General features: G+C 44.1%; 2 protein-coding genes across 3 annotated transcripts; both read right to left on the bottom strand.

Moving 5' to 3' along the window:
- Positions 1-343: 343 nt before the first annotated feature.
- nudt7 (nudix (nucleoside diphosphate linked moiety X)-type motif 7) lies at positions 344-45150 on the bottom strand. Of its 2 annotated transcripts, XM_052028107.1 has the most exons (7): positions 45081-45150; positions 41912-42038; positions 40653-40741; positions 25626-25807; positions 12174-12327; positions 3599-3757; positions 344-1073 (listed from the first exon to the last, which is right to left on the bottom strand). In XM_052028107.1, exons 1-7 carry the CDS (start codon positions 45120-45122, stop codon positions 720-722), a joined length of 1107 nt encoding a protein of 368 aa, XP_051884067.1. In that variant the 5' UTR covers positions 45123-45150; the 3' UTR covers positions 344-719. The 2 variants fall into 2 exon arrangements, with proteins under 2 accessions (XP_051884067.1, XP_051884068.1); XM_052028108.1 differs by lacking the exon at positions 3599-3757.
- Positions 45151-52973: 7823 nt separating this feature from the next.
- On the bottom strand, positions 52974-86742 carry hprt1l (hypoxanthine phosphoribosyltransferase 1, like). Its single transcript, XM_052028465.1, is given in 8 exon segments — positions 52974-53135; positions 58279-58355; positions 60521-60567; positions 62171-62253; positions 64978-64995; positions 71975-72040; positions 74341-74524; positions 86612-86742. Coding segments are annotated over 8 exon segments (654 nt in total). The 3' UTR covers positions 52974-53087.
- Between the last annotated feature and the right edge of the window lie 35154 nt (positions 86743-121896).

Genomic DNA, 121896 nt, shown 5'->3' with positions numbered 1-121896 from the left:
ACATAAGCTACTAATAGTCATGAAATCTGTTAAGAGGTGACAGAGTTGACAATGCAACAAAACAAATGCAAGAATTCTTTCTGAGATGTTCTGAGATGAGGCTGATGTGCCACAGGATGTGCTGCATGCTGAGACTGTTTACTTGATTACCAACATTAAGAAGAGGCAGTCAGTGGAAGATCTCCGATTTTCTCCGCTAGTGTACAGCTGATATATTTTGCAAAGAATATCTGTGTTCTGGGAGGGAACTGAACCCCAAGGTGGAAGGTCAACAACAGAGAAGTTACTCTTAACACAGTTAACAAAAGAAAAAAACAGAGGCTGTGTGATAGCTTGTTCAATTATATTGATAACTAAAATAATTTATTATTTTTCTGCATGTGACACTTCATTGTGTAATATACATATTATATTAAACAAAATTTTCCTGAGGGGCCACATCAATCCTCAGCATGTCATCAGCAATCCTGAAACACTGAGTTAACATTGGAAAAGATTCAATCTAATTAGCTGACAGTTTATAGCAAAGAATCAGCATGGAAGACAAAAATGAAAACTAAAAGGTGCAGAAATTTAGATGATTGTACAAAAATTAAATATTGAAGTGAACAATTAGAGTGGCTAGTGATGGACCAACTTACACCTGGAACCAAAGGATCTCATAAAAATATTAACGACAGTCCACTTGAAGACTGAAAGAGGAAACGTGCCAAACATGCTCATAGCTTACTAGTCGCATATTTTGCCATTAGATATTTATCCATACTTGCCATTGGGTTATCAATGTCAAAATCAACCTTAAACAAAGGCTTCTGGCCTAGGGCTAAGTACCCCACAATAATACAGATTTGTGCAGTGAGGCCCCATATAGTGAATGACTTGTGCAACTGCCGATCTTTAAACGTGAAGAAGTGCAGCAACATTCCCCTGTCGTAAGGCGTGGAAGAGTGTTCTTCTGACTTTAAGAAGTGGTGCATTGGAAGGATAAACACGTCACTCACTTCACTGGCATTGGGCTGTGGCCGGAACGTATCTGAGATAAATGCCACCACCGGTGTCACTAAAATGTCTTCCTGTAGTGGGGTGAGAAAGTCAAATAATACAATTATGCAGAAGGTCAGTGCGGTACACAGGGGGTACCTATTCCCACACTCCCTGTCCATACTGATACTACTCCCGAAAAGCTGGCCAAACCTAATCATACACTATCTAATGAATTGTGAATTCACTTGCTATCTACGTCCCATTATGGCACTCCCTCTAGAGTCTCCTACCTAACCAGCCTTTTGATACACGGAACATAAATCAACAGACATGGCCAAATTCCTCACAACTAGTCCTACACATTGTGATCCAATAAATGTGAGATCCCAAGCTGAGAGTGGGTCCTGGTCAACAGATTTAGAGTGGAGATGTCTGTGAGGCCTTCCTGATTTAGAAATGACATTGGGTGAGTCAACAAAGGAGGCTCCTTCTGTTCAAATGTGCAAGTTACACTGGCTTGTGTATAAAATCTGAAATACTTTGAGCACTTTTGATGCCAGTCATAGAGTTATACAACATGGAAACAGGCCCTTCGGCCCAACTTGTCCTTGCTGACCAAGATGCCTATCTGATCTAGTCCCATTTGCCTGTGTTTGGCCCATAGCTCTCTAAACCTTTTCTATCCATGTACCTGTCAAAATGTCTTTTAACTGCTGTAATTGTACCCGCCTCTACCACTTCCCCTCGTTGCTTGTTCCATATACCCACCATCCTCAGTGTGAAAGAGTTCTCCTCATGTCCCTCTCACCTTAAATCTATGCCCCCTAGTTTCCAGTTTTGGGAAAAAAATGGTGACCGTTCACCTTTTCCATGCCCCTCATGGTTTAATAAACCTCTGAAAAGTCACCCCTCAGCCTCCTATGCTCCAAGGAAAAAAGCTCCAGCCTATCCAATCTCTCCTTATAACTCATGCCCTCCAATCCCAGTGACATTCTTGTGAAGTCCATAGCTGAGGACTTCATGCTAACCCTCTCTGTAGCTGTGGTGAGATACAACCATACATACCGTCAAGGATTACTGCTTCACTACACTCGGGGTGACCTTATCAGACTGAACAAATGAGGGAGCTCTTGCTTGTACCATGCATTATTTAAATAAGCATACAAGAAGTTACAGCCAAAACCAAGTTTTCACTGTGTGAGATGTACAGTCAGATTTGATAAACAACAAAATTGACCTGTGTTTTGAGGAGATACAGGAAAAAAAGAGCAATTTTGGGCAAAGAACATAGAACAGTACAGCACAGTACAGGCCCTTCGGCCCACAATGTTGTGCCCACATTTTATCCTGCTCTAAGATCTATCTAACCCTTCCCTCCCACATAACCCCCTATTTTTCTACCATTTTCTATCATGGATACAGAAGAGACTGTGGATGCTGCAATCTGGAACAACAGACAATCCCACTGAGTTTCACCAGCAGATTGTTTGCTGCTTTGGGCACTGGATGTCCATCTTACTCAGAGAGGCCAAAAACTGGTCAGGAAGGTTAGCTAGAGGTGCAGGTCACAGATGGGGCTGAGCACAGGGATTGGTCAACTGGTGCTCGATGGCTGTCCAAATTTGCGAAGTATTCCCTCTTCCAGCATAAATATTCTCACCTCAGAAAAATAACAATAAATACTGCTCAAAGTATATCAGATTTTACACAGAGCCAGTGCACAGCTGAATAGATGGAGCCTCCTTTGTTGACTATTTCGGTGCCACTACCATGTCTAGTTTCGAAAATGTTGATATTAATTAGCAGTGCTGGGCATGCCTCAGAGACTTCTTATGATGAAACATACTTGTCTCCCCAGTGAGAAATTTCCCTACACTATTTTGATCTATTAGGTTAAAAAGGTAACTCCTTACTTGAAGAAATCAATCTTTAATAATTATCACCACTTACTTCTAAATTAGCCATCCTATACGTAGCAAGAACTATTTACAAATTCTGGCAAATGTACCGCAGTAGTCTATTGAAGTAGTGAATCAAGCATTGACAGTGAATCACAATACAGCACGGCAGTGTAGCGGTTAGCGTAATGCTATTACACGCCAGTGACCCGGGTTCAATTCCGGCTGCTGTCTGTAAGGAGTTTGTACGTTCTCCCGTGTCTGCGTGGGTTTCCTCCGGGTGCTCCGGTTTCCTCCCACATTCCAAAGACGTACGGGATAGGAAGTTGTGGGCATGCTACGTTGGCGCCGGAAGCATGGCGACACTTGCGGGCTGCCCCCAGGACACTCTACGCAAAAGATGCATTTCACTGTGTGTTTCGATGTACATGTGACCAATAAAGAAATCTTATCTTATGTTGTTTAACATTGCCATCTCTGGCAAAACTGCTTTCTATAACCCCCACACCTTTTAGTGCTACCTGAACTTCCTAATACCATGCATTTGCATCCCTTGCTCTGTAACATGGAGTTTGGAATAACAGTGAGAATGATTAGTTTGACCAGTCAGTTTGTTCCTCCTCTCCTCCAGAGGGAGTACTCCTGTATTGTGACTCACTCAGAAGCGAGCCACAGTTTAGCTCTGGTCTGGACACCGGTAACCCCTGCACTGTTACCTTGTTGATTATAGGGACCAGCTTGCAGATAACTTCCACCTGATCTGGAGGAAGGCCGATTTCTTCCTGAGCTTCACGGAGGGCTGTGTCTATGTCACTTCTGTCTTTCGATTCCTGTTTCCCGCCAGGAAAGCAAACCTCCCCTTGGTTACTGTGCAACTTTAACACAGAAACTCAGTTAAAGAGAAATGTCACTGAGAATTATTTTAGCTCACAGTATAATGACTATTAGTCTATCTGTCCGCACAATAACATTTTGTGTAACAGACCAATCTGCATCCTTCTCATTCATTTCCAGTGGTATACATATTTAGCTGTATCATTTCTTTCTGTCACTCATTTTCTAAATTCATTTGATCATACAGGGAAATATAACTAAGGGTTCAGACTTTAATGTCTGAAACCAAGCATGTACAACAGGACCAAGGCCACATCATTCCTCTTCCAGTGTTTGTAGCTGTTTATTGCCCAGCTTCCGGATGTGGAAACCACAATTAATTGACCCCTGTTCCAGTTCCTCGTCCACTGATACAAAGTATACCAACTCTAACAGCATCCCATTCCAGACCGACAAATCAGAACAGGCCGGGAATCAAATGTGGAACCTTTTTGGAATCAGTGGGACTTGACAATGGAGAAATACATAGTCTGTGACTTGAGAGCTGCTGAAGTGGTTTATTAGCTGCTGCAGAGTTTAGAGACAAGGGTAAAACGCTGGGCCAAATCCTGCATGAATGATCTGAACCTCAATTTGCTTTATATACTTTTTCTCCCCATTCTTTTATATGTTAAATCAATAATATTCTGGCTACGGCTTGCTACACCAATTTACTTCACAGCCACAGCTTTATGGGGGAGGAGGGGGTGTAGCAAGTTCCAGATGTCTGCCTGACTTTTATTTTAAGATTATATTTTTTATTATTCTTAATGCCCCACCACAGGAGTAAGTTTGTATGCTTTTCACCTATTGGGAACTTTCAACATGTTAAACATAAAATGTTAGATGACTCCTCTGGCACTCTTGACGCTTCTTATTATAAACCTTTACGGAAAAAGTTTGTTATTGGCATCAGAATAATGTGTGCAAAGACTATATTGCAGAAAAGATTTACGTAGATGTTGCCAGGACCAGAGGGCCTGAGTTATAGGGAGGGGTTGGCCAGGCTAGGTCTTTATTCCTTGGAATGTAGGAGAATGAGGGGTGACATTATAGAAGTGTTTAAAATTATGAGAGGCATAGATAAGGTGGATGGTAACAGTCTTTTCCCCAGGGTAGGGGAGTCCAGAACTAGGGGGTATAGGTTTAGCGTGAGAGGGGAAAGATGTAAAAAGGATTTGAGGGGCAACTTTTTCACACAGAGGATGGAGAGTATGCCATATGAAGTGGCTGAGGCAGGTACAATAGTGTCATTTAAGAAGCACTTGGATAGGTACATGGAGGGGCAGTGTTTGGAGGAATATGGGCCCAATGCAGGAAATTGGGACTAGCTGGGTGGACACTGTGGTCAGCATAGACTGATTGGACCGAAGGGCCTGTATCCGTGCTGTATTGCTCTATAATACCAAACAGAATAAATTTTCCCTCCATTTGTTCGATCATTCTTTCACAAAATTAAGCACAACTGGTGTTTGAGAGACACAATTTGATCCACTGTCCCACAACTTCCCCAAAGCCAGCAGTTCCACTTCTCTTCGTAACTATGCGGACATTTGGGACTTCTGCACAAGAAATTGGAAATTCCAAACTTCTGCAAGGCTTTTCCCCCCTTCTGTCCCAAATACGCTCCAATACTGGATTTGTTATGGGAATCACTCTGTCGAACCAAGGCCACTTTAAACCTGGTGAAGGTTCAGGATCTTCGTTAAAATGGAGAGGACTGGCTATGAGGGAAATAAGTTATAGATGATGTATATGGTTTTTAATTTATCAATTTATAAACACTGAATTATTTTTGTGTTTTCTACTGTTTTAAGTGTTTTGCTTTTTTATTTCATTTTTTAAAAATATTAGATTTAATTCTTAGTAGTTTTTGAATGTTAATTTGAATAGGATTAATCACCAGAAGACCCTGAGGTACTCAGAGCCGCATCAATCAAATTAGACCTGGCTTCTCTGCATAAATTTGCACTGAGATATCTGCACAAGATCAGGTCAGTTTTGGGAAATCGGCAACCTCAGCTGAAAAGCAGCCTTGTGGAAATTTAAGGCCATGATATCCTGTAAAGAGAATGGTCAAAATTAGAAAAAAGATGCAACAAACAACCTGCTGAAGGAATTCAACAGGTCGAGCAGCATCTGTAAGGGGAAAGGAACTGTTGATGTTTCGGGTTGAAACCCTGCATCAGGACAGGTTTGTGGCTCTCTTTAGAAAAAAGGTGGACAGCCAGCTCACACTTAAGCAGTGGCTAATGGAGATACGAAGCAGGCAATACACTGAAGCAGAGGAGATGTAAAAATTCAAAACTGAAGTGGGTAGGTATTAGGAACAGAGGTACATTGCATGATGTTTCTTAGATTCTATCACCAACCATCTGGTATTCCCATTTATCAAGAAACAAACTGTTAATAGGACAAAACTTACATCTTTCACCACACTCATGGTACATTATAACATATTGGTTACGTATTTCACTAGTGTTCCGGAGGGCATGTGCTAATTAGCTAGTTACACATGTTCAAGTCTCACCATGGCAACTTGGAAATTCAAATTCGGTTACTTCAGTAATGCTGACAACGAAGCTATTAGCTTGTTGTAAAAAATATATATCAGGTACACTAATGTCCTTCAGGGATGGAAAAACTGCAATTCTTACCCAGTCAGCTGCAAGTGCGACTTAAGATCACAGCAATGTAGGTGATGTATAATCACAATTATTGAACCAAGTTCATGGACAACATCCATGAAGGAACAATAAAAAGTTTTTTTCTAACATTTTATTACCAGTTCCACAATAACAAAAATCCTACTGCTCCATCGTATTCATTTTCTGAATCTGTTGCTGCTGGAGCAACTTAACTGGCATGGGACTATGGTAGCTACAATGGATCGCTGTTGGTTACAGAAAATGGCACAGGGTCGCAAACTCAGCCAGCTCCATCACGGGCACAACCCTCCCAACCATCGAGGACATCTTCAAGAGGCGGTGCCTCAAGAGGGTGGCATCTGTCACGAAGGACCCTCACCATCCGGGACATGCCCTCTTTTCGTTACTATCATCAGGGAGGAGGTACGGGAGCCTGAAGACCCACACTCAACAACTCAGAAACAGCTTCTTCCCCTCTGCCATCAGATTTCTGAACGGTCCATGAACCAATGAACAATACCTTGTTATTCCTTTTATTTTGCACTATTTATTTATTTTTGTAATTTATAGTAATTTTATATCTTTGCACTGTACTGCTGCTGCAAACCAACACATTTCACGTCATATAAGGTAGTGATAATAAATCTGATTCTGGCTTCTGCACTACCCACTGCCAACACTGCAATGGAGCAACTATTGAGAGCAATACCATAAAAACTGTGTGTCTGAGATTGACTGATGCTATGTCTGACATTACTTTGCTGTAGAGCTTCTATGATATTGTTTTGCAGGCTCAATAGGGAATGTGGAGGGTACAGGAGAGAAGTTAGGTGCAGCAAAAGCAATAAACATTCTCTTCACTGTTTAACTGCTTGCTTTCTTCAGATGAGCAACTTGTACATTTTTTTTTGAAAACCCAAAATAGCTTAAGTTTGAAGGAATTTAGGATTAAAACATTCCTCTATATTTAGGCAGCTATAAAATACCATATCAGTGCAGGAAATAAATCAGGTGGTACACTATTACTTCAGGTCATATTCAATCACACAAGCTTTCTACTCTACCCTGAAACCACCATCATCAGCAGAAAGCAGATGTACATCTTCTGATGACCCGATGTAAAAAATATGCTTCAAGGACACACTGCACATCCCGATTCAGACGCCATCTGTAACTCTCAAGGTGCTGTTGCCTATAAATGTCTCCAACCTGCGAGGCATGCAGTTTACGGTAAGATGATTAATAGCCGGGTTTGCAGAGTAAATGCAACAGAACTGTCACCATATGTAGTCAACACCCAGCAAAACTGACAGCAATTTTTGGATTTCTGCTTGCGTGGTTGCAAACAAAGAGATCCCATCTTGTGGGCTGCACTTGACAGTGGATTCGGCCATGGAGATCAGCAAGGGCACGGGAACGGAGGCTAAATGCCCAACATTCATGGTCAAAACTTGCCAAAATTTTCTGCTCCAGATCCAAAAGTATTCTTCCAATGAGATTAATGGAAAGGAATGACTGTGAGAATCTCAACAATTTAAGAAGATTTTAATTTATTTGTGTCCCTGATAGCCTGTTAAGTGTTACAAGTCCAAGGATCTGTCAAGATGGCAGCACAGATAGATTAGGTGATGAAGAAGGCATATGAGATACCTGCCTTCATTACGCGGGACATGGAATATAACACCAGGGATTTTATAGTAAGCTTTATAAAACATTGCTTTGGCCACACCTGGAGCACAGCTGCAGTTCTGGCTGCTACATCTTTAAGGACATGATTGCACTGGAGAGGGTGCAGCAGAGATTCACCAGGATGTTGCGTGGGATAGACACATCAGTTATGAGCAAAGACTGGATAGTCGGGGTTTGGTTTCCTTGAAGCAGAGTAGGCTGAGTGGGTACCTGATGATGGCATATGAAATTGTGAGGGGTACAGGGAAGGTAAATGTAAGAAATGTTCCCTTTAGCAGAGGTTTCTAAAACCAGAGGGCAAAGGTATAAGGTAAGGGATAAAAGGTTTAGAGGAGATCTCAGGGCGGTGGTCAGAATCCGGAATGCACTGCTTGAAGGGGTGGTGCAGGCAGAGACTCTCACAATAACTACCACCTAAATGAGCAATTAAATCGCCAAGGCATTGAGGGCTGTGGGCTAAGTGCTAGAAAATGGGATTAGTAATAGATGGGTATTTGATGATCATTGACATGGTGCACTGAAGAGCCTATTTCTGTGCTGCAAAAGTCTGATAGATTAACTTTTTAAAGTGCTTATAGATTTTTTGAAGAGTTTTAAAGTGTTAGGTTTTGGGTTTTATATTTTTTTCTAAATTTAAAACTTTGAATGACTCGTTAACATATAGAAAGTTCTTAAAAGTTTTTCAGCTGACAGTTCTAGCCAAGCCTCGAGCATGACTCAGACACCTGTCAAACTGCTCAAGACTGCAAGAAATTGCAGAAAGTTGTGAACACAGCCCAGTCCATCACACAAACCAGCCTCCCTTCCAATGTCTCAGTCTATACTTCCCACTGCCTTGGGAAAGCTGTCAACATAACTAAGGACCCTCCCACCCTAATCATTCTCTATTCTCCCCCCCTTTCCGTCAAGCAGAAGATACAAAAGCTTGAGAGCATGTATTACCAGGCTCAAGGACAGATTCTATCCTGCTGTTATCAGACTCTTGAATGGACCTCTCATATGTTAAAATATGAACTCTTGATCTCCCAATTTATCTTGTTGTGGCCTTTGCACTTTATTTGTCTACCTGCACTGCATTCCCTCTGTAACTGTAACACTATATTCTGCATAGTATTTTCCTTTCTACTACCTCGATGTACCTATGTATGGAATGATCTGTCTGGATGGCATGCAAATGAAAGGTTTTCACTGTATCTCGGCACACGTGACAATAATAAACCAATGACCAATTCCAAACTTTCTCATTTTTTGACCAGGGCTAGGTCCAGCCACCCCACGTGTCACCTTCTTATTGCACATGTCCCTTATGACAAAGAAGGCCAGGACACAGAGCACCTCTGCTGCGTTTTCCACATGTTCTTGCTGGACAAAGCCAAGTTGTTCTTTTAACCAAAATCCATAGCAACCACAGCTGATTCACTAATTACTCCAATTTTTCCCCAGTAATCAGGAAAGAATGGTTTTTATATCATAATTGGGAAATATGTGCACTTATCACACTTCTTAACCCACAATTCAAATCCACCATTGTACAACATCAAAAACTATAATCCAATGGGAAAAGATCTCCAGTACGTGACATGACTCATCTTTTTGATATCAAGCACATACTGTATATAATAAATACATCTAAACCATGGTACTGACTTCTGTAATCCAAATCCTCTTAATGGGATTACTTGCTGACTTGTATCAACTCCCGAGAAGTCTTAGTATGTTATGCCTCACATCTATAATATTCTATTAACAGTCCTCAGCTGACTCATCTTGGAGTTGAATATCTAAATGTAATATTGCCATGAAATTTTTTAACAATACACACTATTCAAATGTCTAGAAACACTACAGACTGGATGGGATGTGTGTCATTATAAATTAGAACACATCTTGCACGTAAAGACCTTATTTTTCTTTTATATTAATTAAAGATCAGAAATCAATGAACACTAGCTCATCTTCCTCCTTTAGATCAGTTACAAACCCTCTACAAATTAGAGAAGACTCAGCTAGACGGTTAATCACCATGATAACACAGCAGCAAAATGGGTATTACAGAAATTCAGCAGGTGATTATTACAATGTTGATGGGTTAATATTCAGTGGAGGAGGCAATGCATTCAATGCAAAAGGCTTCTGAACTAGTACGTAAGCTCTCGAGAACACGAGTTACTTGAAACTGGAAAACTCAACGTTCATCCCATTGGGTTGCAGACCACCCAGGCAGAATATGAGGTGTTTTTCTTCTTGTCTGCTTGGGGCCTCACCCAGGCTGAGGATGGACAGGTCAGTGTGGGAATTCAAGCCCCCCCATCACCCATTTTCATCCCCTCCTGGTTCGATCCACCCACCACCCACATACTTCGCATCCCCCACCTGGCTCCGTCTGCCCTTTCTCTCTTGCCTTCATCCACCTGTCACTGACCTGCCTCTGTCTCCCAACTCCTCCCCTCCCTCTCCCCCATCTGGCTCCTTCAGCCCATCATTCCTTACCCCTCCACAGTCCACCAATCATTTACCGACCCCGGTCTCACCCCTATCCCTCTCCTCATTATACCGGCTATCTTCCCTCTCTAATCTCTGTCCTGATGCAATGTCTTGACCCAAAATGTTGACAGTTCCATTCCCCCCCCAGACGCTGCCCGACCCAGTGAGTTCCTCCAGGAGCCTGTTGTTGCTCTGGATTCCAGCATCTGCAGTCTCCTGTGTCTCCAATTTAACCCAATACTTCACTGCTGTACTGTCGAGGGTATCATTGCAATCATTGATAAATCAAGGCTTTGACCACCCTCTCTGGAGAACAACATATCCTGTGTCCCAGTTAAAGAATAGGGAAACGCTCATGTCCAGACTGGCAATTGTGCTTTAAGTGACAACATTTAAACAGATCCATCAGTACTGCTTGCTGAACCTTGCTGCATGCAACTTGGCTGCAATTTCCCCTGGTTTTAAAGTGCTTTATTGCTGAGAAATGCTTCTGCAATCCCGCTATCCTGAAGTGGAGAAAGGTGCTATTAAAATGGAAGTTCCTTCCTTTCACTTAATGATAAGGAATTGGCAGAAGTGTATAACCTTTTACTAAAGCAACTGATTGTGCACTGTTTTCTTTTTACAAGAGAAGGTAACTCCAAAGTTGAGTACCGTAGATAATAAGCATTTTCTCTAAATCCTTCCCAGATAAATACTGGGCTTTCTATCCATTAGGTTTTACAATGTTCTGGTCTATAAACTCTAGGCCATACTTGCAATTAAGCTGTCAATCTTCCCCCAGTCCCCAGCTCACCCAGACACCCTACTCCCCACTCAATGATACTTTTACTTCTTAGGAGCTTATGCAAGGGACTGACTCACCGTCTGTAGTGGAGCTTCCAATGTCACTGAACTACTGTGAAAGGCTAACAGCAGCACTGTGTTGGCAGAATGCCACTGAGTGGGAAGAACATTATGGATTTTTGTCTCTGAACTCAGGCAATAGATCCCAGCTTGAGTATCTGGGTCTTCCAATGAGACATGAATAGCAAGCATCTTTCAAAAATTCAATATAAATGAAGTAAATTACCCGTTATAATCAAGTTGTTAATCAGACAAACCTATAGGTGTATATGCTTGACTCACAACACTCAGCCTTGATATAATGTATTTTCTTTGAGCCATAAACTTAAAGCATATGATACATTTTCAAACTTTGGATATTCTCGTGGTAAGTCAATAACTCAAAGCATTAAGTAGCTTCTCCCTTCATTGCCTGATCCACTGCGTACTTCCAGCATTTTCTGTTTTTATTTCAGCTTTCCAGCAGCTGCAGTATTTTAGTTTCACCTTAATGGTGGTCTAATCTGGTACATGATTATACATTTTCAATTAATTTTTAAACAATCAATACACAATGAGAAATAAAATTCTACAACCAAGGAGCCCCTCAGCGATTAGGAGGCTCACTGCTCATTAACTGTTCATCCATTAAAACTGATGGAAAATGCAGAGAGTACCACAGCTGTGAATCCCTGATCTCTGTGACTGATTGGCAAAGCGTACCATCACATAAACTCAGATCATGCTTACACTTTATTTACTCATACATTACCTGCATGGATCTGACTGTGAGCAGTACATGTAGCTCCTCATTTTTTATCAATAGAGGTACAAGCACCGAAGCTCTGGGAAGGGTCAAGTCGGAGTATTTATTTCCTATATCATACAACTTCAACGCATGTTTGGCTTTCTCTTTAATGGATGTTCTAATGAAAAATAAAAGAAAAAAAATGTCATGCTGAATCCTGAACTGACTTTTCAGTATCACAAGGGTTTCCCATTGTAACTGACTAGAACTATCACAATTCTCTACAGATTAAGGCCAAGGCACTGTGAAGAGGACAATCTGCAGATGACAAATGCAAAGGTTGTCTGCTTTTTGGTTCCAACGACAGATACGGTTTAATCCAAGAATATAAATTTTAAAAAGTGGATAAATCTGCTATTGGAGGACGGAAAGAAATGGGACCGATGGGAATGCTTTGGGAGCTAGCATAGACTCAAAGGGCCAAATGGCCTCCTTCCCTGTAACAGAAAAGCATGAGAAATGTGGTTGTTGACAAAATCCATTCAGAGTTTTAGATATAGCATTCAGGCAGAAAGTCACAGATAGAACCCACAAGTAAGAATCTTAAGGATGTTAAATGTGCATTCAGTTTGTCAGAACACTATATAAAGGGAGTATTTTCATGGCTCTCATGTCATTGTGGAGCGGGGGTGTTCAGCTAATCGGTCCAGAAAGCAAACATTTTGCTTTAAACAGTTATTATCAAATAAACTCATCAGTTAATTATATGGTGACTATTACCCTGCTGTTTTCTTGCATTTCAGATATACAATTAGAGACAGCACTCCTGGAACGTTAGTACCCTTTGTAATCTTATTTTGCAGCTTTTCCCATAAAAGTGTTAACACTGTGTTTAAAGGTTAAAGCTGTACAAATTAAATATTGAGTGTGCACTTTAGAAAGAGAATCTCCTGGTATCCAAATTTGAGTATAATTTCTTCATACTCTTGGAGCATGGAGTCATTAATCTTCTTGACTGAACATTGCTATATCATCAGGGACGATGTGTAATAGAAGTATGCAGCAGCTGTTGTTTGCACTGAAACACAATTCAGAGAAGCTGAAACAAGTGATAGAGGGCCTGCTCTCAAAATTAAGGCCTTTATCACTTTGCACTTGTTAGGTTGAAGCCCCGACTCCACAAATAAGCTGGTGCTGGAACCTTTGCCTGATTTCAAGAACCATTTGCCACCCTGCACTTTGGGGCACAGCTCCACAGACAGTAAAGATAAATAACTACTTCTGCCAGCAGCCATTGTCCCCGAATGGTTCTTGCACTGGTGCCCTGTATTTAGCTTACTTTGAAATTAGGAAAAGTAACTGATTAAAGAGGTCAGTTGGTCTCTGGATCACAAAGTTCTGGGTTTAAACCCCATTCCAAACACTTTACTTTGATTCTGCGGTGTTGTAATGAGAAAGGACCTCAGTTTGCTATTTTTCCCATGAGACTTGAAATCACCCTTGCAATTGTAAGTGACAAGGCCAATGGCGAAAGTAAAAATGCTCTCAGTGACGTTCTGATCAATATTTATCGCTCACCCAACATTAAAACAGGTCATTCTTTGAGATAATAACTCAGTTACTTCTTGGTGCTTGCTGCCTCACTTCCTACAATATACTGCTGACCACTCTGAAATTGGCTGTAAAGTGCTTTGGGCTGTTCAGGGTGTATAGGCACAGCATAGATGCAAAACTTTATTTAACTGGAAGTTTAATAGAATAGCAACATTTCAATTGTTCAAATGCAATTATTTCCTGCTATGTGACAATTCTCTCCTGCTATAAATGGGGCCTTCAAGAGCCACTTCAATTTAAGCAGCACTAGGTTATCGTTATAACCTTAAGCACCTTATCATTCTCCAGATCTTGATGACTGCCAGAATTTGTAATCATTCTGTCATCCATGGTTATACTCCAGTGATGACTTCAAGCTTATGGAGAGTGGAAGGGTACACAGGGAAGCTCTGGAAGTCAGGTATGAAGAACAGCAGATGTGAAAATGAGGGGTTCAGCAGCACTGGGTTGAGACAGAGACAGGCAAAATCAGGGAGGTGGATGCAGCTGGCCTCAATGAAGAAGAGGATATTGGGATGGAAGCTTCATTCATGGTGAAACAGAAGACTATATAGAGAACTAATTGGTGTTTCTAAAATGAAAGGATTTAATGGGGTAGGCATAATCTTGGTATTGGTATATTATTGTCATTTGTACCGAGGTACAGTGAAAAACTTGTCTTGCATACCGTTCGTACAGATTAATTCATTACACAGTGCATTGAGATAGTACAGGATAAAATCTACCCAATAAAAGAAAAGCAAAAAGAAACTACAGAACTAAATTATGGGTGAATATAAAGATATAACTGCACAAATACTAAATAATACAAGAAAATTCAGAATAGAGAAAGGAGGACCAATGTATTCAAAGGCAATTGCAAAATTGAATAAATACCAAATAGTGACTCATTTTTCAGGGAGATTAACATGGTGGGCTAGATATTAAAAGAAATAAAGATATTTAAGACAGAAAGCAGAGAGGTGTGTTTAAGGAAAAGATAGATAAACATGTGATAGAGAAAGGAATGTACTAATATGTTAACATGAGTTAGATAAAGGCGACTAGGAGGAATCTCACATACAGTAACACTGGCACGGATCTACTGGGCTGAATGTCCAACTCTTGTGCTGGATAGAATTATGTAATCAAACTCAGAGAGGAATAAACCCTTAAACCATATTGTACCCATAAAAAAAGAGGGGATAGCAGAGGTACTATTACGTACAGATTTCTGAGAATAGTGCCAAATAATAGTCAGAGAGCTAATACAATTCCTCTATTCAAGAGATAAACTAAATCCTCACAATTATAAATTATCTGAATATCAGTGGTGGAAAAGATAATGAAAGAGAACAAGTATGTCCAAGATATGATAGAAAAACATCTAGAAAATGAAAAATAAGAAAGAGTAGTCAGTGTGGATTTTAAAAAAATATTTATTTCTAATAATGAATTATTTTAAAGAACAAACAGTAGAATGGAAATATAGCGGATGTAATATATTTGGATTCTCAGAAGACCATTGATAATGTACCACATATATATGGTAGTGTGGCAGTTATTGGACTATCATCCAGAGATCTGACCTTTCATCCAGAGGCAGGAATTCAAGTCTCACCATGGCAGCTGGAGTTAGACCTAAATTTCAGACATGGTGATGGAATGATGGTATTCAAGATTTACATTAGCAACTTGGCCTTGGGAATTGGAAGTACAAATTTTAAATTTGTAGATTAACAACTTGTTGGGTGGAATTGTAGAAAGAGATTAGTTAATATGAAGGAAGAATTCATCAAAGTACAAAGTATTAATTTACTATTGAACAGAAAGGTCTTAATGAAGTTATTTCGAACCTTAGACCACACTTGTGCATAGTTTTAGTCTCCATTTAGTAAAGAATTAGAGAAGGTGCAAAAAGAAATTGCAGGGACTATCAAGACAAAGAGGTTGTGACTCTCAGGGAATACTGAATGGATTCAAGCTCTTTTCTTTTATAAAGAGATGATCTGATGGATGTCTTTAAGATGATGAAGGAGCTCCCATACAACGGAGGACACAAATGTGCACTGGGTGGCGGAGCTTCCAATTGTCATCTTAATTCTCTATCTCACTCCCAATGTGACCTTCCTCCAATACTGTTCTAATGAAGCCCAACATAAATGAGGAAAAGCATCTCGTCTTCCATCTAAGCAGGTTACAGTTCTCAGGACTCCACAAGGAATTCAACAATGAATTCAAAGGTGAGAGGGCATAGGTTCAGAACAGACATGAGGGGTACGTTTTTTACTGAGAGAATGGTGGATGCCTGGAATGCGTTGCCTGATTGGGTGGTAGAGGCAAACTCATTGGGGACTTTCAAGAAGGGCTTGGATGGGCACATGAATGAGAGGAAAATAGAGGGATATGGGCGTTCTGTAGGCAGGAGGGATTAGTTATGTCAGCACAACATTGTGGGCCGTAGGGCCTGTTCTGTGCTGTACTGTTTTATGTTCCATGTATTTCAATGTACCAGAACCGGCCAGTTCTGACGCAAAATCATCAACTTGTAACGTTAACTCAGTTTTCCTCTTTCCACAGATGTTGGTTGACTGCTTTCAGAGTTCCTACACTGCTCTGTATCACACAGTTCGAACATTACTTTTTTTCCCTTACATCTCCCTCTATTTACACCTGCTCTAGACAGATCAGTTGCAATTAACCAGTCTTCACCTATCTTCTCGCAGCCTGAATCAACACCATCTGTATCATGCAGTGTCCCAGGTCTACACACTAGCACGGATATTCCCTTTGTTCTTTCCAATGTTCTCCCTTCTCTACCACTGAGAACATGGTCATTTTCCAACTTTTTCTAGATTCGATGAAAAGTTATCAACCTAAAACATTAATCTTTACCCAGAGTGCACCTACAATAGTAAACTCACTATCACTGGGGATATTTTTAGCAGATAGCATAGATGTATTTAAGCAGAAGCTAGAAACATATCTGTGAACAGAATGAACAAAAATGCTGATGCATGAAGATGATGGGAGAAGGAAATGTGGTCTGATTTAAGTTATTTCCTCTGGTGGAGAATTAAAATTAGAGCTAGGTCATTCAGAACCAAAATCAGGAAGCACATTTTTACACAAAACATTGTGGACCTGTGGGATTTGATCTCAAAAAGTAGCAGCTACTCCATTATGCCAAATGTTTAAGATTGAGATCAACACATTTTTCTTGTGTTAAAGGATCAATGGGATAAGAAACAAAGGCAAGTAGAGTTGAAGTATGCCAAAGGGGTGAATGGCCTCCTCCTAATACTATAGCTTTGAAATTCACATTTCATTTTTCCTTTTTGCATGCCTTTACAGTCCACATCCTCTTGACTTTCCAACCAACATTCCTTCTACCTCCAATTCCAATGTTTATAATTTTTGAGCATTAGTCTTGCTCAAAATGCCAATTAGCTAAAATTCCCTTTCTCTCAATTGCCTTGAAGTGCATCATTGCCAAGGAATACAATCTCTTCTTATTTATTTCTTCTTCCATCAATTGCTCCCCCCAACCCCCCCCCCCAAGGTTTTTTACGCAGAACTGCACTATTAGATCAGCAGATCGTACTAAACAAGCTAAGTACAGATGTCAGGGAACGTCACCATCACCCACTTTACACTGAATCATCGAGCAGGGAAAGGCCAAATGGCCTTTCTCTGCTCGATGGCATGGCTTTAAAGTAATGGGTGGGAAGTTCAAGGGAGATATCAGAGGGAGGTTTTTTTACCCAGAGAGTGGTAGGTGCATGGAATGCGCTGTCTGGGGTAGTGGTAGAGGCAGGTGCGTTGGTCAAGTTCAAGAGATTGTTAGATAAGCATATGGAGGAATTTAAAATAGGGGGATATGTGGGAGGAAGGGGTTAGATAGTATTAGACGTGGTTTAAAGGTCGGCACAACATGGTGCGCTGAAGGTCCTGTATTGTGCTGTATTGTTCTATGGTTCAATCACTCCTGTGTTGACACTTTGATAAGAGTTATTCTATCCAATTCTTACTCCTTCTCTGGAACCCTCAGAAACGATCCTTTTCAAACATAGGCAAATCCACTTTAAGTGTTGCAATATAACCTACCCTTTCAAACAGTGCATTTATTTTATATTAAGAAACCTTTCCTTCTCTCTTTACTGCCTCTTGTTCATTTCTCCAGGCTATAACAACATGCACTTCATCCAAAGCTAAAGAATGTGCAGTTTCATAATATATGACCCATGATATTTATGTTATATTTCAGACATTAGTGATTCCTCCATTTAAGAAATCAGTGTTAGTACAATGGATTATGGATTTTTTTTTGTTTTAAAAAAACACAGGTACTTATATTTACTTTGCCAGGATTAGCATTGTTTCCACTTCGAAAAGCATCAATACTAATTGGAACTGTTCCTGAAATTCAAAATACAGCTAGTCCAGATGAGACAGTCATCACACTCGCACTAACTGCATCCTTGGACAAAGTTCATTCATAAATTGCAACCCTAAGATTGGCCATTGATCCAAAAAGTATGGCGCACAGGCTCAGGAGTAACAATAGAGCTCAATTTTAATCTTGGTCTCTCTGTTGTAATAAAGCTGAATTAAAGTGTTTTGCTGATTCTTTTCTTACTAATTTAGTTTGACATTAGCTTATGTATAATTCAGTTCTGGCAGCATTAAATCAATTAAAAATGAAATGATTTCTTTTTAAGAACACAGCTTAAAAATGGCTTCATCTCAACAGCTCCAGCAATGTTCCAAACCTCCAGATCAAAAACACGCACTGCTTGAACATTTAGGTAAAATATAATTTATGTATTTTGTGACTATGTAAATAGGGGCATTTATCAAAAGATACATCACATTAGTAAATAAATATATAATTTATCCAGGCATTATTCCCACTCTATTTTGGCATATATGTTAGTATATATATCATTATAAATGTACAGTAATAGGATCCAATACCCCCTACTACTTTTCAATGGTTCTCTCAAATTACATCATGTTTAAACTTGGAAAAAATTAGGAGTGGTACTGTTGATCCTTCGCTTAAATTTGAAGATATTTGGAGTCCATTTATTCAATATTTTCACATGATATAGATACCTTTTCAATAACTTTCCAACTTAGAGGAATGGAGTTGACGACATAATACTGCTCTGTTTCTACTGAGAAATTTTAGTCCAGTCTTTTTTTTTCTTTTCTTTCGTTTTTTTTTGAAATTTTTCTGTTTAGTTTAGTTTGGTTTGATATATTGTTTATAATTTTTCTTATTGATTTGGGGATTTTTTTCCTCTTTCTTTTTTTTATTTATATAATAAATCTTTTTCTTTCTTTTATATTATATTCATCTACTAAGAGATCGTTGGATCTACAGACTTTTTTATATTTTACTATTCTTTATGATTATCTATGCCATGATTGCTCTCCTGATCTCTTTGTATTACATGTACAAACACTGATGTTATATATTAATCTGTATTAATTAGAAAACTAATAAAAAGATTGAAAAAGAAAGAAAGAATGTACAGTAAGGAACTTGCTTCATACGTATTGCTGGTTTGTCGAAGGAGAGAAGAAAAATAAGAATTCTAAAGTAGACTTTTTCTTCTGACATTATCATGTCTCATTCTTTCTGTAGACGTTTTGGATCTGTCCTATCATTCACCCCTTCTTTGTTTCAACTAAGATCTGCATAATAAGCAATTTCTCTCCTTTAATTAGCACTCTTTCTCGTTATTTATTTCACAAACTAACAAAAGACTATATTGAAATAACTAAATTTAGATGAATATATACTGAAATGTAAAATGTTCTGTTAAATATACAATGCAAACTGAACAGTGTATGTTTATACTGGAACAAAATGTTCATTGTGTTTAATATGGTAAAATATCCTGAGGCCTTTCAAAGGAACACTATCAACTAAAAAATGACGACACACACAAGATGCTGGAGGAACTCAGAAGTCAGGCAGCATCTGTGGAGGGAAATAAACAGTTGACTTTTCAAGTTGAGACCCTTCATCAGGACTGGAAAGGAAGAGGGCAGAAGCCAGAATTAAAAGGTAGGGGGAGTGGAAGGAGCATAAGCTGGCAGGTGATAGGTGAGTCCAGGTGAGAGGGGGAAGGTAGGTGGGTGGGGGAATTAAAGGGAATGATGTGAGAAGCTGGGAGGTGATAAGTGGAGAAGGCAAAGAGCTAAAGAAGAAGGAATCCGACAGGAGAGGACAGTAGACCATGGAATAAAGGGAAGAAGGTGGTGAACCAGAGGGAGGTAATGGGCAGGTCGTGAGGGTGGGGAGGAGAAAGAGGTGAGGGGGCCACATGAATGAGGGAAAACAAAGGAGCAGGGGAGAGAGGGAAAAAAGAGGGGAGTGGTTTCCGGAAGTTAGAACAAAAACTGACACTAAGCCACACCAGGAAGAACTGGGGCAGGTGATCAAAACCTTGGTCAGTTTTAAGGAACAAGGTGGCAAATTATTTGCCAAAATTGAATTGTTTCTGTCCTTACAGCCAGCCATCTGGCTAGTCTAGTTATGCTGACCCCAGAATTTTGATGGTGGGAGATCTGTGATGCAAGTATCTTTGAATCTCATTGCCGAGCACTTGTCTGCCATGAATATTAATTGTCATTTTATCAGTCCAAATTTGCATGTCGTTCCAGGTCTAAGCAAAATGCAGGCATGGGCTGCTTCATTATCTGAGGATCTGAGAGTGGAACTGAGCACTCTACAATCTTCAGTAAACATTGCCACATTTGATTTTGTGATGTAGCAAGCTTATTGATGAAGCAATTTAAGATGGTTGCTTAAAAAATCTGTTCAATATAACTGAGAAGGTTTCCAGGCTATTTCAGAAAACAGGTCAGCTCAGAAGTGGCAGATGGAGTTCAATCCGGAGAAGTGTGAGGTGGTACACTTTGGAAGGACAAACTCCAAGGCAGAGTACAAAGTTAATGGCAGGATTCTGGGTAGTGTGGAGGAGCAGAGGGATCTGGGCGACCATATCCACAGATCCCTGAAAGTTGCCTCACAGGTGGATAGGGTAGTTAAAAAAGCTTATGGGATGTTAGCTTTCATAAGTCGAGGGATCGAGTTTAAGAGCCGCGAGGTAATGATGCAGCTCTATAAAACTCTGGTTAGACCACACTTCTCTGTGTCCAGTTCTGGTCACCTCATTATAGGAAGGATATGGAAGCATTGGAAAGGGTGCAGAGGAGATTTACCAGGATGCTGCCTGGTTTAGCGAGTATGTATTGTGAGGAGACACTAAGGGAGCTAGGGCTTTACTCTTTGGAGAGGAGGAGGATGAGGGGAGACATGATAGAGGTGTACAAGATATTGAGAGGAATAGATAGAGTAGACAGCCAGCGCCTCTTTCCCAGAGCACCAATGCTCAATACAAGAGGGCATGGCTTTAAAGTAATGGGTGGGAAGTTTAAGGGAGATATCAGAGGAAGGTTTTTTACTCAGACAGTGGTTGGGGCATGGAATGCGCTGCCTGGGGCACTGGTGGAGGCAGGTACACTGGTCAAATTCAAGAGATTACTAATAAGCATATGGAGGAATTTAAAATAGAGGGATATGTGAGTGGAAGGGGTTAGATAGTCTTAGGTGAGGTTTAAAGGTCGACACAACATTGTGGGCTGAAGGGCCTGTATTGTGCTGTACTGTTCTATAATTTGGGTCTGAAGTCATAAACAGATCAGAATGGATAAACATAATACATTCTCTCCTGAAGGAATTTTTTCAAGAAATTGGTAGTTTTATAGACACCATTATGGATACTAGTTTTATGTTCCAAGCTTTTATTGGTTAACCAAATTTAATTTCCATAGCTACCATGGTGGGATTAGAAATCATGTTTTGAAGCCATTGGCTCAGGCCTCTGAATTTCCAGTACCAGAACACAACTGCTAAGAAAACCAAGCTACAAGGATAGAAGCAGAGAGACGTTGGCAGGGAATTCCAGGGCTTGTGGTTTTGGCAGATGAAGGTGTAACTATCGATGACGTAGTGATAAACCTGGGGATGATTTGGGCCAAAATTGGAGAAGCTTAGACATTGCAAAGCTGAAAGCGATAATAAGAGAGGGAGGAGTGACACCACGGAGGGATTTGAATCTGCTTTGTATTTTTGACATTTTCTGTTTTTATTCAGATTTCCAGCATCTGAAGTTTGTTTCATGTTCTAGTGTGGGGCAGGCTTGATGGACCAGGTGCTTTTTACTTCTAATCACTTCACTTGAATGATCTCAAGTTCCTGAAGTTTAAATCAGGAAGGGCTGCTTGAAGTGAGGTGGAACATTGAAGTCCACAAGTGACCAAAGCAGGGATGATGGTATCAGCAGCTAACATGGAGCTGGAGTAAGTAATGACAAAGGTGAAATATGATATCCTTATTGATGGTGCAGATGTGTTCCAAAACTTGCCTCAGGTTCAGACCTAATATTATGTTTGCAAACAATCTGGTTCAGCTTCAGGAGGACACCAGCAAGAGGAATAAAGTCAGTAGCTCAGAACCATATTTTGTACAGGGGATGAAGAGTAGCTTCAGTTTTCTCAAGGTGGAGAAAATTTCTACAAGGAACCTGAGTAACAGGACAGTGGAAATGCCATGAGAAAAGGTGGAGGCAGAGAGAGAGAGAGAGAACATATGGAAACTGATGCTATATTTTTATGTGATTTCAGCATAAGCTTCTGATTGGTGACATGTGCCAATTTACATTATATGATTGATATTGAAATGTATAAATTTACATTTAAACTCTAACTCAAAGCATAACATTAAAATATACTGAGATGAACATGAAATTGAATAATTTTTTGAAAACTGTAAATTTATGTTAAACATGTCAAATATATTTACATAAATGATTTGTTGATCATAGGTTACAATTAAAAAAAAAGTCTTAGTGAAATCATAATGGGGCTTTAGTGAGAAGAGAACCAGTCTCTACACCAGAGAAAAGATGTACAGAAATAAACACAGAAAATGTTGGAAATACTCAGAAGATCAGCCACATCTGTGAGAAGAGAAACAGCTAAAGCTTCAGGACAAGACACTTCATCAGAACTGGGAAGGAGCCAAAAGAAATCAAGTAAAAAGAGATCCTAGGAATGAATGGCTTAATGTATGAGGAGCGTTTAATGTCTCTGGGCCTGTACTACGATGGAGTTCAGAAGGATGAGGGAGGGGTCTCATTGAAACCTACCAGATACTGAAAGAGTGAATACTGATAGACTGGATGTGGAGAGGATGTTTCCATTAGTGGGAGAGTCTAGGATCCAATGGCATAGCTTCAGAATAAAGGGACATCCCTTTAAGACTGAAATGAGGAGGAATTTCTTCAGCCAGAGGGTGGTGAATCCATGGAATTCATTGCCACAGACGGCTATGGAGGCCAAGTCATTGGATGTATTTAAAGCAAGAGCTTGATAGGTTCTTGATCGGTTAAGGGTTATGGGGAGAAGGCAGGAGAATGGGGTTGAAAATCAGCCATGATTGGTGGAGCAGACTCAATGGGCTGAATGCCCTAATTCTGCTCCTATATCTGAAGGTCTTATGGAAAGTTGTTAAGCTTCATGGAGGATGGGGGATGCTTCTGATTGGGTACAACCAAGGTGACCTTCGGAATAAGCAATAAACAAGGACATACTGGTTTATAGTCAGTGCAGTTTTATCAGATTTATTCCTGGGAAAAGGGAGAGCACCAAGGAAAAAGTAATGGGTAAGACTGACCTGTACTCATTGGATTTAGAAGATCTCATTAAAGCATTCAAGATTCTGAGAAACACTGACCAGGTAGATGTTGAGAGGCTGTTTCCTCTGATTGGAGAGTCCTGCACTGAAGGATGCAGGATCTGGATAAGGGATTGTCAATTAGGACGTAGAGGAAACATTTTGTTATACAGAGGGTTGTGAACCTTTGGAACACTGACCACTAACCTGGAGGGCTGTGGGTATTCATCTATTAAGCATATTCATGGCTGAGAAGAATAGATTTTTGGAAACCTGGGATAAAGGATATTGAGATCCAGCAGAAAAGTAAATGAGGCTTGATCTTGATCTCATGACGTAAACTTGATCTCATGAAAGGATGCAGTTGGACTAAGGAGCTGAATGGCCTTCTCTGACTCCTTGTGTTCTTAAACAAGGTGGAATGTGAAGAAGAGATGCAGGGAGCTCCCTGTTCTTCCCATCACTCTTTACTCCTGTCCCCTCTTCTTCTCACTCTCTCATCCTCCTCCCCCGTTTCCCATCCCAGCCAAACCCCATCCCAACACTGTCCCCTACCTCCCACTCATCCCTCCTCCCCAACCCCCATTCTCCTTGCCTCTCCCCCACTCACCTCCTCCCAGCCAACCTCCCTCACCCCAACCACCTTCACCCTCACTTCCCCCTTCTCGCACCCCTTCCTCTCCCTTCCCACCCCACCCACTCTCCCCAAACCCCTCCCACCCAAACACACCCCCTTCCCTTCCCCCATCCTCCACCCTCCCCAAGCCCCTTCATTTCCTTCCCCATCTCCCACCCTCCCCAAACCCCTCCCCATTCCAACAAACCCTATTCCCCAATCCCGCCCCCTCCCCTATCTCCCTCCCTATCCCCAACCCCTTTCACCCCAACCCCCTCCCCGCTCTCACCTCAAACCCTCCCCACCCCAAACCCACCCCTCCTCAAACCCCTCCCCCTACCACCCCAAACCCACCCCGTCCTCAAACCCCTCCCCTACCACCCCAAACCCACCCCCTCCCCTCCTCAAACCCCTCCCCCCCAAACCCACCCCTCCCCAAACCCCTCCCCACCCCACCTGAAACCCCTCCCCCTACCACCCCAAACCCACCCCCTCCTCAAACCCCTCCCCCTACCACCCCACCCCCTCCTCAAACCCCTCCCCCACCACCCCAAACCCACCCCCTCCTCAAACCCCTCCCCCTACCACCCCACCCCCTCCTCAAACCCCTCCCCACCACCCCACCCCCTCCTCAAACCCCTCCCCCTACCACCCCACCCCCTCCTCAAACCCCTCCCCCACCACCCCAAACCCACCCCCTCCTCAAACCCCTCCCCCTACCACCCCACCCCCTCCTCAAACCCCTCCCCCTACCACCCCACCCCCTCCTCAAACCCCTCCCCCACCACCCCAAACCCACCCCCTCCTCAAACCCCTCCCCACCACCCCACACCCACCCCCTCCTCAAACCCCTCCCCCACCACCCCAAACCCACCCCCTCCTCAAACCCCTCCCCACCACCCCACACCCACCCCTCCTCAAACCCCTCCCCACCACCCCACACCCACCCCTCCTCAAACCCCTCCCCACCACCCCACACCCACCCCCTCCTCAAACCCCTCCCCCTACCACCCCACCCCCTCCTCAAACCCCTCCCCCACCACCCCAAACCCACCCCCTCCCCACCACCCCACACCCACCCCTCCTCAAACCCCTCCCCACCACCCCAAACCCACCCCTCCCCAAACCCCTCCCCACCACCCCACACCCACCCCCTCCTCAAACCCCTCCCCCTACCACCCCAACCCCTCCCCCTACCACCCCACACCCACCCCTCCTCAAACCCCTCCCCCACCACCCCACCCCCTCCCCCTACCACCCCACACCCACCCCTCCTCAAACCCCTCCCCCACCACCCCAAACCCGCCCCCTCCACCACCCCCCCCGGCCATTCCTCCCCCCCACCCACCCCCCCCCCCGTGACCATGGTTACCGGGCCCGGTGACCAGGCCTGTCCCAGTCCGGGCGCCCCCCTCCGCGCGGCTGTACACAACACGGCCGCCACACACACACACACACACACACAGACAGACAGAGAGAGCTAGAGATATAGAGAGAGGGAGAGAGGCGCCACCTTGCCGGCTGGTACTCCGCCATCGCGCCGCCGCTCCTCCTCCTCCTCCTCACCGGCGCCAACAAGCGCCGAGCAAGAGGGGACTCCCCGTGAGGGAGCGCCGACTCCTCCCGCAGCGCCCCCTCCCGCTCCGGCAGAACATCCCCGCAGCCCGGAATCCCACACTGAGCCTCTCTGACAACCTGTGTTCACAAATAAACATTTCACATCACGGCCAGAGGCCCCAAACACTTATTTTCATCTGCCACTTTGAAGTGTAAAGCAGTTGTTTACAAAACACTGACCCATTCCTCACATAGCTGAATACATAACATATTCATGGTCTCCTACCACTGCAATGTGTCTTTGAAGTGTAGGCACCATTGCATTGGATTAGATTTTTGTCCTGTACACTAGGGTGCAATGATATTCCTTGTTCATGTGAAGCTCACAGAGAAAACATTCAGAAATGGTTAGATACACTGCAATACATCTGTGCGATAAACTCCCCAAAATAGCAATGGATTAATAATCAAATGACGTGCTTTAGAGATGTAGATTGGTGCATAAATGTTGGTTGCCATCCATCCTATTGCCAATAGCCATCCAGAGTGGAGATGGGTAATTCCTTGTCAATCAAGATTAGTGACTACATTGCTATAAATTACTAAGATTAATTTCATACACATGATTTAGTTGTGATTACATTCCACTCACTGCATTTTTCTGAATAAATTACTTGGTCTTTATTTAAATTGCTGTAGTTTTTCTTTCCTCTGCTCTTTATATAAACTGTATTTTGAGTGTATTGTCTTATTGCAAATTATATGCTAATTCCACCTTCAATTCTTTGGTTAATGCTGTGTTATAATTAAATACACTGGTCTTTAAAACAGTGCATTGGAATCCTTCACATCCATTTGAAAGGTTAGGTAGTTTAACAGCTGATAGGAGAGACAGCATTAGACTTGAGCACAACAGCAGGGTGTACTGCAGTGTCTGAGGTGCCATTTGTCAGGATCTGAGATGGCATTAAGAACCTCAGATCTGTGCATCGGGAGCACACAGAAGCTCTGCGTAAATGGCAAGAGTGTATCATGTAAATGACCCATCCACCCCATGGGAAGGACAGAAGGAGAAGGCATTACCTGTTGATAGAATCTTGTTGGCAGAAATTACAGATGATCCATTGGATATGGAGGCTGGTGAGGAGGTAGGTGACGACTAGGGGAACCCTATCTGCCAGGGAGGAAGAAACGGATGTGTGGGAAATAGAGGAGACTCAGGTGAGTGCCTCATCAATTCTGATAAAGTGGAAACCACAGTAAAGGAAACAGACATCTCATAGGCATTGTTGTGGAGAGTCTCTCCATCAGAGTGCTTACGGCAGAAACAGAGAAACTGGAAGGATGGAATGGAGCCCTTGCAGGAGGCTGAGAAGGAAAAGTGCAGCCAAGATAACTGTAGGACTCTGTCAAAGTCGAATTTATTGTCAAATGCACAAGTACAGGTACACACAGGTGCAATGAAAAACTTACTTGCAGCAGCATCACAGGCACATACTGTAGCATTAGAAACACAACCTTCACAAGAAAAAACAAATTATACAAAATATACAAAAAAGAAAAGTCTCTTGCAATATAAACTAAATCTCTTACAGTGCAAAGTGGTCATAGTGATGCTATACTGACGTAGTGGTTAGGGTTGTGCAGGTTGGTTCAAGAACCGAATGGTTGAAAGGAAGTAGCTGTTCTTGAACCTGGTGGTGTAGGACTTCAGGCTTCTGTGGGGTTATAATGGATACTGGTTGCTAGGCTATTCTCTGAGATAGTGAAGTTGAGAAAGGGAAGAGTAAGAGATGGACCATGTGAACGTGAAAGCAGGGTGGACACTGGGAGCAAACATAATGATTTTTCTTTTCTAAATTCCCCAGTTCTCATGTACTAGAAAAAGATTTGAGGAAGGCAGCCTGTGTAGGAATAAAAAAAAGACTGTTCCACAGACCCCACAAAGAGACAGGTGTAGCCTGCGTTCATGCAAGTTCTCATTGTTACAGCTTTGAATTGGAGAAAGGAAATGGAGCAGAAGGAAAAGTTGTTCAATGTAAGATAAGATTTCTTTATTAGTCACATGTACATCAAAACACACAGTGAAATACATCTTTTGTGTAGTGTTCTGGGGGCAGCCCGCAAGTGTCGCCACGCTTCCGGCGCCAACGTAGCATGCCCACAACTTCCTAAACTGTACATCTTTGTAAGAAGGAGATAAGCCACTGGCAAAGGGGTTGCGGCAGGGGAGGGAAACTGCTTGGGCTTCTGTTCAATGAAGAAATGAGGGGCTCCTAGATTAGGAGAGATAAGTATGAGAGGACATGGCTTTAGGGTGAAAGGGGAAAGGTTTGGGGGAATATCAGGGGGAACTTCTTCACTCAGAGAGTGGTGGGAGTGTGGAATGGGCTGCCATCTGACATGGTAAATGCAGGCTCACTCTCAAGTTTTAAGAATAAATTGGATAGATACATGGATGGGAGAGGTCTGGAGGGTCATGGACTGGGTGCAGGTCAAAGGGACTAGCGGAGTAAAGTTTCAGCACAGACTAGAAGGGCCGAATGGCCTGTTTTCTGTGCTGTAGTGTTCTATGGTTCTCTCAGACCACCCTGGTGTGGGATGGATACAGAAAGGGATTGGATGTCCATGATGCAAATGGGCCGGTCGGGACAGGAAACTGGAAACCGTCAATGTGGCTTTAGATGTGACACTGATGTAAGCGGGAAGGTTGAACTGGACAAGCTGACTTCATCTGTTATATCTGCCTGTCACACGCCCTTCTCCTACAGCTTCTACTGATTTCCCTTCTACCGAAACAAGTCCTATTCTAAACACAACATTGACGGCACAGTGCTGACAGATCCAACCTTATCCTTGCCTTCTGACTTTTCAAATTACTGTTTTTACTGCAGTGTCAGAGATAAGTATTACCTCTCTCAATAGGCCTTACACCTTATTGTCTGCCTGCACTACACTCTCTCTGTAACTGAAACACTCTATTCTGCATTCTGTTATTGCTTTTCCCTTGTACTACCTCGATGTACTGATGTGTTGAAATGACCTGTATGGATGGCCTGCAAAACAAAGTTTTTCACTGTACCTTGGTACATATGACAATAATAAACCAAAAAAAAAAGTTTGGAAGATTACCTCTATTCCCTCAATTCTGAAGCAGGGCACGGGACTTCAGGCCAACATTTGTCTGTTGTACAACATTCTTATAAGAAATTATCCAGCCAAATATCACATTGATATGTGCAGGAACTTGCTGTGCACAATTGGCTTCCAAATGTCCAGATATGGTCTCACCAATGCCCTATATAACTGAATTAAAACCTCACATCATTCCCCTCACAATGAACTATTACGCTCTGTTCAATTTTGTAATTACTCACTGTACCTGCATACTAGCCTACTAGCCTTTTGTGGATCATGCAGTAAAACACAATCTCCATTTAGATAAAATGATTCTTTTATTTTAATTGCCAAAATGGACATTTTTACCCAATATAATCCATTTGCCAGAGAGTTATACAGCATGGAAACGGGCACTTCAGCCCCACTCAGCTATGCCAACCAAGGTGCTTTCTTGAGCTAGTCCCATTTGCCTGCATTTGGCCCAAACCCCTCCGAACCTTTCCTATCCGTAGACCTGTCCAAATGTCTTTTAAACGTAATTGTACTTGCCTCTACACTTCTGGTGGCTTGTTCCACACCCCTGCGTGGAAGACTTGTCTCTCAGGTCCCCATTAAACCTTTCTTCTCTCACCTGATAGCTGTGCCCTCTGGTTTTAGATTCCCTTACCTTGGAAAAAAGACTGTGACCATCCACCTTATCTATTCCCCCTCATGATTTTATATACCTCTACAAGGTCAAACATCAGCTTCCTATGCTCCAGAGCAAACAGTCCCAGCCTATCCAGTCTCTCCTCAGAACTCAAGCCCTCCGGTTCTGGCAACACCCTTGTGTGGTCTCACAACATCCTATACGGCACAACACCCTATACATCCTATACAGCACAACATCCTAGACATCCCAAGTCTTGTACTCAACATTTAACCTGCCTATATCCTTTTGTAGATTCTTTGTGTCTCCTTCACAACTTAAGTTCAAGTTTATTGTCAAAGGCAATATGTACCTATCTGTGTGACTTCATCAAATTTAGCAACCACACCTCGGATCCCTTCATCCAAGTCACTGAAAATTGTGAAAAGTCAAGGTGCCCCCACACTGATCCCTGTAGCACACCACTTGTTAGAGTGATAGAGTTACAGAATCATACAGCACACTACATCTCCACAATCAGAACAAAGTACCCATTTACACTAGCTCTCCATTTGCTGCTGGTGAGCCAGCTAATCTTTTAGCCACACAATTATCTCCAAGAGCTTTTTATTCTCCACATTCACCTTCTGAGGTGGCATTGAATCAAATTTAAATGCTGTGGGACATCCTGAGGTTGTAAGAGGTGCTATATCAATCCAATTTTTTCTTTCGAGCACTTAATGTCCTGCTGATTTGATTAAGTAGGATGCTTTATGAAATGTCATGCATTTATTTTCCAAGCCAAAATAATAATCAAACTTAGATTGTTTTCTCTGGAGCGTTGGAGACTGAGGGGAGACGTGATGGAAGTTTATAAAATTATGAGAGGCAATAGACAGGGTTGACAGCTAGGATCTTTTTCCCAGGGTAGAAATGTCGAATACTAGAGGGCATAGCTTCAAGTTGAGAGGGGGATAGTTTAAAGGGGATGTGCGGGGCAAGTAGTATACTATAAGGCAATTAATTTTAACAAAGAAATAAGGAAAGAAAGTAGCTTTAGAAATTAGAACAAAGACTTGAATTTATTTAATATTTATCCCAACACTAATGCAATCCAAAGTGCTTTACAGCCAATTACTTTAAGTGCAGTCACTTTTGTATTGTAGAAAGTATGGCTGCTGGTATTTGCAAGCTCCCACAACAAAAATGAACAAATGAAAAGCTATTCGATGATATTCCAAAGCAATATTCACCATGACACTGGTGGAGGATTCTTTTTCAAATTTTAACCCACTTAAGAGGGTAAGAGAGTCCTCCGTTAAACCTCTTGCTCAAAGGACAGCACCTCCACCAATGCAGCACTCCCTCTGTCCTGCATTGGGTGCTTTAACCTAGGTGTGTTCAAGTCTCTTATGTGCTCAAGTCCCAACTGCTTTCTAACTTGGAAGCAATCCAAGACTAGCACTTAAATTACATAGTGCAGATTATCTGATAATTAGATGTTAAAAATCCCAAATTCTCACATTACTGAATTGCTAAACTTGCTCAATTCCAATTCTAACGGAATTAGAAATCTCAGTAACTTGAGCTCCCAAGGAAGAACTTGGAAAATGAACAAGACCATGCAGGCTGAAGAAAGATGATGGAGCAGGGAGTTAGTTGCTTTTTGTCGAACAGTGGTGCGAGTTCCCTCTGCTGGGCACCTCTAGACATTGCTGTCTGCTGGATGAAGAGGTCAAGGAACTGCTGAACGAAATCTTGCCGGCTTTGACCAACAGTTCTGAACCCCGATATTCAATCATTTCAAAAGAATCAAGTCCCAAACTTCCAATGTGTCTGGGACTTGTTGAGTGACAGATGCCACAGTGGTTGTTACCAGATTAATATCATTATATTTATTCAACTTGCAGTAATGTCGTTAAGTTTATTTTGTCATGTAAGTTATGTATAATTTACATAAGGTTGTTATGTTAATTTATGTTTGTCATACTTAATACAGAATCCAGATGCATCACGGCTTGGTACGGCAACTGTTCTGCCCGTGACCAAAAGAAATTGCAGACAGTTGTGGACACAGCTCAGTACATCACAGAAACCAGCCTCCTCTCCATGGATTCTTGTCCACACTTCTTGCTGCCTCGGTAAAGCAGACAGCATAATGAAAGATCCCACCCCAGACATTCTCTCTTCTCCCCCCTCCTATCAGGCAGAAGATACAAAAGCCTGAAAGCACGTAACACCAGGCTCAAGGGCAGCTTCTATCCCGCTGTTACAAGACTATTGAATTGTTCCCTTGTATAAGATGGACTTTTGACCTCACAATCTACCTCGTTGTGACCTTGCATTTTACTGTCTACCTGCACTGCACTTTTTCTGTACTGTAATACCTTTATTCTGCATTCTGTTATTGTTTTACCTTGTACTATCTCAATGCACTGTTGTAATGAATTGATCTACATGGACGGTATACAACTTTTTGACTGTACCTCGGTACATGTGACAGTAATAAACCGATGTACCAATTATTTGAAATGTACTGTGCTGCTGCTGCAAAAAGCTAATTTTCAGGGTATTTATACCCTGGGTATGTTAACCCGATTTTGAAGTCCCAATTCAAACGCGTTTATTTAGCAATATATCACTAGGCAGAAACCTCCTTTCTCTCAGGCAGAGTCTGCGGCGGGGTTCTCCGAGGTACAGAGGGGGCAGACAGTAATTTATACAAACACTGTCAAACATAATGGGAATCCAATTAAGTTTCAGACACAGCAATTACCACACAGCACCCAGCTCAGGAAAGCAGTGGTGTGGCTGTTCTGGCCTGAAGGACACTTTTTAAAATCAGTATTTCGAGCAGCCATAATTCTCATCCGTCTTAAGATATGAATACAGCTATAGTTTTTTAATCCTACACCTCCTCAGGTATGTCTGCCCATGACAATAAACTTAAACAATCATAGTCATAGAATCATAGTCCTTTGGCCCACTGAGTCTGCATCGGCCATCAAGTATCCATTTACACTAATCCCATACTATCCCCCACACATTTCCCTTCAGCTCCTCTCCGATTCTACCATTTACCTCCCCACCCAGAGGAAACACGTGGTCACAGGAAGAATGAACAAACTCCACAAAGGCAGCAGCAGAAGTCAGGATTAAGTCAGGTAACCGGGGCTGCGAGGCAGCAGCTCTATCAGCTGTGTCACTCGGAATCACAATATCAAATCCCACCCTGACAGCTGGGGAAATAAATATAGTTAATAATATGAAAAGAAATGACCAAGGATGACCACAAACCACCAGACTGAAATAAAAACGTGTGGTTCACCAATGTCCCTTGAAAGGAAAAATCCACTACCCTTACCTGATTTGGTCTTTATGGGATTCAAAACCATCAATGAGGTTGATTCTTAAATGCCCTGAACTGAAATGGCCACTCAGTTGTACCCTAATGATTAGATCGAAACAGAATAAAGTAAAATTGCTTCAGCTTTGACATGAGACGAAGCACTGGCTTTTGTCACATGCTGGAACCTTCACATTGTCCCACCCAAGGCTCACATCCCCTCTGAACTTCTATCACCCAACTTGAGGATATGGAGTTGTACGGTATAGAAATAGGTCCTTTGGCCCACCATGTCTATGCTGACCATCATGCCCATCTATACTAATCCCACACCTGCATTAGTCCCATATCCCTCTGTGCCTTGCTCATTCAAGTACCTGTCAAGATACCTCTTAAACGTTGTTACTGTTCCTGCCTCCACCTCCTCTGGCAGCTCATTCCAGTTACCAACTATTTTGAGAATTTTACTCCTCAGATCCCCTGTAAAACCTTCTCCCTCTCACCTTAAACCTATGTCCTCTATCTTTCAACACACCTACTGTTGGGAACAGACACTATTTGCTCTAGTGTGCCTCTCTTAATTTTATCTACCTCTATCATGTCACCTCTCAGCCTCCTTTGCTCCAGGGAAAACAGACGTAGCCTATCTAATCTCTCCTTGTAACTCAAATCCTCCAATCCAGGCAACATCTTTGCAAATCTTTTCTGTACTCTCTAGTTTAATCACATCCTTCCTATAACGTTGCAACCAGAACGACACACAATACACTGCACTGCCTAACCAACGTTTTGTAAGTGAAACGTGACGATACTCAATGCCTCGACTGACGAAGGCAAGCATGCTATATGCCTTCCTCACCACCCTGTCTACCTGTGTTCCCATTTACAGGGAACGATGTACTTGTACGCCAAGATCTCTCTGTTCAGCCACATTCCCCAGGGCCCTGCGCATGTTCTGCCCTGGTTTAGCATCCCAAAATGCATCACCTTGCACTCGTCAGAATTAAGTTCCATCTGCCATTCCACTGGGTGCTGTGTGGTAATTGCTGTGTCTGGAACTTAATTGGATTCCCATTATGTTTGACTATGGAGATGATGGTCAATCTTTCTCAAACTATATCATGTTTAAACTTGGAAAAAATTAGGAGTGGTACTGTTGATCCTTCGCTTAAATTTTAAGATATTTGGAGTCCATTTATTCAATATTTTCACATGATGTAGATCCCCTTTCAATAACTTTCCAACTTGGAGGAACAGAGTTGACGACATAATACTGCTCTGTTTCTACTGAGAAATTTTAGCCCAGTTTTTTTTTATTGTTTTTTTTTGAAATTTTTTTGTTTAGTTTATATTGTTTACAATTTTTCTTATTGATTTGGTTTTTAAATTTATATAATAAACCTTTTTCTTTCCTTTCTTTTATATTATATTCATTTACTAAGAGATCGTTGGATCTACAGATTTTTTTAATATATTTTATTGTTCATGATTATCTATGCTGTGATTGTTCTCCTGATCTCTTTGTATTACATGTAGAAATATTGATGCTATATATCAATCTTTATTAATTTGAAAACTAATAAAAAGATTGAAAAAGAAAAGATGGTCAATCTTAACGGGAAATGGGAAGGCTGTCTCAAACAATGAAGGTGATACCTGCCTTTTGTCTCACCCGATTGCAAAACAATTAGCTGAACCTGGGGTGTGAGGCTGTTCTTTGTCGATCTGCAGTAGCCCTTTGTCCGTTTCCTGCTCAACCAAGAACTCCGGCGCCTGACTCATTAAAGTGTGTGTGACAATGTTTGTATAAATTACTGTCTGCCCCCTCTTTACCTTGGAGAACCCCGCCGCTGACTCTGCCTGAGAGTAAGGAGGTTTCTCCCTAGCGATATATTGCTAAATAAACACATTTGAGTTAACTTGTGGCACTGTGTGATTTACAGCAGATGGAAGTGGGATTTCAAAATCGGGTTAACGTTGTAACCTCAGACAACCTTCTTCACTGTCCGCTATACCACCAATTTTGGTGTCATCCGCAAACTTACTAACCGTGCCACCTACATTCTCATCCAAATCATTAAATTAGATGATGAGCAACAGAGGACCCAGCAGCGATCCCTGCAGCACACCACTGGTCACAGGTCTCCGATCTGAAAAAAAACCCTCCACCCTCTGACTCCTACCACAAAGCCAATTTTGTCTGCAGTTAGCCAACTCACCCTGGATGCCATATGTTCCAACCTTCTGAACCGGCCTACAACGTGAGATCTTGTCAAAGGCCTTGCTAAAAGCCATGTGGACAATGTCTACTGCCCTGCCCTGATCAATCCTCTTGGTCACCTCTTCCAAGTACTCATTCAAATTCAGGAGACACGGAGAGCCAATGTAATCAGCCCTTCACACCTGACCCAGGCAGGTGCAGGGACCACTGGTAACTGGCTGGATCCAGAAATGCACTGTGCTCAAGCTTTTATCCAACTAGTTATATACAGGCTGCATTCATTCCGTGGCATCTGAACCAATTTATTTGTCCTGATGCCTTCAGGGATCCATGGACATGCCCGCCAAGATCCCACTCTCTTCACAATTGTCACTCTCCTCCCACTTATTGTGTACTGCCTTATCTTGATCACTTTTCCCAAATACAGTGGCATGCAAAAGTTTGGACACCTCTGGTCAAAATTTCTGTTACTGTGAATAGCTAAGCGAGTAAAAGATGACCTGATTTCCAGAAGGCATAAAGTTAAAGATGACACATTTCTTTAATATTTTAAGCAAGAAATAACGGGCCTTCTTTTCTGAATGAGATCCACACAGCTGCTGAATCCAATTCGGTCTAAAACATGAGGGAAGGCAAAAATCCTTCAAGAAATCATGATTATAAATTGAGTGAATGCTTTAATATTTTGTCACATTTTCCTTAGCCATAATTTTATTTATTCACCTGATGCATTGTCTTACAGATGAGATACACGCACAATATACATTCCCATGACTCCATTATTGCCGTTACAAGTCAGAAATAAAGACCTGCCATTTTTAGTGCTTCATTACCTTCTTACTCACAGGCAATAAACTACAAGGTGAAGTCGCTTCTGTTATGAAAAGTCACTTAGCACAGCAATACCCCACCTGTGAGATGAACAATCAGTTATTCTGTTACTGGTGACATTGGCCAAGAGAGGAATACTGGGGGTCTGCCACAGGATTCTTTTGCCTTTAAATTGGTCCACATTAAAAAGCTTAAAAAATAAAGCACACGAGTTCAAGTTCAAAAAGTAGAAGCTATTGCCAGGCTGAGGAGGCTTTTAAGGACAGTTTTAGGAAACATGGGATGAACTTTCAGAGGCGTCAGTTTTGAGGGAATGACCACTGGTATCGCACTCCAAGAATATGACATCGAGATTACTTGCAAAGCTAAAAGACTAGAACTTCCATTTTATCAAATCACGCAATTTTGATTTAGATTCATGTTAACATGTTAGTGTACACTTATGGGGAAGGTTAAAAGAATGCAAAAATCAGTCACTTACAGACCAATCTACTAGCATGAGCTGTGTGCATGTGAACCCAAGTGCATTAGCCTGCCATATCTATGACCTGGCAAATAATTAATGTAGGCTCTTAGGTCAACCAGGTGTGAAAGGGAAAGTCACTTTAATGTTCAGAGGAGGCCTTCCAGTCCACTGACGGAATAGGGCAGGAGGGGAGAACTTCAGGCAAACACAGTGGCCATTCTGAAATTGCCAAATTCAGTCACATTTCGTAACAATTTACAGCTGTGATGCACTCACACTCATTAGAAACTGAACCTCAACTGCCACAAATTTAAGACAGCAGGAGATTTTTATTCTGCTAATAAAGTGATAATCATACACCCCCCTGCAGCCTCCAGTTCTCTCACATACACATTTGCAATTACTGAAACGTCGTTGTAGAAAGGATAAAAATAAATGGTCGAGAAACACAAGGACTCTGGCTCTTATCTGAGACATCTGCTAACCAGCCTTCCACTGACACTTCTGATTGGCTTCTGTGGCAACAGTGTCCTCCAGAGGCTGCATTCTGGTACTGCATTAAATTCCATTAAGTGTTTAGTTCAGCAGCACAGTGGGAAACTGCTTTGAATATTGATCCATGCCCACATTGGCTGACTTTGCTGAGGGTGAACTTGGCCTATCACACCAGGAAGTGAAGGATAAGGGACTCACACATCAATTCTAGTTCTGACCATTGCTGTTGCACTGGGATCAGAGGTGGAGACAGTGAAAAAGATGTTGCTTCAGGGACTAAAATATATTTTCTTGTGGGGTATCTGTTGCACTGGTGGGAGGTCTTGTTCCACGATGTCAAACCTATGCTCCATTCAATGTACATCAATGATCTCAGGACACTATTCACGGGGTACTTTGGGCCTCATTAATCCTCAATCCAGAAACAGTTTAACATTGTTAAACTCACTGCTGTGGGAGGAATCAGTTACTCAGTCACTGACTGCTACATTAAAAACATTTTCAGATATTTCAATATACTAAACGCTAAATTAACACTATGATCAATACACTTTAGTATGAGGACACACACACATTTTAAAGTTAAAGAATGTCAAATATTTAAATAAAATACTGATGCAATCATCTGTAGTATTGAACACCTAAAACAATTCGAACACACACTTTATGTCTGCATGATCCAGAACTCAGTGACTCTCCCTCCCTGTTCTGCAACTTTAGCAATCTGCACCCACTGGTCAGGCACAGATAACACATGATATTCAATTCTCAGAATGCACATTCACTCCAGTGTTTCAGTGATAGCATTTACTCCAATGACTCAATGAGGCCCAGAGATCGACCCAGGACTGCCTGTACCTTACGTGTACTAAGATAGAAGATGTGTACTTATGTGTACTTCGATGGAAGTGAAAATCAACTTTAGTTGCTGAACTGGGCTGGAGTAGCGTCAGACACACACAATGCATGTGCTTTTGGGCCTGGGTTTATGCATTACTCTTCAAAGGAAACTGACTTTTAAATGATCTTAGCAGCATCTCTTCACAACGTACGCAGAGTTCACATGATAGACCGAAGGGAGGTGGTTATCTCATGATGTCCTAAGATGAGTGATGTGACAGCCTTTCCTCTGTCCTCAAGTGGACAAACTTGGGCTCTTTTCTCTGGAGCAAGGGAGGCTGAGAGGTGATCTGTTGGAAGTGTATAAGATTATGAGGGGCATAGATAGGGTGGACAAGCAATATCTCTTTCCCGTTACTGAGTGACCCAATACCAGAGGGCATGCATTTAAGGTGAGAAGGGGTAGGTTCAGAACAGACGTGAGGGGTAAGTTTTTTACTCAGAGAGTGGTTCTATGTTCAAAGTGTCCTGATAAAAGACCCCCAGGCCTACAAATAATGACAGAACAAGGAAAACAGCTAAACCCAATTCAATCCTCTCTGCAGCACCTTTCTCCTATGAGTAAACAACAGGCAGAGCCAGTGCCTGTGTCACAACCTGATCACAGCAAGAAGTTAACCAGAACAACACCTTTCCAAGATTTAAATTAAAGCAGCATTTACCATTAATCAGCAGTGAAACAGACGACAAAGTCACCGGATTGTCTGCTGCTGGACAGAGGCAAAACAGGGTAGGGTCTGAGGTCAGTACTGACAAGGACTCCCTGTCATTGAGGGTAAAAAGCACAAGTCAGGAATGCTGGCTGGCTCCTGTCAATCCGTCTGATCCATGCAATTTTAAACTGTTAACACTTGTCTCTGAGATACAGTCAGTGGTCCTCATTTGTGCCTTTTCAGAGACATGCCCCACCCATCCACCCAGTTAATTAGATACGACTGACCTACCATGCTTGCTGTTTGTGAAAATGCCAAAGCTGAAACATAAACCTGTGTTTTCCCTGTTCAGCTGCTGACTTGCCTGCTGCATGTTCCCAGTGTGTCCAAGCATCACCGTTTGACTCCTTTGGTAAGCAGTGCAAAGAATATGGCTCATTGTCTGCTAATCAGAAAAAATGACATTGTGTTTCTAATAGTCTCTTTTTAAGGATATTCCTTTTGTTCATAGATCTGGAATTGTTCATTATCAAATCCTGAGGTGCTTGTAGACAATCAGTCTCAAGTATAACAGAGCAATGGATGTATCTGGTCCTGGGATACATTTTCCTGGCTCACCACAAGACCTCATCCCCGTTCAGACAAGTACAGTTCATGCATTTGTTGCACAATCTCAATTCATTTTGGTCCACTTTCCGTTCCGTTCTGCTGACTATCCTCCCCTCGGTCAAGCTCCTTTGGCTACTTTGGAACAGCAGTAAATATCCTCAGTCCATGCATGCCTTGGATTTCATTTTTTAATGCCTAGAATAGAGAAAGAAACTGCAAGCTATGGCACTTTCTTCAGCTTCAAGTTGACCCACATACATTAAGTCTACAAATGCAGGAAACGTGGCAGCCAATCTACACCTTGTAAAGTGATCATGACCAGATAATCTGTGAGAGTGATGACGATTGAAGGAGAATCAAAGGACTGAGCACTGGCACAGCTCACCTCAATAAAGTATGGTGGGATTTGCAGGACCAGACAGAGCTGACAGGTTCTCTGTTTCATTTGAACGACAGTACCACTCCCTATGGTACCACACTGAATGCACAACCTTTGGAACCCAGAGTCTTGGCCAGTGAACTATCAAGGTCCAGTGCACCAGACTTTGTGTGCACCACAGCTGGACAGAAGAGATTAATTAAAGAGATATTCAAATAATCTATAGCGATTATTAGCCCCATTGATTCATTGTTCTCATCCAAGACAATAAACCAAGAGCAGGTTCCCGTGCAAGGGAACTGTTAAATTAAACATGACAGAAACAAAGAAATGCACAAGGAACTAATTCTTCAGTGCAAAGCACTAGAGCTCTGTTAGTCTCTGATGTGAAGACAGAGCAGAACAAGGGTGCTTCCTGTCAAATGGAGTGGGGAGAAGAGGGAGAGGAAAGGGTTACAGTGAGAAGGCAGGAGAATGGGGTTAAAAACAATTAGCCATGATTGAATAGCGAGGCAGACTCGATGGGCCGAATGGCCTAATTCTGCTCCAATATTTTGGAAAAAGGCATCGTTACTATGTTTGTCTTCCAACTGGCAGATCTGTACGTCCAATCGAGAACGTGATTAAGCCACCCTCCTAACATACATGTTGCTGTCCGCTCCATCTTACGTCAGCCTCATGATGGCATGCAAACTGTGATTTTAAGCAACACGTCCACAACAGAACCACAAATGTCAAGCAAGGCTGCATCACTGTCCCATCACATTCTTCAGTATTTCTTGTTGCAATGCTGCATCTCAGCCCCAGAAAGTTTCCTGTTGGACCTAAGCTACAGAACAAATGGGGAAACTGTTCAACCCATATCATCTCCAGAACCGAGGTCACACCAACTTCAGTCAGTAAGCTGCAGTATACAAATGATGCTTCCAGATTCACACATCTGGAAGCTGAGCTCCAAGTCATCAACGGCACAGTTGCTGAAGCTTTGGAGAGAATGGGCCTGCAGAATTAGGATACTCTACCAACCTGTCCCCATTGTACAACAGAATGCTTCAGCAATAAAGGTTCACTTTGGGGCCTTGGAAAATATAAACTGCTTCCCAGATGTCAGAAGCCACCTTTCCAGAAAGGGAGACGTCAGTGATGAAATTTGCCATTATAAAGATTGTTCACGTATTCACAAATCATCTGGACATTTCACAGCATACAAGACATGGGATTTACACTCCACAAAGAAATGATCCTGCTTTGAGCATTAACTAAGCTATTTAGGAAGCCATCCCTCAGCCCACATCACATGGATATCCAAAACCAATGACCTCGAGGCACCGATACCTGGTTAATCATCTGGTGCTGTTGCACGAGTCGCTTTCCTTTAAATTCGACTGATTCAACGTGGACTTCATACATGGCTCCACAACCTCCTATGAGAGGGGAAGTGGGGGTGGGTGTGGGAGGGGAGGGGAGGGGAGGGGTAGTAAGAGATCATCAGTAATTGGCTCCAACCTCTGTGCAACACATATCAATATCATGAAGAAGAAATATTAGTCAATCTAATAGAATTAAAAACTGACTGGTCCCCTGGGCCTGATGCCTGACAAACTAGGGTTCCAAAAGAGATGGCTCCAGAGATAATGGATACATTGAGATCTTCCAAAATTTCCTGAGGTGTGGAAAAGTTCCAGTGGATTGGAAAACAGCAAATGTAACACCAACTTTCAAAAAAAAAGGTGGGAGGGAAAGCAAAACTACAGGCTAAGTGCAGAACATTGATCAGGGGAAACCTGCTGAAACTGTTAAGGAAGTAGGAACAAGATGCAGCTTTTTAATTTAAATATCAGCAACATTCTCCATTCCAATATCTTCCTTCTCTCTCCAAGTCTGACTGCTGCTCAGTTACACGCGATGTAGAGTCCCACAAGTATCTCATTCGAGGAAGCTATCGTCCAAGTGTAGACCTGAAGAGTGATGGAAGGTACAACATTGAAGCTAGACCCAGCCTGTGGGCTATTTTATTGGATTGTGGGAAAGCATCCAAAAAGACCTTCAACCCAGGAGAACAGAGGTCAATTTAGTATCACAGCCAATATGGGCAAACAATAAGGGCCAGTTCAATCTTAATTTTCTTGATTATTCATGACTCTTCATTCCTAGGGTCACTTCCAGAGCATGGGCTGGAATGAGAAAATCATCAGCTGCAGAAGGTAACAGATTAATTCATTCACAGTACGGTGACTTCAGTTAAGGTTCAACCACATTGCTTTGGGTCTGGACTCACGCACAGGTTGGACTCACGGGAGCTAGTAAACCATGAGACTTTAAATGATAATTCAGCAGTTTCCCAGTTACTTATTAACACTAGCTTTTCACTGAAGATTAACCAAGTTTAAATTCCCCAGCTCCTAATCCATCCCTATGGATCACCCATCCAGTAACACAACAACTTTGTTTAGATAACTTGTCTTCTATTTGTTACGAGTTTGGCGAGCTTCTACCCTGTACTCTTGTAAAAATGTCAGCAAGTTCTCTCTAGTACTTGCTCACTTTCTGAAGGCTGCTGTAGGAGATAGAAACCAACTGTTTTCAATACTTGCCTGAAATATCCACAACCTTGACCAATGAAGCTTGTGGAAATTTGCTCTTTAATACATTTGCAATATGGACCTCACCGCTGGTTTGTGCTGAAAAGTTCCTTCGTATCGTACCAGTGAGAACAAGGGACTGGGAGTGAAAAAACAGCCTGTTAATCATCAGTTCATTTCCAAGTTTCTGTACACAGAATAGAGCACCCATCAGTACAATGATGATCTGCTGACTTGAGCCTAAGAGTAGTTCATTCAGTTTCAAGCCTTTTCCACCGCCTACGGGTCATTGCCATTCTGCACCTCAACTCTATATTCTTGACTTAGCCCCCATCCACCTCTGGAGTATTGCCTAAGTGGCTTGTACCGACTTACAGAAGGATGCAGAAGCACAGGACAGGATGCAGAGGAGACTTCCGTGGATATCGCCAGTGCTGGGAACATTAAGTTATGAGAAAAGTCTGGCTTGGGTGGAGCTGTTTAGGATGATGGAGCCAGCTGCCCTCACTGTATTGGAAAGATGTGCCTGAATCCACAAAGATGCAGACAGTGCTGGAAAGTGGGACCAGACTGGATAACTGTCTTTTCAACTGGCATGGACACGGTGGACTCACTGGCCACCACCCGAGCCATAGATCTTGACAATTCCTTGACAAGTTTCCCAACAAAATGGTAGCGAACTACACTAAGATGTTAAATTGACTTCACCCCAGCCTTTTTCTAGCAGGGAGATTTGGAAAGAAAATGACACAGGTTTCTGTTAGTTTTTTTTGTAAGATGGTGGTGCACAGTTTTTTTTGTAAGGTGGTGGTGCACAGTATGAGTTTCAACAATCTGACTGTGATGGGGCTAAAATTCACAGAGATAAGAGAGGGCCAGAATGATTAAAATTGAGGCATTGCTTCACTGGAGGCCAAGTTGTCCAACAATAATAAGAATGAACAAGACTCAGTACATAGAAGGATTAGGCCCTGCTAATGACCTTACATCTATGGAAGATGGGAAGTCAGCCAGGACGGATTTGGAATAGACAAGGATTTTAGCAACACACGAGCTAAGGAGGAAAATGGAGAGTGATTACAAGTCTGCAATCTATTCATCAGATTCCAATAATACGTCCTTCAGCCTCCAACACTCCAGAGAAAATAATCCAAGTCTGTCCAACGTCTCCTGAGACCACATGCCCTCTAATCCAGGCAGCATCCCAGTAAATCTCTTCTGCACCCTCTCCAAAACCTCCACATCTTTCCTGTAATGTGGCGACCAGAGTTGCACGTAATACTCCAAAGGTGGCCTAATCAAAATTGCAATGCGACTTGCCAGCTTTTATACTCAATGCCCCAAATGGTGAAGGTTGGAAAGCCGTAGCCTTCTTTACCACCCTATCTACTTGTGTCGTCACCTTCAGGGAGCTGTGGACTTGCATCCCAAGATCCTCAAGGGTACACTCTCATCCAGCATTTCACCTCCCAAAGTGCCACCTGAAAGATTATTCATCTGCCATCAGATGAATTCATCTGCCATCAGATGAATTCATCTGCCATCAGATGAATTCATCTGCCATCTCTCTCCCAACATTTCCACCTGATCTATGCACCCTCTGACAATCTTCCTCACGATCCATAACTCAATTTTTGTGTTGTCTGCAAACTTACTAATCAGACCACTGCTTCCTTTATATTTAAAGGCCCTGTCCGATTTCAGCTTCTGAAACCTAACATATGCTTCCTTTTTCTTTATGACGAAATTTACAATGTTGCTCGCCATCCAACATTCCTCAACCTTGCCATCTTTGTCTTTCTTCTTCACAGGAGCACGTTGATCCTGAATTCTGATCAGCTGGCTTTTAAGCAACTCCCACATGTCAGATATGGACTTACCCAATAACAGCCATTCTCAATCTACTCTCTCCAACAAATGCCTAATACTGTTATTATTGGCCCTCCCCTAGTTTAGCAATTCCATCCTCTAGGTCCAGCTTTCTCCTTATCCATACCTATCTTATTGAGTTATGATCACTGTTCCCCAAATGCTCTCCCACTGAAACTCTGATCAGTGTCCAGAATCATTTCACAATACAAGGTCCACAGTTGTATATGGTACTCCAAGCATGGCCTACAAGGAGTCTGATACAGGTTGGCTTAACTTTTCAATTCTTTTTCTCTAGAAATAAACACCGTGCTTGGTATGAAGGAACAGCAGGGGCTGCTGGCTGTCTCCTCGCCTTCTGATAGGAGTAGTCCCTTAACCAGGAGAGGTTTCCACAGTATTTACTTACAGGGCAGTCACGTCTCGAGTGACCCTCAATGGCTGAGCCCCCTCAGAGGGCAGAGACTCCAGTAGGAGGTCATTAGACAGGGGAACAAGCGCTGGGACTCACCTGCTCTCCCTCACATCTGCCTGCCCACCAAGCAACATTCCCTCCCTTCGTGCTAACTCCCTCATATTAAGCCCCCTCCACCCCTAACCCACCTGTATTCACCCCCTCACATCCCCATCCCCCTGCCACCCACTCCCTGTCCCAGCCCCTCCCTCAGGATCCCCTCCCCCTTCACCCCACCCCTCTCCCACCTCTCCCCTCCTTCCCCCCTCTCCACCCCTCCTCCCCCCCTCCCCCCACCCCTCCCCCCCTCCCCCCACCCCTCCCCCCCTCCCCCACCCCTCCCTCCCCCCTCCCCTCCCTCCCCCACCCCTCCCTCCCTCCCCCACCCCTCTCCCCTCCCCCCTCTCCCCTCCCCCCCTCTCCCCTCCCCCCCTCCCCTCCCCCTCTCACCCCCTCCCCCCCCTCACCCCCTCCCCCCCTCACCCTCCCCCTCCCCCCCTCACCCCCCCCTCCCCCTCTCACCCCCCCTCCCCCTCCCCCTCTCACCCTCCCCCTCCCCCTCCCCCTCTCACCCTCCCCCTCCCCCTCTCACCCTCCCCCTCCCCCTCCCCCTCTCACCCTCCCCCTCTCACCCTCCCCCTCCCCCTCCCTCTCTCACCCTCTCCCTCCCCCTCTCACCCTCCCCCTCTCACCCTCCCCCCTCCCCCTCTCACCCTCCCCCCTCCCCCCTCCCCCTCTCACCCTCCCCCCTCCCCCTCTCACCCTCCCCCTCCCCCCTCCCCCTCTCACCCTCCCCCTCCCCCCTCCCCCTCTCACCCTCCCCCTCTCACCCTCCCCCTCTCACCCTCCCCCTCTCACCACACTCCGCCCCAGCCCCCACACCCGGGCCGCCGTGTCCATGCTGCTGCTGCTGCTGCTGCCGCCGCTGCTGGTGTTGCTGCTGCTCCTCACGGGGCCGCGGCGGCGCACAATGATGGCGTCACCGCGGACCGTCGCAGAACGATGGCGTCAGAGAGCGCAACGGGCGCCACCAGGCGGTGGAGACGGAACAATGTCGGGGGGGGATCAGGGGGTCAGTGGAGAGGTCAGCAATGGATCAGGAGTCAGTGGGGGGGGGGGGTCAGGGGGTTAGTGGGGGGACAGGGGGGATCAGGGGGTCAGGGTGAGGGGATCAGGGGGTCAGTGGGGGGACAGGGGGGATCAGGGGGTCAGGGTGAGGGGATCAGGGGGTCAGTGGGGGGACAGGGGGGATCAGGGGGTCAGGGTGAGGGGATCAGGGGGTCAGTGGGGGGACAGGGGGGATCAGGGGGTCAGGGTGAGGGGATCTGGGGGTCAGTGGGGGGACAGGGGGGATCAGGGGGTCAGGGTGAGGGGATCTGGGGGTCAGTGGGGGGACAGGGGGGATCAGGGGGTCAGGGTGAGGGGATCTGGGGGTTAGTGGGGGGACAGGGGGTTAGTGGGGGGTTCAGCAATGAATCAGGGGTCAGTGGGGGGAGGGTCAGAGACAAAGCATGGGGAGAAGGGGCAGGGGGTTGGAGAGAGGGAGGACCAATGGGCCAGTGAGGGGAGAGAGAGGATGGGAGATGTGGAGAGAACAGGGAGAGAGATGGCAAAGGATCAGAGTGGGCAAGGGAGAGAGATCAAAGGGTCAGAAGATATATCTATTCCCACTCTCTCCTGACCGGCCGACCATCTTTCACTCTCTATACTCAAGTAGCCTGTACTGCCAGTACCCTACCTTACACCAACTGCAGTCCATTAACACTAGAGTTCTCTGCCCTTCACTGCTCTCAGTCTTCAAACAACCCATTTTCAAAATACTCTCATCATGGTTTTCAAATCTTTCCATTTTGTTGCCTCTGCCTTCTATAACCTCTGGGCTCTTCCAATTTTGGCTTCTGGCATGTCCTGATTTTAACGTGTCATTGTCTGCTGCACCTTCAATTACACTGTGTTCCGAGCTCTGAAGTTTTCTCCTTAAGCCTCTCGCTCTCTTTCAATTGCTTCAAGACACTCGTTAAAACTTTTGGTCATGCTATAGGTTTAAAATTGATTGACGTGACTCCAATGAAGCAGCATTAAAAGGTGCTATATGTATACATATAGGCACATGATCTTCGATAGGCACATGAATATGCAGAGAATGGAGAGATATGGACCATGTGCAGGCAGAAGGGAATAGGTGTCATGAGCTTAATTATTCTGTTCCTGTTAAGTTCTATTCTATGTTCTAATACAAGTTGTTTCATTGAATCCATCCAGCACAGGAATAGGCCATTTGGCCCACCAAACTCATACTGGCTCTTCATAGGGCAATCCACTCCCCCACAATAAACAATCGGCCAGAGGAACTTAATGGGTCAAGCAGCATCTATGGAAGGAATTGATGACGTTTTGGGTCAAAACCCTGCATCAGTACCATTCTCCCACTCTTTTCCTGCAGTTCCACGCCAACTCCCTTCTGAAAGCCTTGACGAAGGCAGAAGGCTTACTGGTCTTTCTTTAGATAACTATGGGTACAAATATGAAACAGCAAACCCTTCAACTACTAAGTGAAGTAATGTAGAAAGTCTGGTGTAGACAAATAAAAACTGAGAATATCAACACTACTCTAGAAAGAGAAATACTGTCTCTTTCATGCCAGTCTCTGCTGTCCTGTTGTTGGGAATTAAGAAAGCATCTGTTAAATTAATTCGCATCCCTTAATATTACAACAGTTAGCCTCAGGATGTTGGATGTGTTCGAAAGCAAAAAGGGGGAGGGGGCAAGGAGGAAAGCCATCTTCAACACTGATCCACCTCAGGATAATGCATGGCCCTTGCTAAAGTTACAACACCTTGTACCATCAGAGTGACTAGGAGCAGCACACAAAAGGTAAGACAGTGGTTTCACTCATAAACACATTATGATCAGTGTGGACACCCCAGAATTCATGGCTTGCAGCAGACAGTTAAACACACAAGCAACCAGTGTCAAGGCAAATTTGTCCTGTTGCATTATTTTATTGCAGTTGTGTTCATTTCTGTCCATTCAAATACTTTAAAAAAAGAATACATTATTAATCCACAATTCTAGACTGACATCAAAATAGCATATACACCATCAAAAATATACACGCGAGGTACACCATAATGGCATTTGTGTGTTGTATTCTTAATCTGACTGCTTAAGAGTGCAAAGTTCAATGCAAACAGTACCTCTGCTTGTAGTGTCTCGGGTAAAGCTTGGGTCTGGGTGTGGAGACAGTCGAGCAGCGCAAGTACATGCAGTGACAGTAGACAGAGAACATGCATTTTACACCCTCAGCAAACAGTTATGAATAGTAGCCAAAGTAACCAAACAAAATAAACTGAGGGGACACAATGGTGTAGAATTTCTGTCTTGGTTGGAGATGGGGGAAGCTACTGTGTAATGATTTATTCCATTAGTTTGCCAGGATTAAGACTTGCATTTATATAGTTCCTTTCATCATCCTCTCAGGGACACTCTGAAGTACTTCATTACACCTATGGCTTCAATACTTACCAATAATCAAAGATCCCCTTTGTTTAGGCTTTTTCGAGGAACGAGACAAGGTTGCCCTTTAAGTCCTTCATTATTTGATATTGCTTTGGAACCCTTGGCTATTGCACTCCGGGATCCTTCAAACATATGTGGTATTACTCGTGGACAGAAGATTCATAAGATATCTGTTTACACAGATGACCTGTTACCTTATATTTCTAACCTGGAGGAATCTAACCCTGCAGTACTATCACTACTAGATCAGTTTAGTGTTTTCTCTGGTTATAGATTAAATCTTAATAAGAGTGAACTTTTTCCATTAAATATGCAAACCCCAATTTACAGGCAATTACCTTTTAGATTAGTAACTGACTATTTTATGTATTTAGGTGTTAAAATTACCAAGAAACATAAGGACCTATTTAAAGTTAATTTACTGCCTTTAATTGACCATGTTAAACAACTATTTACTACATGATCCCCACTGTCTTTATCATTGGTAGGCCGAATTAATGCGGTTAAGATGAATATTTTACCGACATTTTTATACTTATTTCAAGCGATTCCAACTTTCGTCCCAAAATCTTTTTTTGACACGATTGATTCTAAAATTCTTTCATATATTTGGCAGAATAAAAACCCAAGATTAAGTAAGAAATATTTACAAAAACTGAAGAAGGATGGTGGTATGGCCCTGCCTAACTTTAGGTTATACTATTGGGCAATTAATATCAGATATTTAATTTTTTGGATACAAGATTTAGACGTAATTCAATGTCCCAAATGGGTACACCTTGAGCATCAATCAGTACACAGATTTTCATTAGTTTCTATTTTAGGAGCTTCACGCCCTTTTGCACTTACCAAATTAAGTAAACATATGACTAACCCAATTGTTAAACGTACAATACGAATATGGTTTCAATTTCGTCAATTTTTTGGATTGAATAAATTTAACTTGTCATGTCCCATTCAATCTAATTTTTTTCTTTCATCCATCCAGAGTTGACTCAGCTTTTTCCATATGGAAAAGGAAGGGAATAGTATGTTTCCGTGATTTATTCATTGATAACTGTTTTTCATCTTTTGAACAATTGTCTAACAAATATAATTTGCCTAGATCACACTTTTTTCGATATTTGCAGATTAGAAATTTTTTAAAAGCTACTATACCCTCTTTTCCTACACCATATAAAACTGAAATTACGGAAAAAAATTTAGGTCTTAATCCTTATCAGAAGGGCTTAATAGCAATAATCTATGATTTAGTTATGAAAATATGTCCAGAATCACTGGACAAAATTAAGAATGATTGGGAAAGCGAACTCCAGACATCTTTACCAACAGAGACATGGAAGAAAATTCTTCATTTAGTTAATACATCTTCAATGTGTACCAGACACTCTTTGATACAGTTTAAGGTAGTTCACAGGACCCATATGTCAAAAGATAAGCTAGCCTGTTCTTATCACCATATAAATCCTATATGTGACAGATGTAAATCGAATGTGGCTTCTCTGACACATATGTTTTGGTCCTGTCCTCTTTTGGAAAAATATTGGAAAGACATCTTTAACATTATTTCAAACGTAGTGAAGATTGATTTACAACCTCACCCTATCACTGCAATTTTTGGATTACCAAGGACAGAGTCTGGCCATTTATCTACTTCTGCTTACCGTATGATTGCCTTTGTCACATTAATGGCCAAACGATCCATTTTACTTAAATGGAAGGATCCAATACCCCCTACTACTTTTCAATGGTTCTCTCAAACTATATCATGTTTAAACTTGGAAAAAATTAGGAGTGGTACTGTTGATCCTTTGCTTAAATTTGAAGACATTTGGAGTCCATTTATTCAATACTTTCACAAGATATAGATCCCTTTTCAATAACTTTTCAATTTAGAGGAATGGAGTTGACGACATAATATTGCTCTGTTTCTTCTGAGAAATTACAATAAATCTTTTTCTTTCCTTTCTTTTAAACTATATTCATCTACTAAGAGATCATGAGATCTAAAGATGTTTTTTATATTTTATTATTCTTTATGATTATCTACGCCATGATTGTTCTCTTGATCTCTTTGTATTACATGTACAATCATCGATGTTATATATTAATCTGTATTAATTTGGAAACTAATAAAAAAATTGAAAAAGAATGAAGTACTTCATGTCAATGAGGTGTAGTCACTGCTGTGGGAATCCTGGCAGCCAATCTGCAAGATCCCACAAACAGTTATGTGGTAAATGACTGAGTGAACCATCGTTCATGAAGAAGGATAAATATTGGATAAATCCCTGACATCTCGTCCCTATGATGGCAACTCCAACACTGTAGCTACTCCTCAGTACGTACAGGGATTTTGTGTTTGTGTCTCTGGATGAGACGTGAACCCCAGGAATAAGTAAATGGGGCTTAGGTTTCTGCTGAATGTGACAGCATAAAATCCAAGACTCCCTGTGAAAATTCGACCCCCACCTTTTATAGAAGGTTCTGGTCCCTCATAGCTCCACCTTGCTGCCAAGCTAATCTGCACATCTCCACCCACCCCCCGCTGGTGGGACTCCTTAGCAGAGGGAGAGTCAGCAGCAGTTTGATTCACCCTTGAGTTGAGTTGGGCTGGGAACATCCGTGAGGAATGGTGCTCTGGGTGGATAGATGGCTCAACCACCATGCTGCATGGAGACGGTGCCGGGGAAGACCATAGGATTGGCAACTCCATGGCTGAGGATGCAGCATTCTTACATTCGTTTACAATACAGATCGACGTGGTCTGGTGATTGCTTCATGTCAGCGGAGTTCACAACAGGCCAACAAAGTTCCCTGGGCTGTGACTGGTTCATGCCAAGTGTAGACAAAGAGTCCATGGAGGGGAGGCTGGATTTCACAGCTCAGCACATCACAGAAACCAGCCTCCCCTCCATGGACTCTGTCTACACTTTTCACTGCCTTGGTAAAGCAGCCAACATAATCAGAGACCCCGCCCACCCCAGACGTTCTCTCTTCTCCTCCCATCGAGCAGAAGATACAAAAGCCTGAAAACACATACCACCAGGCTCAAGGACAGCTTCTATCCCGCTGTTATAAGATTATTGAACGGTTCCCTGGTACGATAAGATGGACTCTTGACCTCACAATCTACCTCGTCATGGCCTTGTACCTTATTGTCTGTCTGCACTGCACTTTCTCTGTAACACTGTTCTGCATTCTGTTATTGCTTTTCCCTTGTACTACCTCGATATTCTATTGTAGTGAAATAATCTGTCTGGATGGCATACAAAATAAAGTTTTTCAATGTATCTTGGTACATGTGACAATAATAAACCAATTTCCAGCAGATATGACATGGTCAACTGGAGCCCCTGGACTATGACTGGTTCATACCAGCAGATCTGACATGATCAGTCGGGGGGGCGGGATCTAGTTGAGCTGTTGTGACCCAATTGGCTGGAATCCCTGGCCTGCAATTAGTTCATACCAGCAGATTTGACATGGTCTGCTAGACCCCGCCTCCCCCAGAATGTGATTGGACCGTGCCAGCAGGATTGACATGGCCAGCTGGATCCCCTGGACTGTGATTGGCTTGTGGCAGCGGAGTGAAACTACCCCTCAGCAAAAGCAGCAGATCACTCCACAACCTGCCTTATCTTCTGTTGTAGTTGAGTGGATCTTTAATGCACAGCAAGCCTTTTGCCCGTCGCCACTGTTCAATTTTATGCCCATTAGGAGCAGTGCCCACAAGGCAAGGCTGCTCCTGTCCCCATTGCCATGGAGACGTCAAGTTGTACAGCACAGAAACGAACCCTTCGGCCCACCACATCCATGCTGACCTTTCTGACCACCTACACTAATCCCATTTGCCTGTATTAGGACCATATCCCCCTATTCCTTGCCTATTTAAATGCTTGTCTAAATATCTCCGAAAACGCAATAATCATATCCAATTCTGCTACCCCCTCTGACAGCACGTTCCAGATATCAACCACTTTCTGTGTAGCAAACTTACCCCTCAGATCCCCTTTAAAACTTGTTCCTTTCACCTTAAACCTATGACCTCTTGACATTGGTTACCATGGGGAAAAAGATTGAACTATCTACACAATGTATACCTCTCATATTATTAAATACGTCCATCAAGTGACCCCAGTCTCCTTCACTCCAGGGTAAACAAGCTGAACTGATTCAAACTCTTCCAGTAATGAAAGTCCTTCAATCCAGGAAACATCCTGGTGAACCTCCTCTGCACTCTCTCCAGCACAACCACATCCCTCCTGTAGTGTGGTGACCAGAACTGCACACCGAGTGCAGCCTAACCAGTGTTTTGTAAAGATGCAACATAACTGTCCCGACTTTTATACCCTACGCCAACCTATAAAGACAAGCATGTCAGACACCTTCTTCACCACCCTAATCACCTTTTTAGGGAACAATGACCTAGGACCAGAGATCCTTCTGTTCATCAGCATTCCTTTGTGCTGATGTTGCTTCCAAGGAGAACACTCAAATCATTTTGGATTTTGTACATTGGCCGTGGCACCAAAGCAGAAGCAAGTCGTTATTTGGCACATATCGAGTTTAGAAACAGACCCTTCAGCCCACCAAGTCTGTGTGATCAGTAACCACCCTTTTATACTAATCCCATATTGATCCCATCTCACCACATACTCATCAACTGCCCCGACTCACTTCTGTACTAGGGGCAATTTACAGTGGCTAATTCTTTGGGATGTGGGAGGAAACTGGAGCACTCGGGGGAAACCCACCCAGTCACAGGGAGGACGTGCAAACTCCGCACAGATAGCAGCCAAGGTCAGGATCGAACCCGGTCCTCTGGGCCCTTTGAGGCAGCTGTTCTACCAGCTGAGCCGCCCCACTCAGGCATCAAACAGGAGGGACTTGTCCAGCAGGAAAACCCAGCCCACCTCTTTCGGGTGTCAGTGCCTGACTTGTGGCGCTGCTGTATGCTGAAAGCCACCGTCGAAACCACAGCCCTCCGACAGTTTGGGCTGTGTCCTGTGAAGGACGTTTGCCTTCAGAAACCTCAGCACACTGCTGCCCACGCACAAGCAAAACATTTAATACAAAAATATTTCTCACCAATTCCAGAAGGGCCAAAGTAAATTCTTACCAGATGCTTCAAATATAAAAATTCAAGCCATTTCCATCAGACAAGATACAAAAATAGTGGAATAATCTGAATTATTTGCAGCTATGTACATTTTCAGATGGAGCCTTTTGCCCACATTCTGTTGCTTACAAATGAATTGATTGAGAGGGTAAGTATATTTAGGAATCTACTGTGATCAGTTCTCCACCAGAATCTTCCAGTTATTGAGGGAGTCCTTCTTGCCTTCAGACCTTGTACTTCTGTCTGCCTTTATCACTGATCACACAAATGTGCTACGTAAGAAGATAAAAAGGAAATAAGCTCAATGACTGTGGCAAAGTTTTGTTTGTTAAGCAAGTTAAATTTAAACTTTAAAATGTTCAGTGGAAGTCCAATAATGAAATCATCAGAACAAAAACCGGTCCACTGGTGCCAAATGGGGACACGGATGGCCACCTCACCTCTGCACATTTGGCTCCACTGACACCAGCGAGGTTGCAAATGGAAGGAAGTGTCGATGGGATTAGTTACCGAGAGAGACGAGGTATGCGTGGAGTTGGAACACCAGTTTGGACCAGTTGGGCGGAATGGCCTACGCTGTAAACTACCAGTGGCCTGTTTCTGTGCTGTAAACTACCAGTTAATCATAGAATTGTCACAGCGCACAAGACTATTCGGCCCAATGAGTCCATGCCAGCTCCGAGGAGGGCAATCCCATCTGTCCCTTTTCTTCCAAAGCTCTCCGAATCATTTTCCCTCAAGTGCCTGTCCAATTCGCTTTAGAAGACCTGGTTGCTTAGTCCCAGCACCACAGCAGTGAATTTCAAATCACAACTGTTCTCCGCATAAATTGTTTTTCACCTCACGACCCCCACCCCCTGTATCTTTTACCTAAAATCTTGAATCTGTGCTCCCTAGTCCTTGAATCATCCACTAATGGAAAGGTTCCCTCTTTTCACCAATCTGAGTTAGGATTTTATACCTCTGTCAAATTGTATTCCATAGAGAACAAACTCAGGTTCTCTAGTCTAGACCCAGGGTCTGCAAACTCCGTAGGACCAATAAATCCTTCCTAAAGTGGGGTGACCAGATTTGGGCTTCGTGTAGCATATCTGACACAGCTGGTTCAGCGTAACTTTGTTGCTTTTGTACTCTGTGCCCCTATTTGAGAACCCAATTCGTTGTGATAATTCATGTAAGTAATTACCATGATTCCAAATCTTTATACTCGAGGAGAAAAAAAAGTGTTAAGTGATGATAGACACACCAGAGACTGCAGATGTTGGAAATCTGGAGCAACACTCAAAGCGCTGGAGGAACTCAGCGGGTCAGGCAGCATCTATGGAGGGAAATGGACAGTCGACATATCAGGTTGAGACCCTTCATCTGGACCCTTCTTCAGTCCAGACAAGGGGTCTCAACCTGATACGTCGACTGTCCATTTCTCCTCCACAGATGCTGCCTGACTTGCTGAGTTCCTCTAATAAAGTGATGGTGGCATTCGTTTCCTTGAATATAAACCTGGTCTGTATTGAGCCCAGACCCAGATCATTTAAACCTTATTTACACAGCACGGTAACAGGCCCTTCCAGCCCAACAAGCCCGCGCCACCCAATTACACCCATGTTAACCTACTAACCTGTACATCTTTGGAAATGTGGGGGAAAACCAGAGCACCCGGAGGAAACCCACGCAGTCGCGGGGAGAATGTACAAACTCCTTACAGACAGTGGCTGGAATTGAACCTCGATCTTTGGCGCTATAATAGTGTTATGCTAACCACTACATACCGTGCTGCCCTTTGCCATAGTTGTTGGAAAAAAAACTTTGCACTCTACCCTCTATCCCCCTCACCCCCAACACCCCCTCCTCCATCCACCCTGCTTGCTGATTCAAGGATTTATATTTAGCAGGGCATCATGGATAACTCTCCAGCTCTTCACCTCCCTTGCTTGTGGATTCAAGTGGCATTTCAGTAAGCAAAGCAGATAATCTCAGAGTCTTTTCGGTGCTGGGGAACAAGTGGGAGAATGGGCTTGCTCTTCCACGAGCTGGCATACACTTGATGGGCTGAACGGCCTTGCTTTAACAATTCTATGATTCCCCCACTGCAATGAGGGCGTGAAGCACTGTGGGAAGTTTTGTTTTAGATATTTAACCTGGAGGCCCATCTGCCCACTTAGTTGGTTTAAAGATTCCAATGTGCTCAGTTCTGGTCACCTCACTACAGGAATGATGTGGAAGCCATAGAAAGAATGCAGAAGAGATTTACAAGAGATTTCCTGGATTGTGGAGCATGCCTTATGAAAACAGGTTGCGTGAACTCGGCCTTTTCTCCTTGGAGCGACGGAGGATGAGAGGTGACCTGATGGAGGTGTATAAGATGATAAGAGGTATTGATCGTGTGGATAGTCAGAGGCTTTTCCCCAGGGCTGAAATGTTTGCCACAAGAGGACACAGGTTTAAGGTGCTGAGGAGAAGGTACGGAGGAGATGTCAGGGGTAAGTTTTTTTACTCAGAGAGTGGTGAGTGCGCGGAATGGGCTGCCGGCAACGGTGGTGGAGGTGGATACGGTAGGGTCTTTTAAGAGACTGTTGGATAGGTACATGGAGCTGAGAAAAATAGAGGGCTATGGGTAAGCCTAGTAATTTCTAAGGTAGGGACATGTTCGGCACAGCCTTGTGGGCCGAAGGGCCTGTATTGTGCTGTAGGTTTTCTATGTTTCTAATAATTGCAGGGGGGGGTTATCCTTTTCCCTTATGGATAATTATCGGCTGGAAATGATTACTAAACAACAGCAATGTTTAAGAGGCATTTAGACAGGCACATGAACAGGCAGGGAATTGAGGATATAGATAACGTGCAGGCAGATGTGCAGTTTAAGTTGGCATCATGGTTGGCACAGACATGGTGGGCTGAAGGGCCTGTTCTGGTGCTGTTCTGTGTTCCTTCACCCAATCATTGCTTAGCTGGAGTTTGGCACATGTAAACTGGTTGCTGATTTTCCTACATCACGTCAGTGACCGCTTTTCAAACGTACAGGTTATTCCCCAGGTTCCAGCAGGGTTCCATTCCTGTGAACCGTTCATTACCCGAACAGTGGGAAATGCGACTGCAGATCAAGTTACCACACGACAGGAGACGCCTGCAGCCCAACAGCAGCCGGCAAATCCACCCCGCTCATTTGTATGTATGGGATGTACGCAAGTCGTGTCTTCGTAAACTAGGGAGGACCTGTACATCACCGGTTGCAAAAGATCTTTAGGCTATTCGGAAACAGCAATAGAAATGTAATTCTTCTCAAACTATATCATGTTTAAACTTGGAAAAAATTAGGAGTGGTACTGTTGATCCTTTGCTTAAATTTGAAGATATTTGGAGTCCATTTATTCAATATTTTCACATGATGTAGATCCCCTTTCAATAACTTTCCAACTCAGAGGAATGGAGTTGACAACATAATATTGCTCTGTTTCTACTGAGAAATTTTAGTCCAGTCTTGTTTTTTTGTTTTTTTTTGAAATTTTTCTGTTTAGTTTAGTTGGGTTTGACATATTGTTTATAATTTTTCTTATTGATTTGGGGATTTTTTATCTTTTTCTTTTATATAAAAGAAAATGATGTGAAAAGATGTGGAAGCCATAGAGAGGGTGCAGAGGAGATTTACAAGGATGCTGCCTGGAATGCGGAGCATGCCTTATGAAAGCAGGTTGAGGGAATTCGGCCTTTTCTCCTTGGAGAGACGGAGGATGAGGGGGGACCTGGTAGAGGTGTATAAGATGATGAGAGGTATTGATAGGGTAGATAGTCAGAGGCTTTTCCCCAGGGCTGAATTGGTGGCCACAAGAGGACATAGGTTTAAGGTGCTGGGGAGTAAATACAGAGGAGATGTCAGGGGTAAGTTTTTTTACTCAGAGAGTGGTGAGAGTGTGGAATGGGCTGCCAGAAATGGTGGTGGAGACTGATACGATGGGGTCTTTCAAGAGACTATTAGATAGGTACATGGAGCTGAGTAAAATAGAGGGCTATGGGTAAGCCTAGTAATTTCTAGGCTAGGGACATGTTCGGCACAGCTTTGTGGGCTGAAGGGCCTGAATTGTGCTGTAGTTTTTCTATGTTCTATATAATAAATGCTTTTCTTTCCTTTCTCTTACATTATATTCATTTACGAAGAGATCATTGGATCTACAGATTTTTTGAAATTTTATTGTTCTTTATGATTATCTATGCCATGATTGTTCTCCTGATCTCTTTGTATTACATGTACAAACATTGATGTTATATATTAATCTGTATTAATTTGAAAACTAATAAAAAGATTGAAAAAGAAAAAGAAATGTAATTCTTTTATTAATGCAATCAGATTGTGCTGTTTTGAGGTGGGCTTGCATTGAATAGGTCAACAAAGCAATGTACAGGAGGAATGCTGTTGAGCTGAGTGAATGCTGTTGTCTCACACTGGAGAATCTAGACTGATTGAGAGAAGGGATCAGTGACCAGGATGGGAAGAAATTGGACTCTGAATCTTGAACTCTCCACAATCAGAGGGCGGTGAATGTTTGGAATTCTCTATTGCAGATCAGCAAGGACTTCATTGAATGGTGGAGCAAGCCCGAAGTAGCCCACTCCTGGTTCTATTTCTAATACTTCTGTGCATTCCCAAAGCCCCGTGGAAGGACTAAAGTATATTCAAAGGTTAGATCGGAAGATTTTTGAATACTAATAATTGAGAGACTCGGGGACTAGGCAGAAAACAGAGTCCAGATGAAGGGTCTCGACCCATAATGTTGACTGTCCATTTCCTTTTACAGATGCTGCTCGACCTGCTGAGTTCCTCCAACGGTTTGTTTGCTCCAGATTCCAGCATCTGCAGTCTCTTGTGTCTCAAATATAGACTCAAGACATGGGATCTTATTGAGTGGCAGAGGAACTTGATGGCCACTTGACCTTCTCCTGTTCCTTAAACAAGTGTTTAATATTTCATTTGTATTTGTTGAACCATGGGGAAAGAGCAAAGTGTGATGCTTAATTGATATTCAATCAGACTAGGTAGATGGAAAAACTGGCATTTATTGTGTCTCCCCCGTTTCAGTGGCTAGCATTTATTGCTTGTCCTCAAGAGGCCCCTGAACTACCAGGCCATTTCAGGAGGCAGTGAAAGGTAAACCACACTGGTGGACCTGGAGTTACATATAGGCCAGACTGCACAAGGACGCAGATTCCCTTCACTAAAGATCATAGTGAAGCAGATGGATTTTTACAATAATCTGGTAGTTTTGTGGTCCCAACTACTGATGCAAACCAGTTTTTCCTTTAGAAATACTGATCTTTAATGAAGATCAGTTGATGAAGTGGCTTTTCCATTTGAGATTGTTCGAGAACGTAACCAATTTGTAAAAGACAGCTGAAATGAAACTGGTAGCACTGGATACTTACGTTCAAATCCCGGAAATGTTCATTGTAATCCAGGGCATATCCCACCACAAACTTATCTGGAATTTCAAATCCTACAACTGCAATAGAAGAAAAATTAGCACATTGTTCACTGTACACTTCTCATCACAAAGTAGGCCTCTCCTCAAATCTATCCACAGTCCAGTTGGCCATACCCTCTTAAAATACTTAGTCTACCATCTTCCCACTATAGTATCTAACTACTGGAGGGGTGGAACAGGATGAATAATGGAAATCTCTTTCCATTGGCAGGAAGGTCCAGAAACAGAGGATGTAGACTTACTGAAAAATAGGATAAAGGTGACAAGGAAAAAATACTTTTCCCACACAGCTAGCAGTCGTGATCTCGAAAACACTGTCTGAAAGGCCAATGAAAATAGTTTCATTCATTGCTTTAATATGGAATTGGCAAGATATTTGATGGAGGTAAAATCGCAGGATTGTGGGAAAAGAAATGTAGAATGGGACTAACTGGAGAGCTCTTACAAAAATCGCAGCAGACTGAATGGTCTTCTGTAATTCCCCAAAGCAGAGACGTCTGAAACTAGAGGCAGAGGTTTAAGGTAAGGGATAAGAGGTTTAGAGGGGATCTAAGAACCTTTTCATCCACAGTGTGGTTACAATCTGGAATGCACTGCCTGGCCGAGGAAGGTTGTTTCACAACATTTAAGCAGCATCAGGTCAAGCACTTGAATCGCCAAGGAATTGCACCTAATTTTAACTCTAAAATTATACTCCCCCAGGTGCTCAGGATTCCCCCACATTCCAAAGACTTTCTGGGTGGTAGGCTGATGATTGACAGTGGCAAATTACCCCGAGTATAGGTGGATAGCTAGAGAATTAGGGCGGAGGGTGGAGTTCATGGGCAGGTGGGAAAGACTAGATTACAAGGAGAAAGGCAATGGGATTGCTATGATAGCCATCACAGACTCAATGGGCCAAATGGCCTCCTTCTATGTTGCAAGAAAATAGGAGAATGAAGGACTGATAACTGAGCCCATTGGCAACAGTTGCAAAACTGTCAACCGAGCCAACTTTGCATCAACTCTCCTTGCACTTTAGAACAATAGAACCATACAGCACAAAACAGGCCCTTCGGCCCACCATGTTGTGCCATCCATCAAACCACACTCACACTATCTAACCCCTTCCTCCCGTATATCCCCCCATCCCACACTCCTCCATATGCCTATCCAACAAGCTCTTGAACCTGTCCAATGTATCTGCCTCCACCACCACCCCAGGCAGTGCATTCCATGCGCCAACCACTCTCTGGGTGAAAAACCTCCCCCTGACATCTCCCCTGAACCTCCCACCCATAACCTTAAAGCCATGCCCTCTTGTCTTGAGCATTGGTGCCCTGGGAAGGAGGCGCTGACTGTCTACTCTATCTATTCCTCTCAGCATTTTATATACCTCTATCATGTCTCCTCTCATCCTCCTCCTTTCCAGTGAATAAAGCCCTAGCACCTTAAGCCTCTCCTCATATTCAATACTCTCTAATCCAGGCAGCATCCTGGTAAATCTCCTCTGCACCCTCTCCAACGCCTCCACATCCTTCCCTTAATGAGGCGACCAGAACTGAACGCAGTACTCTAAGTGTGGCCTAAGTTTTGTAAAGCTGCATCATCACCTCGCGGCTCTTAAACTCAATCCCGCGACTTATGAAAGCCAACATCCCACTGGCCTTCTTAACTGCTCTTTCCACCTGTGAGGCAACTTTCAATGAACTGTGAATATGGGTTTTTACTTTACCTAGACTGCCATGTGGGACCTTGTCAAAAGCCTTGTTTCTCCAGGTCCATTCCATTCCTTCAGCAGCCAAAGCCCCACGCTCTGGAGCACCCTCTCCCAAGCATCATTCCCTCTTTAATGCTTGCTCCTCTTGCAAGATGCTCCCTAAACCCAACTGTTTATTATAACATCTCCCTTCACCAGCCAGTATTACTTTGATACAAGTGCCAGCTCTTGTTAGAATATTTCATGCCCACCTCGAGTAGAAATGAAAAAGCAAGAGGTCAAAGAGGTATCCAGAGTCATAGTTGGTCCCAAATCTCATTTATCCAAAAAGGAGAAGGTAGTCATCTCAAGACCGGGCTGAGTTAGACATATGACTCTGTCCCTGACCCACACCCAGTGGTGGCACTCAGCTAGTTCAACGAAAAAGGAAACAAGTGCCACACCGTATCTCACATTATCTCAATGAAGGAACTGCAGCACTTACAGTCAGGTCTGTATCCAGAGCTCTGAGGAGTTCTTTTCAACAATAAACTGTGAACAGATTAAACAGAAAACCATTTAACTCCAGAAACGTTGTGCAAGTAAAATAACATTTAATAATTAAAGTTACAAATTGATGAACTACTGTTGTGAGGAGCATATGTGAGAAAACACTGGGGAGATGTAGGAGAAATCATTTTCACTGCTCAGGGAGCCCTGAGAACTAGTTAGCCAGGTCTAAAAATTACAGCCAGGCCTTTCAGGAGTGAAATACGGACAGAAAACTGCTGGAAACACTCAGCAGGTCAGGCAGCATCTGTGGAGGGAGAAGCAGAGGTAACATTTTGGGTCAAAGGCCCTTTGCCAGAACTGGGAAAGAGAAATAAAAGACAGATTTAAATTGCAGAGATGGCATGAGGGATCGATAGGACAAAGGGAATGTCTGCGAAAGGGGGAGACCAGCGTTGACATGGGGATGAAATGCAGGGGTTGTCCGATTAAATGTGTGCAATTAGAGGGTGACAAAGAAATGTGACGTGTTGTTTACAGCAGATACCCAGCAGGTCAGGTTGTGCCAAAGGAGTGAGGGGAAAAAAAACATTACGTCAGAAATAGACAGTTCTGATACAGACGGAGAAAGCAAGCCACCTGAAGTTGGAGAATCTGATATAGAGTCGGGAAGGCTGCAACACGCCCAGATGGAAGATGAGCTGTTGTTTGTCAGGCTTACGTTGGTTGTTGTTATAACAGTAGAATGGAGAATTAAAGGCGTATAGTTGGGAAACACTTCCACACATGTTGGAACTTTGGAATTCTCATCAGCAATTGGCCTGGCAGCATTTCCAATGTTAAATCAGTGGTCAACAGATTTTGGTAACCAAAGGCAGGTGTGTGAGGTCTGGTGACAGATTAGCCCTGAAGTCAATGGACAGTGGAACAGTCCCATGAAGGTAGGATCAAGGGTGGATTACTCATGTTTCCAGCTGAGAGTTTCACACAAAGGCACTGTTAATCACGTGCCATCTTCCCCCTGTATCCCCAAACACCTGATAGACCACATCGAGTCCATATTGACTCAAGGGATTCTACAAGTCTTTTCCATTACCCGAAAGCCACCCACAATCTTGGCCTCCTTACTTAAGCAGAGATAAACTTTGGAGGCAGTTGAGGGAGGTTCATCCAGTTGATTCCTGGGATGAAGGAGTTGTCTTGTGAGGAAAGTTTGGGCAGATTGAGTCTGTACTTATTAGAGTTTAGAAGTACGAGAGATGAGCTTATTGAAGCATGCAACAACATGAGAAGTGACAGTGTAGATCCTGAGAGGATATTTTCCTGGGGGGTGGGGGGGGGAGATTGAGAAGAGATGGGGCATAGTCACAGTACGAGGGGTCATCTATTTAGTACTTAGAAAAGATTTTTTTCCCTCTCTCAGGGAGTTGTGTATCTTTGGAAATTTCTACCTCAGACAGCATACAACCCGAGTCACTGAATGTATACAAAGCCAAGAGAGTTTTGATGTTAGAGAACAAGGCATTTTGGGGAACAAATTGGAAAGTGCGGCTGAGGCCAAGATCAAATCAGCCATGTACTCATTGAATAGCGATGCAGGCACTTGGCCTTCTCAAGTCGTACAAGTGTCGGATCGTTCCCCTACCTTGCCACTTTGACCATTTGGGGCTTGTGGCTCTCCAAAAGTTTAAGCAGCTTCTTCATCGTTCTCCCAGTTTCTACAATGTCCTGGAGGAGAAACGACAGGAGACGATGTTTTATTCTCACATTACCGAGGTTGGTTAGCAAGCTGGAGATTATGAAATGGGGGTGGGGCAGGGGAGGCCGGCAGGGTATTATTTCAGAAGTCCAATGTTATTGGTAATATACTCCCATCCCAATTATCCTGACTCCACTGTAAATTACTTCCTTGTACTTACTCCATTAAATCAGAGCCATGGTCACAACCTCCCCTCTGGGTCAGGACATCTTAGCCTCCCGCTTTACCCCTCTGGTCAAGGTAGGCTTCTTCACAAACTGACAACCCACTAAAGAGCTGGATCACCAACTTACCCAGGCACTGACCCATGCCACATTTGAATTCCTTCATGTCCCAGGAACAAGTCATAGCATCATAGATAGATTGATGGAATGGAGGGGAGGCTGGTTTACGTGATGTGCTGAGCTGCAACCACAACTCTCTGCGTTTCCTTGTGGTCTCAGGACCAGGTGTGAAGCACAGAGAGATGTATAGAAAGGGGCAGGCACGGTAGTGTAGCGGTTAGCATAACGCTATTACAGCACCAGCGTCCTGGGTTCAATTCCGGCTGCTGTCTGTAAGGAGTTTGTACGTTCTCCCCGTGTCTGCATGGGTTTCCTCCAGGTGTTCTGGTTTCCTCCCACATTCCAAAGACATATGGGTTAGGAGCTGTGGGCATGCTATGTTGGCGACGGAAGTGTGGCGACACGTGCAGGCTGCCCCCAGAACATTCTCAGTATGCAAAAAGATGTATTTCACTGTGTGTTTCAATGTACATGTGACTAATAAAGAAATCTTATTTTAAATCACCGAACGTGGCTAAAAAAAAATTTAAATCAGCAGCAGTTTGGACAGAAGACAATTTTTTGCCACCAGTTTTGCCTTCTCCCAGGAACGTTTTGAGGACTAGACCTTCACATCACACTACTCAAGGCCCCATCCATCTGTTAAACCAGGACCTTCTACATCTGAATCTGGTTCCTGCAAGGCTGCACTTATCTATGCTTCGGCTGGCTGTCAAATTTAGATTAAGCCCCAGTGGAGCAAACTGGGATATTTTATTTAGTAAAATATATGAAAGATGTTATTAAATTGGAAAGAGTGCAGAAAAGGTGCTGCCAGGACTCAAGGGACCGAGTTATAAGGAGAGGTTGGATATGCTAGGACTTTTATTTTCCTTGGAGTGTAGGAGACTGAGAGGAGATCTTATAGAGGTGTATAACATCGTAAGAGGCATAGCTCAGAATCGAATTTATTATCACAGATGGTGCGAAATTTTTTGTTTTGCAGCAAAGACATAAAATTAATATAAATTGCAAAACTAAACAGTGCAATAAAAAAGGATTAATGAGGTAGCATTCACAGGCCATTCAGAAATCTGATGGCGGATGGGAAGAAGCTATTTCTGAATTGTTGAGTGTGGGTTGTTGAGGGTGAATCCCAGGGTTGGGGAATCAAGAACTAGAGGGCATAGGCTTAAGGTGAAAGGGGAGAGATTTAATAGGAACTTGAGGGGTAACTCTTCTCATTTACACAGAGGGTGGTATGTATGTAGCATCAGCTGACAAAGAAAGAGGCTGAGGCTCTTTTAAAAGACACTTGGACAGGTACATGGATAGGAAAGCTTTAGAGGGATATGGGCCAAACATTGGCAAATGGGACTAGCTTGGATGGGCATCTTGATCGGCATGGACCAGTTGGGCCAGAGGGCCCGCTTCCATGCTGTAAGACTATAAATGTTTGATGTAAATGCAGTTGGCCACTGTAGCAACAGAACTGCAAACCCTCATATCATCAAATCTTCCTGTGTACCCAGATACAAAACTGTTGGAAAATCCTCTGATTCACTGTAAATCAGATGCAGCAATGGATCAAATGCTATCTGCTAGGGGGTGTTCAACCAGAGATGGTGATGGAGAATCTCCCTGAAGGAAGGCCTGGGATGAACCTGCAATCAAAACTTAAACTTTGTAAACTAGGATTTAGGGACAAGCAATTAAAAATGAGAGTCTGCTTGCACCTTATAAAACTCTCAGCAGAGGCTGAAAGGAACTGATTCAGAATGATAGCAGAATTTTATACAGAGACACCTATCGTGATTTTATTTTTTACTGAAGATCGTGGATTGGTTCATTCCCTGAACAGTCTTTACTGAAAGATGTAGCACTGAATTGTAAACCAAAATGGAAAAAAAACCTTTGAGGATAATTATCATGCTGGTAAAAAAAGACAGTCTTTGATTTTTTTCCCCGAATTCTTGGAAGCTAGCATTTTGGATGTCAGTGTGCACCCTATTCATGCACAACATTTAATTCACACTGGGCATGTATTTAAAGCACATAAGAACCACCCACGTTCACTTAACACCTGTAATGTAGCAAAATTTCCCCAAGGGTCATTGCAAGTGTTATCAGCAATACACACCGGGCCACGTGAGGTGCTTTTAGAATCAGTGATTTGCTCAAGAGTCACAGCTCCGAGCGGCGGGGAGATGAAAAATGGGAAAGGCAGAGGGCCAAATTTTCTTGAATTTGAAAGAACTTACAGAGATAGGGAGGGGCAAAGCAAGTTTTTCTTCCCCCCCCCCCCGAAATCCCTAAAGAATTATAAATCGTACAAGTCTTGAAAATAACATTTCCATTAAAACCAGGAAGCCGATAAAATATTAAACAATGCCGCAATAGATAAGGAAAATCAGAATACAAGCGACTTACTTCAACAATCAAGATGTTCTGCATCATGTGTCAGTAGATGGGAGAGAGAGAGAAAAAATAAAGATTTTTATTTTCAATCACTTTGCATTAAATATTAAGTTATCAGTTTACACAATCTTGAGAGATAACAATAAGTGATCTGAACAAAGGCTTTAGGTTTCAGTTTTGACTTGGCCTTGGTTACCTCATTCCATTAGCATTCATTGATCAACATTTTTAGCCACATCTTCCCTTCTGGTCTCAAACAAACTTCCTCCACTTGCTCTCTTGCTAAGACTCCCTCCTAGGAAGTTGATTCGGTTAGACAGAACATCTCATCCATCTTCTGAACAACTCCAAGATCCCACATTGCCAAGTCCTGAAACTACGTCAATATTTAGGATACCAACTCCTCATTAATAGATTTTTTTTAATATTCATTCTTTTGTCTACGGACATCATCAAGTTATAGAGTTGTACAGCACAGAAACAGGACCTTTGGCACTTTTCACCCATGCTGACATTTTTGCCCATTTACACTAAACCCATTTGCCAACATTCGGACTGAATGCTTCTATGCCTTGCCTATTTAAGTCTATATAACTGCCTCTCAAATGTGGTAATTGTATCAGATTCCACCATCTTCTCTGACACCTGTTTGACTTCCCAAAGAGCATCACCTTGGACTTGTTGAGATTAAATTCCATCTGCCAAATCTCCATCCAATTTTCCAAATGATCTTATAGCCTTGGAAGCCTTCCTTGCTATCCACACTACCACCAATTTTCGTGTCATCCCTGGATTCAGGTTTCCAGATTGTTACACAGACCTCAAAGTTAGCAGCTGACTTAAACATCACCAACTGCCTGTCCTGGTCAAATCACGTTGATGCCACAGCCAAGAAGGCTCACCAGGGCCTCTACTGCCTCAGGAGGCGAAAGAAATTTGGTTTGTCCCCTTTGACACTCACCAACTTTTACCGATGCACCATAGAAAGCATCCTATCTGGATGCATCAAGTCTTGGTACAGCAACTGCTCTGCCCAGGACTGCAAGAAACTGCAGAGAGTTGTGGACACAACCCAGCGCATCACAGACACCAGCCTCCCCTCCTTGGACTCTGTCTTTACCTCTCGCTATCTTGATGAAGCGGCCAACATAATCAAAGACCCCACCCACCCAGGTCATTCTCTCTTCTCTCCTCTTCCATCAGGTGGAAGATACAGGTGCCTGAGGGCACGTACCACCAGACTTGAGGACAGCTTCTACCCCACTGTGATAAGACTATTGAATGGTTCCCTTATACAATGAGACGGACTCTGACTTCACGATCTACCTTGTTGTGACTTTGCACCTTACTGCACTGCACTTTCTCTGTAACTGTGACACTTAACTCTGTACTGTTATTGTTTTTACCTGTACTACCTCAATGCACTCTGTACTAACTCAATGTAACTGCACTGTGTAATGAATTGACCTGTACAATCGGTATGCAAGACAAGTTTTTCACTGTACCTTAGTACAATTGACAATAATAAACGAATACATCACTCAATGACAGACCATGAAGAGTGAGGGAGCTTTTTTTCAAAAAAAGAAGAGTGGTTGATATCTGGAACACGCTGCCAGAGGAGGTGTGGAATCAGATACAACCACGACGTTTAAGAGGCGTTCACACAGACACATAAATCGGCAAGGCTAATGCAGTCACATGGAATTAGCGGAGATGAGCGAAAGGGGTAGCATGGGCACAGTGGGTCAAAGGGCCTGTTTCTGTGCTGTACAACTCTCTCTCATGACTAGGCCGGGATCTCTCACACTCTTCTTTTACTGCAACTTTTCTCGATTTATTTAAAAAAAAACATTAATAATACCAGTTCAAAACAAGATGAATAATTATACTTTGAATGCAGAAAAAAATGGATGATGCAGAACAGAAGATACATTTAACATAGAACAGTACAGCACAGGAACAGACCCTTCGGCCCACGATGTCTGTGCCAACCATGATGCAGAATTAAACTTATCTCTTCTGCCTGCACACGATCCATATCCCTCCTTTCCCTGCATGTTCATCTGCCTGTCTAAAAGCCTCTTGAACACCACTATCATATCTGCGAGGGCCGGGATTGCAAGGTAAGAAATAGAAGAAGATTATGAAAAAAAAACTGATGAAATGCTCCCTTTTAAGGCACAAGGCATCAAATATAAAACGCTAGTAGCAACACACACAAAATGCTGGAGGAATTCAACAGGTCAGACAGCATCTGTGGAAGGAGATGAACAGTTAACGTTTCGGGCCAAGACCCTTCATCAGGACTGGGAGAAAAAAAAGAGGGCAGAAGCCGGAATAAGAGGGTGGCGGGAGGGGAGGAGCACGAGCTGGCAAGTGATAGGTGGATCCAGGTGAGGAGGGGTTGGGGGGGGTGGGAAGAGAAGGCGGGTAGGTGGGGGAGGGAGGGGTGCGAGAAGTTGGGAAGAGGCAAAGGGCTGAAGAAGATGGAATGTGATAGGACAGTAGACCATGGAAAAAAGGGGAGGGGGTACCAGAGGGAGGAAGGTGTGGGTTATGGGTAGGTCGTGGGGGGGGGTGGGGAAGAGAAGGGGTAAAGGGGGCAGAGGAGAGGGGTTACCGGAAGTCAGAGAAATCTATGTTGATGCCATCAGGTCGGACTCTACCAAGACAGAATACGAGGTGTTGTTCCTCTAATCTGTGTCTAGCCTCAACTTGGCAGTAGAGGTGGCCGTGGACAGACATGTCGGTGTGGGAATGAGAAGTGGAAGTAAAATGGCTGGCTACCGGGAAATCCCAGCCGTTGTGGCGGACGGAGCAAAGGTGATCAACGAAGCAGTCACCCTATCTGCGTCGGGTCTCACTGATGTATGGGAGGCTGCACCAGGAGCACCGGATGCAATAAATGATGCCAGTGGATTCACGTGTAAAGGACTGCCTCACCTGGAAGGACTGTTTAGGGTGAGGGCTACATTGATGGTGGTGGAAGAGAAACCCCCTTTTCTGGGGAAAAAAAAAGGACATCTCAGATGTCCTGGAATGGAAAGCCTCATCATGAGAACAGATACAGTGGAGGCAAAGGAACTGGGAGAAGGGGATGGCGTCCTTGCAAGTGACAGGGTGGGAAGAGGTGTAGTCAAGGTAACTGTGGGAGTCAGTAGGTTTGTAAAAGATGTCACAAGATTACAAGACAAGGGGGCAGAAGTAGGCCATTCGGCCCATCGAGTCTGCTCCAAAGAAAAGGGGGAAAAAAAAGAAAAAGAATGAGAAATGGGGGGGGGGGGGCAATGAAAAAAAACTATTCTAACCCCAATTTCCGGCCTTATCCCATATCCCTTGATACCTTGACTAATTAGATATCTATCCATGTCTTCCTTAAACGCCTCCAATGTCAAGTGGTTAATCTGCCTCCGGAGATGGAGACAGAGAGATCAAGGAAGGGGAGAGAGGTGTCGGAAATGGACCAAGTGAATCTGACGGCAGGGCAGAAGTTGGAGGCAAAGTTGATGAAACTGATGAGTTCAGCATGTGCGCAGGAAGCAGCACCAATGTAGTCGTCAATGTAGCGGAGAAAGAGTTGGGGAGCATTACAGGTGTAGGCTTGGAACATGGACTGTTCCGTGTAGCCAACGAAAAGGCAGGCATACCTGGGGCCCATGCGAGTGCCCACAGCTACACCTTTGGTCCGGAGAAAGTGGGAGGAGCCGAAAGAGAAGTTGTTGAGGGTGAGTACCAGTTCTGTCAGACGGAGGAGGGTGGCAGTGGAGGGGAACTCGTTGGGTCTGTTGTCCAGAAAGAAGCAGAGAGCCTTGAGGGCCTTCCTGATAGGGGATGGAAGTGTACAGAGACTCGACGTCCATGGTGAAAATGAGGCGGTCAGAGCCAGGGAACTGAAAGTTCAAGTGGTGAAGAGTGTGCAACATGTCACGGATGTAGGTGGGAAGGGACTGAACCAAGGGGGACAAAATGGAGTCGAGATACAAGGACACAAGTTCAGTGGGGCAGGGACAGGCGGAAACAATGGGCCTACCAGGGCAGCTCCGTTTGTGGATCTTGTAGGTAGAAGCGGGCAGTGCGGGGTTGGGGACCAATCAGTTTGGAGGCTGTAGACGGGAGATCTCCGGATACGATGAGGTTGGCGATGGTGCGGGAGACAATGGCCTGATGCTTTTCAGTGGGGTCCTGGTTCAGGGGTAAGTAAGAGGAGGTACCTGAGAGCTGCCGTCTGGCCTCGGCAAGGTAGACGTCAGTCCGCCAGACTATGACAGCACCGCCCTTGTCTGCGGGTTTGATAGCGAGGTTGGGATTAGTACGGAGAGAGTGGAGGGCAGTGAGTTCAGAGAGGGGGAGGTTGGAATAGGTGAGGGGAGTGGTGAAGGCGAGATGGTCAATGTCCTGTTGGCAGTTAGAGGTGAAAAGATCCAGAGCAGGCAGAAGTCCAAGAAGCAGAGGAGGAGGAGGGCTTAAGGTGGGAGAAGGTGTCATCAGTGGGTGGTGGGGAATCCTTGCCAAAAAAATAGGCCTGGAGATGGAGGTGATAGAAGAGGAGCTCGGTGTTATGGCAGGCGCAGAACTCGTTGAGGTGCAGGCTCTCTTTTTCTTTCAGTCTCGATGAAGGGTCTCGGCCCGAAACATAGACTGGTTATTTCTCTCCACAGATGCTGCCTGACCTGCTGTGTTCCTCCAGCATTTTGTGTGTGTTGCTCCAGATTTCCAGCATTTGCAGTCTTCCTCGTGTCTCCAAATATAAAACGTTGACTGATAATGACTAATCTACGTAAAAGGTTAAATAAACCACATTTGGAATACAATATGCAATTTTGGGTTCCAAAAAGTAATGTTGAACCAACAGGGGAAGCAGAGGAAAAGTTACTAGAATAACACCTGGCATAACGAAGTGTAAATACCACAACAGACTATAAACTTCGGTCTATTTTCATGAGGAGACACTTGATGGGAGGTGTTTAAAGTTATGAAGAGGTGTCCCAGACTAATCAGAAACAGACCATTTCTAACAACTGAGGTGCTCAAAATTAAAGAGCAGATTTAAATTATACAGCAAGATATTTCAAACACATGTTATTTTTACAAAGAGGGCCGTAACACTGTGGGAGTGTTGGAAATCCTGGGAAGTTTTATTATGGAGACCTTGGGAAGTTAAGAATTAATCATTGGAACTGCTTGTATCTTTATATTTTCCAAATTAAACACGGTGGTTCTGAAATATGAAGGGGAATGCAAGGTTTATTGCCTGGTACTTTATTACATATGAGAAAGGCTTCGGCAAGAGAATAACAACAGCCACAGAGTGATTCAATTTGGTGGTTTGTGTAATGAAGAGAGATAGAGGGACCCATTAACCAAAGAAAATGGAAAGATAATGGTTCATAAAGCCTGATCTTCAAAGGGATTTAGTGAACCCAAATCAGGGAGCCTTGTCTGAAAGAGGTAGGTCTGAAGACCACATGAATTAATATCTACAGATGGTTCAGTGACAGCTGTAGATTTGGAGTAAACAATTACAATTCAAGTGAATGGCATGTTTTCAAAAATGTCAGGAGAAAGAAATTTTGTACAGTCTTAGCTGAGGCAGTAGGCAACTAACCTACCAACCCGCACATCTTTGGGATGTGGGAAGAAATTGGAGCTCCCAGAGGAAACCCATGCAGTCGCAGGAAGAATTTGCAAACTCCACACAGGCAGCATCTGAGGTCAGGATTGAACCTGGGTCTCTGATGCCGCGAGGCAGTGGCTCTGCTAGCCGCACCACTGTGCTGCCCCAAGGTGCAGGGAAAATTCAAGCGCAACCTCGGACTCAAATCTCGGGTATAACTGCAGTAGAGGCAGCACTGAGAACATGTGCATCTGTCCTACAGAGGTTCCAGTGGACAAGTCCAACTGGATTAGACACATTTAACTAACAATTTATACAACTAGATGCAAGAATTAGGCTTTCTCCAGGAAAAAGCAAAACATTTGGATTTGGGTACCATACCGGAGGCTGCCATCTAAGGTTACCAGCTCTAAAGTGACGAATTCATCACATTCTGCTAGGAAGTGAGTTGACATGGTTAAAAGGTATCAGCAAAATGGCAAGACCCTGTCAGGCATTTTCTTGCTCTGAATGTGCTTCAATGCATGAGAGGGATTGAGAGGACAGATGCAGTGGCGCTGTTTCTCCTGGTGGGAGAGAGTCGAGAGCTAGGAGATAAAGTCTTAGGATGAAGGGTTAGCCATTGAGCATAGAGACGAAGAGGAATTTCATGGTGAATCTTTGGACTTTTCTGCTCCAGAGATCTGTGGATGCTCAGCCATTGAGAACATCCATGGATGAGAGCAACAGACTTCTGAAGAGAAACCATGGGAATGGAGAAGAATGCCAATAAGTTACTGAATGATGGAGCAGGCTTGCGTAGACTGTATGGTCCACTCCTGCTTTTATTTCTTATGAACAGAGTGCACCTCAGGGCCTACTGTAAGTAGGAAAAGCAAAATTATGGGAAGATCAGCAGCGGATGGAGAGAGGGAAGGAGTTCCAGGCAGAAGGCTCCACAGTGCACAGACGTTGGGAGACAATACACACAAGGACAGAGTCAGGGGAATAGAGCAAACACTCAGGGAGAGCAGGCTGAAGAAATTCACAGAAAATAGTGCATGGCCACCTTGTGGGGATCTGCCATCTAGGACAAGGGTTCTAATTTTATGTGGTGAGCGTACAGGAGGTCAGCAAAAATGGTAAGATTTACTGCACTGGAAGTTATCACTCAGTTCATCTTGTTACTGGTGAGATTTAGACTGGAAGGAGAGAGTTCAGGGATACATTCAAAAAAAGCCATCATGGAATTATTAAGCTGCATGTTATCTTGCTGGAGTAAAAGAGGTTAACAAAACTGATTTTACTGTCATTGTTGGATTAGGTCTATCCAAACCCTCCTAGTCTGAAGTGGTACCCACAGTCAAATCTTTGATTAAACCATTCCAGCACTAATGAGAGCATTGTACAAACCTTCCCAGCCAGCGTAGACAGGTCATCTCCTCCAATAACTTTCACTTCCTCTGCAGTCTGATCGTTCTGTATAATGCACAATGAAACTGTGATAATCATCCAGATTTACTGTGTCAACAGCAATCAGCAGAACTTCACCAGCAATTAATTCAGTTCTCACTCAATATCATTCCAAATCAAGGTCACTAATTTAATGTGGGCGATGATGCATTTTTATTTTACTACTCACCGAGCTGTTTCCACCGAGCTTTAATTCACTTATGGGATGTGTTGCTCCTAATATGGCCAACATTTATCACCCACCCTTAATTGCCCTCAAGAAGGTTAAGATGAACCCCCCACTTGAACTGTTGCAGTTCTTCTGCCGAAGGTGCTCCCATTGTGCCTTTGTGTGAAGAATTCCAGGATTTAGATACAGCAACAAAGTAGGAACAATGACAGGAACCTGCAGGTTGTCCCCCTGTGCCTGAAGCCTCGTCCTTGGTGGCAGATGTCCTAGGTCTGTGAAGGGTCTTTGACAAGCTCCTGCAATGCATTCTGTACAAGGCACACACTGCAACTGGTGGTGGAGCAAGTAAATGTTTAAGGGGGTAGATGGGGTGCCAAGTTTCCCCTGAGTGACGTTGAGTGCTATAGGGACCATACTCATCTAGACAAGGGAGAATATTTCATCCCACTCCTGACTGGTGCCTTACACATGGTGAAAAGGCTTCATGAAATCAGGAGGCAAGTGAGCAGCAGATGGTGGTTCACATTTCTGCTTTTCCTAAAGATATTTTTGGCTACAGTCCATGTGTTCCTTTGTCTATATTTAACAATCACTATTGCAAAACAAATGTGATATTTAAACTAATGAATTAAAAGTTGGGCAGTTATGAAACCTCAAACGTGAGTCTCAGCCAGATGGCTCATTTGATGGAATCCGTGTGTAAATGTGCTGTACAGACGTGGAAGGCACCGGTTCAATCCCCAGTCTGAATGTAATAAAAAAGCCAAAGCAACTGCAGAAATGATACATTTGGCCTCAAGTCCTTTTGGGCCAGGGAAGAGGGAGATAAAAGATCCTACTGTGAACACCATTTCAGTGACTCCTCTTGGAAAATGAACCCATGCTGTTATGGTTCTGATATCTAGACACAGTGGTCAGATCATTTGATGCAACCACCCCTCACAGTTCAGCAGCTTACCAACATTTCTCAACGCACAGGTAAAGAATGGCCAGTTGGCTGAAGTATGCTTCCAGTATAACAACACAGCAAGAGGCCATTCAGCCCAAAGGGTCCATGCCAGCTCCCAAGGAAGGGATCCCTTTAGTTCCATTTCCCTGCAACTTATTCTCTCACACAGATGCCCATCTCTTCTTCGACTCTTTTTGCCATTAACCTACGGTTACAGTGGCCAAGTAACCGAGCAGCACGTCCTCAGACGTGGCAGGAGACCGGAAGAGAAATCCACAGTCGCAGTGCAAACTCTGCCTCGACAGCACCGGAGGTCAGGATTGAACCAGGATCCCTGGAGCTGTGAGGCAGCAGCATTAACTGCAGTAGACGGACTAATTAACTCAGAATGGGTGCAAATGAGAAATCCATTGTGTTTACTGTACACGGGGGGAATTTTAACCCAGTAATCTTTCTCTCCTCAGCCAAACCTCTGCTCACTGACCAGTTCCCAAAGCCCCCACATCTGCTTCTGACAGATGCCACATGTGCCACCGACACCCCTCAGGCAACACGCTTAACCTCACTCCTGCACTACAACCTCTGCTGCAGCTTTTTCCAGGGGACAAGAAGCCAAGGCTACCTATCTGGCTGGCTTTGGGTGGGGAACCATTGGGGAAATGAAAGCATGAGGCACTCAGGAAAATCAGACACGACCAGAGCTCATCTCCAGTGCCACTGACCCTGGGCATGCTGTTCCATTAACTATCAGGGCCCACAATGACTACAATCCAGGTCCTTGTGGCTTGTGAGGTCCACTCCAATATCCATGGCCGACACGTGCTGTTCTACCTTCTATCACAGCACTGAACGAGTCATCTGCACTAATACAAAATAGTCGAGAGCAAAAGACAGGCAGTCCCTGGGTCATGCAAGAGCTCCATTCCCGAGAACTGTCAGTAAGCTGATTTCTCCGCAAGTCAGAAGCATCTGTTTTCTATAGTAACCCATCTCTCTACATACACTTGCCACAATTCATTCCTTTGAAGTATTCACCCTAACACTACCCATGATGGAATATATATCCAGTCATTAATAAATACCACAAAATATTTTATTATTATCTTGAAAAATACTTTAAAAATGTATGGGAGAATTTCCATTTCTGCAAGTCAGGCTATCCCTAACACAGGGAGCCCTTATACTTACACAGTAACTCTTCAGCCTGATGAAATCAATGGTCATTGGGAGGGACTCTTCCTGGTTTCTGTTCAGAGCCTTGATGTAGTCTAAAAGATCAGCGAAGAACTTGTAACCCCCCTTCAGTACACAAAGGACCACAATGTGATCGCCTCCCATGTCCTTCATTATATCTCGGGCCAGCCGTTCAGTCCTTTGTGGAAAGAGAAAGAACAAGTGGATTATTATTGCAAATGGCGCTGGGCACTCCTGCAACCTCAGGTCCTGTGCAAAACCTATCTGCAGTTGGTATGGCAACGTGATGGTTAAGTTACTGGACTAGTAAACCAGAGGTCTGTAGGTCAGAGACAGAAGACAAGCCCTCTGGTCGCTCGAGTTTTGAAGAACGAGAGGGGATCTCATGGATCACTACTGGGCTCTCAAGGTGGGAGAGAACTAGTGATCACAGCCTCAGAGTAAGGGATTCGTCATTTGGACTGAGGAGAAATTTCTTCACTCACAGTGTGATGAAACTTTGGACTTCTCTACCCCAGAGTCTCAGTCACTGTTCATTTAGAACAATGACTGATAGATTTCTTGCTGTCAAGGGAACTGGGGGATATGGGGATAGTGCAGAAAAATGGAGCTGAGCAAGGAAATCAGCCATGATCTTGATGAATGGTGGATCAGACTCAAAGGGCTGGGTGCACCACTCCCCTAATTTTTATGTCTTAACAAGATACTGAGACCAAATAACATTAAAAGCCACAGGGGGATGCAGTTAATTAAATAAATCTGGAGTAAAAATGCAAATCATAGTGAAATTTACAAACTTGAGAAATATCATTCAACATGTGGTGAAAATACTGAAGACTATTTCCCTCCAAGACTATAAATAAGCCATTTAGCCCAACAATAGCTACATCATTTTTGACATGTCAATGCACTTATTCACCCCATCTCCAGAAAGGTAATTTTCTGCTCCCAGTTTGTCAAACATTATAGGCCGTGAAGCACAGAAAGAGATCATATACCACCTCTCCTCTCCACCACTGCCACTGTTAGGACAACTGATAATTGGTTTATTATTGTCATGTGTACCAAGATATAATGAAATACTTTTGTTTGCATGCCATCCACACAGATCATTCTATACATTAGTACATCAAGGTAGTCCAAAAGGTAAATAATAACAGAATGCAGAATATAGTGTTATTTACAGAGAAGGTGTCGTGCAGGTAGATAAATAAGGTACAGGGACCATGACAAGGTAGAATGAGAGATCTAGAGTTCATCTTCATTGTACCAGAGATCTGTTCAGTTGTCTGATAACACCAGGATAGAAGCTGTCCTTGAGCTTGGTGGTACGCGCTCTCTACGTTTTACATCTTCTGCCCGATGGAAGGGGGGAGAAGAGAGAATGTCCGGGGTGGGAGGGGTCCTTGATTATGTTGGCTGCTTTCCCGAGACAGTGGGAAGTGTAGAGCAAGTCATTGGAGGGGAGGCTGGTTAGCGTGACAGACTGACTGAGTTCACAACTCTCTGCAATTACTTGCAGTCTTGGGCAGAGCAGTTGCCAAATCAAGCTGTGATATAGTCATCTCCTTCAGTTTTATTTACTGTGTATTCTTGCGTGCACAGTTCTCCTTACAGCATTGCTTTAATTGTCATTCAACAAAAAGGCATTTGCTTTGCCTCAATAAATTTCCATGCAATAAACACCTCCTCTAACTTCTGCCTTCAAACTACTAATGACAGCTCTTGAGTTTATGGTCTTGTTACTGATTCACCACATCAATGCTTCACTACTTACCCTTTCAGTGCCGAAATACTACTCAACACCATTCTGTTCTCGATTAGAAGAAAGTCAACCCCTCCAGCCCGTTCCACCATTCAGAGATTTCATGCTTGATCTGTATCTTAGCTCGTTCATATCTTGGCTCTATTTCCTTTCAAATCCTTCACCAGCAAAATTCTAATTATTAAATAACTTACTAATATTCAAGACGTTGATGAGGCCACATTTGGAATATTGTGTTCAGTTTTGGTCATCCTGGTATAGGAAAGATGCCATTAAGCTGGAAAGAGTGCAGAGGATATTTGAGGATGTTGCCAGGATTTGAGGGACTGAGATATGGAGAGAGGTTGAGCATGTTGTGATTTTTTTTTCATTGGAGCATAGGAGAATGAGAGGTGATCTAATGGATCTAAATCACGGGATTCTAAATCTGGACTACCCTTAACTTTATTGGAATGCTATTCAGATCTATCACATCTGAGTCCAAATGAATGATTTCATACTTGCCTGGACTGATATGCACCCGGGTATGTTTGTCTTTTGCCATGTTTCAAAACCTCTCTGTAATTTTCTGGTCCCACCTACACAACGTGCTCTACCACCAATCTTTGTGACATTGAATATCCAACCACTGACAAAAAGAGCGAATGGTTAAGACTCCAGTGCAGATTCTCAAGGGATATTTTCTCCCTATTACACATCCATCAACATTACTCACTGACTTCTAGCTCCTAACCTGGCTGATCATTTGTCTTCAATTCCAACAGCTTTAAATGATAAAAAAAAACACGATGATGCTGGAGGAACTCAGCAGGCTAGGCAGCATCCGTTCCTACACCTCCGCTCTCACCCCCACCCCTCCCAGACCCAACAGGGATTGGGTCCCCCTTGTCCTCATATTTCATCCCACCAGCCTACGTATCCAACACATTATTCTCCGCCACTTCCGCCATCTCCAACGGGACCCCACTAGCAAGCACATCTTCCCCTCCCCACCCCTTTCTGCCTTTCGCAGGGACTGCTCTCTCCGCAATTCCCTAGTTCACTCCTCTCACCTCCCCCCCCCACCCATCCCGCTCCCATCCAGGAACTTTCCACTGCCCCCGCCATAGGTGCCACACCTGCCCCTACACCACCTCCATCCAGGGACCCAAACAGTACTTTCAGGGGAGACAGAGATTTGCCTGCACCTCCCTTAATATCATCCACTGCATTCGGTGCTCCAAGTGTGGCCTCCTCTACATTGGTGAGATCAAACACAGACTAGGTGACCGTTTCGCAGAACACCTGTGCTGTCCATAACTGCGATCTGCATCTCCCTGTTGCCAGTCACTTCAACTCCCCCTTCCACACTATCACTGATATGTCAGTCCTCGGCCTCCTCCACTGCCAGGAGAATTCCAAGCGCAAACTGGAGGAACAGCACCTCATTTTCCGTCTTGGAACCTTGCAGCCTAATGGAGAACATTGAATTCTCCCACGTTAGGTAATCCCCACCCCCTCTACACCTCTTCTTTTCTTCCTTTTCCAAACCTTTCTCTCTTTTTTCTACCCCCCCTCTACCTGTGACCCACCCCCCAGTGGATCTGCTCTCCCCTCATCCCCCACACCTGGCTATCACTATCTCTTACCTATCATCACCTTGTGCCCACCCCGCCTCCTCTCTTTTGTCCACCTATCACAGCTCTGCTTTTCCCTCCTATATACTGGGCTTCCCCTTTTCCTATCTTCAGTCCTGAAGAAGGGTCCTGACCCAAAACGTTGACCGCCTGCTTTTCTCCACGGATGCTGCCCATCCTGCTGAGTTCCTCCAGAGTTATAGTGTTCTTCATCTAGATTCCAAAACCTGCAGTCCATGGTTTCTCTAGCTTTTAATGATAGCCAGTAAGAGATTATGTGGAACCTTATCAAATTCAATAGGTTTGTGTAGATGGGACCGATCCTTTACAAATCATTATCGGCTCTTTCTATGCACAGAGAGAAATTTGAGTTGATAAATACTCTTAATTGCTGTCTCACCTTCACAAAGGATGCCAAGCTATCAGTTGTACAACTTCCTAGCTCGTTGTTCACTATTCTTAGGTTAACAATACAAACCGGTTGTTGGACCAACTAGTCCACAAGGTTCCTCTTTCACGCCAATTGTTTCGCTAATTCCAAATGCCCAGATTTGTCGCTGAGGCTCTCTTTGTTCCTGGCAAAGTTCACGTGAACCTTCTGCAGACAATGCTAGGCTCAAAACTGTGTGCAATATCGCAACTGTGGCCTAATCCATACCTTGTGGAACAAATCATTGATAATCAAAACTGCACATACTGAAAATCTGAAATGAAAATAGAAATACTCCAGGGTGGTCTGTGGAAAGTGAAACAAAGGTTAACAGTTCAGATTGAAGACAATACATCAGAAATGGAAAGTGTGAAAAAAAAACAATGCAAAGTGCCATGGTTTGTGATGCAACAAACAAATCTGCCAGACGAATTCAGCGGGTTGAGCTGCATCTGTGGAAGGAAAGGATTTGTCAATGTTTCGGGTGGAAACCCTGCATCAGGACTGAGAGATTGCAATCTTGCAATCACGAAGAACGCATGTCAGTGCCTCTACTTCTGTTAGGAGTTTGAGGAGATTCGGTATGTCACCAAAGACTGGCAAATTTCTACAGGTGTACAGTGGAGAGCGTTCTGACTGGTTGGATCACCGCCTGGTATGGAGGCTCCAATGCGCAGGATCGAAAGAGGCTGCAAAGGGTTGTAGACTCAGCCAGCTCCACCACAGGCACAACCCTCCCCACCATCGAGGACGTCTTCAGGAAGTGGTGCCTCAAGGCGGCGGCATCCATCACCAAGGACCCTCACCATCCAAGACATGCCCTCTTATATTCTGCGATGTTGATTGCCTCAGCAGAATGGCCTATGTCTCATGGTCTTGTTGGGGAGAAGGTACAGAATCCTGATGACCCACACTTAACGATTCAGAACATTTCTTCTCTTCTGCTATCAAATTTCTGAATGGTCCATGAACCCAACCTCATTATTTGTTTTTTGCATCATTTATTTCTGTAATTTATAGTCATTTTAAATCTTTGCACTGTACTGCTGCCAGAAAACAACAAATTTCATGTCATCTAAGTCAGTGATAATAAATCTGATTCTGAGAGTGGAGATGGGCAGTATGAAGGTGGGGGGGGAGGAGGGGGAAGAGAGAAAGGTGAGACAGGAGTCCGAGGTGATTGTGGACCCAGGAGGGGTGAAAGATGACAGGCAGGTTGGGCTAGATAGGGGAGGGAATGGAGGGGGGGGGGGTGGAGAAAGAGTGTTGTTGGGAGACAGTGGCAGGTGAATGATAGACGGAGGCAGACAAATGGTTTGTGGGATTCAATGTTCCTAATGTGGCCTCTTTTACATTGGAGAAATCAAAAGCAGATTGAGGGACCCACCCTGCCCCCCAACCTGCTAGGTGCCTGTCCCTTTAATTCTCCATCCTACTGTGACCCATTTGCTGGTGGCCTTCTGCACTGTTCCAATAAGGCCCTTTGTAAGCTTCAGGAGCAGCACCACATCTTCCTTCTGACCACATTGCAACCTTCTGGACTCAATATTGAATTCAACTATTTCAGGGAATGCACTCTCTCTGTTTGTATCAGAACCAGCCAATTCTGCTATAATGTTATCCATCTGTCGTGACAACTCAGTTGTTAAATTTTCGCAGACTGTGCCCGATCTGTTGGGCACTTCCAGCATCTCGCCTTTAGGTTTCAGTTGTCTGCAACAGCCCTAACGTGCATTTCACAGCTTTTACGTATCCCCTTGTTTTCCCTCCCACTAACTTCCCTCATTAACCTTTGTAAACAACATATCACCAGGGCAATCCTCCCAATCAGAGATATTCTATTTGTCTAATCTCTCCCTTCCCAACTCTCTCCGTAATTTAAATCTTGTTTTCTCACATTTCCAGTTATGATGAAATATGAACTCTGTATAAATACACAACAAGTGCTGGAGGAACTCAGCAGGTCAGGCAGCATCCATGGAGGGAAATGAACAGTCGACATTTCAGGCCAAGACCCTTCATCAGGACTGGAAGGGAAGAGGGCAGAAGCCAGAATAAGAAGGTGGGGGGAGGGGGAGGAGCACACTGAGGCAGGGGATAGGTGAGTTCAGGTGATAGGTGAGTCCAGGTGAGAGGGGAAAGGTAGGTGGGTGGGTGGGGGAGGGGGGAGAAGATGTAATAAACTGAGAGGTGAGAGGTAAAAGAGGCCAAGGGCTGAAGGAGGAGGAATCCGGTAGGAGAGGGCAGTGGACCATGGAATAAAGGATGGGGGAGGGGAGGAGAGGAGATGGGCAGGTCATCAAGGTGGGGGAAGGGAACCACAGGAATAAGGGAAGACCAAGGAGTTTGGTGGGGGGAGAAAAAGGGGTGGGGTTACCAGAAGTTAGAGACATCGATGTTGAGGCCATCAGGTTGGAGACTCCCAAGGCGGAATATGAGGTGTTGTTCCTCCAACCTGCGTCTGGCCTCAATGTGGGTTTCTCTTTCCACAGATCTGCTGAGTTTTTCTAATATATTATTTGTCTGAAAGTGATTGAAGGCTGCTATCAGACACTTGAACAGGCCTCTCATACGCCAAAAAATGAATTCTTGACTACCTCCTCATGGCCTTGCACCTCATTGTCTACCTGTACTGCACCCTCTCTGTAACTGTAACACTATATTCTGCATTCTGTTTTCCTTTTTACTACCTTGATCTGCTTTATCTGTTTGCATGGTGGGCAAACAAAAGCTTTTCACTGCATCTCAGTACAGGTGTTTAGCTTAGATGGGCATCCTGGTGGGCATGGGCGAATTGGGCCAAAGGGCCAGCTTCTATGCTGTTATGACTCTGTGTGACAATAATAAACCAATTCCGACCACCTTAGTAAATGCTCCTTCTGCGCCAAAGCCTCTTGTACCTAGACTTGCATTTGCATAGTGTCCCCTTTTCTACTCCTGCACCTCGGCTTGCATTTACATAATCATGTAACCTCAGGACTATTCTAACTACTGATAGTCCATGAAGTAATTATGCTTTCTTGTGCAGTTGGTCACTTTTATAATGAAGGAAACACAAGAGCTAATTTACACATAACAAGCTCCTACAAACAATAAGACAATAATAATAAAAGAAATATTGCTGATTTGTACTCAGCAGGTCAGCTGTGGAGAGAAAGAGTTGACATTTCTATATTAACTCCCCTACGCACTGAGTATTTCCAGCAGTTTAAGCTTCTTTTCTACTTCTGAATTCGAGCATCTGTAATATTTTGGATTCTGTCTCATGCAAAAGATCACATCTGTTTCAGTGATCAAAATGCACACAACTGCAGATACTGGAAATCTGAAATATAAACAGAAGATGGCTGGAAGCACACAGCAAGTCAGGCAGTATCCATGGAGAGAGAGAGAGAGAGAGAGATAATTAACATGTTCGGAATCAGAGAGGATTAGTGAAAGCATGGCAAGGGCCGGGAAATGGGACAGAAGCAAGGCCAGTGGAAAGGAGGGGGATGAGGATCCAGAATATTAGAATGCAAGGGTTGTTGAAGCTTCTGATCTTTGATGTCTAAAAGGAAAAGAGTATTTTAATCGAAACACCAAAGGCAGCGAGCGAGGAAGAGGAACGGGACAGCACCAAGATAGAGTGAGTTGACGGTTTCTCTCTCCACAGATGCTGCCTGACCTGCTGAGTATCTCCAGCATTTTCTGTTTTTATATCCAGTTTAGCGAGTTAGTTGTGGAATGAATATTGGCCTGTTACAGAAATGACACGTCAGAGATATTTGCGAATTGGTCGTTTTATGCCCCTCTGAGAGAGAAAACGGCACTCGAGTTTTATCCCATCTGCAATTGGGTTCCAACAACATTGTGGCACTCCCTCAGTACTGTAGTGGGATATCAATGCTGGAGTCTAGATAGGTTCTTGAACTCACAAACTTTCTGACTTAACTGTTACCAATTAACCATGCAGATCATTTTCAGATAAATGGAAAACAAATTAAGTCACAATCTCTGATGCATAAAACTATCCACCTCCATTCCAACCCATAGCTTCAGCTTTCATCCCTCAACAATCTATGTCCATGCAACATTTGATGGAAATACTTATTTTCAGAACTTTGTGGAACAATGCACCTTCCTTCTGAAAACCTGCATAAACATTCCCCACAATTGCCTTATCTATTGGAGGTTGGGGGGGGGGGAGATAGACTATTGGGATTACTCCCCTGGAAGCCAATACGAACCCAATGACCTCCTTCTATGTCATAAAACCATAAGATGACCACAAGATGTACAATAATGCCCTCAAAAAATTCCCTTAAAAATTAACTGAGCATCTCTGCTCTTTACAGACTGACTCTGTTTAACCAACGTCCTAAGTATTCATTAACCGTACAGGCTTGCACAGGATCCAAAACCGTCCATAAAACTCTGCTTAATTGCTTCCTTCTTTCTTAGAACATAGAACAGTACAGCACAGGAACAGGCCCTTCGGCCCACGATATCTGTGCCAAACACGATGCCGAATTAAACTAAATCTCTTCCGCCTGTTCCATATCCCTCCATATTCATGTGTCTAACAGCCTCTTAAACACAACTGTCGCATCTGCTTCCCCCACCACCCTTGGCAGCCCATTCCAGGCACCCACTACTATGTAAAAAAAAATAGACTTGCCCTGCACATCTGCTTTAAACTTCCCTGCTCTCTCCTTCTCAAAGGAAATGTTGTAATTAATGTCAATTATTTGGCATAATTTTATTTTCCCCAAAGTCACAGTGCATGAGGGATTCACAACGTTTAACTTCTTATAATGACACAGGAGGTTATTCAGCCCATCTGGTCTATGCTGGTGCAGAGCAATAGCATCCCATTTGACCCATTCCCACTCTTCTGTTCCTGCCCTGTATACTCCCTCATACGGAGAGCTATTTAACAATGCAGTGGTTTGTATGGCATTCTCTCCCTCACATTTCTTGTAAAAAGTCAAAATGTTAACCTTTTCAGCTCTTTTATTGCAGACAACTGCTCATGGGTGTGAGGCACGTCAAGCCCAATGGTAGGGGCAATCAGGTCCTAGTCCTTTGCACATTTTAAAGTCAACCTCGTCTGGCATTCATGCAGGGGAACTGATGCGTCAACATAAAGAAACAAACAGAGCCACAAGTCTCAGGAAGGGTAAAATAAGAAACAGACAGACACATACGGCTATCACACACAAAATGCTGGAGGAACTCAGCAGGTCAGGCAGTATCTATGGAGGGAAATAAACAGTCGACATTTCGGGCCGAGACCCGTCATCAGGACTGGAAAGGAAGAGGGCAGAAGCCAGAATAAGAAGGTTGGAGGAGGGGGAGGAGCACAGGCTGGCAGGTGACAGGTGAGTCCGGGTAAGAGGGGGAAGGTAGGTGGGTGGGGGAGGGGGGGAGACGTAAGAAGCTGAGAGGTGATGGGTAGAAGAGGCAAAGGGCTGAAGGAGGAGGAATCGGGTGGGAGAGGACAGTAGACCATGGAATAAAGGGAAGGAGGTGGGAAGTAGATGGGCAGGTCATGAGGGTGGGGAAGGGGAAAGAGAAGGGGTGAGGGGCCACAGGACTGAGGGAAAACAAGGGGGGGGCAAGGGGGGGTGAGGAAAGAAATCAGTTTTTCCAGTTAGAATATGTTATGAACAGTATACTGGTAGAACATCAGCAGATATCAGTTAGAGTGCTGGTGATTGGAGAAGCTTTGGAGCCTGGAAGGGCAGCTCCAGAACGAGGGAGCACAGAGTCAGGGAGTATGGAAACAGGCCCTTCAGCCCAATTCATCCATGGCAACCAAGACATCCATGGGGAAGAATACCTTAGACTGATTGAATACACATACAGGCCCTTTGGCTCACTAAATCCGAGCTGACCATCAAGTCCCCTTTGGCTCTAACATTCTAACCCCCATTTTATTCTTCCTACATTTCCTTTCCATTCTTCTCTCAGAGTGTCGTAAGCCTTTGGCACTCCCCAAGCCAGACAGCTGTGGACGCAAAGCCTTTGGGTGTATTCAGACCAAGAGTTAGATGAATCCCTTGCAGTCCAAAGATCTATGGTTATGGAGATCAAACAAGAAAATTGAACTGAAGCAACGTTCAGATCAGTCACTATCTTATGAAATACTGGAACAAACCTGAAGGATAGACTAACTCATCCCTTCTCTATTTTATGTTCTCAAGCGATGTATTATTAGGTACTCCTTCTAAATGTAATCCGAATACAAACCATAACATTGTAGAATGTTACAGCATAGGAACAGTTCAGTCAGACCATTGCACTTACACCAAGCCTTCAAAGAGCTTTTTAATTAGCCCCATTCCCCTCCTCTTCAGGTACTCTTCCAATTCCTTGAGCTTTTGCAGATCACAACAGCTCTTATGTTCAAAAAAAAGAAATGGGGGGAGGCCTTCCTCTGTCCCGAGGTGTTTTGTCCCCCGTGCCCAGGAATACAATAAGGATACAAGAAAGAGAAGGCAAACACCCCTTGTGTAATTCAATCATTCAATAAGATGATGGCCGATGTTTTACCTCAACGATGTTTCTCTGTACGAAGCCCATATCTTTCAATTCCCTTCACATTCATTGTGTTCCTTCCAGTGTGGTTCTGGGCATAGTTTTTCCACTGCAAGGAGGAACAGGCATATTTTGCCTGCCCCATATAAAATAAGTGGGGGTTCAGAGCACTGATTTTGCGACCACAGAGCTGGGAGAACTGCAGAAGTTGCCTCTGCCCATTTGAACTCTGAGGAGCTCACCAGCACAGCACAGGTATCCATGACCAGTGCTTTACTGAGCAAAAAGAAGGGGGTTTCAGTCTAATCTTAGTACAGCCCAGCAGTCAGGCTTGTGTGGAGATTACCTCTATTTCTGGGTCCTTTGCTAATTACCTTGTGACCTCTGGTGCCAACCCTCCTGCCACTGAAAGCAGTTCACTCTGTCAAAGCCCTTCATGATTCTGAACATCTTTATTCAATCTCCTCTGAACCCTCTCTGTCCAGCTCTTAAGGAGATTAAAAGTTAAAACACTGCAGAAGCTTGAAATCTGAAAAAAACAGAAAATATTCAGCAGGTCAGGCAGCATCTGTGGAAAGAGAAACAGAGCTAAGTTGGCAAATTTTTGGTTTATTACTGTCACATTGACAGTTTTTTATGTGATCCGTACAGATCATTTCATTATGAGATGAGAGATGAGAGATCTTTATTAGTCATATGTACATCGAAACACACAGTGAAATGCATCTTTTGCGTAGAGTGTTCTGGGGGCAGCCCACAAGTGTCGCCACACTTCCAGCACCAACATAGCATGCCCACAACTTCCTAACCCGTACGTCTTCGGAACGTGTGAGGAAACCGAAGCACCTGGAGGAAACCCACGCAGACACGGGGAGAACGTACAAACTCCTTACAGACAGTGGCCGGAATTGAACCCGGGTTGCTGGCACCGTAATAGCATTACACTAACCGCTACACTACCATGCCTGCAACGGTGGATTGAGATTGTATAAGGGAAAACAATAACAGAATGCAGAATAAAGTGTTAACGTCTCACATTGATAATTTGTTGGAAATGGGAAAATTTCAGAAAGGCTGGGATGTTTTTGTTTTGAATTTCCATTTGCAGTTTTTCGATTTTCTTTTACTGTTGAATTCACTGCTACTTCTCTTCCAGGAATGTCCACTTTGAAGAAACTCTGCTCCCTTGGATAGGATTTCAATGTATTATGCCTTCTTCACCCTCAGTGATTTCCGTTTTCCTTCTAGTCTTCAATATGGTGTTGCCCAAAACTCACTTCCACAGCCAACAACAGCTTATCCCCTTGACAACCCTAGACTCACCCAATCAGAGATATTCCCTTTGTCCTATCCATCCCTCTCCCATAGACAGGGACGGCTTATCCTCAGAACAACCTTGGACTCACCCGATCAGAGATGTCCCATCCATCCCTCCCCTGCTTTCTCTGCAACTTAAAACTAACGTTTTCTGATGAAGGGTCTTTGACCCAAAGTATTAACAGTTTTCTGTTTCCACTGATGCTGCCTGATGTTTCCAGTGTTTTCTTGTTTAAGGGGAATAATCCCCAGCTGCTCCCCATCTCTAGACATAACTGTGGTCCCCTAGACTGATTATATTCCCCTAACGTTTCCCTGCACCTTTTCCAAGACCTTGGTTTTATTTCCACATTGTGTGCCCAGCCCCAAGCCTGCGAGTTGTAACACGTAGCTTCCTTTCTTCGGTACTCTACGCCTTGGTTTAAGGAACCAAGAATCCTGTATACACTTTGAGTAATCTTATCAATGTCTTGCTACTTTCAAAGAAGTTAGATTGCATTAAAATAGATGAATGATATTAACAGAACAATACATCTCCAACAACACCGAACTCAAATTGATACTAATCAGATAACAGACAACGCCCAGTGCAAAATTTTAAGGAATCTCTCTTACCGATCCATAATAAGCCCATGAGGAATGAAAACTCTTTCAAGGTCTTCTTCATAGTGCTTCGGAATACAAAACAACTCTGGGTCATAACCCTTTTCGTCGTCACTGATCTGCAGAGATCAAAATGTCACCATTAATTTCTAAATTATTCCAATGGAAGTTTAATTGCATCTCCTTGGAAACCTAAAACTGGATCTGATTCACTCTGCCACCTTTGCTGTTCATCGAGACAGTGTTGTGCTTCAGAAAGATCTCTGGACGTGGTGGCTGCAGAAGGAGAGATTAGAACCATAGGGAAGAAAAGGCAGGCACAGATATCTAAGTGTTGGAAGAGGACAGAAGAGTGAGGGAAGAAAGGAATGAGAAAAAAGAAAGCTTGTTCAGAACATATCCACTTTGCAAACAATTAAGTGCTATTGAAATTATGTTATTTATACGCAGCCAATTGACACACAGCAACATACTACATAGACCAATAAGGTAATGACAAAATAATCAAGCTAGTTAATGTCCAATGGAGTATTTGTTCTTCCCAAAATGTAATCAGTTATTTTATTTATTCTGTTTGTTATTGCTTCCGAGTCACATTTATAATGAGCAAAATAATTCTTTCTATTTTAGACACGCGTTGCTAGGAGCCAGCTGTGTCACTCTTGGTGGAAAGCTCTTTATCAACGCTGAGTTAGTAGGTTGGAAAGTCTGTGTTTCAGCCCTGGGACCTGACTCCAAAAGACAGTATTATCTACATTGGTTCATGGATAAACTTTGCCAGGGAACTCGGGAGAACCCCTGCACGACAGGAAACTCCCTTGCTCTTTTACAAGATAGTGCCGTGGGAACTCCCAACAGGGAAGCAGTCTAATTAATGTTTCCCCTGAAAGATGACACCTGAAACAATTTGCAAGTCCCTCAGTACTGCATTGGTTATTTGCAAATACCCATGTCTATACTCCCAAACCTGCACAATAAACGTTAATCAGAGACAAGCGATTCTGCAGATGCTGGAATCTGGAGCAACACACACAAAATGCTGGAGGAACTCAGCAGGTCAGGCAGCATCTACGGAGGGAAATAAACAGTCAATGTTTCAGGTCGAGACCCTTCATCAGGACTGGAGAGGAAGGGGGCGGAAGCTGGAATAAGCTCAGGGGAGGAGCACAGGCTGGCAGGTGATAGGTGAGTCCAGGTGAGAGGGGAAGGTAGGTGGCTGGGATGAAAGGGAGTGATGTTAGAAGCTGAGAGGTGATAAGTGGAAGAGGGAAAGGGCTTAAGGAGAAGGAATCAGGTACGAGAGGGCAGTAGACCATGGAATAGTGGGAAGGACGTGGGGAATAGATGGGTAGGTCATGAGGACAGGGGAGGGGAAAGGCAAGCGGTGAGGGGGCCACAGAAATGAGGGAAAACAAAGGGAAGGGGGAGAAAGAAAGGAGTGGGGGAAAAGAGGGGAGGAGTTACCGGAAGTTAGAGAATTCGATGTTGAGGCCGTCGGGTTGGAGACTCCCAGGACGGAACACGGGGTGTTCCTCCTCCAACCTGCGCCAATCTACTGTGGCAGTAGAGGAGGCCATGGGTAGACATGTCAGTGTGGGAGTGGGATGTGGAATTGAAGTGGCTGGCCACCGGGAGATCGTTGCTTTTGTGTCGGACGGAGCGAAGGCGCTCGATGAAGCGGTCACTCCATCCGTGCCGGGGATTGTAGAGGAGGCCGCACTGGGAGCACCAGATGCAATAAATGACACCAACACATTATACAACATACATTGAAGATTGGATCCAATTTTCTGCTGAGATTTCTCATGAATCTGGGGCTAAAGTTCCAGACACCAGTGTGGAGGAAAAAAAACCACACACAAACTTTGTTGCTTCCCTATCTTCCCCATGGCCTTAAAACTACTGGTACAAGAAATCTTGTACAAAGTTCTGAAGCATTCCAGTTCTGTGATGGGACACCTTGTAAGAACAAAATGATCACAGGAAGAATACCATAATCAATCGGAATTCAATTATGTCTCTAGAAAGGCAGAGCATGCCTCAGCTATTGCTGTATATTCTTCTCTATTCAATAACTAAATGTTCTGATAAAATGTATAAACATTTGGCTCATTACAGAATTCTTGCATTAGAGTCATAGAGCAATACAGCACAGATACAGGCCCCTCGGCCCAACCACGTTGTCAACCATTACCAGTTTCTCATTTGACTGTGAACTTTGAGCGGGGGATAAATGCCTGCTTCAGTTCACAAGGGATTGAGTGAAAGGAGTTCTGGTCAGTATTAACTGTATGAACTACAGGTCACAAAATAACTAGTCTTCCACACAGAGGCCGTAAAAAATGCGAAGACATAGAGATGCCAACCTAGAGTTGAAGTGCTGATGCATTGTTTGGACCCTTTGAGGCAGAGAGTTCCTAAAAGGCATGACCCTCTGACAGAGAGAAAAAGAAACCTCAATTCTGTCTCAAATGGGCAACCTCTTATTTTTAAACCGTGATCCCTAATTCTAGATTCTCCCACAAGAGGGAAGATCCTCTCTACAATCACCCTTCAGGATCTAATATAGTCATGAAAAACACTATGATGCTGGAGGAACTCAGCAGGCCAGGCAGCATCTGTGGAGAAAAACAGGTGGACAACGTTTTGGGTCAGGACCCTTCCTTAGGGCTGAAGATAGGCCTCCTCCACTGCCAGGAGAATTCCAAGCACCAACTGGAGGAACAGCACCTCATTTTCCATCTTAGAACCTTGCAGCCTAACTGCATGAATATTGAATTCTCCCACGTTAGGTGATCCCCACCCCCCTGCCCCACACCCCTCCCCACCTTGCTTCTTCTCTTCTTCCCTTTTCGAGCCTCTTTATTCTCTACCTTTTTTCTTTTTCATTTTTTCCTCTCTCCTTACCTTTGACCCATCCCCCAGTCGACCTGCTCTCCCCTCCTCGCCCGCACCTATCACTGTCTCTTACTTGCATCTACCTATCACCTGCATCTGTCTATCACAACCCTGTGCCCACCCCACCTCCCCTCTTTTGTCCACCTATCACTGCTCTGCTTTTCCCTCCTATTTATCGGGCTTCCCCTTTTCCTATCTTCAGTCCTGAAGAAGGGTCCTGACCCGAAACGTCGACCGCCTGCTTTTCTCCATGGATGCCGCCTGGCCTGCTGAGTTCCTCCAGCATCTCGTTGTTTTTTCATCTGGATTCCAGCATCTGCAGTCCTTTGTTTCTCTAACATAGTCACTCCTGCCGTTTACCTGCTTCATTAAGTTTCATCACTTTGACATTCAGAGCACTGGGCAGAAATCACATCGTGTCACCACCCACCCGTGATCTTTGTGATGCTTTGTTTTAATTAAACAGTCAGATTCACCTGGTCCGCACCAGTTATCAGTCAGCTGCCAGGCACTGGATGAAGACGCCCGCCCGGAGGCGGGAAGACACCGCAGCTGGGCCAATCCACAGGAAGGGCCTCGCACGTGTCCAGAGTCACCACCGCACTGCACTTCTTGGAGGGGAGATGGCGCCTTGTCCAGCGTAGCACGCGCCCAACCCCGCTTCACACCCCAGCCCTTGGAGCCAATCCTTATCCCAAAGTTACGGATCTGACTTGCTGACTTCCTTTACCTACAGTGTTCCAATGTGCCAGAGGCTGTTCACCTTGGAGACCTGCTGTGGATATGGGTACAGCCCAGCATGAGACTTAAACCTTCTCCCCTGGGTTTTCACTGAGAGCTCACCGGACAATCAAATTCCCTTTCACTCTTCTAAAGTCCAGTGGATACAAGCCTAGCCTGTCCAATGTTTTCTCTTAAGACACACATGCCCCAGGTATTAATCCAGTAAACCTTTGCTGGACTGCTTCAAATGCATTTAAAATCCTTCATTAAAAAAGGCAACCAATTCTACACACACAGTATCACTGATATGTTTAACAATGTTAGTTTATTAAATTAGTTATGCTCCTTTTTAATATTATTTGCTGCTAAATAACTAACTCCGTCAGCCAATCAGATTAATGTGGCCACTGAGGTCATAAGAAATGGGAAGTCACAAGGATACCATGAAATTAGATGGGAGAGAACAGGCACAACCCTACTCATGACGGTCTAGCAACACTATGACCACTTTGCACTAAAATGGACTTTTTATTGTTCTAATTGTGTTCTTTCTTGAAAAAATTGTGCCTATTTTATGTTGAATTTATGTTTTGCTTGCGAACTTTGCATTTCTGATGCAATGCTGCTGCAGGTAAGTTCTTCATTGCACCTGTGCACACACGTACTTGTGCATGTGACAATAAACAACTTTTTTTTGACTTTTGACAAGGTTTCAAGAGAGGCTTTGAGGCGTCATGGACGAGCTGAGAGAGTGGGCGAGAACACGGTCAATGGATTTCAGTTTAGACAAATGTGGCGTTGCTCACTTTATAGCAAAGCAGAAATGCTGAATGTATTTTTTAAAGAATGGAGAGAGATTGGGAAATGTTGCTATTCAAAGGGATCTGTGTGTCTTTGTACATAGGTCACTGAAAGCCAATTTGTAGGTTCAATAAGCAATTTGCAAGGCAAATAGTATATTGGCCTTTTTTTTATACAATAGGCTGAGTTCAAAGATAAAATTGGATTACTACCGCGGGTTTCAGTGAGACCACAGAGGAATCCTGCCAGCCTCTGTATTTTAAAAAAGGTACTTCCTATGGAGGTAATGCAGAGAAGATTCACCAGACTACTCCCTGGGACGGCAGGTTTGCACATAAGGAGAAATTGAGTAGGCTAGCCCTCTATTCTTTCAGTACAGAAGGTCACTTCATCAAAACTTGTATTTTTAGAGGGCTCAACAGGGTAGATGCAGGGAGGATGTTTCCTCTGGCTGAGGAGTCCAGAACTTCAGGTCACCGTCTCAAATAAGCGGTAGGCCTTCTTGGACTGAGAATAAGAGGAAATTTCATCACTTCGAGAGTGGTGAGTCTTTGGAATTCTCTACCTCAGAGGACTGCGGAGGTTCAGACATTAAGTTCATTCAAATCAATAGATTTCTGGATCTCAGAGGAATCAAGAGAATAGGAGGATAAGCAAGAGAGAATGGTGTTGAGATTGATTCTCACTATGATCTTGCTGTGGAGTTGCAGACTCAAGGAGCCAAATGGCCAATTCCTTATCTTTTTTTTTGGTTTTACTGATGTCAATGTAGCTTTGAGGTGTTGGCACATTGTTGCAACCTGAGCAGAATAAGCCAACGAACAGAAACTGGTCACATCCACACCAGCCCTGGAGATATCAGGTTATGCACAAAATGAGACCATGCACTTGCAGGGAGCATATAAAATAGACACAAATCCTAATGTAACAACTGTTATTTTGAGATCCACTATCACCAAGATCTCTTGCTACAACCAGGACAACATATTTCATCTAAAAACAATGAAATAGTTAAATGTTCAACATAACATAGTATGCACCAGCCTCCCCTCCTTGGCGTCTGTCTTTAGCTCTCACTGTCTTGGTGTAGCAGCCAGCATAATCAAAGAGCCCACCCACCCAGGACATTCTCTCTTCTCTCCTCTTCCATCGGGTAGAAGATACAGGTGCATGAGGGCACGTACCACCAGACTTAAGGACAGCTTCTATCCCACTGTGATAAGACTATTGAACGATTCCCTTATACAATAAGATGGACTATGACCTCACGATCTACCTTGTTGTGACCTTGCACCTTATTGCACTGCACTTTCTCTGTAGCTGTGACACTTTTACTGTTACTGTTTTTACCTGTACTACATCAATGTACTCTGTACTGACTCAATGTAACTGCACTGTGTAATGAATTGACTTGTACGATCGGTTTGTAAGAAGCTTTTCACTGTACCTCGGTACAAGTGACAATAATAAACCAATACCAAGGTGGAATACAAATGATTTTTAATTCAAACTACCATTCTGGAATCACATTTTGTTCCAATGGCTAAATATTTCCAGAAGTCCCAAGCATCTGACTTAACAAGTTAAATCTTTCTCCTCCCACAGATGTGGCCGGACCTGCTGATTATTTCTGGCATTTTCTGTTTTTATTTTAGATTTCCAGCATCTGCAGTTTTATTTTGATTTTCGTTGGCTAAGTATTTAGTTTTATTGGAACACAGTTCTATTCTTGATCCCTCTTGCACGTTTAAGCAAGTTACAAAGGCAACAGAAAATTTACTCACCCAAATTCATATTGTCAAACACCTCCTTAGCTGATTTATCACTGCAAATGCTGCCTGATCTGCTGAGTATTTCCAACATTATTTTATTTCAGATTTCAGTATATAGAGATTTTTTCCCCCCAAATTTGAAGGGTCGTTTGATAAATGAAAACCAGAAGAAACTGCAGTCAAGCAAGCTTGAATATCCTCCAAATGAAAAAAAATACACAATGCTGTGCCTGGGAATATGAAAATCAACTACATCCCGCAGAGATAAGCTTGACTCGCGTAGCAAGCTGCCGGTGTTGCATGACGTCTGTTTAATGCATCAAGGAGTGCAACAATCAGGATAAATGCGCCTGCAATTAAATCTATAAAATGAAACCCGCGATTATGAGAATGCAGATACTCACCAGCAGCCCCGAAGCCATTGCAATGGATGCGGATTTGTTGCGCCGTCTGACCGCCGGTGAATTGCAACAGCAGCGAGTACCGGTTGGCCGGGCTCCTCTGACCTGTCACTGCGGCTGCAACAGCCCCGACCGCCGGGCGACCTTCACCTCCCAGCTGATCAGAGGACGCCCCAGGTGCTCCCTCCCTCCCCCGTCAATCACTGCCGTCGCCCGGCAACCGCGTACCTGCGCGGACCCCTCTGCCGCCTGTCAATCACCCGCCGCGGCCCCAGTGACGCGCACCCGGGCGGGTCCTGCTCGCCGCCTGTCAATCACTGTCTGGGCTGCAGGGTGTGACAGAGGCGAAGTGTGGCGGGATGAGCAAGTCGCAGAATGAACTCAGCCCAGCTGATGGGGCCAGTGTTTATGTTCCACACAAGCCTCCTCCCATTTTCCAAACCGAGCAGCAGACCTTCTCCCTCATTTACATACCAAACATCCACAGTTCTGACCAGGAGTCATTGACCTGAAACGCCAACTGTTCCTCTTTCCACAGATGCTGTCTGACTTGCTGAGTGTTTCCAGCAGTTTTTGTTTTTAAATCCACTATTTGCTTCCTCTTCCCTGCAGTAAGGAAGACTTGAACATAGAACATTACAGACCCTTTGGCCCATGATACTGTGCCAACATTTTACCCTGCTCTAAGATCTATCTAACCCTTCCCTCCCACATAGCCCTCCATTTCTCTATCATTCATGTGGCTACCTAAGAGTCTCTTAAATGTATCTGCCCCCACAACCTCTACTGGCAGTGCATTCCACGCATCCACCACTCTCTGTAAAAAAACTTACCCCTGATATCCCCCTTATACCTTCCTCCAATCACCTTAAAATTATGCCCCCTTGTGTTAGCCATTGTCGCCCTGGGAAAAAGTCTCTGACTTTCTCTCTGAAGGAGCACCTTTTCTGGCCTCAGTTATCCAAAATCATTTTTCAGCCAACTAAGAACTTTTTTTTAAAAAGTCTAGGAACCGTCTGCATACAGAGGTAAACTGCATTTGAGGTGCAAAGAGCGCTGTGACATGGAGGACGCACTCCCCTGTTCTTGGACATCCCGGGGATCTAATATGTCTGCCGAAAAGAGGTCTCAGAATCTCATTGCTAACAAGAAGTCATACTCCATAGTGCCTTGCCAGCTAATTTTTCTATCCTCAGGTCTATGGAGTAGGATTTGAAAGCTGACTTTCTAACTAAGAAACAACATTGATACTACAGCAGCACACTGGAGGAACTCAGCAGGTCAGGCAGCATCTAGAAAGGGAAATGGACAGTCGACGTTTCAGGTTGAGACCCAATTGACACTAACTGCCCTTTTCCTGGTCACTCCGGTTAATGAAATTTCCTCAGAAATTCCCTGTTGAATTCACAGGGTCTCTCCAATATTTACAGTTCCTGTGAAATGAAAATCATAAAAACTGCAGATGCTGGAGATCTGAAGCAAAAACAGAAAATGGAGTGACATTCAGCAGGTCAGAAGCAGATTGCTCTGATAAAAAGTCTTCGGTCTGAAACGTTAGCCAGATTTCTCTCTCCACAGATGCTGCCTGACCTGCTGAGTGTTTCCAGCATCTGCTGATTTGGTTTCAGATTTACAGTTCTAGTTCTGATCACAACTCGCGGAAAATATCTATGGAACGAGCTGCCAGAGGAAGGCAGGTACAATAGGACCATTTAAGAAGCACTTAGATAGGTACATGGAGGGGCAAGGCTTAGTGGGATATGGGCCAGCATGGCCTGGTTGGGCTCAAGGGCCTGTATCTGTGCTGCATTATGACTCTATGATCCAAAGTGGAAACAAGTTTGTTGTACTTCTCTTTCAGAATCAGATTTATTATCACTGAAATAGGATATAAATTTGTTCTTTTGCAGCAGCAATACAGTGTAAGACATATAATCTACAAATTACAAAAACTGCAAAAAAAAAGGAATAACAAGGAGGTGTTCATGGGTTCATGGACCATCCAGAAATCTGACGGCGGAGGGGAAGAAGCTGTTCCTGAATCGTTGAGTGTGGGTCTTCAGGCTCCTGTACCTCCTCCCCAATGGTAGTAACGAGAAAAGTCATGTCCCGGATGATGAGGGTCCTCAGTGATGGATGCTGCCTTCTCGAGGCACCGCCTCTTGAAGATGTCCTCTATGGTGGGAAGGGTTGTGCCCATGATGACCGGTCAATTCATGTCTAAATCTTGATTGAGGAACCTTTACCTATCACTCCTCACAATAATGCCCCTGGAATTCTAGGACCATCCTTGCTGTGAATCAAATCCCAACAGAGACAGGCCAGTTGATGCAAGAACGTTACGATGTTTTAAAAATTTTTTTAGTAGCAATTATGTCAATCCCATTCCCCTTTAATGCATTTTTCAACCAACTCTAACCTTCGCTTCTGTTTTAAGTATCTACTTAACTATGTAAACACATGAAGAACTCTGCTTCAATAGTTCCACACGCTGAATACCTTCTGTGCACAATATGCTTTAAGTTGCTGCTTAACTCTTTTCCTGGTTGTTGAATGCCAGCTTTTCCCCCTTCATTCAAATACAACCACCTGCTTTGGAAAGTAGACAGTGCCTCAACTGAAGGTCTCATCCAACAACTGCAGTGCTCTCAGAACAACACTGGAGAGCTGCCCTTGGTTTATGAGCCCAAGTCTCTGGGGTGAAACTTCAGCCCACAATGTTCTACCTCAACTAAGACAATCAACTATCACAGCTCAGTTGAATAATCGTAGAAGATTCAGACCTTTAAACTTGCTAAAATATTTATCAAATTCTGATAAAGATTTATCTGAATCTACTTATTTAGTTCTGTTTCTGTTGAACATTATTTGGTGATAAACAAATGCACCTCAACAGGTCATAGCAGCTTATTGTTTACTGCAGATTGCCTATCCCAGAGGTACCTTGCTGCACAGTGGCTCAGCTGGTACAGCCACTGCCTCACAGCTCCAGTGACCTGGGTTCGATCCTGAACTCTCGTTCTATCTGTGTGGAGCTTGCATGTTCTCCCTGCAATCACATTGGTTTCCTTGGCTGAGTGGATGGTCGGCTGAGATTTTGCTTTTTGAGGGGAGTTTTCACCTCACTGTGGCAGTTAGTACAGCTGATGCCTCACAGCTCCAGCATCCTGGGTTCGATCCTGACCTCCGGTGGTGTCTGCATGGAGTTTGCACATTGGAATTGGTTTATTTTTGCAAACCGTTCATACAGATCAATTCATTACATAGTGCATCAAGGTAGTACAAATTAAAATACAGAATGCAGAGTAGTGTCACAGCTACAGAGAAAGTGCAGTGCAGGTAGACAATAAGTTGCAAGGTCATAACGAGATAGATTGTGAGGTCAAGAGTCCATCTTATCTTATGAGAGAACCTTTCAATAATCTTATAACAGCGAGATAGAAGCTGTCCTTGAGCCTGGTGGTACGTGCTTTCAGGCTTTTGTATCTTCTGCCTGATGGGAGAGGGGAGAAGAGAGAATGTCCGGGGTGAGTGGGTGGGGTCTTTGATTATGCTGGCTGCTTTACCAAGGCAGCGAGAAGTGTAGACAGAGTCCATGGAAGGGAGGCTGGTTTCCATGACACGCTGTGCTGAGCTGTGTCCACAACTCTCTGCAGTTTCTTGGGGTCAAGGGCAGAGCAGTTGGCGTACCAAGCCGTGATGCATCCAGACAGCATGCTTTCTATGGTGCATTGATAAAAGTTAATGAGGGTAAACGGGGATATGCCAAATTTCTTTAGCCTCCTGATGAAGTAGAGGTGCTGGTGAGTATTCTCAGCCGTGGCGTCCCCGTGGTTGGACCAGGAGACTGGGTTTCTTCCAGATGCTCCAGTTTCCTCCCACTTCCCCAAGGTGTGTGGATTGGTAGGTTAATTGGCCACTGTAAGTTGCTCCTAATGTTTAAGTGAGTGGTGGGATCTGGGAAGAGTTAATGGGAATGGGAATAGGGAAAGAATAGTTCAAAGCTAAAATTAGTGGAGCAATGGGATAGCTCTGTGAGCCAGCATAGGTTTCATAGGCCAAAAATACCTCCTTCTATGTTGTAAGGAAATATGAAAATCTTTGTATCCGCAAGGCAAGATTTGGCTCTTAGAGTGAGGAAACACTGCAACTGAATGAATCTAAACCACTGGAGTTAACCCGTCATTTCAAAACTGACCATCACTGTAACCTCTCACTGTAATCAGAACTAATAATGGCCTGGAGTTTGCTGGCAAATGCTGGTGTTCCTCTTTAAATTGCAGCAAGTCCAGAACATTTTAGCGGATGTAGGCAAGGGCGGGTATCCCAAATATATTGAATGATATCAGGCGCACACTTCAACACGACCTGCCAATGAATTCCCTGAGGATATCCAGCAGTGGACCTCAACTTGCTGAGATTCCCCAGCATTTACAACGGGGGAACTGAAAGAACAGACGGCAGGTCAGACCAGGTGCTGGGAAAACAAACCTACTTACGTCAATGGGCATTGTAACCCTGCAGGGAGGACATCAAAGGGAAGGCAAAGTGTTGAATTTTGTTTGTGCTGATTTATGTACAAGTGCTTTCAATAGATTTTATTTTAACAAGAAATATTTCATCTTTAGTAAATTGTTGATGGGCTGAGTCTCCCAGAATCGCTGGTCATCTATCCCTGTGCCAAGATGTTTGTCCCAGTCTGACTCCCAGCACAGCTACACAGAGAATCCACTCTCACTTCCTTCAGAGTGGTCCCATGCAATACAGGAAGCCAGCTGCTCTCCCACAATGGCTTTAACAGCCGGCAAGGCCCCTCACCCCAGGGTCTCCACCTGTCAATTATTGACTGGAGTTCTCAACAACCTTCTGGAGGAAGCTGGCAGGTCGAGCAGCATCTGTGGTGGGGGGGGGGGGGGGGGGGAAAGAGGGGAGAAATTGTGGATGTTTCAGGTCGAAACCCTGCATCAGGACTGAGAGTGCAGAGGGGAGATGGCCGGTATAGAGAGGGGGGGGGGGGGGGGGGGGGGGGGGGGGAAGAGTGGTGAGGCAGGAGCCCAAGGTGATTAACGGATTGAGGAGGGGGTGAAAGGTGACGGGCAGATTGCACCACGTAGGGAAAGGGGGGGGGGGAAGGGGGGGGGGGTGGAGTTGGGAGACAGTGGCAGATGGATGAAAGATGGAGGCAGGCAAAGAGAAAAAAACTGAGATGCAACTGGAGTGATGTGGGAAGAGGGGAGGGTGAAGGTTGGAGACAGCTGCTGGAGGGGGTTAAGCAGGGACACATAGTGCTGGAACCTGAGAAGTAAAGGAGGTGATAATGGGAACCATTTGGGGAGAGGTTAAGGTGTTACTGACTGTGAATGTCTTTAATATTAAACATGCAGTTAGGAGCTTTTAAAAAATATTACATTTAAGACACTTAAAATCAATTAAATCCAACTTAAGAAATGAAAATATGAACAGCTTATTTTCTTCCAGTCTGTCCATGAACAAAACAGGTACACCAGTGCTGGTGGTGTGTTTATCCAGCATCAAATGCCATTGGCTGAAGCTGATGGTGGCATGTCCCCGTTGACTCTCACCAATTTTTAATCGATGCACCATAGAAAGCATCCTATCTGGATACATCACGGCTTGGTAAGGTGACTGCTCTGCCCATGACCTCAAGAAACTGCAAAGAGTTGTGGACACAGCTCAGCACATCATGGAAACCAGCCTCCTCTCCATGGACTGTCTACACTTCTCACTGCCTCGGTAAAGCAGCCAGCATAATCAAAGACCCCACCTACCCCGGACATTCTCTCTTCTCCTCCCTCCCATCAGGCAGAAGATACAAAAGCCTGAAAGCACGTACCACCAGGCTCAAGGACAGCTTCTATCCCACTGTTATAAGACTATTGAACGGTCTCCTCGTACAACAAGATGGACTCTTGACTTCACAATCTACCTCGTTATGTCCCTGCACCTTATTGTCTACTTGCACTGCTCTTTCTCTGTAGGTGTTACACTTTATTCTGAATTCTGTGATTGTTTTACCTTGTACTACTTCAATGCATTGCGTAATGAATTGATCTATATGGACCGTATGCAAGATAAGTTTTTCACTGTACCATAGTATGTGTGACAATAATAAACCAATTCTGAGTCCTATTCTGATTTTGACAAAGCTGGGGATGGGTCTTTGATGTCTGTCAAAGCTTTCAGGGGATTTTCAAGGTCAGGGCTTCTCCAAGGGTTAATGGAGTCCGGTCCACCACTCAACTTCACCCTGAAGTTCAGTGTGCCTCATGATTGGCCCTCTGAATCTGCAGCAGGTGAGATGGGTGACAATTGTGGGCAGTAAAGGTTGGACAAATCTGGGTTGTTCTCCCTAGAGAGTTGGAGGCTAGGGGAAGACCTGATAGAGGTTTTTAAAATTACGAGAGGCAGAGATAGGGTAGTTGGTCAGAATCTTTCCCGAGGGTACCAGAGGACATGCTTTTAAGGTTGGGGGGGGGGAAGCTTAAAGGTGACGTGAGGAGCAAGTTTTTTTTAAACACAGAGAATGGTAAGTGCCTGGAGTGGGTTACCAGGGGTAGTAGTGGAAGCAGGCAGTTTGGTGGCGTTTAAGAGGCTTTTAGATAGACACATGAATATGAGGGGAATGGAGGGATATGGATGATACACAGGAGGAGGACATTTAGTATAAATTGACATCAAGATCAGCACAACATTGTGGGCCGAATGGCCTGTCCAGTGCTGTACTGTTCTCTGTTCTACGTTCTTAAAAGCACGCCAATAAAGATAATTGAAACAAAACAAGGAAGAGAAGAGGCATTTGTATTTCTGTAGCAATATTACATGGCACATGTACTGCTCAAACTGATTTATCATTCAAGAATTTCATTTTGTTCTCAATGGATAAATATTTATCCAGTGGAACAATTCTGGCTATGTAGTCCTATTTTTGGTGTTATTTAGACAAACAACAAAGGCTATACAAATTTGCCCAATAAAATTAAAGCATTCAGCATGTTTCATGTGAAACATGTACCTCCTTATCTGCTTGTGGGAACACTGTATTCTTTCCATCACTCCAGCATGTTCCAACATTCACCCTGCTCAAGGTTGATCCCAACCTCAGTTCTGTTGGGTGGCCTTTACTCCACATCCCATGAGCTACTTCTCCAACAAAGGTCCAGACTTGAAGGCCCCAGCATACACTAGCTCTTGGCAAAGAGCACTTCAGGTTATGCCTACCCTTCTGTGAAGACGGGTTCCCTGATTTCTCTCAGTAGCGACCAGTACTAATGCTAAAATTATGTCCCCCCAGCTCCTGTTGGTGAACAAGTTACTTCCACCAGCAGAAATAGATTCTCTTCAGGTAAGATATCTTTATTAGTCACATGTACATCGAAACACACAGTGAAATGCATCTTTTGCGTAGAGTGTTCTGGGGGCAGCCCATAAGTGTCGCCTTGCTTCCAGTGCCAACATAGCATGCCCATAACTTCCTAACCCGTACGTCTTTGGAACGTGGGAGGAAACCGGAGCACCTGGAGGAAACACACACAGACACGGGGAGAACGTACAGACTCCTTACAGACAGCGGCCAGAACTGAACCCGGGTCACTGGCGCTGTAATAGTGTTATGCTAACCGCTACACTACTGTGCCGACTCATTCAAATCCTTTTAATATTTCAAACACTTAATCAACGATTGTTACAATGAAACATGGCTTTGGGGGGTAAAAAAACAGCTCTTATGGTCATTTAAAAACAGGTCTGACAAATTTCATGGAGTCAGAGAAATTTATGGCACAGAATGAGACCACTCTGCCCAAAATGTCCACTCTGGCCCAAAATGGAGTCAAACAGTCATACGACATGGAAACAGATCCTTCAGACCACCAAGTCCACGCTGACCAGGTACCCATCTGTACTAATCCCATTTATCAACACTTGGTCCACAGCCTTCGAAGCCTTGACAATTCAGATGGTGGTCCAGGTACTTCTTAAAAGTCATGATAGTCTCTGCCTCCACCACCCCTTCAGGCAATGTGCTCCACATTAACAATCTGCTGGAGGAACTCAGAGGGAGGAAAGAAATTGTCGATGTTTCCAGCCGAAACCCCGCTGAGTCTCTCCAGCAGATTGCTTTTACTCCAGATTCCAGCGTTCGCAGTCTCCTGTCTCTCCAATGTGCTCCACATTCCAACCACCCTCTGACTGAAAGGAGTCCTTCCTGAGATCCTCTCGAAACCACTCACCTCTTACCCTTTAGTTTTAGATACCTCTGGTTTGGGGAAAGTCTCCTACCGTCTACTCTACACATCATAATTTTGTACACCTCTGTCAGCTTCCCCCTCAGCCTCCTCCGCTAAACAAACCCAGCCTCTCTAACCTCTCCTCATACCCAAAGTGCTCGATCCCAGGCAACATGCTCCTTTGCATCCTCTTCAGTGCAATCACTTCCTTATTTTTGGTTACTTCCACTTCCCAGCTCTTGCCCCACACCCTTACGGTTTCCTACCCTTCAAGTGCTCGTCTAATTACCTTTGAAATGGGTTGGGGGTGGATGGGTGGAAGGTTTCTGCTACACTTCCCTTTAAGGCAATGTGTTGCAGACACGCACTACTGATTGAGTGAAATAACTGTCTCAGCTCCCCTCTAATCTTTTGGACAATTAGTTCAATCTGGTTATTATAGAGTCATAGAGCACTACAGCACAGAAACAGGCCCTTCAGCCCCTCTAGTCCATGCTGACCTAATCTTCTGCCTAGTCCCATCTACCTGCACCCGGACCATATCCCTGCAAACCCCTCCCATCCATGTACCTATCCAAACTTCACTGACTGCCCTGCTTGGAGCAGTCTGCTTTGGATAGGAGAGGTTTCATGGGATATGGGTCAAACACAGGGAAATGGGACTAGCTCAGATGGGCACCTTGGTCGGCATGGATGGGTTGGGCTGAAGAGCCTGTTTCCGTGCTGTATGACTCGACGCTTATGTCAACAGGAAGGACACAGAAGCATGGAGGCAGACCTCCTGCTCCATAGGCCAGCCCCAGAGTTGGATCTCACCCGCAGCTCACTGGGAAGGCCCAGTTTTCCTTCACTGCTATTGGCTGAAGCTGGTGGCGACATTTCCTCCGGAGCCTCTGCTGAGATAAACCAAACACAGGTAAAAACAATAACAGTACAGAGTAAAGTGTCACAGCTACAGAGAAAGTGCAGTGCAGGTAAACAATAAGCTGCAAGGTCACAACGTAGATCGAGGATGAGATGGACTCTGACCTCACGATCTACCTTGTGACCTTGCACCTTACTGCACTTTCTCTGTAGTGTGACACTTTACTCTGTACTGTTATTGTTTTTACCTGTACTACCTCAATGCACTCTGTACTAACTCAATGTAACTGCACTGTGTAATGAATTGACCTGTACAATCAGTATGCAAGACAAGTTTTTCCACTGTACCTCAGTGCAAGTGACAATAATAAACCAATACACCAGCACAATTTCCCGACTGTGCGCCTCTTGTGACCTTAATACACCTTCACCCAATCTCCCTTCATGTCTCAGAGAGAAACAACCCCAGCCTGAGGCGAACATGTTTGCTCTCTTTCCCAGTTCTGACCAAGGGTCTTCGAACTGAAACATTGGCTGTTTCACTTTCCACAGATGCTGCCCTGCCTGTTGAGCGACGCCAACATTTTCTGTGTTTGTAATAGCCTCTCCTCATAACCACACTTCTCCAGCCCTGACGGCATCCCTGTGAACCTCCTCTGCCCTGTCTTCAGGGCTCCTATTCACAGGTTCCTTCCCCAGGTTACCAACGCCTGACTTACGGACACCCCATACATACAAACAAGGGTTTGGGAGACCGGTGGGATAGATGGGGATGGATTTGCCAGCTGCTGTGGGGATGGAGGCATCTTCTGCCGTGTGGGAACGGGGACACTTCCACATGCCTTCTCTTTGAGCTGCAACAATCGGGGGCTGGGTGGAGCTGAGCAGAGCTGGGAGCACTGAGCAGACTCACTCACTGAGTCAGTGAGGCCGGCCGGTGGCCGCTCTTCCCGCACCTGCTCGATCTCCTATCACCGTTGTTCCTGTGACCCTCTCCTGCACATGGTTGTTGTTCATCTCCGACTTGTGAACAGTTCGGGTTATGAACAGTTCTCAGGAACAGAACCCTGTCATAACCTGGGGACTGCCTGTACACAGCACAGAAAATGGCACTTGAGACCAATGTGTCCCTGTTGACCATCAAGTACCCATTCGACACTAGAGCAACACACGAGACGCTGGAGGACCTCAGCGGGTCATGCAGGATCTATGGAGGGAAATGGATAGTCAACATTTCATGTCAAGATCCTTAATGTCGACTGTCCATTTCCTTCCATCGATGCTGCCTGACCCACTGAGTCCCTCCAACTTTCTGTGTGTTGCTCCAGATTTCCAGAGTCTGCAGTCTCTGTGTCCTCGTTGTACACCTGGCCCATTTGTCAGCACTTGCTCCATAGCCTACCATGCCTTGGCAATTCAAGTGCACACCCATGCGTTATGATGTGTTATTATGTAGTTATAATAAAGAACTACAGTTCCCAGTAGGCAATGCAAGGGGTCACATGGGGGAACAGGGAATGGCTGTAAAAAGAGAGGGAAAGCAAGCCAGGCTGGTATTGGTTAAGTAAAATGTTCAGATCTTAAACCCACGCCAAGTTTGTCTCTTGATGAAGAACAAACATAACAACCCAGATACTTCTGAAAGAGTACCTGCTTTCACCACCTCCTCAGGCAGTGTGTTCTGGATTGCAACCACCCTCTGGGTGAAATATTTTCCCTCAGACCCCCTCTACACCTCTTACTCCCCACCTTAACCCTATGCCCTCTGGTCTTAGACACCCCTCCCACGGAAAGATGTTTCCTGCCATCTGCACTTTCCAGGACTCTCATAATTGTTGATACCTCCATCAGGTACAGTGTGGCAGCGGTTGGAGCCACTGCCTCACAGCTCCAGAGACCGGGGTTCAATCCTGACCTCCGCCGCTGCCTTCGTGGAGTCTGCACGTTCTCCCTGTGACTGCGTGGGGATCCTCCGGATGCTCCGGTTTCCTCCCACATTCCAAAGGCATGCAGGTTGGTAGATTACTTGGCTGCTGTAAATTGCCCCCAGTGTGCAGGTCAGTAAGGGGGGGGGGGGGGGTGGTGATTGACGAGAATAAAGAAATGGGATTAATGTAGGATTAGTGTAAAAATGGGTGGTGAAAATCAGTGGCCCAAAGGATTTCTCTGCATAACTTCTGTCATTTTAAGAGGTCTCCCCCACCCCCACTGCTCCGAGGATGACAGTGTCTGCAGATCCTACACTTCCCTCCTCAGAACGGGAGTGGAAGCAGTCCATCTCCATCTCAAGAGACTGTTTGAGCGCCGGGGGAGCCGTGCAATGCTGTACTCTGGGCAATCGATGGTGAAAGGTGATATCCTACCAAGCGCTGACTTGGGGAGAATACAAACAGTAATTGAAACCTTCGATACTATTAGGGGGTGCAGCAAGATACAGGGGGGCAAGAGCTGGTGGAATTTCAACCAGAAACAACCTTCGAGGGAAGGGATACAGGGAATATTTCCAGCGTTCAAGGCAGGCAGTGCAAACAGTCCAAAATGATCGCCCGCTTTGCAACGCACACCATTTTATTGTTTACGAATCCCTGCGATAAATCGTTCCCAATTCCTGGACCGCTAAATACTGAAGCACATTTGGTAAATAGAAGGCAGACTAAATTCGCATTAAATACGCTTATCAATAACTCCCCTCCCCCCCCAAAAAACATAACGCAGTGCCTGGGAATGTGAACATAAACCGCACGGCTCAGAGATAAGCTTGACTCGCGTAGCAAGCTGCCGGTGTTGCATGACGTTTGTTTAATGCATCAAGGAGTGCAATAATCAGGATAAATGCGCCTGCAATTAAATCTATAAAATAAAACCCGCGATTATGAGAATGCAGATACTCACCAGCAGCCCCGAAGCCATTGCAATGGATGCAGATTTGTTGCGCTGTCTGACCGCCAGTGAATTGCAACAGCAGCGAGTACCGGTTGGCCGGGCTCCTCCGACCTGTCACTGCGGCTGCAACAGCCGCGACCGCCGGGCGACCTTCACCTCCCAGCTGATCAGAGGACGCCCCAGGTGCTCCCTCCCTCCCCTGTCAATCACTGCCGTCGCCCGGCAACCGCGTACCTGCACGGGATTCCACCTCTTCCCCCCCCCCCCCCCCCAACTGTCCTGGCTGCCGCCCACTTCCCTGTCAATCACTGCCGCTGCCTTAGCAACGCGCACCCCTGTTCTCCTCCTGTCAATCATTGCCTACTTTGCAAGGGGTTGCGGGGAACAGTGTTGCGGAGATGGACCGCAGTAGAGAAATGGGCCATTCAGTCCCTTTATGCTCCACACTAGCCCCCTCCTATCCTATCACCTTTCATCCAATCTACCCAGTCATTCTCTCTTCTCCCCTTTCCCATCGGGCAGAAGGTATAAAAGCTTGAGAACAGGTACCACAAGGCTCAAGAACAGTTTCTACACTGCTGTTATAAGGCTCTTGAACTGACCTCTTGCATGATAAAGATGAACTCTTCATCTCTCAGTCTACTGAGTCAAGCCCCTTGCACTTTATGTCTACCTGCACTGCACTTTCTCTGTAATTGCAACACTATATTCTGTATTCTACTTTTTTATTCCCTTTATGTACTGAATGATCTGTCTGGATGGCATGCAAACAAAAGTTTTGCACTGTATCTCGGGACATGTGACAATAATAAACCAACTACTGATATCTTTCTACCCTCACCACCCTCATTTTGCAATGCAAATTCCAGGTCACAGAGCCACAGTTAAGCAGGACGGAAGCAGGAGGGAAACAGGCCCTACGGCCCAACTCATCCATGCTGACCAAGTCGCCTAGCTGAGCTAGTCCCATTTGCCCCATATCCCTCTAAACCCTTCCTATCCATGCACTTGTCTAAATGTTGCAATTGGTTATAGCACTGGCAGCTTGTTCCACATACCCACCACCCTCGATGTGAAAAAATTGCCCCTCAGATCCACTTTAAATCTTTCCCCTCTCACCTTCAACCTGCACCCAGTAGTTTTAGACTCCCCTACCCTGGGGAAAAGACTGACCATCCACCTTATCCATGCCTCTCATAATTTTAAAAACCTCTATAAAGACATCCCTCAGCCTCCTTCACTCCAGCGAAAAATGCCCCAGCCTGTCCAGTCTTTCCTTATAACTCATGTCCTTTTGTCCTAGTAACATCCTTTGGAATCTTTTCTGCACCCTTTCCAGCTTAATGATATCTTTCCTATTGTTAAGCCACCACAACCGCACATAATACTCCAAGTGCAGGCTTACTGACATCTTGTACAGTCGTAACATCGTCACTGAACAAGGATATGAGAAATAGGCCATTTGGCCCTCATGCCTCCTCGTCACTCAATAAGATCAAGGCTGTTCTTTAACCTCTGTCACTTTCCAGCATTAACCCCCCTGTCCATCAGTATCTGAAAATGTATTGATCCCACTCAGCTGCTGTGCTGCAGTTATACAGGGTGAGACTGCACTCGGAGTACTGGTATTGGTTTATAATTGTCACTTGTACCAAGGTACAGTGAAAAACTTGTCTTGCATACCGATCGTACAGATCAATTCATTACACAGTGCAGTTACATTGAGTTAGTACAATTTTGGTCTCTTTACATAAAAAGATATACTTGCCATGGAGGAATTGTAGCAATGGTTCACTAAACAATTTCTAGGAAGGCTGGGTTTTGAATACGAGAAGAGATTAAGCAAGCTTGGGGTATTCTCTTGAAGAATAAGAGGAGGTATCATAGTTGCAATGTTATCACAATTTTGCCCCATATCCCTCTAAACCCTTCCTATCCATGCACCTGTCTAAATGTTGCAATTGTACCTGCTTATAGCACTGGCAGCTTGTTCCACATACCCACCACCCTCTGTGTGAAAAAATTGCCCCTCAGATCCACTTTAAATCTTTGCCCTCTCACCTTCAACCTGCGCCCAATAGTTTTAGACTCCCCTACCCTGGGGAAAAGACTGTGACCATCCATCTTATCCAATGCCAGGTTGGATGGAAGGAGGGTGGCTGAGGAGTCTAGAATGGGTCACAGTCTCAGAATGAGGGGCAGGCTGTCTGCAATGCAAATAAGAAGAAAATGCAAGGGTGGTGAATCTTTGGAATTCTCTCCCCTGGAGGGCTGTGGAGGCTCAGTCACCGAGTCCATGCAAAAAAATAGATCAATAGATTTCTGGATGTGAAGGGAACGGAGGGAAATTGGGAGAGTGCAGAAAACGGCACTGAGGCAGAAAGTCAGCCTTGGTCAAAGTAAATGGAAGAGAAGGCTCAAAGCGGCAAATCTTCTCTCCTGCTCTTTTTCTTGTATTCTTATGTTCAGTGACTGAAGCTCCACAATCCCTTTGCGCACTGAATTCCAAGGACTGTAGGAAGGGTTGTAGACTCAGTCAGCTCCATCATGGGCACAACCCTCCCCACCATCGAGGACATCTTCAAGAGGCGGTGCCTCAAGGCAGCATCCACCACTACGGACCCTCACCACCAGGGACATGCCCTCTTCTCGTTACTACCATCAGGGAGGAGGTTCAGGAGCCTGAAGACCCACACTCAACGATTCAGGAACAGCTTCTTCCCCTCCGCCATCAGATTTCTGAACGGTCCGTGAACACTACATCATTATTCCTTTTGTTTTGCACTATTTATCTTGTAATTTATAGTAATTTTATGGCACAGTAGTGTAGTGGTTAACATAATGCTTTACAGCGCCAGCAACCTGGGTTAAAATCCAGATACTGTCTGTGAGGAGTTTGTACGTTCTCCCCGTGTCTGCGTGGGTTTCCTCCGGGTGCTCCGGTTTCCTCCCACATTCCAAAGACATACAGGTTAGGAAGTTGTGCGCATGCTATGTTGGCGCTGGAAGCATGGTGACACTTGCGGGCTGCCCCCAGAACACTACACAGAAAAATGTATTTCACTGTGGTTCGATGTACACGTGACTAATAAAGATATCTTATACTGGCTATCTCCCCTCTATCTTTGTCTCCACCCAAAACGACAGTCCATTGCCCTCCAGAGATGTTGCTTGACCTGCTGAGTTCCTCCAGCATCTTGTGTGTTGTTCCAGATTCTCGCATCTGCAGTCTCTTGTGTCTCCATTCTGCCTGCTCTCCTATATGCTTCTGAGACCAGGACTAACTATAGCAGGTACATCAGGGACTGGAAACATACTGGCAATGATATCTCTGCCTAATCATTCAATTTCACTGCAAGGATGTGAACCCATGTGAGTGTTCTCTCCCAGGCCCCAGTATAGAGGCTCTAGTTACACTCGGACAGTTAATTTGGCAGACCACGTCACTCACATGCCTGACACCAGGCTCTTGAAACAGTCACGCTATTCTGAGCTCTGTCACAGGAAGACAGAGAAAAAAGATTCAATAATGTACTCAAAACATCATTGTAGAAATGTAACATCTCCACTCACTCCTGGGGATCTCTGGATCATCACTGTTCAAAGTGGAGAAAGAATATCTGGGATGACATTGAGAACCACAAGTCCATAAATTGGAAGCACATAGAAGGTCAGCGTAAGCAACCAAAGGAGTGCATCACCTGACAGACTACTCATCCACCCAGAAACAGGCCCCTCAGCTCAACTCATCCATGCAGAGAAAGATTCCCATCTAAGCTCATCCAATTTGCCTGCGTTTGGCCCACATCCCCTTAAACCTTTCCTATCCAAATGCCTTTTAAATGTTGTTGTTGTACCTGCCTCAGCCACTTCCTCTGGCAGCTTGTTCCATTACCCTCTCTCTGAAGAAGTTGCCCCTCAGGTCCCTTTTCAATCTTTCCCCTCTCACCTTAAACCTATACCCTCTAGTTTTACATTCCATTTCCCTGGGAAAAAAATACGGTGTGCGTTCACCGTATCTATACCCCTCATGATTTGATACATCTCAGTCTCCTATGTTCCAAGGAATGAAGACCTAGCCTGGCCAATCTCTACCTCTAACTCAGGGCCTCAAGTCCTGGCAATGTTCTTGTAAACCTTCTTTGCACTTTTTCCAGCTTAATGTCTTCCACAGAGTTCCTACTTTGGCTTCATCAACAACCTCAGAATCTACAAAGCTGGAATGGAAGTAAGTCATCTTTGATGTTGGGTGGCACGGTAGCGTAGCAGTTAGTGCGACGCTATTACAGCACCAGCGATCGGGGTTCGATTCCCGTTGCTGTCTGGAAGGAGTTTGTACATTCTCCCCATGTCTGCGTGGGTTTCCTCCGGGTGCTCCGGTTTCCTCCCACATTGCAAAGACGTACGGGTAGGTTAATTTGGGTTTAAAATGGGTGGCGCAAACCCATTGAGCCGGAAGGGCCTGTTACCACGCTGTAAATAAATTTTTTTTAAAAATTTAAAGAATAAGAAGATTCACATACAAGGATAACCAGGACCCTCGGAACACCAACAGCTTTCAATCTTTCATTATTTATTTATAAAATACTTTATTTTTCTATTTTTTTTCTACCAAGGTAAGTAAACTCACATTTGTCCATGTGATATTTCCACCTGCAATGCTGTTGGTCCTTCATTTAGCCTGTTTATATCCCTCAAAACTTCTCTGCACCCTCCTCATAGACCACACTGCCACCCAGCTTTGTATTACTGGCAGATTTGGAAATATTATACTTGATCCCCCCAACTAAATCATTCATATAGTATTACTGGCACATTTGGATATATTATACTTGATCCCCTCAACTAAATCATTGATATGGTGAACAACTGAGGCCAAGCTCCAAATCCTGCAGTGCCCCACAGGGTACAATATCCCAGTTTGAAAATTAGCCATTTATTCCTACTCTGTTTGTTGTCCGTTAACCAAACTCAATCCATGCTAATATATTACCCACCGTAGCATGTGCTCTAATGTTGCGCAGAAGTCTCTTATGTGGCATCTTATCAAAGACAGTCTGAAAGTCCAAATACATTACAACCACTGGTTCACCCTGCTCTATTCTGCTGGTTGTAATTATATTATATTCCCCAAAATAATTTCTCCTGCTTCCGTCTTTAAAGGACCCACATTTGGCACAGTGGCGCAGCTGTTAGAGCTGCTGCCTCACATCTCCAGCGACCCAGTTTCAATCTTGACCTTTGGTGCCGTCTGTGTGAAGTTTGCACATTCTCCCTGTGACTGTGTGGGTTTCCTCCCATATTCTAATGACGTGCTGGCTGGTAGATTAATTCGGCCACTGTAAATTGCCCCTAGTGTAGACGAGTAGTGGAATCTGCGGGCAGTTGATGGGAGTAAAATGGGATTGGTGCAGGATTAGTGTAAATGGGTAGTTGATGGCTGATGCGGACTCTGATTCGAAGCGCCCGTCTCACTGATGTCAGTGTGACTTGAAAATTAACTTCTGCGTAGGTGATATTACAATCTAGTTTTCTGTTTTTTGCTAGCCTTCTTTTGTATTTTACATTCTCTTTCCTCATCAATAGCTAGGTCATCTTTTGAAGAATTCTGCAGTTTTCCCAATCCTCAGGCTTTTTGTTATCATTAAAACCCCTTTCTTTTGATCTGATACTGTCTTCAGTTCCTCGATAGGCACGGACAGATCACTTTTCCTGTTGAATTCTGTTGCTTTATGTCACATCATCACATCACGTGCATAAGTATGGAGAGATTCAGATACAATGAAAAACTTGCTTGCAGCAGCATCACAGGCAAGTAGGTACAGACAACACACAGAACATAAATTATACAAGACAGTGAAAAGAGAGAAAAAAAATAGACTGTGCAGAAACAAAACCTTAGTGCAAAAAAAAGACATCTTAACTATTACCTGTGGGCTATGTATTAATTCTGTAAAAGATAACCACTGCTGTTTCCCTTCACTCCTTTCAATATGGTTTCCCAATCCACCATAGCAACACAGTATTCACTGTTTGTTTACTCTATATATTCACCTCAGATCCTCTCTCTGGTAGCAAACATTTGCTTTTACATCTTACAAGGCCTCCAGTCCCAGCAAGTTGCTTTACACCAAAGGAGACAGTCTGGAAATGCTTGGATGTTGCAGTGTAGGAAACACATAACACTAGAAAATAGCAGGTCACCAGGCCCCTTAAGCCTGCCCCGCCATTCAATATGACCATGGCTGATCCATGTTGGCCTCAACTCCTCTTCTATGCCAGCTTCCCCCAATCCTCAATTCTTGGTCACAGTTTTGGCTGCCACACTGTAGGAAGGATGTTGCTGTGCTGGAGATTCCTATGCACAAATTGGCTGGTGCACTTGCTGCAATAGATATATCCATGGAGTTATACAGCAAAGAAAGAGACCCTTCGGCCCAACTTATCCATGCCGACCAAGATGCCTACACCAACCCCATTTGCCTGCATTTGGCCCATATCCCTCTTAATCTTTCCTATCCATGTACTTGTCCAAATGTCTTTTAAATGTTATAATTGTACCCGCCTCTGTCACCTCCTTGGGCAGCTCATTCCATATACCCACCACTCTCTGTGTGAAAAAGTTGCCCCTCTGACCTAATAAATGCCCTCTAGTGTTAGACCCCCTACCCTGGCAAAAGAAACTGTGACCATCCACCTTAGCTATGCCCCTCTTGATGTTATATACCTCTATAAGGTCACCCTTCACTCTAGGGAAAATAGTCCCAGTTTATCCAGCATCTCCTTATAACTCAAGCCCTCCAGTCCAGGCAATATTCCTGTGGATCTTTTCTGCACCCTCCCTAGCTTAATTACAACAATGACCACACTTAAAGAGTACTTCAATGACTATGAAGCAGTGTGAAAGGGATGTGAAGGATACCATTGATATGTTGGTCTTTTTATTAAATATGCTCCTTCTCCATGTCAATTAACCTAGCAGTAATAAGAGTGTCTTACTGTTTATCCCTCAATGTTTCTTCATGGTAGTAACAGGTCTACACTGACTCTCACAGCTCCAGTGGTGAGGAAACCCTGTTATTTCTTGAATCTCTCTCACAACAGCAAACCCACATTTCTGCTGTTCTTCAGTGAAATGATGGAACAGTTTTTCCTATAAAGGAATTCCTGAAATATGACAACATTACAACTTCATCCAACCTTGGGTCAAGCACAATACAACCTTCTTGCTTTGTATTCCATGGGCCTTAACATGAGGCAAAGGATGATCATATATTTCCTCTCACCTTTATTTATGGCATTTTACATGATATCATAGAGAACACTTTACAAGTACTTAAATGACTGTAAGATGTTTGAGGACATTATAAACCTTGAGAGATACAACACAAATGATTCTTTAATAAATATTCCTTGTCTTATTTCTTCTTACCTAATTGCCACCTGTGATCTGTAGTGGTATATGGGTGTGGGTGTGTCCATAATGTGGTAGGGTGAGTGTCCATGTGTTTTTTTTGCATACATGTTTTATATGGTGTATGGTAAATGTGAATATAGGGAGAGAGTGTACTGCTGTGTGCATCTACAGTGTAGTTGCATGTGTTTGTGGTACTTGCACACATTTGCATGTGTATATGTTTGCATGTATGCATGAGCTCCTGACTGTGTGAATGAGAGAGTTCTGAGAGACTTGAGTAGGCAAATCATGAAACAAATATTTCATGAAAAAATGTTCTACAGTAGTCGTATGTTGCAAATCTTCAAAATAAAACTTCTACTCATAATCTAAAAGCAGGCTGTTGTGTCATTTGTAAAAGTTATTCAGAAAATTGCTGAGATGTACTTAAGCTTGATTTCCTTACCTGACTGCAACAGCTTGGAAATTGGATTACACCCAGACTGGACCAGGCTGGCTTTAACACAATTGTCTTAAATAAGGCACTTAAAATAACATGCAGGACAAATTAAACACCAATTATCTTCCAATGGCCAGGGGAGGGAGGACAGGAGCTGATTTTATGGATCTTTGTTAAATCCCTCAAGTAGGAGGTCCTGGGAATGGGAAACATTCTTCTCAGCTCAGTTAAGAAAGAAAACAAAATTTTAATGAAAGCAGCAGCAAGGCATGGTCTAGAAATAACACCAAGTATTGCTGTTTTGCAGCAGAAGTAGCAGACTTTGACCAGTACATAATTTGGAACAGCAATCGCTACTTACATTTATATATAGCATCAGAAACCTGGTAAAAGATAGCTTCACAGCTAACAAAAATAGACACCAAACCAAAGAGATATTATTACAACAACGTCATTTTGCTTTCATATAGAACCTTTGACATGGTAAAATGTCCCATGCCAAATAAATTAGGACAGTGACCAAAATTTAATTTTGGGCAGGGTCACAAAGGGGAGAAAGTGGTGAAGGAGCTTAAGGAGATAATACCACAGTGCTATAATGGTGAAAGTACCAGACCAGTAATAGATAAGTTTGAATTCACGATGGCAGCTGAGGTACTTAGATCCAAGTAGATATATTTGGAATAAAAAAATGGTGACTGTGTAAGTTGTCATTGTAAACTAAAATATCTGCTTCCCCACTGTGCCATAGGGAAGGAAATCCACCTTGCTCAACCAGCCTGGACAATACGTGGCCCCGGGTCCAGCGATGTGGTTGAGTCTTAACTTCCCTCTGAAATGGTCCAGCAAGACATTCAACTGTATGAGGCTTGACAGAAATGGTCATCTCAGGAATACAGGCATGAAGACATGAAGTTCAAGGATAATGAGAGGCGGAAATAAAAGTTGATCTTGTACATGATGATCACCACGAACTAATGAAGAAATGCCGAAAATCAGGGAGGTGAAAGTGTCATTATATTTGAAAATCAGAACATTTTTAGTAGTTTACCACTAAAGTTATTAACGTCCTGAGGTATGCTAGACAGTATAAATGGCCACACAGCTGAAACAGTGGAGGCAAAACCCATATGGGATGTTAGTCAGGTAAACATATTGAATGTCTAAGAGGTACTAGGATGTAGACTGTATGTTTGTGACAGAGAGATAGTCATTGCTGGAGTGGTTGTCTGGAGGAATCTCATCCAATAACACCTTCCGAGCATCAAGAAGGAGAAGGTGTTGGGATACAAAACTGAGTGCTATCAGGGGAATGCAGAGGTTTCAGAGGGATATCGACCAGCTGTGTGAGTGGGAAAGAATGTGACAGATGGCATATTATGTAGATAAGATTGTGAAGTCATTCACTTTGCTTAAAAGAAGCAAGGCAGGGTATTTTGTCAATGAGGAAGGATTGTAAGGTGTATACACATTACTAAAAGCTAACATGTAACTTCAACAAGCAATTTAGAAGGCACTGTGTAATGAATTGATCTACATGAATGGTATGCAAGACAAGTTTTTCTCTGTACCTCAGTACAGGTGACAATAATAAACCAATTCCAGTAGAAGGCAATTGGTACTTGACTTTTATTGCAAGAAGATCTGAGTTCATGAGGACAGATGTCCTGTTTCAGTTATACAGGGCTCTGGTTTATACCAGTGGGAGAGTCTTGCTCAAGGGGACACAGTTACAAGATAAGAGGCTGGTCATTAACAATGTGGGTGCACAGAAATTTCTTTTCATTGACAGTGGTGCATCTCTGGAATTCTCTACCTCAAAGGTAAAGTAAATTTGTAAATTGGTTTATTATTGTCAGACATACCGAGGTACAGTGAAAAACTTTGTTATGCATGCCATCCATACAGATCATTTCATCACATCAGTACTTCAAGGTAGTACAAGGGATAAACAATAACAGAATGCAGAATATAGTGTTACAGTTACGGAGAAAGTACAGTGCAGGCAGACAAATAAGGCGCAAGACCATAACAATCCATTACGAGGTACATAACAAGAGTCCATCTTATCATACCGGGAGACTGTTCAATAGTCTGATAACAGTGGGATAGAAGCTGTCCTCGAGCCTGGTGGTATGTGATTTCGGGCTTTTGTATCTTCTGCCCAATGGGGGGGGGGGGGGAGAAGAGAAAATGTCCGGGGTGGGTGGGGTCTTTGATTATGCTGGCTGCTGTACCAAGGCAGCGAGAAGTGCAGGGTGTGGGAGCTAGATTATTAGAAGGATTTAAGGTGGAGGTAGATAAATCTTTGAAAGATCGAGGAATTGAGGGTTATGGGGAACTGGTACAGAAGAGGAGTTAAGGCCAGCATAGATCAGCCACTATCGTATTGAATAGTGGGGCAGGCTTGATGGGTCAGACCACCTACTCCTGCTCCTATTTTCTTGTGTTCCTTTGGTGAGATCTCAGTTTGAAGTCTGGCCTCTCTGCCTAAGAAAGGAGATACTTTCAATAGCAGGAGTGCAATAAAGATTCATCAGAGTAATTCCTGGAATGGCTGATTGTCGTATGAGGACAGATCAGGCAGATTAAGTCTGTGATATCTTGAATTTGGAACAATGAGACATAATCTCATTGAAGCGTACAAAATTCTTACAGGGCTTGACAGGGTAGATGCAGAAAATATTTCCCCTGGCTAGGATGTCCGGAACTGATGGCCACAGTCTTAAAATAAAGGGTCATCCATTCCGGACAGAAATGAGAGAAAATTCCTTTTGCAGTTGGGAAATATCTCGATCCTAAGGCACAAGGAATCATTTAATTAAATTTAAAACAAATTCCTTACTGCAAGAGGCCCAGATTGAAGAGCACAAGGATATCTAAGGTTTGTACTGGCAGGGAGGATTGAGGGCATGGAAGCAGTTGAATAATGTTGGACTCTGTGGACTGGGAGCCAACGTAGGTCAGTGTAAGTGGAGAAATTAAAGCATGGAAGAAAATTGCAGCCTAAAAGAAAATATTTGACTTCAGACATGATTTACTTATTAAAATACTTCGCCGATTGTCTGGTTGGCATGTTGGTTAATAATAATCCGCTTTGGTTTATGGGACTTGGATCTGAAAGTAAAATAACCAGAGGTTCCAGGGTGTTCAGCAATCGCATCAAGGGTAGAACAGGGCGGCTCCTGCACAAACCCAGGACTTTGTGGTTGTGGTTATTTACTGATCATGGAAAGAGTGGAGCACTTGCATTCCCCCTAGATCACATGAGACCTCAATGCATGACCACAGTAATTAGCAGCCAAGAGAAGTTCCAAGTAAGTTTCCCTTTCTTGGTTCTGCAGACCACTGATGTCACCATTGTAGAGTGCAAACACTCCACATTCAACAAAGGAAAACTTTCATTTGTATAGTATCTTTCACAATCTCAGGACATCCTAAACCGCTCTACAGTCAATGTAGTGCTTTGACAGAGCAGTCGTCGTTGGCAGCCAATTTGAGCACAACGGGCTCCTACAAATAGTGATTTCATAAGTGACAAGATAGTCTCTTTCTCTTGGTGATGTTGAATGAGACATAAATTGGTTAATTATTGTCACATGTACTGAGGTACAGTGAAAAACTTGTCTTGCATACCATCCATACAGATCATTTCATTACAACAGTGCATTGAGGTAGTACAAGGGAAAACAATAACAGAATGCAGAATGTGTTGCAGGCGCAGAGAAAGTGCAGTGCAGGCAGACAATAAAGTGCAAGGCCATAATGAGATAGATTGTGAGGTCAAGAGTCCACCTCATCGTCCTGTTCAATTGTCTTATAACAGCGGGATAGAAGCTGTCCTTGAGCCTGGTGGTACGTGTGTTCAGGCTTTTGTATCTTCTGCCCGATGGGAGGGGGGAGAAAAGAGAATGTCTGGCTGGGTGGGGTCTTATTGAACTTCAGCTGCAATTACAGAGCAGGTACAGGGCTGTTTGAACATACATCAGGTGATGCTTCCAGTAGAGGGGAGTCAGGTGCAGTGGAGAATGATAAGTATGAAAGTATTTCAAATTCTCTTAAATTAATTGAGTTTGTTTTAAATGTTTTTTTCATAATTCTTTAAAATTGTTTAAAATGATATGATTTTTAACAATTTCTGAATGTTTCTGAAACATCCAGAGAACTTGAACAGATATAACAGCTGATAAAGCCTGTGGGTGTGGCTTTGCTGTTCATCAAAACTATTTTTCAGGCTTGTCGTGGACCAGGCTTATTGTCCCCCACTCCTGCACCTGATCATGGCAGCTTCAGACAACACATCAATATCAGCTGATCCAGAACTGGTTAGTCTATACCTGGTAGTGGGCAGGGAAGGTGGATAACAGTCAGAGACCTGAACCGGTATAGAACATAGAACATTACAGCATAGTACAGGCCCTTTGGCCCACAATGTTGTGCCGACATTTTATCCTGCTCTAAGATCTATCTAACCCTTCCCTCCCACATAGCCCCCATTTTCTATCATTCATGTGTCCATCTAAGAGTCTCTTAAATGTCTCTACTGTGTCTGCCCCCACAAACCCTGCCGGCAGAGCGTTCCACGCAACCACCACTCTCTGTGTAAAAAAAAAAACGAACCCTTTATACCTTCCTCCAATCACCTTAAAATTATGTCCCCTTGTGTTAGCCATTGTCGCCCTGGGAAGAAGTCTCTGACTGTCCACTCGATCTATGCCTCTTATCATCTTGTACACCTCTATCAAGTCACCTCTCGTCCTCCTTCTCTCCAAAGAGAAAAGCCCGAGCTCACTCAACCTATCCTCATAAGACATGCTCTCCAATCCAGACAACATCCTGGTAAATCTCCTTTGCACCCTCTCTAAAGCTTCCACATCCTTCCTATAAAGAGGCGACCAGAACTGAACACAGCTGAATTTCAGAATGAACACAGTTTGAATTTCAATCTCATCATGAGCTGGGATAGAAGGGGCTATTCCCAGTAATGGTAACCATAAGTTCTAAGAAACCTATTGGGTTTACTTCTGTACTTTGGGGGATACACCTGCCTTCCTTACCTGGTGTGGCTAACATGATTCACCAGACCCATTAATGAAATTGATTCTTTACAGACTCCTCCCAGAGGCAATTAGGGATGGATAATCAATGCCATTACCACTGACGTCCATATCCTGTGAATGTATAAAATAGATGTTTTGGCCCAATATTTAAATTAATTTGCAGGATATCGCATAGCACAGTTGCCTGGCACAGACATCGTAGGCCGAAGGGCCTGTTCCTATGCTTTACTGTTCTACATTCTATAATATGGGCATCACTAGAAGAGCCAGCATTTATCTCCCATCCCTAATTCCCCCTCAACTGAATGGGTTACTGGATTATTTCAGGCTCAATCACATTAAATACAGAGTAAGGATGGCAGCCTTGATCACTAATGCCATTTCAGGAATTCAGATATTTTCTTTAAATAATCCTGTCGTTTCACAATTACCATTATCAATAGTAGGCTTTTTTTAACAGCCAGATGTTTTCTCCCCCCACAAGATTATTTAATTAACTCAATTTAAATTTATTCAGACACCAGAGTGGGATTTGAACTCATCTCTTGATAACACATGCAGTTCTCCAGTACTTTGACCAAAATCCAGTCCAGCTGAAGTCAAAACAATTGCGGTGTTAAAAGTATAATGATCTCAAATATTTAACCAAGAAAACAGAAAGGTCTTGGACTTGAAATATTAACTCTGGTTCTCCTTCCACAGATACTGACTGACCTGCTGAGTATTTTCATCATCTTCTGTTTTTATTTCATGTTTCCAGCATCTGCAGTTTTTTACTTTCATCTGTCTCATTGTAAACCAGTTCCAGTTGTGTGTAAGACTGGTCAATCTGACTGTTTCACTAAAACGCCATCATGGTTTAACAGTCCTGCAGTTTTGGCAATGCAGTTACTGCCGATGACAGATATTTTGTCAATGCTACCGAGGTCAAACAATTTTAAAACACAGAGCAACAAACAATCTGCTAGAGGAACTCAGCCGGTCGAGTTACTCAGCATCTGTGGGGGGAAAGGAATTATCAAACGCTTCTGGTCGAAAACCTACATCAGGACTCCTGAAACATCGATAATTCCTTTCCTCCCCACAGATGTTGTGTTCGACCCACTGAGTTCCTCTAGCAGATTGTTTGTTGCTCCAGATTCCAGCATCTGTGGTCTCTTGCATCTCTCTAAAAACACTGAGATCTTTCAAAGGAAGCAGAAATAGAACTTAGGTTAAAATTCTATTTATTCTTGTGGATTTCTTTGCCAGCAAAATGAATAGTGGAAACTGCATTTCTAGGCCTAAAGACAAAGATAACACCAGCAGTAGCAGAGTGGTGATTGTGGCAAGTACTTCCCTCCAGTTATGTGCGAGATGTTTGTTTTCTCAGGGAGTGAATCTCTGATTTAGACTTCTGCTAAACTTTCATCTTCTCCTGGGCAATCCTCAGGGTTGACGATGACACCAGTTCTGGGTGAATGCAGTGTTGAGGAAGGCCCTGCGGGACAGGGGAGTTTGAAATGAACTCATTCTGTGAAGGATATGTCAACCTCAGCAGACCATTCAAAGCAGTTTTCAGTCCTGGATGCTGAAAGCAAGGTGATATTGGTATTGGTTTATTATTGTCACTTGTACCAAGGCACAGTGAAAAACCTGTCTTGCATACCATGCATTGAGGTAGTACAGGTAAAGACAATAACAGAATACAGAGTAAAGAGTCACAGCTACAGAGAAAGTGCATTGCAGGTAGACAATAAGGTGCAAGGTCATAACAAAGTAGATTGCGAGGTCAGAGTCCATCTCATTGTATAAGGGAACCGTTCAATAGTCTTATTACCATGGGGTAGAAGCTGCCCTTGAGCCTGGTGGTATGTGCCTACAGGCTCCTGTATCTTCTACCTGATGGGAGAGGAGAAAAGAGAGAATGACCCAGGTGGGTGGGGTCTTTGATTATGCTGGCTGCTTCACCAAGGCAGCAAGAGGTATAGACAGAGTCCATGGAGGGGAGGCTGGTTTCCGTGATGTGCTGGGCTGTGTCCACAACTCTCTGCAGTTTCTTGCAGTCCTGGGCAAAGTAGTTGCCGTACCAAGCCGTGATGCATCCAGATAGGACGTTTTCTATGGTGCATTGATATAAGTTGGTGAGAGTCAAAGGGGACATACCAAATTTCTTTAGTCTCCTGAGGAAGTGGAGGTGCTGGTGAGCTTTCTTGGCCATGACGTCTACGTGGTTGGACAAGGACAGGCTATTGGTGATGTTCACTCCAAGGAACTTGAAGCTCTCAACCCTCTTGACCTCAGCACCATTGATGTAGACAGGTGCATGTACACCGCCCCCTTTCCTGAAGTCAATGACCAGCTCTTTTGTTTTGCTGAAATTGAGGGAAAGGTTGTTGTCATGACACCATGTCGCTAAGCTCTCTATTTCCTTCCTGTACTCCGACTCATCGTTATTTGAGATACGGCCTATTATGATGGCATCATCTGCAAACTTGTAGATGGAGTTAGAGCAGAATCTGGCCACGCAGTCATGAGTGTACAGGGAGCCTTGTGGGGCACCAGTATTGAGAATAATCGTGCTGGAGGTATTGCTGCCTATCCTCACGGATTGCGGTCTGTTGGTCAGGAAGTCAAGGATCCAGTTACAGAGGGAGGTGTTGAGTCCTGGGTCTCGGAGTTTGGCGATGAGTTTGCTTGGAGTTTGTTAGTACTAAAAGAAAGACGCAGCCTTACAATTCAGGGTGTTCTGTGGTTCTTTACCACCAATGAAGCATCGGCAATTCAAATGCAGCAACTTCCAAAAGCAAGGAGACAGAAGAGACTGCAGATGCTGGAATCTGGAACAAAAGACAGGATGGTAGAAGAACTCAGTGGGTCAAGCAGCATCTGTGGAGGCAAAAGGTGCATGTCGATAATTCGGGTCGAGTCCTTGCATCAGGACTGAGAGGGAAGAGGAAAGGTCACCAGGATATGACAGTGGAAGGGTGGGTGGAACAGAGGCTGGAAGGTATGGACACAGCCCAGTGTGTCACGGAAACCAGCCTCCCCTCCATGGCCTCTGTCTATACCTCTCGCTGCCTTGGTGAAGCAGCCAGCATAATCAAAGACCTCACCCACCCGGGTCATTCTATCTTCTCTCCTCTCCCATCAGGTAGAAGATACAGGAGCCTGAGGGCACATACCACCAGGCTTAAGGACAGCTCCTACCCCACTGTGATAAGACAATTGAACAGTTCCCTTATACGATGAGATGGACTATGACCTCACAATCTACCTGGTTGTGACCTTGCACCTTATTGCACTGCACTTCCTCTGTAGCTGTGACACTTTACTCAGTACTGTTATTGTTTTTACCTGTACTACCTCAATGCACTCTGTACTAACTCAATGTAACTGCACTGTGTAATGAATTGACCTGTACGATCGGTATGCAAGACAAGTTTTTCACTGTACCTCAGTACAAGTGACAATAATAAACCAATACCAATACCCTGAGTCCCATCACACACCTTCCCCCACCTACCACCACCCTCCGGCCCAAGGTCTCCATGTCCCTTCCACCTCTGGGGTCCCCCTGGGCCTTCCAGAGCAGCCAACAAGCCTCCCACCAGCAGCTGCCATCTCCTCTCACCTCAGCTGCTAGGTAGTCATTGACAACACACACACAGTGCTGGAGGAACTCAGCGGGTCAGGCAGCGTCTGTGGAGGGAAATAAACAGTCGACGTTTCGGGCCGAGACCCTTCATCAGGACTGGAAAGGAAGAGGGCAGAAGCCAGAATAAGAAGGTGGGGGGAGGGGGAGGCACTCCTG

The sequence above is a fragment of the Pristis pectinata genome, chromosome 13 (genome assembly GCF_009764475.1).
Source record: "Pristis pectinata isolate sPriPec2 chromosome 13, sPriPec2.1.pri, whole genome shotgun sequence".
Taxonomy (NCBI): Eukaryota; Metazoa; Chordata; class Chondrichthyes; order Rhinopristiformes; family Pristidae; genus Pristis; species Pristis pectinata.
This window is presented reverse-complemented; position numbering and strand designations above follow the sequence as displayed.

What these genes read in the sequence shown, in the direction of transcription:
- nudt7 (XM_052028107.1), bottom strand. Translation starts at nt 45,122, where the DNA reads ATGGACACGGCGGCCCGGGTGTGGGGGCTGGGGCGGAGTGTG. An exon ending in AGCACCAGATGATTAACCAG is followed by an intron (nt 25,808 to 40,652) that starts GTATCGGTGCCT and finishes TTGTGAACACAG; the next exon opens with GTTGTCAGAGAGGCTCAGTG. An exon ending in TGGTCCCTATAATCAACAAG is followed by an intron (nt 1,074 to 3,598) that starts GTAACAGTGCAG and finishes ACCCCACTACAG; the next exon opens with GAAGACATTTTAGTGACACC.